The sequence below is a fragment of the Miniopterus natalensis genome, chromosome 14 (genome assembly GCF_054644295.1).
Source record: "Miniopterus natalensis isolate mMinNat1 chromosome 14, mMinNat1.hap1, whole genome shotgun sequence".
Lineage (NCBI taxonomy): Eukaryota > Metazoa > Chordata > Mammalia > Chiroptera > Miniopteridae > Miniopterus > Miniopterus natalensis.
The window spans coordinates 2,913,954-3,053,768 of record NC_142094.1 but is presented as its reverse complement, the minus strand read 5'-3'; positions in this window follow the sequence as shown (position 1 = coordinate 3,053,768).

The window sequence follows — 139,815 nt, the reverse complement described above, 5'->3', positions numbered from 1 at the left end:
TTATGTTGAGGGCGAGGGGTAGAGATCCCGTTAGGGTTCCGATTGAACCTAGGGTTAGGGTTATGTTGAGGGCTAGGGTTAGATATCCGGTTAGGGTTCCGATTGCACCTAGGGTTAATGGTTACGTTGAGGGCTAGGGTTAGATATCCATTTAGGGTTCCGATTGGACCTAGGGTTAGGGTTATGTTGAGGGCTAGGGTTAGAGATCCTGTTAGGGTTCCGTTTGGACTTAGGGTTAGGGTTATGTTGAGGGCTAGGGATAGGTATCCGGTTAGGGTTCGGATTGGACCTAGGGTTAGGGTTATGTTGAGGGCTAGGGTGAGAGTTCCGGTTAGGGTTCCGATTGGACCTAGGGTTAGGGTTATTTTGAGGGCTAGGTTTAGAGTTCCGGTTAGGGTTCCGATTGGACCTAGGGTCAGGGTTATGTTGAGGGCTAGGGTTAGAGATCCGGTTAGGGTTCCGATTGGACCTAGGGTTAGGGTTATGTTGAGGGCGAGGGTTAGAGATCCGGTTAGGGTTCCGAGTGGACCTAGGGTTAGGGTTATGTTGAGGGCTAGGGTTAGAGATCCGGTTAGGGTTCCGATTGGACCTAGGGTTAGGGTTATGTTGAGGACTAGGTATACAGATCCGGTTAGGGTTCCGATTGGACCTAGGGTTAGGGTTATGTTAAGGGCTAGGGTTAGAGATCCGGTTAGGTTTCCGATTGGACCTAGGGTTAGGGTTATGTTGTGGGCTAGGTATACAGATCCGTTTTGGGTTCCGATTGGACCTAGGGTTAGGGTTATGTTGAGGACTAGGGTTAGAGATCCCGTTAGGGTTCCGATTCGACCTAGGGTTAGGGTTATGTTGAGGGCTAGGGTTAGAGATCCGTTTAGGGTTCCGATTTGACCTAGGGTTAGGGTTATGTTGAGGACTAGGGTTAGAGATCCGGTTAGGGTTCCGATTGGACCTAGGGTTAGGGTTATGTTGAGGGCTAGTGTTAGAGATCCGGTTAGGTTTCCGATTGGACCTAGGGTTAGGGTTATGTTGAGGCCTAGGTATACAGATCCGGTTAGCGTTCTGATTGGACCTAGGGTTAGGGTTATGTTGAGGGCTAGGGTTAGAGTTCCGTTTACGGTTCCGATTGGACCTAGGGTTAGGGTTATGTTGAGGGCTAGGGTTAGAGATCAGGTTAGGGTTCCGATTGGACCTAGGGTTAGGGTTATGTTGAGGGTTAGGGTTAGAGATCCGGTTAGGGTTCCGATTGGACCTAGGGTTAGGGTTATGTTGAGGGCTAGTGTTAGAGATCCGGTTAGGTTTCCTATTGGACCTAGGGTTAGAGTTATGTTGAGGGCTAGGTATACAGATCCGCTTAGGGTTCCGGTTGGACCTAGGGTTAGGGTTATGTTAAGGGCTAGGGTTAGAGATCCGGTTAGGTTTCCGATTGGACCTAGGGTTAGGGTTATTTTGAGGGCTAGGTATACAGATCCGTTTAGGGTTCCGATTGGACCTAGGGTTAGGGTTATGTTGAGGACTAGAGTTAGAGATCCGGTTAGGGTTCCGATTCGACCTAGTGTTAGGCTTATGTTGAGGGCTAGGGTTAGAGATCCGTTTAGGGTTCCGATTCGACCTAGGGTTAGGGTTATGTTGAGGGCTAGGGTTAGAGATCCGTTTAGGGTTCCGAATCGACCTAGGGTTAGGGTTATGTTGAGGGCGAGGGGTAGAGATCCCGTTAGGGTTCCGATTGGACCTAGGGTTAGGGTTATGTTGAGGGCTAGGTATACAGATCCGTTTAGGGTTCCGATTGGACCTAGGGTTAGGGTTATGTTGAGGACTAGGGTTAGAGATCCCGTTAGGGTTCCGATTCGACCTAGGGTTAGGGTTATGTTGAGGGCTAGGGTTAGAGATCCGTTTAGGGTTCCGATTCGACCTAGGGTTAGTGTTATGTTGAGGGCTAGGGTTAGAGATCCGTTTAGGGTTCCGATTGGACCTAGGGTTAGGGTTATGTTGAGGGCGAGGGGTAGAGATCCCGTTAGGGTTCCGATTGGACCTAGGGTTAGGGTTATGTTGAGGGCTAGGGTTAGATATCCGGTTAGGGTTCCGATTGCACCTAGGGTTAATGGTTACGTTGAGGGCTAGGGTTAGATATCCATTTAGGGTTCCGATTGGACCTAGGGTTAGGGTTATGTTGAGGGCTAGGGTTAGAGATCCTGTTAGGGTTCCGATTGGACTTAGGGTTAGGGTTATGTTGAGGGCTAGGGATAGATATCCGGTTAGGGTTCGGATTGGACCTAGGGTTAGGGTTATGTTGAGGGCTAGGGTTAGAGATCAGGTTAGGGTTCCGTTTGGACCTAGGGTTAGGGTTATGTTGAGGGTTAGGGTTAGAGATCCGGTTAGGGTTCCGATTGGACCTAGGGTTTGGGTTATGTTGAGGGCTAGTGTTAGAGATCCGGTTAGGTTTCCGATTGGACCTAGGGTTAGGGTTATGTTGAGGCCTAGGTATACAGATCCGGTTAGCGTTCCGATTGGACCTAGGGTTAGGGTTATGTTGAGGGCTAGGGTTAGAGTTCCGTTTACGGTTCCGATTGGACCTAGGGTTAGGGTTATGTTGAGGGCTAGGGTTAGAGATCAGGTTAGGGTTCCGATTTTACCTAGGGTTAGGGTTATGTTGAGGGTTAAGGTTAGAGATCCGGTTAGGGTTCCCATTGGACCTAGGGCTAGGGTTATGTTGAGGGCTAGTGTTAGAGATCTGGTTAGGTTTCCTATTGGACCTAGGGTTAGAGTTATGTTGAGGGCTAGGTATACAGATCCGCTTAGGGTTCCGATTGGACCTAGGGTTAGGGTTATGTTAAGGGCTAGGGTTAGAGATCCGGTTAGGTTTCCGATTGGACCTAGGGTTAGGGTTATGTTGAGGGCTAGGTATACAGATCCGTTTTGGGTTCCGATTGGACCTAGGGTTAGGGTTATGTTGAGGACTAGGGTTAGAGATCCCGTTAGGGTTCCGATTCGACCTAGGGTTAGGGTTATGTTGAGGGCTAGGGCTAGAGATCCGTTTAGGGTTCCGATTCGACCTAGGGTTAGGGTTATGTTGAGGACTAGGGTTAGAGATCCGGTTAGGGTTCCGATTGGACCTAGGGTTAGGGTTATGTTGAGGGCTAGTGTTAGAGATCCGGTTAGGTTTCCGATTGGACCTAGGGTTAGGGTTATGTTGAGGCCTAGGTATACAGATCCGGTTAGCGTTCTGATTGGACCTAGGGTTAGGGTTATGTTGAGGGCTAGGGTTAGAGTTCCGTTTACGGTTCCGATTGGACCTAGGGTTAGGGTTATGTTGAGGGCTAGGGTTAGAGATCAGGTTAGGGTTCCGATTGGACCTAGGGTTAGGGTTATGTTGAGGGTTAGGGTTAGAGATCCGGTTAGGGTTCCGATTGGACCTAGGGTTAGGGTTATGTTGAGGGCTAGTGTTAGAGATCCGGTTAGGTTTCCTATTGGACCTAGGGTTAGAGTTATGTTGAGCGCTAGGTATACAGATCCGCTTAGGGTTCCGGTTGGACCTAGGGTTAGGGTTATGTTAAGGGCTAGGGTTAGAGATCCGGTTAGGTTTCCGATTGGACCTAGGGTTAGGGTTATGTTGAGGGCTAGGTATACAGATCCGTTTAGGGTTCCGATTGGACCTAGGGTTAGGGTTATGTTGAGGACTAGAGTTAGAGATCCGGTTAGGGTTCCGATTCGACCTAGGGTTAGGGTTATGTTGAGGGCTAGGGTTAGAGATCCGTTTAGGGTTCCGATTCGACCTAGGGTTAGGGTTATGTTGAGGGCTAGGGTTAGAGATCCGTTTAGGGTTCCGAATCGACCTAGGGTTAGGGTTATGTTGAGGGCGAGGGGTAGAGATCCCGTTAGGGTTCCGATTGAACCTAGGGTTAGGGTTATGTTGAGGGCTAGGGTTAGATATCCGGTTAGGGTTCCGATTGCACCTAGGGTTAATGGTTACGTTGAGGGCTAGGGTTAGATATCCATTTAGGGTTCCGATTGGACCTAGGGTTAGGGTTATGTTGAGGGCTAGGGTTAGAGATCCTGTTAGGGTTCCGTTTGGACTTAGGGTTAGGGTTATGTTGAGGGCTAGGGATAGGTATCCGGTTAGGGTTCGGATTGGACCTAGGGTTAGGGTTATGTTGAGGGCTAGGGTGAGAGTTCCGGTTAGGGTTCCGATTGGACCTAGGGTTAGGGTTATTTTGAGGGCTAGGTTTAGAGTTCCGGTTAGGGTTCCGATTGGACCTAGGGTCAGGGTTATGTTGAGGGCTAGGGTTAGAGATCCGGTTAGGGTTCCGATTGGACCTAGGGTTAGGGTTATGTTGAGGGCGAGGGTTAGAGATCCGGTTAGGGTTCCGAGTGGACCTAGGGTTAGGGTTATGTTGAGGGCTAGGGTTAGAGATCCGGTTAGGGTTCCGATTGGACCTAGGGTTAGGGTTATGTTGAGGACTAGGTATACAGATCCGGTTAGGGTTCCGATTGGACCTAGGGTTAGGGTTATGTTGAGGGCTAGGTATACAGATCCGGTTAGGGTTCCGAATGGACCTAGGGTTAGGGTTATGTTGAGGGCTAGGGTTAGAGATCCGGTTAGGGTTCCGATTGGACCTAGGGTTAGGGTTATGTTGAGGGCTAGGTATACAGATCCGGTTAGGGTTCCGATTGGTCCTAGGGTTAGGGTTATGTTGAGGGCTAGGTTTAGAGGTCCGGTTAGGGTTCCGATTGGACCTAGGGTTAGGGTTATGTTGAGGGCTAGGTTTAGAGATCCGGTTATGTTTCGGATTGGACCTAGGTTTAGGGTTATGTTGAGTGCTACGGTTAGGGATCCGGTTAGGGTTACGATTGGACCTAGGGTTAGGTTTATGTTGAGGGCTAGGGTTAGAGATCCGGTTAGGGTTCCGATTGGACCTAGGGTTAGGGTTATGTTGAGGGCTAGGGATAGATATCCGGTTAGGGTTCCGATTGGACCTAGTGTTAGGGTTATGTTGAGGGCTAGGGTTAGAGTTCCGGTTAGGGTTCCGATTGGACCCAGGGTTAGGGTTATGTTGAGGGCTAGGGTTAGAGATCCGGTAAGGGTTACGGTTGGACCCAGGGTTAGTGTTGTGTTGAGGGCTAGGGTTAGAGATCCGGTTAGGGTTCTGATTGGACCTAGGGTTAGGGTTATGTTGAGGGCTAGGGTTCGAGTTCCGTTTACGGTTCCGATTGGACCTAGGGTTAGGGTTATGTTGAGGGCTAGGGTTAGAGATCAGGTTAGGGTTCCGATTGGACCTAGGGTTAGGGTTATGTTGAGGGTTAGGGTTAGAGATCCGGTTAGGGTTCCGATTGGACCTAGGGTTAGGGTTATGTTGAGGGCTAGTGTTAGAGATCCGGTTAGGTTTCCGATTGGACCTAGGGTTAGGGTTATGTTGAGGCCTAGGTATACAGATCCGGTTAGCGTTCCGATTGGACCTAGGGTTAGGGTTATGTTGAGGGCTAGGGTTAGAGTTCCGTTTACGGTTCCGATTGGACCTAGGGTTAGGGTTATGTTGAGGGCTAGGGTTAGAGATCAGGTTAGGGTTCCGATTGGACCTAGGGTTAGGGTTATGTTGAGGGTTAGGGTTAGAGATCCGGTTAGCGTTCCGATTGGACCTAGGGTTAGGGTTATGTTGAGGGCTAGTGTTAGAGATCCGGTTAGGTTTCCTATTGGACCTAAGGTTAGAGTTATGTTGAGGGCTAGGTATACAGATCCGCTTAGGGTTCCGATTGGACCTAGGGTTAGGGTTATGTTAAGGGCTAGGGTTAGAGATCCGGTTAGGTTTCCGATTGGACCTAGGGTTAGGGTTATGTTGAGGGCTAGGTATACAGATCCGTTTAGGGTTCCGATTGGATCTAGGGTTAGGGTTATGTTGAGGACTAGGGTTAGAGATCCGGTTAGGGTTCCGATTCGACCTAGGGTTAGGGTTATGTTGAGGGCTAGGGTTAGAGATCCGTTTAGGGTTCCGATTCGACCTAGGGTTAGGGTTATGTTGAGGGCTAGGGTTAGAGATCCGTTTAGGGTTCCGATTGGACCTAGGGTTAGGGTTATGTTGAGGGCGAGGGGTAGAGATCCCGTTAGGGTTCCGATTGGACCTAGGGTTAGGGTTATGTTGAGGGCTAGGGTTAGATATCCGGTTAGGGTTCCGATTGCACCTAGGGTTAATGGTTACGTTGAGGGCTAGGGTTAGATATCCATTTAGGGTTCCGATTTGACCTAGGGTTAGGGTTATGTTGACGGCTAGGGTTAGAGATCCTGTTAGGGTTCCGATTGGACTTAGGGTTAGGGTTATGTTGAGGGCTAGGGTTAGAGTTCCGGTTAGGGTTCCGATTGGACCTAGGGTTAGGGTTATGTTGAGGGCTAGGGTTAGAGTTCCGGTTAGGGTTCCGATTGGACCTAGGGTTAGGGTTATGTTGAGGGCTAATGTTAGCGATCCGGTTAGGTTTCCTATTGGACCTAGGGTTAGGGTTATGTTGAGGCCTAGGTATACAGATCCGGTTAGGGTTCCGATTGGACCTAGGGTTAGGGTTATGTTGAGGGCTAGGGTTAGCGTTCCGTTTACGGTTTCGATTGGACCTAGGGTTAGGGTTATGTTGAGGGCTAGGGTTAGAGATCAGGTTAGGGTTCCGATTGGACCTAGGGTTAGGGTTATGTTGAGGGTTAGGGTTAGAGATCCGGTTAGGGTTCCGATTGGACCTAGGGTTAGGGTTATGTTGAGGGCTAGTGTTAGAGATCCGGTTAGGTTTCCGATTGGACCTAGGGTTAGGGTTATGTTTAGGGCTAGGTATACAGATCCGGTTAGGGTTCCGATTGGACCTAGGGTTAAGGTTATGTTAAGGGCTAGGGTTAGAGATCCGGTTAGGTTTGCGATTCGACCTAGGGTTAGGGTTATGTTGAGGGCTAGGTATACAGATCCGATTAGGGTTCCGATTGGACCTAGGGTTAGGGTTATGTGGAGGGCTAGGGTTAGAGATCCGGTTAGGGTTCCGATTCGACCTAGGGTTAGGGTTATGTTGAGGGCTAGGGATAGATATCCGGTTAGGGTTCCGATTGGACCTAGGGTTAGGGTTATGTTGAGGGCTAGGGTTAGAGATCCGGTTAGGGTTCCGATTGGACCTAGGGTTAGGGTTATGTTGAGGGCGAGGGTTAGAGATCCTGTTATGTTTCGGATTGGACCTAGGGTTAGGGTTATGTTGAGGGCTAGGATTAGAGTTCCGGTTAGGGTTCCGATTGGACCTAGGGTTAGGGTTATGTTGAGGGCTAGGGTTAGAGTTCCGGTTAGGGTTCCGATTGGACCTAGGGTTAGGGTTATTTTGAGGGCTAGGGTTAGAGTTCCGGTTAGGGTTCCTAATGACCTAGGGTTAGGGTTATGTTGAGGGCTAGGGTTAGAGATCCGGTAAGGGTTACGGTTGGACCCAGGGGTAGTGTTGTGTTGAGGGCTAGGGTTAGAGATCCGGTTAAGGTTCTGATTGGACCTAGGGTTAGGGTTATGTTGAGGGCTAGGGTTAGAGTTCCGTTTACGGTTCCGATTGGACCTAGGGTTAGGGTTATGTTGAGGGCTAGGGTTAGAGATCAGGTTAGGGTTCCGATTGGACCTAGGGTTAGGGTTATGTTGAGGGTTAGGGTTAGAGATCCGGTTAGGGTTCCGATTGGACCTAGGGTTAGGGTTATGTTGAGGGCTAGGGTTAGAGATCCGGTTAGGGTTCCGATTCGACCTAGGGTTAGGGTTATGTTGAGGGCTAGGTATACAGATCCGGTTAGGGTTCCGATTGGACCTAGGGTTAGGGTTATGTTGAGGGCTAGGGTTAGAGGTCCGGTTAGGGTTCCGATTGGACCTAGGGTTAGGGTTATGTTGAGGGCTAGGTTTAGAGATCCTGTTATGTTTCGGATTGGACCTAGGGTTAGGGTTATGTTGAGGGCTAGGGTTAGAGTTCCGGTTAGGGTTCCGATTGGACCTAGGGTTAGGGTTATGTTGAGGGCTAGGGTTAGAGTTCCGGTTAGGGTTCCGATTGGACCTAGGGTTAGGGTTATTTTGAGGGCTAGGGTTAGAGTTCCGGTTAGGGTTCCTAATGACCTAGGGTTAGGGTTATGTTGAGGGCTAGGGTTAGAGATCCGGTAAGGGTTACGGTTGGACCCAGGGTTAGTGTTGTGTTGAGGGCTAGGGTTAGAGATCCGGTTAGGGTTCTGATTGGACCTAGGGTTAGGGTTATGTTGAGGGCTAGGGTTAGAGTTCCGTTTACGGTTCCGATTGGACCTAGGGGTAGGGTTATGTTGAGGGCTAGGGTTAGAGATCAGGTTAGGGTTCCGATTGGACCTAGGGTTAGGGTTATGTTGAGGGTTAGGGTTAGAGATCCGGTTAGGGTTCCGATTGGACCTAGGGTTAGGGTTATGTTGAGGGCTAGTGTTAGAGATCCGGTTAGGTTTCCGATTGGACCTAGGGTTAGGGTTATGTTGAGGGCTAGGTATACAGATCCTGTTAGGGTTCCGATTGGACCCAGGGTTAGGGTTATGTTAAGAGCTAGGGTTAGAGATCCGGTTAGGTTTCCGATTGGACCTAGGGTTAGGGTTATGTTGAGGGCTAGGTATACAGATCCGGTTATGGTTCCGATTGGACCTAGGGTTAGGGTTATGTTGAGGACTAGGGTTAGAGATCCGGTTAGGGTTCCGATTCGACCTAGGGTTAGGGTTATGTTGAGGTCTAGGGTTAGAGATCCGGTTAGGGTTCCGATTCGACCTAGGGTTAGGGTTATGTTGAGGGCTAGGGTTAGAGATCCGGTTAGGGTTCCGATTGGACCTAGGGTTAGGGTTATGTTGACTGCGAGGGGTAGAGATCCCGTTAGGGTTCCGATTGGACCTAGGGTTAGGGTTATGTTGAGGGCTAGGATTAGATATCCGGTTAGGGTTCCGATTGCACCTAGGGTTAATGGTTACGTGGAGGGCTAGGGTTAGATATCCATTTAGGGTTCCGATTGGACCTAGGGTTAGGGTAATGTTGAGGGCTAGGGTTAGAGATCCTGTTAGGTTTCCGATTGGACTTAGGTTTAGGGTTATGTTGAGGGCTAGGGATAGATATCCGGTTAGGGTTCGGATTGGACCTAGGGTTAGGGTTATGTTGAGGGCTAGGGTTAGAGTTCCGGTTAGGGTTCCGATTGGACCTAGGGTTAGGGTTATGTTGAGGGCTAGGGTTAGAGATCAGGTTAGGGTTCCGTTTGCACCTAGGGTTAGGGTTATGTTGAGGGCGAGGTTTCGAGATCCGGTTAGGGTTCCGAGTGGACCTAGGGTTAGGGTTATGTTGAGGGCTAGGGTTAGAGATCCGGTTAGGGTTCCGATTGGACCTAGGGTTAGGGTTATGTTGAGGGCTAGGTTTAGAGATCCGGTTAGGGTTCCGAATGGACCTAGGGTTAGGGTTATGTTGAGGGCTAGGTATACAGATCCGGTTAGGGTTCCGATTGGACCTAGGGTTAGGGCTATGTTGAGGGCTAGGTATACAGATCCGGTTAGGGTTCCGATTGGACCTAGGGTTAGGGTTATGTTGAGGGCTAGGTTTAGAGGTCCGGTTAGGGTTCCGATTGGACCTAGGGTTAGGGTTATGTTGAGGGCTAGGTTTAGAGATCCGGTTATGTTTCGGATTGGACCTAGGGTTAGGGTTATGTTGAGGGCTAGGGTTAGGGATCCGGTTAGGGTTACGATTGGACCTAGGGTTAGGTTTATGTTGAGGGCTAGGGTTAGAGATCCGGTTAGGGTTCCGATTGGACCTAGGGTTAGGGTTATGTTGAGGGCTAGGGATAGATATCCGGTTAGGGTTCCGATTGGACCTAGTGTTAGGGTTATGTTGAGGGCTAGGGTTAGAGTTCCGGTTAGGGTTCCGATTGGACCCAGGGTTAGGGTTATGTTGAGGGCTAGGGTTAGAGATCCGGTAAGGGTTACGGTTGGACCCAGGGTTAGTGTTGTGTTGAGGGCTAGGGTTAGAGATCCGGTTAGGGTTCTGATTGGACCTAGGGTTAGGGTTATGTTGAGGGCTAGGGTTCGAGTTCCGTTTACGGTTCCGATTGGACCTAGGGTTAGGGTTATGTTGAGGGCTAGGGTTAGAGATCAGGTTAGGGTTCCGATTGGACCTAGGGTTAGGGTTATGTTGAGGGTTAGGGTTAGAGATCCGGTTAGGGTTCCGATTGGACCTAGGGTTAGGGTTATGTTGAGGGCTAGTGTTAGAGATCCGGTTAGGTTTCCGATTGGACCTAGGGTTAGGGTTATGTTGAGGCCTAGGTATACAGATCCGGTTAGCGTTCCGATTGGACCTAGGGTTAGGGTTATGTTGAGGGCTAGGGTTAGAGTTCCGTTTACGGTTCCGATTGGACCTAGGGTTAGGGTTATGTTGAGGGCTAGGGTTAGAGATCAGGTTAGGGTTCCGATTGGACCTAGGGTTAGGGTTATGTTGAGGGTTAGGGTTAGAGATCCGGTTAGCGTTCCGATTGGACCTAGGGTTAGGGTTATGTTGAGGGCTAGTGTTAGAGATCCGGTTAGGTTTCCTATTGGACCTAAGGTTAGAGTTATGTTGAGGGCTAGGTATACAGATCCGCTTAGGGTTCCGATTGGACCTAGGGTTAGGGTTATGTTAAGGGCTAGGGTTAGAGATCCGGTTAGGTTTCCGATTGGACCTAGGGTTAGGGTTATGTTGAGGGCTAGGTATACAGATCCGTTTAGGGTTCCGATTGGATCTATGGTTAGGGTTATGTTGAGGACTAGGGTTAGAGATCCGGTTAGGGTTCCGATTCGACCTAGGGTTAGGGTTATGTTGAGGGCTAGGGTTAGAGATCCGTTTAGGGTTCCGATTCGACCTAGGGTTAGGGTTATGTTGAGGGCTAGGGTTAGAGATCCGTTTAGGGTTCCGATTGGACCTAGGGTTAGGGTTATGTTGAGGGCGAGGGGTAGAGATCCCGTTAGGGTTCCGATTGGACCTAGGGTTAGGGTTATGTTGAGGGCTAGGGTTAGATATCCGGTTAGGGTTCCGATTGCACCTAGGGTTAATGGTTACGTTGAGGGCTAGGGTTAGATATCCATTTAGGGTTCCGATTTGACCTAGGGTTAGGGTTATGTTGACGGCTAGGGTTAGAGATCCTGTTAGGGTTCCGATTGGACTTAGGGTTAGGGTTATGTTGAGGGCTAGGGATAGATATCCGGTTAGGGTTCGGACTGGACCTAGGGTTAGGGTTATGTTGAGGGCTAGGGTTAGAGTTCCGGTTAGGGTTCCGATTGGACCTAGGGTTAGGGTTATGTTGAGGGCTAGGGTTAGAGTTCCGGTTAGGGTTCCGATTGGACCTAGGGTTAGGGTTATGTTGAGGGCTAATGTTAGCGATCCGGTTAGGTTTCCTATTGGACCTAGGGTTAGGGTTATGTTGAGGCCTAGGTATACAGATCCGGTTAGGGTTCCGATTGGACCTAGGGTTAGGGTTATGTTGAGGGCTAGGGTTAGCGTTCCGTTTACGGTTTCGATTGGACCTAGGGTTAGGGTTATGTTGAGGGCTAGGGTTAGAGATCAGGTTAGGGTTCCGATTGGACCTAGGGTTAGGGTTATGTTGAGGGTTAGGGTTAGAGATCCGGTTAGGGTTCCGATTGGACCTAGGGTTAGGGTTATGTTGAGGGTTAGGGTTAGAGATCCGGTTAGGTTTCCGATTGGACCTAGGGTTAGGGTTATGTTTAGGGCTAGGTATACAGATCCGGTTAGGGTTCCGATTGGACCTAGGGTTAAGGTTATGTTAAGGGCTAGGGTTAGAGATCCGGTTAGGTTTGCGATTCGACCTAGGGTTAGGGTTATGTTGAGGGCTAGGTATACAGATCCGATTAGGGTTCCGATTGGACCTAGGGTTAGGGTTATGTGGAGGGCTAGGGTTAGAGATCCGGTTAGGGTTCCGATTCGACCTAGGGTTAGGGTTATGTTGAGGGCTAGGGATAGATATCCGGTTAGGGTTCCGATTGGACCTAGGGTTAGGGTTATGTTGAGGGCTAGGGTTAGAGATTCGGTTAGGGGTCCGATTGGACCTAGGGTTAGGGTTATGTTGAGGGCGAGGGTTAGAGATCCTGTTATGTTTCGGATTGGACCTAGGGTTAGGGTTATGTTGAGGGCTAGGGTTAGAGTTCCGGTTAGGGTTCCGATTGGACCTAGGGTTAGGGTTATGTTGAGGGCTAGGGTTAGAGTTCCGTTTACGGTTCCGATTGGACCTAGGGTTAGGGTTATGTTGAGGGCTAGGGTTAGAGATCAGGTTAGGGTTCCGATTGGACCTAGGGTTAGGGTTATGTTGAGGGTTAGGGTTAGAGATCCGGTTAGGGTTCCGATTGGACCTAGGGTTAGGGTTATGTTGAGGGCTAGTGTTAGAGATCCGGTTAGGTTTCCGATTGGACCTAGGGTTAGGGTTATGTTGAGGGCTAGGTATACAGATCCTGTTAGGGTTCCGATTGGACCTAGGGTTAGGGTTATGTTAAGAGCTAGGGTTAGAGATCCGGTTAGGTTTCCGATTGGACCTAGGGTTAGGGTTATGTTGAGGGCTAGGTATACAGATCCGGTTAGGGTTCCGATTGGACCTAGGGTTAGGGTTATGTTGAGGACTAGGGTTAGAGATCCGGTTAGGGTTCCGATTCGACCTAGGGTTAGGGTTATGTTGAGGGCTAGGTATACAGATCCGGTTAGGGTTCCGATTGGACCTAGGGTTAGGGTTATGTTGAGGGCTAGGGTTAGAGGTCCGGTTAGGGTTCCGATTGGACCTAGGGTTAGGGTTATGTTGAGGGCTAGGTTTAGAGATCCTGTTATGTTTCGGATTGGACCTAGGGTTAGGGTTATGTTGAGGGCTAGGGTTAGAGTTCCGGTTAGGGTTCCGATTGGACCTAGGGTTAGGGTTATGTTGAGGGCTAGGGTTAGAGTTCCGGTTAGGGTTCCGATTGGACCTAGGGTTAGGGTTATTTTGAGGGCTAGGGTTAGAGTTCCGGTTAGGGTTCCTAATGACCTAGGGTTAGGGTTATGTTGAGGGCTAGGGTTAGAGATCCGGTAAGGGTTACGGTTGGACCCAGGGTTAGTGTTGTGTTGAGGGCTAGGGTTAGAGATCCGGTTAGGGTTCTGATTGGACCTAGGGTTAGGGTTATGTTGAGGGCTAGGGTTAGAGTTCCGTTTACGGTTCCGATTGGACCTAGGGGTAGGGTTATGTTGAGGGCTAGGGTTAGAGATCAGGTTAGGGTTCCGATTGGACCTAGGGTTAGGGTTATGTTGAGGGTTAGGGTTAGAGATCCGGTTAGGGTTCCGATTGGACCTAGGGTTAGGGTTATGTTGAGGGCTAGTGTTAGAGATCCGGTTAGGTTTCCGATTGGACCTAGGGTTAGGGTTATGTTGAGGGCTAGGTATACAGATCCTGTTAGGGTTCCGATTGGACCCAGGGTTAGGGTTATGTTAAGAGCTAGGGTTAGAGATCCGGTTAGGTTTCCGATTGGACCTAGGGTTAGGGTTATGTTGAGTGCTAGGTATACAGATCCGGTTATGGTTCCGATTGGACCTAGGGTTAGGGTTATGTTGAGGACTAGGGTTAGAGATCCGGTTAGGGTTCCGATTCGACCTAGGGTTAGGGTTATGTTGAGGTCTAGGGTTAGAGATCCGGTTAGGGTTTCGATTCGACCTAGGGTTAGGGTTATGTTGAGGGCTAGGGTTAGAGATCCGGTTAGGGTTCCGATTGGACCTAGGGTTAGGGTTATGTTGACTGCGAGGGGTAGAGATCCCGTTAGGGTTCCGATTGGACCTAGGGTTAGGGTTATGTTGAGGGCTAGGATTAGATATCCGGTTAGGGTTCCGATTGCACCTAGGGTTAATGGTTACGTGGAGGGCTAGGGTTAGATATCCATTTAGGGTTCCGATTGGACCTAGGGTTAGGGTAATGTTGAGGGCTAGGGTTAGAGATCCTGTTAGGGTTCCGATTGGACTTAGGTTTAGGGTTATGTTGAGGGCTAGGGATAGATATCCGGTTAGGGTTCGGATTGGACCTAGGGTTAGGGTTATGTTGAGGGCTAGGGTTAGAGTTCCGGTTAGGGTTCCGATTGGACCTAGGGTTAGGGTTATTTTGAGGGCTAGGGTTAGAGTTCCGGTTAGGGTTCCGATTGGACCTAGGGTTAGGGTTATGTTGAGGGGTAGGGTTAGAGATCAGGTTAGGGTTCCGTTTGCACCTAGGGTTAGGGTTATGTTGAGGGCGAGGTTTCGAGATCCGGTTAGGGTTCCGAGTGGACCTAGGGTTAGGGTTATGTTGAGGGCTAGGGTTAGAGATCCGGTTAGGGTTCCGATTGGACCTAGGGTTAGGGTTATGTTGAGGGCTAGGTTTAGAGATCCGGTTAGGGTTCCGAATGGACCTAGGGTTAGGGTTATGTTGAGGGCTAGGTATACAGATCCGGTTAGGGTTCCGATTGGACCTAGGGTTAGGGCTATGTTGAGGGCTAGGTATACAGATCCGGTTAGGGTTCCGATTGGACCTAGGGTTAGGGTTATGTTGAGGGCTAGGTTTAGAGGTCCGGTTAGGGTTCCGATTGGACCTAGGGTTAGGGTTATGTTGAGGGCTAGGTTTAGAGATCCGGTTATGTTTCGGATTGGACCTAGGGTTAGGGTTATGTTGAGGGCTAGGGTTAGGGATCCGGTTAGGGTTACGATTGGACCTAGGGTTAGGTTTATGTTGAGGGCTAGGGTTAGAGATCCGGTTAGGGTTCCGATTGGACCTAGGGTTAGGGTTATGTTGAGGGCTAGGGATAGATATCCGGTTAGGGTTCCGATTGGACCTGGTATTAGGGTTATGTTGAGGGCTAGGGTTAGAGTTCCGGTTAGGGTTCCGATTGGACCTAGATTTAGGGTTATGTTGAGGGCTAGGGTTAGAGATCCGGTAAGGGTTACGGTTGGACCCAGGGTTAGTGTTGTGTTGAGGGCTAGGGTTAGAGATCCGGTTAGGGTTCTGATTGGACCTAGGGTTAGGGTTATGTGGAGGGCTAGGGTTCGAGTTCGGTTTACGGTTCCGATTGGACCTAGGGTTAGGGTTATGTTGAGGGCTAGGGTTAGAGATCAGGTTAGGGTTCCGATTGGACCTAGGGTTAGGGTTATGTTGAGGGTTAGGGTTAGAGATCCGGTTAGGGTTCCGATTGGACCTAGGGTTAGGGTTATGTTGAGGGCTAGTGTTAGAGATCCGGTTATGTTTCCGATTGGACCTAGGGTTAGGGTTATGTTGAGGCCTAGGTATACAGATCCGGTTAGCGTTCTGATTGGACCTAGGGTTAGGGTTATGTTGAGGGCTAGGGTTAGAGTTCCGTTTACGGTTCCGATTGGACCTAGGGTTAGGGTTATGTTGAGGGCTAGGGTTAGAGATCAGGTTAGGGTTCCGATTGGACCTAGGGTTAGGGTTATGTTGAGGGCTAGGGATAGATATCCGGTTAGGGTTCCGATTGGACCTGGTATTAGGGTTATGTTGAGGGCTAGGGTTAGAGTTCCGGTTAGGGTTCCGATTGGACCTAGATTTAGGGTTATGTTGAGGGCTAGGGTTAGAGATCCGGTAAGGGTTACGGTTGGACCCAGGGTTAGTGTTGTGTTGAGGGCTAGGGTTAGAGATCCGGTTAGGGTTCTGATTGGACCTAGGGTTAGGGTTATGTGGAGGGCTAGGGTTCGAGTTCCGTTTACGGTTCCGATTGGACCTAGGGTTAGGGTTATGTTGAGGGCTAGGGTTAGAGATCAGGTTAGGGTTCCGATTGGACCTAGGGTTAGGGTTATGTTGAGGGTTAGGGTTAGAGATCCGGTTAGGGTTCCGATTGGACCTAGGGTTAGGGTTATGTTGAGGGCTAGTGTTAGAGATCCGGTTATGTTTCCGATTGGACCTAGGGTTAGGGTTATGTTGAGGCCTAGGTATACAGATCCGGTTAGCGTTCTGATTGGACCTAGGGTTAGGGTTATGTTGAGGGCTAGGGTTAGAGTTCCGTTTACGGTTCCGATTGGACCTAGGGTTAGGGTTATGTTGAGGGCTAGGGTTAGAGATCAGGTTAGGGTTCCGATTGGACCTAGGGTTAGGGTTATGTTGAGGGTTAGGGTTAGAGATCCGGTTAGGGTTCCGATTGGACCTAGGGTTAGGGTTATGTTGAGGGCTAGTGTTAGAGATCCGGTTAGGTTTCCTATTGGACCTAGGGTTAGAGTTATGTTGAGGGCTAGGTATACAGATCCGCTTAGGGTTCCGGTTGGACCTAGGGTTAGGGTTATGTTAAGGGCTAGGGTTAGAGATCCGGTTAGGTTTCCGATTGGACCTAGGGTTAGGGTTATGTTGAGGGCTAGGTATACAGATCCGTTTAGGGTTCCGATTGGACCTAGGGTTAGGGTTATGTTGAGGACTAGAGTTAGAGATCCGGTTAGGGTTCCGATTCGACCTAGGGTTAGGGTTATGTTGAGGGCTAGGGTTAGAGATCCGTTTAGGGTTCCGATTCGACCTAGGGTTAGGGTTATGTTGAGGGCTAGGGTTAGAGATCCGTTTAGGGTTCCGAATCGACCTAGGGTTAGGGTTATGTTGAGGGCGAGGGGTAGAGATCCTGTTAGGGTTCCGATTGGACCTAGGGTTAGGGTTATGTTGAGGGCTAGGGTTAGATATCCGGTTAGGGTTCCGATTGCACCTAGGGTTAATGGTTACCTTGAGGGCTAGGGTTAGATATCCATTTAGGGTTCCGATTGGACCTAGGGTTAGGGTTATGTTGAGGGCTAGGGTTAGAGATCCTGTTAGGGTTCCGATTGGACTTAGGGTTAGGGTTATGTTGAGGGCTAGGGATAGATATCCGGTTAGGGTTCGGATTGGACCTAGGGTTAGGGTTATGTTGAGGGCTAGGGTTAGAGTTCCGGTTATGGTTCCGATTGGACCTAGGGTTAGGGTTATTTTGAGGGCTAGGGTTAGAGTTCCGGTTAGGGTTCCGATTGGACCTAGGGTTAGGGTTATGTTGAGGGCTAGGGTTAGAGATCCGGTTAGGGTTCCGATTGGACCCAGGGTTAGGGTTATTGAGGGCGAGGGTTAGAGATCTGGTTAGGGTTCCGAGTGGACCTAGGGTTAGGGTTATGTTGACGGCTAGGGTTAGAGATCCGGTTAGGGTTCCGATTGGACCTAGGGTTAGGGTTATGTTGAGGGCTAGGTATACAGATCCGGTTAGGGTTCCGATTGGACCTAGGGTTAGGGTTATGTTGAGGGCTAGGGTTAGAGATCCGGTTAGGGTTCCGATTGGACCTAGGTTTAGGGTTATGTTGAGGGCTAGATATACAGATCCGGTTAGGGTTCCGATTGGACCTAGGGTTAGGGTTATGTTGAGGGCTAGGAATACAGATCCGGTTAGGGTTCCGATTGGACCTAGGGTTAGGGTTATGTTGAGGTCTAGGGTTAGAGTTCCGGTTAGGAATACGATTGGACCTAGGGTTAGGGTTATGTTTCGGGCTAGGTTTAGAGATCCGGTTATGTTTCGGATTGGACCTAGGGTTAGGGTTATGTTGAGGGCTAGGGTTAGAGATCCGGTTAGCGTTCCGATTGGACCTAGGGTTAGGGTTATGTTGACGGCGAGGGGTAGAGATCCCGTTAGGGTTCCGATTGGACCTAGGGTTTGGGTTATGTTGAGGGCTAGGGTTAGATATCCGGTTAGGGTTCCGATTGCACCTAGGGTTAATGGTTACGTGGAGGGCTAGGGTTAGATATCCATTTAGGGTTCCGATTGGACCTAGGGTTAGGGTAATGTTGAGGGCTAGGGTTAGAGATCCTGTTAGGGTTCCGATTGGACTTAGGGTTAGGGTTATGTTGAGGGCTAGGGATAGATATCCGGTTAGGGTTCGGATTGGACCTAGGGTTAGGGTTATGTTGAGGGCTAGGGTTAGAGTTCCGGTTAGGGTTCCGATTGGACCTAGGGTTAGGGTTATTTTGAGGGCTAGGGTTAGAGTTCCGGTTAGGGTTCCGATTGGACCTAGGGTTATGGTTATGTTGAGGGCTAGGGTTAGAGATCCGGTTAGGGTTCCGTTTGGACCTAGGGTTAGGGTAATGTTGAGGGCTAGGGTTAGAGATCCGGTTAGGGTTCCGATTGGACCTAGGGTTAGGGTTATGTTGAGGGCTAGGTTTAGAGATCCGGTTAGGGTTCCGATTGGACCTAGGGTTAGGGTTATGTTGAGGGCTAGGTATACAGATCCGGTTAGGGTTCCGATTGGACCTAGGGTTAGGGTTATGTTGAGGGCTAGGTATACAGATCCGGTTAGGGTTCCGATTGGACCTAGGGTTAGGGTTATGTTGAGGGCTAGGTTTAGAGGTCCGGTTAGGGTTCCGATTGGACCTAGGGTTAGGGTTATGTTGAGGGCTAGGTTTAGAGATCCGGTTATGTTTCGGATTGGACCTAGGGTTAGGGTTATGTTGAGGGCTAGGGTTAGGGATCCGGTTAGGGTTACGATTGGACCTAGGGTTAGGGTTATGTTGAGGGCTAGGGTTAGAGATCCGGTTAGGGTTCCGATTGGACCTAGGGTTTGGGTTATGTTGAGGGCTAGGGATAGATATCCGCTTAGGGTTCCGATTGGACCTAGTGTTAGGGTTATGTTGAGGGCTACGGTTAGAGTTCCGGTTAGGGTTCCGATTGGACCTAGGGTTAGGGTTATGTTGAGGGGTAGGGTTAGAGATCCGGTTAGGGTTCCGATTGGACCTAGGGTTAGGGTTATGTTGAGGGTTAGGGTTAGAGATCCGGTTAGGGTTCCGATTGGACCTAGGGTTAGGGTTATGTTGAGGGCTAGGGTTAGAGTTCCGTTTACGATTCCGATTGGACCTAGGGTTAGGGTTATGTTGAGGGCTAGGTTTAGAGATCAGGTTCGGGTTCCGATTGGAGCTAGGGTTAGGGTTATGTTGAGGGTTAGGGTTAGAGATCCGGTTAGGGTTCCGATTGGACCTAGGGTTAGGGTTATGTTGAGGGCTAGTGTTAGAGATCCGGTTAGGTTTCCTATTGGACCTAGGTTTAGGGTTATGTTGAGGGCTAGGTATACAGATCCGCTTAGGGTTCCGATTGGACCTAGGGTTAGGGTTATGTTAAGGCTTAGGGTTAGAGATCCGGTTAGGTTTCCGATTGGACCTAGGGTTAGGGTTATGTTGAGGGCTAGGTATACAGATCCGGTTAGGGTTCCGATTGGACCTAGGGTTAGGGTTATGTTGAGGACTAGGGTTAGAGATCCGGTTAGGGTTCCGATTCGAACTAGGGTTAGGGTTATGTTGAGGGCTAGGGTTAGAGATCCTTTTAGGGTTCCGAGTCGACCTAGGGTTAGGGTTATGTTGAGGGCTAGGGTTAGAGATCCGTTTAGGGTTCCGATTGGACCTAGGGTTAGGGTTATGTTGAGGGCGAGGGGTAGAGATCCCGTTAGGGTTCCGATTGGACCTAGGGTTAGGGTTATGTTGAGGGCTAGGGTTAGATATCCGGTTAGGGTTCCGATTGCACCTAGGGTTAATGGTTACGTTGAGGGCTAGGGTTAGATATCCATTTAGGGTTCCGATTGGACCTAGGGTTAGGGTTATGTTGAGGGCTAGGGTTAGAGATCCTGTTAGGGTTCCGTTTGGACTTACGGTTAGGGTTATGTTGAGGGCTAGGGATAGATATCCGGTTAGGGCTCGGATTGGACCTAGGGTTAGGGTTATGTTGAGGGCTAGGGTTAGAGTTCCGGTTAGGGTTCCGATTGGACCTAGGGTTAGGGTTATTTTGAGGGCTAGGGTTAGAGTTCCGGTTAGGGTTCCGATTGGACCTAGGGTCAGGGTTATGTTGAGGGCTAGGGTTAGAGATCCGGTTAGGGTTCCGATTGGACCTAGGGTTAGGGTTATGTTGAGGGCGAGGGTTAGAGATCCGGTTAGGGTTCCGAGTGGACCTAGGGTTAGGGTTATGTTGAGGGCTAGGGTTAGAGATCCGGTTAGTGTTCCGATTGGACCTAGGGTTAGGGTTATGTTGAGGACTAGGTATACAGATTCGGTTAGGGTTCCGATTGGGCCTAGGGTTAGGGTTATGTTGAGGGCTAGGTATACAGATCCGGTTAGGGTTCCGATTGGACCTAGGGTTAGGGTTATGTTGAGGGCTAGGGTTAGAGATCCGGTTAGGGTTCCGATTGGACCTAGGGTTAGGGTTATGTTGAGGGCTAGGTATAGAGATCCGGTTAGGGTTCCGATTGGACCTAGGGTTAGGGTTATGTTGAGGGCTAGGTATACAGATCCGGTTAGGGTTCCGATTGGTCCTAGGGTTAGGGTTATGTTGAGGGCTAGGTTTAGAGGTCCGCTTAGGGTTCCGATTGGACCTAGGGTTAGGGTTATGTTGAGGGCTAGGTTTAAAGATCCGGTTATGTTTCGGATTGGACCTTGGTTTAGGGTTATGTTGAGTGCTAGGGTTAGGGATCCGGTTAGGGTTACGATTGGACCTAGGGTTAGGTTTATGTTGAGGGCTAGGGTTAGAGATCCGGTTAGGGTTCCGATTGGACCTAGGGTTAGGGTTATGTTGAGGGTTAGGGATAGATATCCGGTTAGGGTTCCGATTGGACCTAGTGTTAGGGTTATGTTGAGGGCTAGGGTTAGAGTTCCGGTTAGGGTTCCGATTGGACCTAGGGTTAGGGTTATGTTGAGTGCTAGGGTTAGGGATCCGGTTAGGGTTACGATTGGACCTAGGGTTAGGTTTATGTTGAGGGCTAGGGTTAGAGATCCGGTTAGGGTTCCGATTGGACCTAGGGTTAGGGTTATGTTGAGGGTTAGGGATAGATATCCGGTTAGGGTTCCGATTGGACCTAGTGTTAGGGTTATGTTGAGGGCTAGGGTTAGAGTTCCGGTTAGGGTTCCGATTGGACCTAGGGTTTGGGTTATGTTGAGGGCTAGTGTTAGAGATCCGGTTAGGTTTCCGATTGGACCTAGGGTTAGGGTTATGTTGAGGCCTAGGTATACAGATCTGGTTAGCGTTCCGATTGGACCTAGGGTTAGGGTTATGTTGAGGGCTAGGGTTAGAGATCAGGTTAGGGTTCCGATTGGACCTAGGGTTACGGTTATGTTGAGGGTTAGGGTTAGAGATCCGGTTAGGGTTCCGATTGGATCTAGGGCTAGGGTTATGTTGAGGGCTAGTGTTAGAGATCTGGTTAGGTTTCCTATTGGACCTAGGGTTAGAGTTATGTTGAGGGCTAGGTATACAGATCCGCTTAGGGTTCCGATTGGACCTAGGGTTAGGGTTATGTTAAGGGCTAGGGTTAGAGATCCGGTTAGGTTTCCGATTGGACCTAGGGTTAGGGTTATGTTGAGGGCTAGGTATACAGATCCGTTTAGGGTTCCGATTGGACCTAGGGTTAGGGTTATGTTGAGGACTAGGGTTAGAGATCCCGTTAGGGTTCCGATTCGACCTAGGGTTAGGGTTATGTTGAGGGCTAGGGTTAGAGATCCGTTTAGGGTTCCGATTCGACCTAGGGTTAGTGTTATGTTGAGGGCTAGGGTTAGAGATCCGTTTAGGGTTCCGATTGGACCTAGGGTTAGGGTTATGTTGAGGGCGAGGGGTAGAGATCCCGTTAGGGTTCCGATTGGACCTAGGGTTAGGGTTATGTTGAGGGCTAGGGTTAGATATCCGGTTAGGGTTCCGATTGCACCTAGGGTTAATGGTTACGTTGAGGGCTAGGGTTAGATATCCATTTAGGGTTCCGATTGGACCTAGGGTTAGGGTTATGTTGAGGGCTAGGGTTAGAGATCCTGTTAGGGTTCCGATTGGACTTAGGGTTAGGGTTATGTTGAGGGCTAGGGATAGATATCCGGTTAGGGTTCGGATTGGACCTAGGGTTAGGGTTATGTTGAGGGCTAGGGTTCGAGTTCCGTTTACGGTTCCGATTGGACCTAGGGTTAGGGTTATGTTGAGGGCTAGGGTTAGAGATCAGGTTAGGGTTCCGATTGGACCTAGGGTTAGGGTTATGTTGAGGGTTAGGATTAGAGATCCGGTTAGGGTTCCGATTGGACCTAGGGTTAGGGTTATGTTGAGGGCTAGTGTTAGAGATCCGGTTAGGTTTCCGATTGGACCTAGGGTTAGGGTTATGTTGAGGCCTAGGTATACAGATCCGGTTAGCGTTCCGATTGGACCTAGGGTTAGGGTTATGTTGAGGGCTAGGGTTAGAGTTCCGTTTACGGTTCCGATTGGACCTAGGGTTAGGGTTATGTTGAGGGCTAGGGTTAGAGATCAGGTTAGGGTTCCGATTGGACCTAGGGTTGGGGTTATGTTGAGGGTTAGGGTTAGAGATCCGGTTAGGATTCCGATTGGACCTAGGGTTAGGGTTATGTTGAGGGCTAGTGTTAGAGATCCGGTCAGGTTTCCTATTGGACTAGGGTTAGAGTAATGTTGAGGGCTAGGTATACAGATCCGCTTAGGGTTCCGATTGGACCTAGGGTTAGGGTTATGTTAAGGGCTAGGGTTAGAGATCCGGTTAGGTTTCCGATTGGACCTAGGGTTAGGGTTATGTTGAGGGCTAGGTATACAGATCCGTTTAGGGTTCCGATTGGATCTAGGGTTAGGGTTATGTTGAGGACTAGGGTTAGAGATCCGGTTAGGGTTCCGATTCGACCTAGGGTTAGGGTTATGTTGAGGGCTAGGGTTAGAGATCCGTTTAGGGTTCCGATTCGACCTACGTTTAGGGTTATGTTGAGGGCTAGGGTTAGAGATCCGTTTAGGGTTCCGATTGGACCTAGGGTTAGGGTTATGTTGAGGGCGAGGGGTAGAGATCCCGTTAGGGTTCCGATTGGACCTAGGGTTAGGGTTATGTTGAGGGCTAGGGTTAGATATCCGGTTAGGGTTCCGATTGCACCTAGGGTTAATGGTTACGTTGAGGGCTAGGGTTAGATATCCATTTAGGGTTCCGATTGGACCTAGGGTTAGGGTTATGTTGAGGGCTAGGGTTAGAGATCCTGTTAGGGTTCCGATTGGACTTAGGGTTAGGGTTATGTTGAGGGCTAGGGATAGATATCCGGTTAGGGTTCCGATTGGACCTAGGGTTAGGGTTATGTTGAGGGTTAGGGTTAGAGATCCGGTTAGGGTTCCGATTGGACCTAGGGTTTGGGTTATGTTGAGGGCTAGTGTTAGAGATCCGGTTAGGTTTCCGATTGGACCTAGGGTTAGGGTTATGTTGAGGCCTAGGTATACAGATCCGGTTAGCGTTCCGATTGGACCTAGGGTTAGGGTTATGTTGAGGGCTAGGGTTAGAGTTCCGTTTACGGTTCCGATTGGACCTAGGGTTAGGGTTATGTTGAGGGCTAGGGTTAGAGATCAGGTTAGGGTTCCGATTGGACCTAGGGTTAGGGTTATGTTGAGGGTTAGGGTTAGAGATCCGGTTAGGGTTCCGATTGGATCTAGGGCTAGGGTTATGTTGAGGGCTAGTGTTAGAGATCTGGTTAGGTTTCCTATTGGACCTAGGGTTAGAGTTATGTTGAGGGCTAGGTATACAGATCCGCTTAGGGTTCCGATTGGACCTAGGGTTAGGGTTATGTTAAGGGCTAGGGTTAGAGATCCGGTTAGGTTTCCGATTGGACCTAGGGTTAGGGTTATGTTGAGGGCTAGGTATACAGATCCGTTTAGGGTTCCGATTGGACCTAGGGTTAGGGTTATGTTGAGGACTAGGGTTAGAGATCCCGTTAGGGTTCCGATTCGACCTAGGGTTAGGGTTATGTTGAGGGCTAGGGTTAGAGATCCGTTTAGGGTTCCGATTCGACCTAGGGTTAGTGTTATGTTGAGGGCTAGGGTTAGAGATCCGTTTAGGGTTCCGATTGGACCTAGCGTTATGGTTATGTTGAGGGCGAGGGGTAGAGATCCCGTTAGGGTTCCGATTGGACCTAGGGTTAGGGTTATGTTGAGGGCTAGGGTTAGATATCCGGTTAGGGTTCCGATTGCACCTAGGGTTAATGGTTACGTTGAGGGCTAGGGTTAGATATCCATTTAGGGTTCCGATTGGACCTAGGGTTAGGGTTATGTTGAGGGCTAGGGTTAGAGATCCTGTTAGGGTTCCGATTGGACTTAGGGTTAGGGTTATGTTGAGGGCTAGGGATAGATATCCGGTTAGGGTTCGGATTGGACCTAGGGTTAGGGTTATGTTGAGGGCTAGGGTTAGAGATCAGGTTAGGGTTCCGATTGGACCTAGGGTTAGGGTTATGTTGAGGGTTAGGGTTAGAGATCCGGTTAGGGTTCCGATTGGACCTAGGGTTTGGGTTATGTTGAGGGCTAGTGTTAGAGATCCGGTTAGGTTTCCGATTGGACCTAGGGTTAGGGTTATGTTGAGGCCTAGGTATACAGATCCGGTTAGCGTTCCGATTGGACCTAGGGTTAGGGTTATGTTGAGGGCTAGGGTTAGAGATCAGGTTAGGGTTCCGATTGGACCTAGGGTTAGGGTTATGTTGAGGGTTAAGGTTAGAGATCCGGTTAGGGTTCCCATTGGACCTAGGGCTAGGGTTATGTTGAGGGCTAGTGTTAGAGATCTGGTTAGGTTTCCTATTGGACCTAGGGTTAGAGTTATGTTGAGGGCTAGGTATACAGATCCGCTTAGGGTTCCGATTGGACCTAGGGTTAGGGTTATGTTAAGGGCTAGGGTTAGAGATCCGGTTAGGTTTCCGATTGGACCTAGGGTTAGGGTTATGTTGAGGGCTAGGTATACAGATCCGTTTTGGGTTCCGATTGGACCTAGGGTTAGGGTTATGTTGAGGACTAGGGTTAGAGATCCCGTTAGGGTTCCGATTCGACCTAGGGTTAGGGTTATGTTGAGGGCTAGGGTTAGAGATCCGTTTAGGGTTCCGATTCGACCTAGGGTTAGGGTTATGTTGAGGACTAGGGTTAGAGATCCGGTTAGGGTTCCGATTGGACCTAGGGTTAGGGTTATGTTGAGGGCTAGTGTTAGAGATCCGGTTAGGTTTCCGATTGGACCTAGGGTTAGGGTTATGTTGAGGCCTAGGTATACAGATCCGGTTAGCGTTCTGATTGGACCTAGGGTTAGGGTTATGTTGAGGGCTAGGGTTAGAGTTCCGTTTACGGTTCCGATTGGACCTAGGGTTAGGGTTATGTTTAGGGCTAGGGTTAGAGATCAGGTTAGGGTTCCGATTGGACCTAGGGTTAGGGTTATGTTGAGGGTTAGGGTTAGAGATCCGGTTAGGGTTCCGATTGGACCTAGGGTTAGGGTTATGTTGAGGGCTAGTGTTAGAGATCCGGTTAGGTTTCCTATTGCACCTAGGATTAGAGTTATGTTGAGGGCTAGGTATACAGATCCGCTTAGGGTTCCGGTTGGACCTAGGGTTAGGGTTATGTTAAGGGCTAGGGTTAGAGATCCGGTTAGGTTTCCGATTGGACCTAGGGTTAGGGTTATGTTGAGGCTAGGTATACAGATCCGTTTAGGGTTCCGATTGGACCTAGGGTTAGGGTTATGTTGAGGACTAGAGTTAGAGATCCGGTTAGGGTTCCGATTCGACCTAGGGTTAGGGTTATGTTGAGGGCTAGGGTTAGAGATCCGTTTAGGGTTCCGATTCGACCTAGGGTTAGGGTTATGTTGAGGGCTAGGGTTAGAGATTCGTTTAGGGTTCCGAATCGACCTAAGGTTAGGGTTATGTTGAGGGCGAGGGGTAGAGATCCCGTTAGGGTTCCGATTGGACCTAGGGTTAGGGTTATGTTGAGGGCTAGGGTTAGATATCCGGTTAGGGTTCCGATTGCACCTAGGGTTAATGGTTACCTTGAGGGCTAGGGTTAGATATCCATTTAGGGTTCCGATTGGACCTAGGGTTAGGGTTATGTTGAGGGCTAGGGTTAGAGATCCTGTTAGGGTTCCGATTGGACTTAGGGTTAGGGTTATGTTGAGGGCTAGGGATAGATATCCGGTTAGGTTTCGGATTGGACCTAGGGTTAGGGTTATGTTGAGGGCTAGGGTTAGAGTTCCGGTTAGGGTTCCGATTGGACCTAGGGTTAGGGTTATTTTGAGGGCTAGGGTTAGAGTTCCGGTTAGGGTTCCGATTGGACCTAGGGTTAGGGTTATGTTGAGGGCTAGGGTTAGAGATCCGGTTAGGGTTCCGATTGGACCCAGGGTTAGGGTTATGTTGAGGGCGAGGGTTAGAGATCTGGTTAGGGTTCCGAGTGGACCTAGGGTTAGGGTTATGTTGAGGGCTAGGGTTAGAGATCCGGTTAGGGTTCCGATTGGACCTAGGGTTAGGGTTATGTTGAGGGCTAGGTATACAGATCCGGTTAGGGTTCCGATTGGACCTAGGGTTAGGGTTATGTTGAGGGCTAGGTATACAGATCCGGTTAGGGTTCCGATTGGACCTAGGGTTAGGGTTATGTTGAGGGCTAGGGTTAGAGATCCGGTTAGGGTTCCGATTGGACCTAGGTTTAGGGTTATGTTGAGGGCTAGATATACAGATCCGGTTAGGGTTCCGATTGGACCTAGGGTTAGGGTTATGTTGAGGGCTAGGAATACAGATCCGGTTAGGGTTCCGATTGGACCTAGGGTTAGGGTTATGTTGAGGTCTAGGGTTAGAGTTCCGGTTAGGAATACGATTGGACCTAGGGTTAGGGTTATATTTAGGGCTAGGTTTAGAGATCCGGTTATGTTTCGGATTGGACCTAGGGTTAGGGTTATGTTGAGGGCTAGGGTTAGAGATCCGGTTAGCGTTCCGATTGGACCTAGGGTTAGGGTTATGTTGACGGCGAGGGGTAGAGATCCCGTTAGGGTTCCGATTGGACCTAGGGTTTGGGTTATGTTGAGGGCTAGGGTTAGATATCCGGTTAGGGTTCCGATTGCACCTAGGGTTAATGGTTACGTGGAGGGCTAGGGTTAGATATCCATTTAGGGTTCCGATTGGACCTAGGGTTAGGGTAATGTTGAGGGCTAGGGTTAGAGATCCTGTTAGGGTTCCGATTGGACTTAGGGTTAGGGTTATGTTGAGGGCTAGGGATAGATATCCGGTTAGGGTTCGGATTGGACCTAGGGTTAGGGTTATGTTGAGGGCTAGGGTTAGAGTTCCGGTTAGGGTTCCGATTGGACCTAGGGTTAGGGTTATTTTGAGGGCTAGGGTTAGAGTTCCGGTTAGGGTTCCGATTGGACCTAGGGTTATGGTTATGTTGAGGGCTAGGGTAAGAGATCCGGTTAGGGTTCCGTTTGGACCTAGGGTTAGGGTAATGTTGAGGGCTAGGGTTAGAGATCCGGTTAGGGTTCCGATTTGACCTAGGGTTAGGGTTATGTTGAGGGCTAGGTTTAGAGATCCGGTTAGGGTTCCGATTGGACCTAGGGTTAGGGTTATGTTGAGGGCTAGGTATACAGATCCGGTTAGGGTTCCGATTGGACCTAGGGTTAGCGTTATGTTGAGGGCTAGGTATACAGATCCGGTTAGGGTTCCGATTGGACCTAGGGTTAGGGTTATGTTGAGGGCTAGGTTTAGAGGTCCGGTTAGGGTTCCGATTGGACCCAGGGTTAGGGTTATGTTGAGGGCTAGGGTTAGAGATCCGGTTAGGGTTCCGATTGGACCTAGGGTTAGGGTTATGTTGAGGGCTAGGTTTAGAGATCCGGTTAGGGTTCCGATTGGACCTAGGGTTATGGTTATGTTGAGGGCTAGGTATACAGATCCGGTTAGGGTTCCGATTGGACCTAGGGTTAGGGTTATGTTGAGGGCTAGGTATACAGATCCGGTTAGGGTTCCGATTGGACCTAGGGTTAGGGTTATGTTGAGGGCTAGGGTTAGAGATCTGGTTAGGGTTCCGATTGGACCTAGGGTTAGGGTTATGTTGAGGGCTAGGTATACAGATCCGGTTAGGGTTCCGATTGGACCTAGGGTTAGGGTTATGTTGAGGGCTAGGTATACAGATCCGGTTAGGGTTCCGATTGGACCTAGGGTTAGGGTTATGTTGAGGGCTAGGTTTAGAGGTCCGGTTAGGGTTCCGATTGGACCTAGGGTTAGGGTTATGTTGAGGGCTAGGTTTAGAGATCCGGTTATGTTTCGGATTGGACCTAGGTTTAGGGTTATGTTGAGTGCTACGGTTAGGGATCCGGTTAGGGTTACGATTGGACCTAGGGTTAGGTTTATGTTGAGGGCTAGGGTTAGAGATCCGGTTAGGGTTCCGATTGGACCTAGGGTTAGGGTTATGTTGAGGGCTAGGGATAGATATCCGGTTAGGGTTCCGATTGGACCTAGTGTTAGGGTTATGTTGAGGGCTAGGGTTAGAGTTCCGGTTAGGGTTCCGATTGGACCCAGGGTTAGGGTTATGTTGAGGGCTAGGGTTAGAGATCCGGTAAGGGTTACGGTTGGACCCAGGGTTAGTGTTGTGTTGAGGGCTAGGGTTAGAGATCCGGTTAGGGTTCTGATTGGACCTAGGGTTAGGGTTATGTTGAGGGCTAGGGTTCGAGTTCCGTTTACGGTTCCGATTGGACCTATGGTTAGGGTTATGTTGAGGGCTAGGGTTAGAGATCAGGTTAGGGTTCCGATTGGACCTAGGGTTAGGGTTATGTTGAGGGTTAGGGTTAGAGATCCGGTTAGGGTTCCGATTGGAGCTAGGGTTAGGGTTATGTTGAGGGCTAGTGTTAGAGATCCGGTTAGGTTTCCGATTGGACCTAGAGTTAGGGTTATGTTGAGGCCTAGGTATACAGATCCGGTTAGCGTTCCGATTGGACCTAGGGTTAGGGTTATGTTGAGGGCTAGGGTTAGAGTTCCGTTTACGGTTCCGATTGGATCTAGGGTTAGGGTTATGTTGAGAGCTAGGGTTAGAGATTAGGTTAGGGTTCCGATTCGACCTAGGGTTAGGGTTATGTTGAGGGTTAGGGTTAGAGATCCGGTTAGGGTTCCGATTGGACCTAGGGTTAGGGTTATGTTGAGGGCTAGTGTTAGAGATCCGGTTAGGTTTCCGATTGGACCTAGGGTTAGGGTTATGTTGAGGGCTAGGTATACAGATCCGTTTAGGGTTCCGATTGGATCTAGGGTTAGGGTTATGTTGAGGACTAGGGTTAGAGATCCGGTTAGGGTTCCGATTCGACCTAGGGTTAGGGTTATGTTGAGGGCTAGGGTTAGAGATCCGTTTAGGGTTCCGATTCGACCTAGGGTTAGGGTTATGTTGAGGGCTAGGGTTAGAGATCCGTTTAGGGTTCCGATTGGACCTAGGGTTAGGGTTATGTTGAGGGCGAGGGGTAGAGATCCCGTTAGGGTTCCGATGGGACCTAGGGTTAGGGTTATTTTGAGGGCTAGGGTTAGAGTTCCGGTTAGGGTTCCGATTGGACCTAGGGTTAGGGTTATGTTGAGGGTTAGGTTTAGAGATCCGATTAGGGTTCCGATTGGACCTCGGGTTAGGGTTATGTTGAGGGCGAGGGGTAGAGATCCGGTTAGGGTTCGGATTGGTCCTTGGGTTAGGGTTATGTTGAGGGCTAGGGTTAGGGATCCGGTTAAGGTTCCGATTGGGCCTAGGGTTAGGGTTACGTTCAAGGGAAGGGTTAAATATCCATTTAGGGTTCCAATTGGTCCTAAGGTTATGGTTATGTTGAGGGCAAGGGTTAGAGTTCCGTTTAGGGTTCCGATTGGACCTAGGGTTAGTTTTATGTTGAGGGCTAGGGTTAGAGATCCGTTTAGGGTTCCGATTGGACCTAGGGTTAGGGTTATGTTGAGGGCTAGGGTTAGAGATCCGGTTAGGGTTCCGATTGGACCTAGGGTTAGGGTTAATTTGAGGGCTAGGGTTAGAGATCCGGTTAGGTTTCCGATTAGACCTAGGGTTAGGGTTATGTTGAGGGCTAGGTTAGAGATCCGGTTAGGGTTCCGATTGGACCTAGGGTTAGGGTTATGTTGAGGGCTAGGGTTAGAGATCCGGTTAGGGTTCCGATTGGACTTAGGGTTAGGGTTATGTTGAGGGCTAGGGATAGATATCCGTTTTGGGTTCCGATTGGACCTAGGGTTAGGGTTATGTTGAGGGCTAGGGTTATAATTCCGGTTAGGGTTCCGATTGGACCTAGGGTTAGGGTTATTTTGAGGGCTAGGGTTAGAGTTCCGGTTAGGGTTCCTATTGGACCTAGGGTTAGGGTTATGTTGAGGACTAGGGTTAGAGATCCGGTAAGGGTTACGGTTGGACACAGGGTTAGTGTTGTGTTGAGGACTAGGGTTAGAGATCCGGTTAGGGTTCTGATTGGACCTAGGGTTAGGGTTATGTTGAGGGCTAGGGTTAGAGTTCCGTTTACGGTTCCGATTGCACCTAGGGTTAGGGTTATGTTGAGGGCTAGGGTTAGAGATCCGGTTAGGTTTCCGATTGGACCTAGGGTTAGGGTTATGTTGAGGGCTAGGTATACAGATCCTGTTAGGGTTCCGATTGGACCGAGGGTTAGGGTTATGTTAAGAGCTAGGGTTAGAGATCCGGTTAGGTTTCCGATTGGACCTAGGGTTAGGGTTATGTTGAGGGCTAGGTATACAGATCCGGTTAGGGTTCCGATTGGACCTAGGGTTAGGGTTATGTTGAGGACTAGGGTTAGAGTTCCGCTTAGGGTTCCGATTCGACCTAGGGTTAGGGTTATGTTGAGGTCTAGGGTTAGAGATCCGGTTAGGGTTCCGATTCGACCTAGGGTTAGGGTTATGTTGAGGGCTAGGGTTAGAGATCCGGTTAGGGTTCCGATTGGACCTAGGGTTAGGGTTATGTTGACTGCGAGGGGTAGAGATCCCGTTAGGGTTCCGATTGGACCTAGGGTTAGGGTTATGTTGAGGGCTAGGGTTAGAGATCCGGTTAGGGTTCCGATTGCACCTAGGGTTAATGGTTACGTGGAGGGCTAGGGTTAGATATCCATTTAGGGTTCCGATTGGACCTAGGGTTAGGGTAATGTTGAGGGCTAGGGTTAGAGATCCTGTTAGGGTTCCGATTGGACTTAGGTTTAGGGTTATGTTGAGGGCTAGGGATAGATATCCGGTTAGGTTTCGGATTGGACCTAGGGTTAGGGTTATGTTGAGGGCTAGCGTTAGAGTTCCGGTTAGGGTTCCGATTGGACCTAGGGTTAGGGTTATTTTGAGGGCTAGGGTTAGAGTTCCGGTTAGGGTTCCGATTGGACCTAGGGTTAGGGTTATGTTGAGGGCTAGGGTTAGAGATCCGGTTAGGGTTCCGTTTGCACCTAGGGTTAGGGTTATGTTGAGGGCGAGGTTTAGAGATCCGGTTAGGGTTCCGAGTGGACCTAGGGTTAGGGTTATGTTGAGGGCTAGGGTTAGAGATCCGGTTAGGGTTCCGATTGGACCTAGGGTTAGGGTTATGTTGAGGGCTAGGTTTAGAGATCCGGTTAGGGTTCCGATTGGACCTAGGGTTAGGGTTATGTTGAGGGCTAGGTATACAGATCCGGTTAGGGTTCCGATTGGACCTAGGGTTAGGGTTATGTTGAGGGCTAGGTATACAGATCCGGTGAGGGATCCGATTGGACCTAGGGTTAGGGTTATATTGAGGGCTAGGTTTAGAGGTCCGGTTAGGGTTCCGATTGGACCTAGGGTTAGGGTTATGTTGAGGGCTAGGTTTAGAGATCCGGTTATGTTTCGGATTGGACCTAGGGTTAGGGTTATGTTGAGGGCTAGGGTTAGGGATCCGGTTAGGGTTACGATTGGACCTAGGGTTAGGTTTATGTTGAGGGCTAGGGTTAGATATCCGGTTAGGGTTCCGATTGGACCTAGATTTAGGGTTATGTTGAGGGCTAGGGTTAGAGATCCGGTAAGGGTTACGGTTGGACCCAGGGTTAGTGTTGTGTTGAGGGCTACGGTTAGAGATCCGGTTAGGGTTCTGATTGGACCTAGGGTTAGGGTTATGTGGAGGGCTAGGTTTCGAGTTCCGTTTACGGTTCCAATTGGACCTAGGGTTAGGGTTATGTTGAGGGCTAGGGTTAGAGATCAGGTTAGGGTTCCGATTGGACCTAGGGTTAGGGTTATGTTGAGGGTTAGGGTTAGAGATCCGGTTAGGGTTCCGATTGGACCTAGGGTTAGGGTTATGTTGAGGGCTAGTGTTAGAGATCCGGTTAGGTTTCCGATTGGACCTAGGGTTAGGGTTATGTTGAGGCCTAGGTATACAGATCCGGTTAGCGTTCCGATTGGACCTAGGGTTAGGGTTATGTTGAGGGCTAGGGTTAGAGTTCCGTTTACGGTTCCGATTGGACCTAGGGTTAGGGTTATGTTGAGGGCTAGGGTTAGAGATTAGGTTAGGGTTCCGATTCGACCTAGGGTTAGGGTTATGTTGAGGGTTAGGGTTAGAGATCCGGTTAGGGTTCCGATTGGACCTAGGGTTAGGGTTATGTTGAGGGCTAGTGTTAGAGATCCGGTTAGGTTTCCTATTGGACCTCGGGTTAGAGTTATGTTGAGGGCTAGGTATACAGATCCGCTTAGGGTTCCGATTGGACCTAGGGTTAGGGTTATGTTAAGGGCTAGGGTTAGAGATCCGGTTAGGTTTCCGATTGGACCTAGGGTTAGGGTTATGTTGAGGGCTAGATATACAGATCCCTTTAGGGTTCCGATTGGATCTAGGGTTAGGGTTATGTTGAGGACTAGGGTTAGAGATCCGGTTAGGGTTCCGATTCGACCTAGGGTTAGGGTTATGTTGAGGGCTAGGGTTAGAGATCCTTTTAGGGTTCCGATTCGACCTAGGGTTAGGGTTATGTTGAGGGCTAGGGTTAGAGATCCGTTTAGGGTTCCGATTGGACCTAGGGTTAGGGTTATGTTGAGGGCGAGGGATAGAGATCCCGTTAGGGTTCCGATTGGACCTAGGGTTAGGGTTATTTTGAGGGCTAGTGTTAGAGTTCCGGTTAGGGTTCCGATTGGACCTAGGGTTAGGGTTATGTTGAGGGTTAGGTTTAGAGATCCGATTAGGGTTCCGATTGGACCTCGGGTTAGGGTTATGTTGAGGGCGAGGGGTAGAGATCCGGTTAGGGTTCGGAATGGTCCTTGGGTTAGGGTTATGTTGAGGGCTAGGGTTAGGGATCCGGTTAAGGTTCCGATTGGGCCTAGGGTTAGGGTTACGTTCAAGGGAAGGGTTAAATATCCATTTAGGGTTCCGATTGGTCCTAAGGTTATGGTTATGTTGAGGGCAAGGTTTAGAGTTCCGTTTAGGGTTCCGATTGGACCTAGGGTTAGTTTCATGTTGAGGGCTAGGGTTAGATATCCGTTTAGGGTTCCGATTGGACCTAGGGTTAGGGTTATGTTGAGGGCTAGGGTTAGAGATCCGGTTAGGGTTCCGATTGGACCTAGGGTTAGGGTTAATTTGAGGGCTAGGGTTAGAGATCCGGTTAGGTTTCCGATTAGACCTAGGGTTAGGGTTATGTTGAGGGCTAGGTTAGAGATCCGGTTAGGGTTCCGATTGGACCTAGGGTTAGGGTTATGTTGAGGGCTAGGGTTAGGGATCCGGTTAGGGTTACGATTGGACCTAGGGTTAGGTTTATGTTGATTGCTAGGGTTAGAGATCCGGTTAGGGTTCCGATTGGACCTAGGGTTAGGGTTATGTTGAGGGCTAGGGATAGATATCCGGTTAGGGTTCCGATTGGACCTAGTGTTAGGGTTATGTTGAGGGCTAGGGTTAGAGTTCCGGTTAGGGTTCCGATTGGACCTAGATTTAGGGTTATGTTGAGGGCCAGGGTTAGAGATCCGGTAAGGGTTACGGTTGGACCCAGGGTTAGTGTTGTGTTGAGGGCTAGGGTTAGAGATCCGGTTAGGGTTCTGATTGGACCTAGGGTTAGGGTTATGTGGAGGGCTAGGGTTCGAGTTCCGTTTACGGTTCTGATTGGACCTAGGGTTAGGGTTATGTTGAGGGCTAGGGTTAGAGATCAGGTTAGGGTTCCGATTGGACCTAGGGTTAGGGTTATGTTGAGGGTTAGGGTTAGAGATCCGGTTAGGGTTCCGATTGGACCTAGGGTTAGGGTTATGTTGAGGGCTAGTGTTAGAGATCCGGTTAGGTTTCCGATTGGACCTAGGGTTAGGGTTATGTTGAGGCCTAGGTATACAGATCCGGTTAGCGTTCCGATTGGACCTAGGGTTAGGGTTATGTTGAGGGCTAGGGTTAGAGTTCCGTTTACGGTTCCGATTGGACCTAGGGTTAGGGTTATGTTGAGGGCTAGGGTTAGAGATTAGGTTAGGGTTCCGATTCGACCTAGGGTTAGGGTTATGTTGAGGGTTAGGGTTAGAGATCCGGTTAGGGTTCCGATTGGACCTAGGGTTAGGGTTATGTTGAGGGCTAGTGTTAGAGATCCGGTTAGGTTTCCTATTGGACCTCGGGTTAGAGTTATGTTGAGGGCTAGGTATACAGATCCGCTTAGGGTTCCGATTGGACCTAGGGTTAGGGTTATGTTAAGGGCTAGGGTTAGAGATCCGGTTAGGTTTCCGATTGGACCTAGGGTTAGGGTTATGTTGAGGGCTAGGTATACAGATCCGTTTAGGGTTCCGATTGGATCTAGGGTTAGGGTTATGTTGAGGACTAGGGTTAGAGATCCGGTTAGGGTTCCGATTCGACCTAGGGTTAGGGTTATGTTGAGGGCTAGGGTTAGAGATCCGTTTAGGGTTCCGATTCGACCTAGGGTTAGGGTTATGTTGAGGGCTAGGGTTAGAGATCCGTTTAGGGTTCCGATTGGACCTAGGGTTAGGGTTATGTTGAGGGCGAGGGGTAGAGATCCCGTTAGGGTTCCGATTGGACCTAGGGTTAGGGTTATTTTGAGGGCTAGGGTTAGAGTTCCGGTTAGGGTTCCGATTGGACCTAGGGTTAGGGTTATGTTGAGGGTTAGGTTTAGAGATCCGATTAGGGTTCCGATTGGACCTCGGGTTAGGGTTATGTTGAGGGCGAGGGGTAGAGATCCGGTTAGGGTTCGGATTGGTCCTTGGGTTAGGGTTATGTTGAGGGCTAGGGTTAGGGATCCGGTTAAGGTTCCGATTGGGCCTAGGGTTAGGGTTACGTTCAAGGGAAGGGTTAAATATCCATTTAGGGTTCCGATTGGTCCTATGGTTATGGTTATGTTGAGGGCAAGGGTTAGAGTTCCGTTTAGGGTTCCGATTGGACCTAGGGTTAGTTTTATGTTGAGGGCTAGGGTTAGATATCCGTTTAGGGTTCCGATTGGACCTAGGGTTAGGGTTATGTTGAGGGCTAGGGTTAGAGATCCGGTTAGGGTTCCGATTGGACCTAGGGTTAGGGTTAATTTGAGGGCTAGGGTTAGAGATCCGGTTAGGTTTCCGATTAGACCTAGGGTTAGGGTTATGTTGAGGGCTAGGTTAGAGATCCGGTTAGGGTTCCGATTGGACCTAGGGTTAGGGTTATGTTGAGGGCTAGATTTAGAGATCCGGTTAGGGTTCCGATTGGACCTAGGGTTAGGGTTATGTTGAGGGCGAGGGTTAGAGATCCGGTTAGGGTTCCGAGTGGACCTAGGGTTAGGGTTATGTTGAGGGCTAGGGTTAGAGATCAGGTTAGGGTTCCGATTGGACCTAGGGTTAGGGTTATGTTGAGGGTTAGGGTTAGAGATCCGGTTAGGGTTCCGATTGGACCTAGGGTTAGGGTTATGTTGAGGGCTAATGTTAGAGATCCGGTTAGGGTTCCGATTGGACCTAGGGTTAGGGTTATGTTGAGGCCTAGGGTTAGCGTTCCGTTTACGGTTTCGATTGGACCTAGGGTTAGGGTTATGTTGAGGGCTAGGGTTAGCGTTCCGTTTACGGTTTCGATTGGACCTAGGGTTAGGGTTATGTTGAGGGCTAGGGTTAGAGATCAGGTTAGGGTTCCGATTGGACCTAGGGTTAGGGTTATGTTGAGGGTTAGGGTTAGAGATCCGGTTAGGGTTCCGATTGGACCTAGGGTTAGGGTTATGTTGAGGGCTAGTGTTAGAGATCCGGTTAGGTTTCCGATTGGACCTAGGGTTAGGGGTATGTTGAGGGCAAGGTATACAGATCCGGTTAGGGTTCTGATTGGACCTAGGGTTAAGGTTATGTTAAGGGCTAGGGTTAGAGATCCGGTTATGTTTCCGATTCGACCTAGGGTTAGGGTTATGTTGAGGGCTAGGTATACAGATCCGATTAGGGTTCCGATTGGACCTAGGGTTAGGGTTATGTTGAGGACTAGGGTTAGAGATCCGGTTAGGGTTCCGATTCGACCTAGAGTTAGGGTTATGTGGAGGGCTAGGGTTAGAGATCCGGTTAGGGTTCCGACTCGACCTAGGGTTAGGGTTATGTTGAGGGCTAGGGATAGATATCCGGATAGGGTTCCGATTGGACCTAGGGTTAGGGTTATTTTGAGGGCTAGGTTCAGAGATCCGGTTAGGGTTCCGATTGGACCTAGGGTTAGGGTTATGTTGAGGGCTAGATTTAGAGATCCGGTTAGGGTTCCGATTGGACCTAGGGTTAGGGTTATGTTGAGGGCGAGGGTTAGAGATCCGGTTAGGGTTCCGAGTGGACCTAGGGTTAGGGTTATGTTGAGGGCTAGGGTTAGAGATCCGGTTAGGGTTCCGATTGGACCTAGGGTTAGGGTTATGTTGAGGGCTAGGGTTAGAGATCCGGTTAGGGTTCCGATTGGACCTAGGGTTAGGGTTATGCTGAGGGCTAGGTATACAGATCAGGTTAGGGTTCCGATTGGACCTAGGGTTAGGGTTATGTTGAGGGCTAGGTATACAGATCCGGTTAGGGTTCCGATTGGACCTAGGGTTAGGGTTATGTTGAGGGCTAGGGTTAGAGGTCCGGTTAGGGTTCCGATTGGACCTAGGGTTAGGGTTATGTTGAGGGCTAGGTTTAGAGATCCTGTTATGTTTCGGATTGGACCTAGGGTTAGGGTTATGTTGAGGGCTAGGGTTAGAGTTCCGGTTAGGGTTCCGATTGGACCTAGGGTTAGGGTTATGTTGAGGGCTAGGGTTAGAGTTCCGGTTAGGGTTACGATTGTACCTAGGGTTAGGGTTATTTTGAGGGCTAGGGTTAGAGTTCCGGTTAGGGTTCCTAATGACCTAGGGTTAGGGTTATGTTGAGGGCTAGGGTTAGAGATCCGGTAAGGATTACGGTTGGACCCAGGGTTAGTGTTGTGTTGAGGGCTAGGGTTAGAGATCCGGTTAGGGTTCTGATTGGACCTAGGGTTAGGGTTATGTTGAGGGCTAGGGTTAGAGTTCCGTTTACGGTTCCGATTGGACCTAGGGTTAGGGTTATGTTGAGGGCTAGGTTTAGAGATCAGGTTAGGGTTCCGATTGGACCTAGGGTTAGGGTTATGTTGAGGGTTAGGGTTAGAGATCCGGTTAGGGTTCCGATTGGACCTAGGGTTAGGGTTATGTTGAAGGCTAGTGTTAGAGAACCGGTTAGGTTTCCGATTGAACCTAGGGTTAGGGTTATGTTGAGGGCTAGGTATACAGATCCTGTTAGGGTTCCGATTGGACCTAGGGTTAGGGTTATGTTAAGAGCTAGGGTTAGAGATCCGGTTAGGTTTCCGATTGGACCTAGGGTTAGGGTTATGTTGAGGGCTAGGTATACAGATCCGGTTAGGGTTCCGATTGGACCTAGGGTTAGGGTTATGTTGAGGACTAGGGTTAGAGATCCGGTTAGGGTTCCGATTCGACCTAGGGTTAGGGTTATGTTGAGGGCTAGGTATACAGATCCGGTTAGGGTTCCGATTGGACCTAGGGTTAGGGTTATGTTGAGGGCTAGGGTTAGAGGTCCGGTTAGGGTTCCGATTGGACCTAGGGTTAGAGTTATGTTGAGGGCTAGGTTTAGAGATCCTGTTATGTTTTGGATTGGACCTAGGGTTAGGGTTATGTTGAGGGCTAGGGTTAGAGTTCCGGTTAGGGTTCCGATTGGACCTAGGGTTAGGGTTATGTTGAGGCCTAGGGTTAGAGTTCCGGTTAGGGTTCCGATTGGACCTAGGGTTAGGGTTATTTTGAGGGCTAGGGTTAGAGTTCCGGTTAGGGTTCCTAATGACCTAGGGTTAGGGTTATGTTGAGGGCTAGGGTTAGAGATCCGGTAAGGGTTACGGTTGGACCCAGGGTTAGTGTTGTGTTGAGGGCTAGGGTTAGAGATCCGGTTACGGTTCTGATTGGACCTAGGGTTAGGGTTATGTTGAGGGCTAGGGTTAGAGTTCCGTTTACGGTTCCGATTGGACCTAGGGTTAGGGTTATGTTGAGGGCTAGGGTTAGAGATCCGGTTAGGTTTCCAATTGGACCTAGGGTTAGGGTTATGTTGAGGGCTAGTGTTAGAGATCCGGTTAGGTTTCCGATTGGACCTAGGGTTAGGGTTATGTTGAGGGCTAGGTATACAGATCCTGTTAGGGTTCCGATTGGACCCAGGGTTAGGGTTATGTTAAGAGCTAGGGTTAGAGATCCGGTTAGGTTTCCGATTGGACCTAGGGTTAGGGTTATGTTGAGGGCTAGGTATACAGATCCGGTTAGGGTTCCGATTGGACCTAGGGTTAGGGTTATGTTGAGGACTAGGGTTAGAGTTCCGGTTAGGGTTCCGATTCGACCTAGGGTTAGGGTTATGTTGAGGTCTAGGGTTAGAGATCCGGTTAGGGTTCCGATTCGACCTAGGGTTAGGGTTATGTTGAGGGCTAGGGTTAGAGATCCGGTTAGGGTTCCGATTGGACCTAGGGTTAGGGTTATGTTCACTGCGAGGGGTACAGATCCCGTTAGGGTTCCGATTGGACCTAGGGTTAGGGTTATGTTGAGGGCTAGGGTTAGAGATCCGGTAAGGGTTACGGTTGGACCCAGGGTTAGTGTTGTGTTGAGGGCTAGGGTTAGAGATCCGGTTAGGGTTCTGATTGGACCTAGGGTTAGGGTTATGTTGAGGGCTAGGGTTAGAGATCCGGTAAGGGTTACGGTTGGACCCAGGGTTAGTGTTGTGTTGAGGGCTAGGGTTAGAGATCCGGTTACGGTTCTGATTGGACCTAGGGTTAGGGTTATGTTGAGGGCTAGGGTTAGAGTTCCGTTTACGGTTCCGATTGGACCTAGGGTTAGGGTTATGTTGAGGGCTAGGGTTAGAGATCAGGTTAGGGTTCCGATTGGACCTAGGGTTAGGGTTATGTTGAGGGTTAGGGTTAGAGATCCGGTTAGGGTTCCAATTGGACCTAGGGTTAGGGTTATGTTGAGGGCTAGTGTTAGAGATCCGGTTAGGTTTCCGATTGGACCTAGGGTTAGGGTTATGTTGAGGGCTAGGTATACAGATCCTGTTAGGGTTCCGATTGGACCCAGGGTTAGGGTTATGTTAAGAGCTAGGGTTAGAGATCCGGTTAGGTTTCCGATTGGACCTAGGGTTAGGGTTATGTTGAAGGCTAGGTATACAGATCCGGTTAGGGTTCCGATTGGACCTAGGGTTAGGGTTATGTTGAGGACTAGGGTTAGAGTTCCGGTTAGGGTTCCGATTCGACCTAGGGTTAGGGTTATGTTGAGGTCTAGGGTTAGAGATCCGGTTAGGGTTCTGATTGGACCTAGGGTTAGGGTTATGTTGATTGCGAGGGGTACAGATCCCGTTAGGGTTCCGATTGGACCTAGGGTTAGGGTTATGTTGAGGGCTAGGGTTAGAGATCCGGTAAGGGTTACGGTTGGACCCAGGGTTAGTGTTGTGTTGAGGGCTAGGGTTAGAGTTCCGTTTACGGTTCCGATTGGACCTAGGGTTAGGGTTATGTTGAGGGCTAGGGTTAGAGATCAGGTTAGGGTTCCGATTGGACCTAGGGTTAGGGTTATGTTGAGGGTTAGGGTTAGAGATCCGGTTAGGGTTCCGATTGGACCTAGGGTTAGGGTTATGTTGAAGGCTAGTGTTAGAGAACCGGTTAGGTTTCCGATTGAACCTAGGGTTAGGGTTATGTTGAGGGCTAGGTATACAGATCCTGTTAGGGTTCCGATTGGACCTAGGGTTAGGGTTATGTTAAGAGCTAGGGTTAGAGATCCGGTTAGGTTTCCGATTGGACCTAGGGTTAGGGTTATGTTGAGGGCTAGGTATACAGATCCGGTTAGGGTTCCGATTGGACCTAGGGTTAGGGTTATGTTGAGGACTAGGGTTAGAGATCCGGTTAGGGTTCCGATTCGACCTAGGGTTAGGGTTATGTTGAGGGCTAGGTATACAGATCCGGTTAGGGTTCCGATTGGACCTAGGGTTAGGGTTATGTTGAGGGCTAGGGTTAGAGGTCCGGTTAGGGTTCCGATTGGACCTAGGGTTAGAGTTATGTTGAGGGCTAGGTTTAGAGATCCTGTTATGTTTTGGATTGGACCTAGGGTTAGGGTTATGTTGAGGGCTAGGGTTAGAGATCCGGTTAGGGTTCTGATTGGACCTAGGGTTAGGGTTATGTTGAGGGCTAGGGTTAGAGATCCGGTAAGGGTTACGGTTGGACCCAGGGTTAGTGTTGTGTTGAGGGCTAGGGTTAGAGATCCGGTTACGGTTCTGATTGGACCTAGGGTTAGGGTTATGTTGAGGGCTAGGGTTAGAGTTCCGTTTACGGTTCCGATTGGACCTAGGGTTAGGGTTATGTTGAGGGCTAGGGTTAGAGATCAGGTTAGGGTTCCGATTGGACCTAGGGTTAGGGTTATGTTGAGGGTTAGGGTTAGAGATCCGGTTAGGGTTCCAATTGGACCTAGGGTTAGGGTTATGTTGAGGGCTAGTGTTAGAGATCCGGTTAGGTTTCCGATTGGACCTAGGGTTAGGGTTATGTTGAGGGCTAGGTATACAGATCCTGTTAGGGTTCCGATTGGACCCAGGGTTAGGGTTATGTTAAGAGCTAGGGTTAGAGATCCGGTTAGGTTTCCGATTGGACCTAGGGTTAGGGTTATGTTGAAGGCTAGGTATACAGATCCGGTTAGGGTTCCGATTGGACCTAGGGTTAGGGTTATGTTGAGGACTAGGGTTAGAGTTCCGGTTAGGGTTCCGATTCGACCTAGGGTTAGGGTTATGTTGAGGTCTAGGGTTAGAGATCCGGTTAGGGTTCTGATTGGACCTAGGGTTAGGGTTATGTTGATTGCGAGGGGTACAGATCCCGTTAGGGTTCCGATTGGACCTAGGGTTAGGGTTATGTTGAGGGCTAGGGTTAGAGATCCGGTAAGGGTTACGGTTGGACCCAGGGTTAGTGTTGTGTTGAGGGCTAGGGTTAGAGTTCCGTTTACGGTTCCGATTGGACCTAGGGTTAGGGTTATGTTGAGGGCTAGGGTTAGAGATCAGGTTAGGGTTCCGATTGGACCTAGGGTTAGGGTTATGTTGAGGGTTAGGGTTAGAGATCCGGTTAGGGTTCCGATTGGACCTAGGGTTAGGGTTATGTTGAAGGCTAGTGTTAGAGAACCGGTTAGGTTTCCGATTGAACCTAGGGTTAGGGTTATGTTGAGGGCTAGGTATACAGATCCTGTTAGGGTTCCGATTGGACCTAGGGTTAGGGTTATGTTAAGAGCTAGGGTTAGAGATCCGGTTAGGTTTCCGATTGGACCTAGGGTTAGGGTTATGTTGAGGGCTAGGTATACAGATCCGGTTAGGGTTCCGATTGGACCTAGGGTTAGGGTTATGTTGAGGACTAGGGTTAGAGATCCGGTTAGGGTTCCGATTCGACCTAGGGTTAGGGTTATGTTGAGGGCTAGGTATACAGATCCGGTTAGGGTTCCGATTGGACCTAGGGTTAGGGTTATGTTGAGGGCTAGGGTTAGAGGTCCGGTTAGGGTTCCGATTGGACCTAGGGTTAGAGTTATGTTGAGGGCTAGGTTTAGAGATCCTGTTATGTTTTGGATTGGACCTAGGGTTAGGGTTATGTTGAGGGCTAGGGTTAGAGTTCCGGTTAGGGTTCCGATTGGACCTAGGGTTAGGGTTATGTTGAGGCCTAGGGTTAGAGTTCCGGTTAGGGTTCCGATTGGACCTAGGGTTAGGGTTATTTTGAGGGCTAGGGTTAGAGTTCCGGTTAGGGTTCCTAATGACCTAGGGTTAGGGTTATGTTGAGGGCTAGGGTTAGAGATCCGGTAAGGGTTACGGTTGGACCCAGGGTTAGTGTTGTGTTGAGGGCTAGGGTTAGAGATCCGGTTACGGTTCTGATTGGACCTAGGGTTAGGGTTATGTTGAGGGCTAGGGTTAGAGTTCCGTTTACGGTTCCGATTGGACCTAGGGTTAGGGTTATGTTGAGGGCTAGGGTTAGAGATCAGGTTAGGGTTCCGATTCGACCTAGGGTTAGGGTTATGTTGAGGGTTAGGGTTAGAGATCCGGTTAGGGTTCCAATTGGACCTAGGGTTAGGGTTATGTTGAGGGCTAGTGTTAGAGATCCGGTTAGGTTTCCGATTGGACCTAGGGTTAGGGTTATGTTGAGGGCTAGGTATACAGATCCTGTTAGGGTTCCGATTGGACCCAGGGTTAGGGTTATGTTAAGAGCTAGGGTTAGAGATCCGGTTAGGTTTCCGATTGGACCTAGGGTTAGGGTTATGTTGAGGGCTAGGTATACAGATCCGGTTAGGGTTCCGATTGGACCTAGGGTTAGGGTTATGTTGAGGACTAGGGTTAGAGTTCCGGTTAGGGTTCCGATTCGACCTAGGGTTAGGGTTATGTTGAGGTCTAGGGTTAGAGATCCGGTTAGGGTTCCGATTCGACCTAGGGTTAGGGTTATGTTGAGGGTTAGGGTTAGAGATCCGGTTAGGGTTCCGATTGGACCTAGGGTTAGGGTTATGTTGACTGCGAGGGGTACAGATCCCGTTAGGGTTCCGATTGGACCTTGGGTTAGGGTTATGTTGAGGGCTAGGGTTAGATATCCGGTTAGGGTTCCGATTGCACCTAGGGTTAATGGTTACGTGGACGGCTAGGGTTAGATATCCATTTAGGGTTCCGATTGGAAATAGGGTTAGGGTAATGTTGAGGGCTAGGGTTAGAGATCCTGTTAGGGTTCCGATTGGACTTAGGTTTAGGGTTATGTAGAGGGCTAGGGATAGATATCCGGTTAGGGTTCGGATTGGACCTAGGGTTAGGGTTATGTTGAGGGCTAGGGTTAGAGTTCCGGTTAGGGTTCCGATTGGACCTAGGGTTAGGGTTATGTTGAGGGCTAGGGTTAGAGATCCGGTTAGGGTTCCGTTTGCACCTAGGGTTAGGGTTATGTTGAGGGCGAGGTTTAGAGATCCGGTTAGGGTTCCGAGTGGACCTAGGGTTAGGGTTATGTTGAGGGCTAGGGTTAGAGATCCGGTTAGGGTTCCGATTGGACCTAGGGTTAGGGTTATGTTGAGGGCTAGGTTTAGAGATCCGGTTAGGGTTCCGATTGGACCTAGGGTTAGGGTTATGTTGAGGGCTAGGTATACAGATCCGGTTAGGGTTCCGATTGGACCTAGGGTTAGGGTTATGTTGAGGGCTAGGTATACAGATCCGGTTAGGGTTCCGATTGGACCTAGGGTTAGGGTTATGTTGAGGGCTAGGTTTAGAGGTCCGGTTAGGGTTCCGATTGGACCTAGGGTTAGGGTTATGTTGAGGGCTAGGTTTAGAGATCCGGTTATGTTTCGGATTGGACCTAGGGTTAGGGTTATGTTGAGGGCTAGGGTTAGGGATCCGGTTAGGGTTACGATTGGACCTAGGGTTAGGTTTATGTTGAGGGCTAGGGTTAGAGATCCGGTTAGGGTTCCGATTGGACCTAGGGTTAGGGTTATGTTGAGGGCTAGGGATAGATATCCGGTTAGGGTTCCGATTGGACCTAGTGTTAGGGTTATGTTGAGGGCTAGGGTTAGAGTTCCGGTTAGGGTTCCGATTGGACCTAGATTTAGGGTTATGTTGAGGGCTAGGGTTAGAGATCCGGTAAGGGTTACGGTTGGACCCAGGGTTAGTGTTGTGTTGAGGGCTAGGGTTAGAGATCCGGTTAGGGTTCTGATTGGACCTAGGGTTAGGGTTATGTGGAGGGCTAGGGTTCGAGTTCCGTTTACGGTTCCGATTGGACCTAGGGTTAGGGTTATGTTGAGGGCTAGGGTTAGAGATCAGGTTAGGGTTCCAATTGGACCTAGGGTTAGGGTTATGTTGAGGGTTAGGGTTAGAGATCCGGTTAGGGTTCCGATTGGACCTAGGGTTAGGGTTATGTTGAGGGCTAGTGTTAGAGATCCGGTTAGGTTTCCGATTGGACCTAGGGTTAGGGTTATGTTGAGGCCTAGGTATACAGATCCGGTTAGCGTTCTGATTGGACCTAGGGTTAGGGTTATGTTGAGGGCTAGGGTTAGAGTTCCGTTTACGGTTCCGATTGGACCTAGAGTTAGGGTTATGTTGAGGGCTAGGGTTAGAGATCAGGTTAGGGTTCCGATTGGACCTAGGGTTAGGGTTATGTTGAGGGTTAGGGTTAGAGATCCGGTAAGGGTTCCGATTGGACCTAGGGTTAGGGTTATGTTGAGGGCTAGTGTTAGAGATCCAGTTAGGTTTCCTATTGGACCTAGGGTTAGAGTTATGTTGAGGGCTAGGTATACAGATCCGCTTAGGTTTCCGGTTGGACCTAGGGTTAGGGTTATGTTAAGGGCTAGTGTTAGAGATCCGGTTAGGTTTCCGATTGGACCTAGGGTTAGGGTTATGTTGAGGGTTAGGTATACAGATCCGTTTAGGGTTCCGATTGGACCTAGGGTTAGGGTTATGTTGAGGACTAGAGTTAGAGATCCGGTTAGGGTTCCGATTCGACCTAGGGTTAGGGTTATGTTGAGGGCTAGGGTTAGAGATCCGTTTAGGGTTCCGATTCGACCTAGGGTTAGGGTTATGTTGAGGGCTAGGGTTAGAGATCCGTTTAGGGTTCCGATTCGACCTAGGGTTAGGGTTATGTTGAGGGCGAGGGGTAGAGATCCCGTTAGGGTTCCGATTGGACCTAGGGTTAGGGTTATGTTGAGGGCTAGGGTTAGATATCCGGTTAGGGTTCCGATTGCACCTAGGGTTAATGGTTACCTTGAGGGCTAGGGTTAGATATCCATTTAGGGTTCCGATTGGACCTAGGGTTAGGGTTATGTTGAGGGCTAGGGTTAGAGATCCTGTTAGGGTTCCGATTGGACTTAGGGTTAGGGTTATGTTGAGGGCTAGGGATAGATATCCGGTTAGGGTTCGGATTGGACCTAGGGTTAGGGTTATGTTGAGGGCTAGGGTTAGAGTTCCGGTTAGGGTTCCGATTGGACCTAGGGTTAGGGTTATTTTGAGGGCTAGGGTTAGAGTTCCGGTTAGGGTTCCGATTGGACCTAGGGTTAGGGTTATGTTGAGGGCTAGGGTTAGAGATCCGGTTAGGGTTCCGATTGGACCCAGGGTTAGGGTTATGTTGAGGGCGAGGGTTAGAGATCTGGTTAGGGTTCCGAGTGGACCTAGGGTTAGGGTTATGTTGAGGGCTAGGGTTAGAGATCCGGTTAGGGTTCCGATTGGACCTAGGGTTAGGGTTATGTTGAGGGCTAGGTATACAGATCCGGTTAGGGTTCCGATTGGACCTAGGGTTAGGGTTATGTTGAGGGCTAACTATACAGATCCGGTTAGGGTTCCGATTGGACCTAGGGTTAGGGTTATGTTGAGGGCTAGGGTTAGAGATCCGGTTAGGGTTCCGATTGGACCTAGGCTTAGGGTTATGTTGAGGGCTAGATATACAGATCCGGTTAGGGTTCCGATTGGACCTAGGGTTAGGGTTATGTTGAGGGCTAGGAATACAGATCCGGTTAGGGTTCCGATTGGACCTAGGGTTAGGGTTATGTTGAGGTCTAGGGTTAGAGTTCCGGTTAGGAATACGATTGGACCTAGGGTTAGGGTTATGTTTAGGGCTAGGTTTAGAGATCCGGTTATGTTTCGGATTGGACCTAGGGTTAGGGTTATGTTGAGGGCTAGGGTTAGAGATCCGGTTAGCGTTCCGATTGGACCTAGGATTAGGGTTATGTTGACGGCGAGGAGTAGAGATCCCGTTAGGGTTCCGATTGGACCTAGGGTTTGGGTTATGTTGAGGGCTAGGGTTAGAGATCCGGTTAGGGTTCCGATTGGACCCAGGGTTAGGGTTATGTTGAGGGCGAGGGTTAGAGATCTGGTTAGGGTTCCGAGTGGACCTAGGGTTAGGGTTATGTTGAGGGCTAGGGTTAGAGATCCGGTTAGGGTTCCGATTGGACCTAGGGTTAGGGTTATGTTGAGGGCTAGGTATACAGATCCGGTTAGGGTTCCGATTGGACCTAGGGTTAGGGTTATGTTGAGGGCTAGGTATACAGATCCGGTTAGGGTTCCGATTGGACCTAGGGTTAGGGTTATGTTGAGGGCTAGGGTTAGAGATCCGGTTAGGGTTCCGATTGGACCTAGGGTTAGGGTTATGTTGAGGGCTAGATATACAGATCCGGTTAGGGTTCCGATTGGACCTAGGGTTAGGGTTATGTTGAGGGCTAGGAATACAGATCCGGTTAGGGTTCCGATTGGACCTAGGGTTAGGGTTATGTTGAGGTCTAGGGTTAGAGTTCCGGTTAGGAATACGATTGGACCTAGGGTTAGGGTTATGTTTAGGGCTAGGTTTAGAGATCCGGTTATGTTTCGGATTGGACCTAGGGTTAGGGTTATGTTGAGGGCTAGGGTTAGAGATCCGGTTAGCGTTCCGATTGGACCTAGGGTTAGGGTTATGTTGACGGCGAGGGGTAGAGATCCCGTTAGGGTTCCGATTGGACCTAGGGTTTGGGTTATGTTGAGGGCTAGGGTTAGAGATCCGGTTAGGGTTCCGATTGGACCTAGGGTTAGGGTTATGTTGAGGGCTAGGTATACAGATCCGGTTAGGGTTCTGATTGGACCTAGGGTTAGGGTTATGTTGAGGGCTAGGTATACAGATCCGGTTAGGGTTCCGATTGGACCTAGGGTTAGGGTTATGTTGAGGGCTAGGGTTAGAGATCCGGTTAGGGTTCCGATTGGACCTAGGGTTAGGGTTATGTTGAGGGCTAGGAATACAGATCCGGTTAGGGTTCCGATTGGACCTAGGGTTAGGGTTATGTTGAGGTCTAGGGTTAGAGTTCCGGTTGGGAATACGATTGGACCTAGGGTTAGGGTTATGTTTAGGGCTAGGTTTAGAGATCCGGTTATGTTTCGGATTGGACCTAGGGTTAGGGTTATGTTGAGGGCTAGGGTTAGAGATCCGGTTAGCGTTCCGATTGGACCTAGGGTTAGGGTTATGTTGACGGCGAGGGGTAGAGATCCCGTTAGGGTTCCGATTGGACCTAGGGTTTGGGTTATGTTGAGGGCTAGGGTTAGAGATCCGGTTAGGGTTCCGATTGGACCTAGGGTTAGGGTTATGTTGAGGGCTAGGTATACAGATCCGGTTAGGGTTCTGATTGGACCTAGGGTTAGGGTTATGTTGAGGGCTAGGTATACAGATCCGGTTAGGGTTCCGATTGGACCTAGGGTTAGGGTTATGTTGAGGGCTAGGGTTAGAGATCCGGTTAGGGTTCCGATTGGACCTAGGGTTAGGGTTATGTTGAGGGCTAGATATACAGATCCGGTTAGGGTTCCGATTGGACCTAGGGTTAGGGTTATGTTGAGGGCTAGGAATACAGATCCGGTTAGGGTTCCGATTGGACCTAGGGTTAGGGTTATGTTGAGGTCTAGGGTTAGAGTTCCGGTTAGGAATACGATTGGACCTAGGGTTAGGGTTATGTTTAGGGCTAGGTTTAGAGATCCGGTTATGTTTCGGATTGGACCTAGGGTTAGGGTTATGTTGAGGGCTAGGGTTAGAGATCCGGTTAGCGTTCCGATTGGACCTAGGGTTAGGGTTATGTTGACGGCGAGGGGTAGAGATCCCGTAAGGGTTCCGATTGGACCTAGGGTTTGGGTTATGTTGAGGGCTAGGGTTAGATATCCGGTTAGGGTTCCGATTGCACCTAGGGTTAATGGTTACGTGGAGGGCTAGGGTTAGATATCCATTTAGGGTTCCGATTGGACCTAGGGTTAGGGTAATGTTGAGGGCTAGGGTTAGAGATCCTGTTAGGGTTCCGATTGGACTTAGGGTTAGGGTTATGTTGAGGGCTAGGGATAGATATCCGGTTAGGGTTCGGATTGGACCTAGGGTTAGGGTTATGTTGAGGGCTAGGGTTAGAGTTCCCGTTAGGGTTCCGATTGGACCTAGGGTTAGGGTTATTTTGAGGGCTAGGGTTAGAGTTCCGGTTAGGGTTCCGATTGGACCTAGGGTTATGGTTATGTTGAGGGCTAGGGTTAGAGATCCGGTTAGGGTTCCGTTTGGACCTAGGGTTAGGGTTATGTTGAGGGCGAGGTTTAGAGATCCGGTTACGGTTCCGAGTGGACCTAGGGTTAGGGTAATGTTGAGGGCTAGGGTTAGAGATCCGGTTAGGGTTCCGATTGGACCTAGGGTTAGGGTTATGTTGAGGGCTAGGTTTAGAGATCCGGTTAGGGTTCCGATTGGACCTAGGGTTAGGGTTATGTTGAGGGCTAGGTATACAGATCCGGTTAGGGTTCCGATTGGACCTAGGGTTAGGGTTATGTTGAGGGCTAGGTATACAGATCCGGTTAGGGTTCCGATTGGACCTAGGGTTAGGGTTATGTTGAGGGCTAGGTTTAGAGGTCCGGTTAGGGTTCCGATTGGACCTAGGGTTAGGGTTATGTTGAGGGCTAGGTTTAGAGATCCGGTTATGTTTCGGATTGGACCTAGGGTTAGGGTTATGTTGAGGGCTAGGGTTAGGGATCCGGTTAGGGTTACGATTGGACCTAGGGTTAGGGTTATGTTGAGGGCTAGGGTTAGAGATCCGGTTAGGGTTCCGATTGGACCTAGGGTTTGGGTTATGTTGAGGGCTAGGGATAGATATCCGGTTAGGGTTCCGATTGGACCTAGTGTTAGGGTTATGTTGAGGGCTACGGTTAGAGTTCCGGTTAGGGTTCCGATTGGACCTAGGGTTAGGGTTATTTTGAGGGGTAGGGTTAGAGATCCGGTAAGGGTTACGGTTGGACCCAGGGTTAGGGTTGTGTTGTGGGCTAGGGTTAGAAATCCGGTTAGGGTTCTGATTGGACCTAGGGTTAGGGTTATGTTGAGGGCTAGGGTTAGAGTTCCGTTTACGGTTCCGATTGGACCTAGGGTTAGGGTTATGTTGAGGGCTAGGGTTAGAGATCAGGTTAGGGTACCGATTGGACCTAGGGTTAGGGTTATGTTGAGGGTTAGGGTTAGAGATCCGGTTAGGGTTCCGATTGGACCTAGGGTTAGGGTTATGTTGAGGGCTAGGGTTAGAGTTCCGTTTACGATTCCGATTGGACCTAGGGTTAGGGTTATGTTGAGGGCTAGGTTTAGAGATCAGGTTAGGGTTCCGATTGGACCTAGGGTTAGGGTTATGTTGAGGGTTAGGGTTAGAGATCCGGTTAGGGTTCCGATTGGACCTAGGGTTAGGGTTATGTTGAGGGCTAGTGTTAGAGATCCGGTTAGGTTTCCTATTGGACCTAGGGTTAGGGTTATGTTGAGGGCTAGGTATACAGATCCGCTTAGGGTTCCGATTGGACCTAGGGTTAGGGTTATGTTAAGGCCTAGGGTTAGAGATCCGGTTAGGTTTCCGATTGGACCTAGGGTTAGGGTTATGTTGAGGGCTAGGTATACAGATCCGGTTAGGGTTCGGATTGGACCTAGGGTTAGGGTTATGTTGAGGACTAGGGTTAGAGATCCGGTTAGGGTTCCGATTCGAACTAGGGTTAGGGTTATGTTGAGGGCTAGGGTTAGAGATCCGTTTAGTGTTCCGATTCGACCTAGGGTTAGGGTTATGTTGAGGGCTAGGGTTAGAGATCCGTTTAGGGTTCCGATTGGACCTAGTGTTAGGGTTATGTTGAGGGCGAGGGGTAGAGATCCCGTTAGGGTTCCGATTGGACCTAGGGTTAGGGTTATGTTGAGGGCTAGGGTTAGATATCCGGTTAGGGTTCCGATTGCACCTAGGGTTAATGGTTACGTTGAGGGCTAGGGTTAGATATCCATTTAGGGTTCCGATTGGACCTAGGGTTAGGGTTATGTTGAGGGCTAGGGTTAGAGATCCTGTTAGGGTTCCGTTTGGACTTAGGGTTAGGGTTATGTTGAGGGCTAGGGATAGGTATCCGGTTAGGGTTCGGATTGGACCTAGGGTTAGGGTTATGTTGAGGGCTAGGGTGAGAGTTCCGGTTAGGGTTCCGATTGGACCTAGGGTTAGGGTTATTTTGAGGGCTAGGGTTAGATTTCCGGTTAGGGTTCCGATTGGACCTAGGGTCAGGGTTATGTTGAGGGCTAGGGTTAGAGATCCGGTTAGGGTTCCGATTGGACCTAGGGTTAGGGTTATATTGAGGGCTAGGTATACAGATCCGGTTAGGGTTCCGAATGGACCTAGGGTTAGGGTTATGTTGAGGGCTAGGGTTAGAGATCCGGTTAGGGTTCCGATTGGACCTAGGGTTAGGGTTATGTTGAGGGCTAGGTATACAGATCCGGTTAGGGTTCCGATTGGACCTAGGGTTAGGGTTATGTTGAGGGCTAGGTATACAGATCCGGTTAGGGTTCCGATTGGTCCTAGGGTTAGGGTTATGTTGAGGGCTAGGTTTAGAGGTCCGGTTAGGGTTCCGATTGGACCTAGGGTTAGGGTTATGTTGAGGGCTAGGTTTAGAGATCCGGTTATGTTTCGGATTGGACCTAGGTTTAGGGTTATGTTGAGTGCTACGGTTAGGGATCCGGTTAGGGTTACGATTGGACCTAGGGTTAGGTTTATGTTGAGGGCTAGGGTTAGAGATCCGGTTAGGGTTCCGATTGGACCTAGGGTTAGGATTATGTTGAGGGCTAGGTTTAGAGATCCGGTTAGGGTTCCGATTGGACCTAGGGTTAGGGTTATGTTGAGGGCTAGGTATACAGATCCGGTTAGGGTTCCGATTGGACCTAGGGTTAGGGTTATGTTGAGGGCTAGGTATACAGATCCGGTTAGGGTTCCGATTGGACCTAGGGTTAGGGTTATGTTGAGGGCTAGGTATACAGATCCGGTTAGGGTTCCGATTGGACCTAGGGTTAGGGTTATGTTGAGGGCTAGGTTTAGAGGTCCGGTTAGGGTTCCGATTGGACCTAGGGTTAGGGTTATGTTGAGGGCTAGGTTTAGAGATCCGGTTATGTTTCGGATTGGACCTAGGGTTAGGGTTATGTTGAGGGCTAGGGTTAGGGATCCGGTTAGGGTTACGATTGGACCTAGGGTTAGGGTTATGTTGAGGGCTAGAGTTAGAGATCCGGTTAGGGTTCCGATTGGACCTAGGGTTTGGGTTATGTTGAGGGCTAGGGATAGATATCCGGTTAGGGTTCCGATTGGACCTAGTGTTAGGGTTATGTTGAGGGCTACGGTTAGAGTTCCCGTTAGGGTTCCGATTGGACCTAGGGTTAGGGTTATGTTGAGGGGTAGGGTTAGAGATCCGGTAAGGGTTACGGTTGGACCCAGGATTAGGGTTGTGTTGTGGGCTAGGGTTAGAGATCCGGTTAGGGTTCCGATTGCACCTAGGGTTAATGGTTACGTTGAGGGCTAGGGTTAGATATCGATTTAGGGTTCCGATTGGACCTAGGGTTAGGGTTATGTTGAGGGCTAGGGTTAGAGATCCTGTTAGGGTTCCGTTTGGACTTAGGGTTAGGGTTATGTTGAGGGCTAGGGATAGGTATCCGGTTAGGGTTCGGATTGGACCTAGGGTTAGGGTTATGTTGAGGGCTAGGGTGAGAGTTCCGGTTAGGGTTCCGATTGGACCTAGGGTTAGGGTTATTTTGAGGGCTAGGGTTAGAGTTCCGGTTAGGGTTCCGATTGGACCTAGGGTCAGGGTTATGTTGAGGGCTAGGGTTAGAGATCCGGTTAGGGTTCCGATTGGACCTAGGGTTAGGGTTATGTTGAGGGCGAGGGTTAGAGATCCGGTTAGGGTTCCGAGTGGACCTAGGGTTAGGGTTATGTTGAGGGCTAGGGTTAGAGATCCGGTTAGTGTTCCGATTGGACCTAGGGTTAGGGTTATGTTGAGGACTAGGTATACAGATCCGGTTAGGGTTCCGATTGGACCTAGGGTTAGGGTTATGTTGAGGGCTAGGTATACAGATCCGGTTAGGGTTCCGTTTGGACCTAGGGTTAGGGTTATGTTGAGGGCGAGGTTTAGAGATCCGGTTACGGTTCCGAGTGGACCTAGGGTTAGGGTAATGTTGAGGGCTAGGGTTAGAGATCCGGTTAGGGTTCCGATTGGACCTAGGGTTAGGGTTATGTTGAGGGCTAGGTTTAGAGATCCGGTTAGGGTTCCGATTGGACCTAGGGTTAGGGTTATGTTGAGGGCTAGGTATACAGATCCGGTTAGGGTTCCGATTGGACCTAGGGTTAGGGTTATGTTGAGGGCTAGGTATACAGATCCGGTTAGGGTTCCGATTGGACCTAGGGTTAGGGTTATGTTGAGGGCTAGGTTTAGAGGTCCGGTTAGGGTTCCGATTGGACCTAGGGTTAGGGTTATGTTAAGGGCTAGGTTTAGAGATCCGGTTAGGGTTCCGATTGGACCTAGGGTTTAGGTTATGTTGAGGGCTAGGGATAGATATCCGGTTAGGGTTCCGATTGGACCTAGGGTTAGGGTTATTTTGAGGGGTAGGGTTAGAGATCCGGTAAGGGTTACGGTTGGACCCAGGGTTAGGGTTGTGTTGTGGGCTAGGGTTAGAGATCCGGTTAGGGTTCTGATTGGACCTAGGGTTAGGGTTATGTTGAGGGCTAGGGTTAGAGTTCCGTTTACGGTTCCGATTGGACCTAGGGTTAGGGTTATGTTGAGGGCTAGGGTTAGAGATCAGGTTAGGGTACCGATTGGACCTAGGGTTAGGGTTATGTTGAGGGTTAGGGTTAGAGATCCGGTTAGGGTTCCGATTGGACCTAGGGTTAGGGTTATGTTGAGGGCTAGGGTTAGAGTTCCGTTTACGATTCCGATTGGACCTAGGGTTAGGGTTATGTTGAGGGCTAGGTTTAGAGATCAGGTTAGGGTTCCGATTGGACCTAGGGTTAGGGTTATGTTGAGGGTTAGGGTTAGAGATCCGGTTAGGGTTCCGATTGGACCTAGGGTTAGGGTTATGTTGAGGGCTAGTGTTAGAGATCCGGTTAGGTTTCCTATTGGACCTAGGGTTAGGGTTATGTTGAGGGCTAGGTATACAGATCCGCTTAGGGTTCCGATTGGACCTAGGGTTAGGGTTATGTTGAGGGCTAGGGTTAGAGATCCTGTTAGGGTTACGTTTGGACTTAGGGTTAGGGTTATGTTGAGGGCTAGGGATAGGTATCCGGTTAGGGTTCGGATTGGACCTAGGGTTAGGGTTTTGTTGAGGGCTAGGGTGAGAGTTCCGGTTAGGGTTCCGATTGGACCTAGGGTTAGGGTTATTTTGAGGGCTAGGGTTAGATTTCCGGTTAGGGTTCCGATTGGACCTAGGGTCAGGGTTATGTTGAGGGCTAGGGTTAGAGATCCGGTTAGGGTTCCGATTGGACCTAGGGTTAGGGTTATGTTGAGGGCTAGGTATACAGATCCGGTTAGGGTTCCGAATGGACCTAGGGTTAGGGTTATGTTGAGGGCTAGGGTTAGAGATCCGGTTAGGGTTCCGATTGGACCTAGGGTTAGGGTTATGTTGAGGGCTAGGTATACAGATCCGGTTAGGGTTCCGATTGGACCTAGGGTTAGGGTTATGTTGAGGGCTAGGTATACAGATCCGGTTAGGGTTCCGATTGGTCCTAGGGTTGGGTTATGTTGAGGGCTAGGTTTAGAGGTCCGGTTAGGGTTCCGATTGGACCTAGGGTTAGGGTTATGTTGAGGGCTAGGTTTAGAGATCCGGTTATGTTTCGGATTGGACCTAGGTTTAGGGTTATGTTGAGTGCTACGGTTAGGGATCCGGTTAGGGTTACGATTGGACCTAGGGTTAGGTTTATGTTGAGGGCTAGGGTTAGAGATCCGGTTAGGGTTCCGATTGGACCTAGGGTTAGGGTTATGTTGAGGGCTAGGTTTAGAGATCCGGTTAGGGTTCCGATTGGACCTAGGGTTAGGGTTATGTTGAGGGCTAGGTATACAGATCCGGTTAGGGTTCCGATTGGACCTAGGGTTAGGGTTATGTTGAGGGCTAGGTATACAGATCCGGTTAGGGTTCCGATTGGACCTAGGGTTAGGGTTATGTTGAGGGCTAGGTATACAGATCCGGTTAGGGTTCCGATTGGACCTAGGGTTAGGGTTATGTTGAGGGCTAGGTTTAGAGGTCCGGTTAGGGTTCCGATTGGACCTAGGGTTAGGGTTATGTTGAGGGCTAGGTTTAGAGATCCGGTTATGTTTCGGATTGGACCTAGGGTTAGGGTTATGTTGAGGGCTAGGGTTAGAGATCCGGTTAGGGTTCTGATTGGACCTAGGGTTTGGGTTATGTTGAGGGCTAGGGATAGATATCCGGTTAGGGTTCCGATTGGACCTAGTGTTAGGGTTATGTTGAGGGCTACGATTAGAGTTCCGGTTAGGGTTCCGATTGGACCTAGGGTTAGGGTTAAGTTGAGGGGTAGGGTTAGAGATCCGGTAAGGGTTACGGTTGGACCCAGGATTAGGGTTGTGTTGTGGGCTAGGGTTAGAGATCCGGTTATGTTTCGGATTGGACCTAGGGTTAGGGTTATGTTGAGGGCTAGGGTTAGAGATCCGGTTAGCGTTTCGATTGGACCTAGGGTTAGGGTTATGTTGACGGCGAGGGGTAGAGATCCCGTTAGGGTTCCGATTGGACCTAGGGTTTGGGTTATGTTGAGGGCTAGGGTTAGAGATCCGGTTAGGGTTCCGATTGGACCTAGGGTTAGGGTTATGTTGAGGGCTAGGTATACAGATCCGGTTAGGGTTCTGATTGGACCTAGGTTTAGGGTTATGTTGAGGGCTAGGTATACAGATCCGGTTAGGGTTCCGATTGGACCTAGGGTTAGGGTTATGTTGAGGGCTAGGGTTAGAGATCCGGTTAGGGTTCCGATTGGACCTAGGGTTAGGGTTATGTTGAGGGCTAGATATACAGATCCGGTTAGGGTTCCGATTGGACCTAGGGTTAGGGTTATGTTGAGGGCTAGGAATACAGATCCGGTTAGGGTTCCGATTGGACCTAGGGTTAGGGTTATGTTGAGGGCTAGGTATAAAGATCCGGTTAGGGTTCCGATTGGACCTAGGGTTAGGGTTTTGTTGAGGGCTAGGGTTAGAGATCCGGTTAGGGTTCAGATTGGACCTAGGGTTAGGGTTATGTTGAGGGCTAGATATACAGATCCGGTTAGGGTTCCGATTGGACCTAGGGTTAGGGTTATGTTGAGGGCTAGGAATACAGATCCGGTTAGGGTTCCGATTGGACCTAGGGTTAGGGTTATGTTGAGGTCTAGGGTTAGAGTTCCGGTTAGGAATACGATTGGACCTAGGGTTAGGGTTATGTTTAGGGCTAGGTTTAGAGATCCGGTTATGTTTCGGATTGGACCTAGGGTTAGGGTTATGTTGAGGGCTAGGGTTAGAGATCCGGTTAGCGTTCCGATTGGACCTAGGGTTAGGGTTATGTTGACGGCGAGGGGTAGAGATCCCGTAAGGGTTCCGATTGGACCTAGGGTTTGGGTTATGTTGAGGGCTAGGGTTAGATATCCGGTTAGGGTTCCGATTGCACCTAGGGTTAATGGTTACGTGGAGGGCTAGGGTTAGATATCCATTTAGGGTTCCGATTGGACCTAGGGTTAGGGTAATGTTGAGGGCTAGGGTTAGAGATCCTGTTAGGGTTCCGATTGGACTTAGGGTTAGGGTTATGTTGAGGGCTAGGGATAGATATCCGGTTAGGGTTCGGATTGGACCTAGGGTTAGGGTTATGTTGAGGGCTAGGGTTAGAGTTCCCGTTAGGGTTCCGATTGGACCTAGGGTTAGGGTTATTTTGAGGGCTAGGGTTAGAGTTCCGGTTAGGGTTCCGATTGGACCTAGGGTTATGGTTATGTTGAGGGCTAGGGTTAGAGATCCGGTTAGGGTTCCGTTTGGACCTAGGGTTAGGGTTATGTTGAGGGCGAGGTTTAGAGATCCGGTTACGGTTCCGAGTGAACCTAGGGTTAGGGTAATGTTGAGGGCTAGGGTTAGAGATCCGGTTAGGGTTCCGATTGGACCTAGGGTTAGGGTTATGTTGAGGGCTAGGTTTAGAGATCCGGTTAGGGTTCCGATTGGACCTAGGGTTAGGGTTATGTTGAGGGCTAGGTATACAGATCCGGTTAGGGTTCCGATTGGACCTAGGGTTAGGGTTATGTTGAGGGCTAGGTATACAGATCCGGTTAGGGTTCCGATTGGACCTAGGGTTAGGGTTATGTTGAGGGCTAGGTTTAGAGGTCCGGTTAGGGTTCCGATTGGACCTAGGGTTAGGGTTATGTTGAGGGCTAGGTTTAGAGATCCGGTTATGTTTCGGATTGGACCTAGGGTTAGGGTTATGTTGAGGGCTAGGGTTAGGGATCCGGTTAGGGTTCCGATTGGACCTAGGGTTAGGGTTATGTTGAGGGCTAGGGTTAGAGATCCGGTTAGGGTTCCGATTGGACCTAGGGTTTGGGTTATGTTGAGGACTAGGGATAGATATCCGGTTAGGGTTCCGATTGGACCTAGTGTTAGGGTTATGTTGAGGGCTACGGTTAGAGTTCCGGTTAGGGTTCCGATTGGACCTAGGGTTAGGGTTATTTTGAGGGGTAGGGTTAGAGATCCGGTAAGGGTTACGGTTGGACCCAGGGTTAGGGTTGTGTTGTGGGCTAGGGTTAGAGATCCGGTTAGGGTTCTGATTGGACCTAGGGTTAGGGTTATGTTGAGGGCTAGGGTTAGAGTTCCGTTTACGGTTCCGATTGGACCTAGGGTTAGGGTTATGTTGAGGGCTAGGGTTAGAGATCAGGTTAGGGTACCGATTGGACCTAGGGTTAGGGTTATGTTGAGGGTTAGGGTTAGAGATCCGGTTAGGGTTCCGATTGGACCTAGGGTTAGGGTTATGTTGAGGGCTAGGGTTAGAGTTCCGTTTACGATTCCGATTGGACCTAGGGTTAGGGTTATGTTGAGGGCTAGGTTTAGAGATCAGGTTAGGGTTCCGATTGGACCTAGGGTTAGGGTTATGTTGAGGGTTAGGGTTAGAGATCCGGTTAGGGTTCCGATTGGACCTAGGGTTAGGGTTATGTTGAGGGCTAGTGTTAGAGATCCGGTTAGGTTTCCTATTGGACCTAGGGTTAGGGTTATGTTGAGGGCTAGGTATACAGATCCGCTTAGGGTTCCGATTGGACCTAGGGTTAGGGTTATGTTAAGGCCTAGGGTTAGAGATCCGGTTAGGTTTCCGATTGGACCTAGGGTTAGGGTTATGTTGAGGGCTAGGTATACAGATCCGGTTAGGGTTCCGATTGGACCTAGGGTTAGGGTTATGTTGAGGACTAGGGTTAGAGATCCGGTTAGGGTTCCGATTCGAACTAGGGTTAGGGTTATGTTGAGGGCTAGGGTTAGAGATCCGTTTAGTGTTCCGATTCGACCTAGGGTTAGGGTTATGTTGAGGGCTAGGGTTAGAGATCCGTTTAGGGTTCCGATTGGACCTAGTGTTAGGGTTATGTTGAGGGCGAGGGGTAGATATCCGGTTAGGGTTCCGATTGCACCTAGGGTTAATGGTTACGTTGAGGGATAGGGTTAGATATCCATTTAGGGTTCCGATTGGACCTAGGGTTAGGGTTATGTTGAGGGCTAGGGTTAGAGATCCTGTTAGGGTTCCGTTTGGACTTAGGGTTAGGGTTATGTTGAGGGCTAGGGATAGGTATCCGGTTAGGGTTCGGATTGGACCTAGGGTTAGGGTTATGTTGAGGGCTAGGGTGAGAGTTCCGGTTAGGGTTCCGATTGGACCTAGGGTTAGGGTTATTTTGAGGGCTAGGGTTAGATTTCCGGTTAGGGTTCCGATTGGACCTAGGGTCAGGGTTATGTTGAGGGCTAGGGTTAGAGATCCGGTTAGGGTTCCGATTGGACCTAGGGTTAGGGTTATGTTGAGGGCTAGGTATACAGATCCGGTTAGGGTTCCGAATGGACCTAGGGTTAGGGTTATGTTGAGGGCTAGGGTTAGAGATCCGGTTAGGGTTCCGATTGGACCTAGGGTTAGGGTTATGTTGAGGGCTATTTATACAGATCCGGTTAGGGTTCCGATTGGACCTAGGGTTAGGGTTATGTTGAGGGCTAGGTATACAGATCCGGTTAGGGTTCCGATTGGTCCTAGGGTTAGGGTTATGTTGAGGGCTAGGTTTAGAGGTCCGGTTAGGGTTCCGATTGGACCTAGGGTTAGGGTTATGTTGAGGGCTAGGTTTAGAGATCCGGTTATGTTTCGGATTGGACCTAGGTTTAGGGTTATGTTGAGTGCTACGGTTAGGGATCCGGTTAGGGTTACGATTGGACCTAGGGTTAGGTTTATGTTGAGGGCTAGGGTTAGAGATCCGGTTAGGGTTCCGATTGGACCTAGGGTTAGGGTTATGTTGAGGGCTAGGTTTAGAGATCCGGTTAGGGTTCCGATTGGACCTAGGGTTAGGGTTATGTTGAGGGCTAGGTATACAGATCCGGTTAGGGTTCCGATTGGACCTAGGGTTAGGGTTATGCTGAGGGCTAGGTATACAGATCCGGTTAGGGTTCCGATTGGACCTAGGGTTAGGGTTATGTTGAGGGCTAGGTATACAGATCCGGTTAGGGTTCCGATTGGACCTAGGGTTAGGGTTATGTTGAGGGCTAGGTTTAGAGGTCCGGTTAGGGTTCCGATTGGACCTAGGGTTAGGGTTATGTTGAGGGCTAGGTTTAGAGATCCGGTTATGTTTCGGATTGGACCTAGGGTTAGGGTTATGTTGAGGGCTAGGGTTAGAGATCCGGTTAGGGTTCCGATTGGACCTAGGGTTTGGGTTATGTTGAGGGCTAGGGATAGATATCCGGTTAGGGTTCCGATTGGACCTAGTGTTAGGGTTATGTTGAGGGCTACGGTTAGAGTTCCGGTTAGGGTTCCGATTGGACCTAGGGTTAGGGTTATGTTGAGGGGTAGGGTTAGAGATCCGGTAAGGGTTACGGTTGGACCCAGGATTAGGGTTGTGTTGTGGGCTAGGGTTAGAGATCCGGTTAGGGTTCTGATTGGACCTAGGGTTAGGGTTATGTTGAGGGCTAGGGTTAGAGTTCCGTTTACGGTTCCGATTGGACCTAGGGTTAGGGTTATGTTGAGGGCTAGGGTTAGAGATCAGGTTAGGGTACCGATTGGACCTAGGGTTAGGGTTATGTTGAGGGTTAGTGTTAGAGATCCGGTTAGGGTTCCGATTGGACCTAGGGTTAGGGTTATGTTGAGGGCTAGGGTTAGAGTTCCGTTTACGATTCCGATTGGACCTAGGGTTAGGGTTATGTTGAGGGCTAGGTTTAGAGATCAGGTTAGGGTTCCGATTGGACCTAGGGTTAGGGTTATGTTGAGGGTTAGGGTTAGAGATCCGGTTAGGGTTCCGATTGGACCTAGGGTTAGGGTTATGTTGAGGGCTAGTGTTAGAGATCCGGTTAGGTTTCCTATTGGACCTAGGGTTAGGGTTATGTTGAGGGCTAGGTATACAGATCCGCTTAGGGTTCCGATTGGACCTAGGGTTAGGGTTATGTTAAGGCCTAGGGTTAGAGATCCGGTTAGGTTTCCGATTGGACCTAGGGTTAGGGTTATGTTGAGGGCTAGGTATACAGATCCGGTTAGGGTTCCGATTGGACCTAGGGTTAGGGTTATGTTGAGGACTAGGGTTAGAGATCCGGTTAGGGTTCCGATTCGAACTAGGGTTAGGGTTATGTTGAGGGCTAGGGTTAGAGATCCGTTTAGGGTTCCGATTCGACCTAGGGTTAGGGTTATGTTGAGGGCTAGGTATACAGATCCGGTCAGGGTTCCGATTGGACCTAGGGTTAGGGTTATGTTGAGGGCTAGGGTTAGAGGTCCGGTTAGGGTTCCGATTGGACCTAGGGTTAGGGTTATGTTGAGGGCTAGGGTTAGATATCCGGTTAGGGTTCCGATTGCACCTAGGGTTAATGGTTACGTTGAGGGCTAGGGTTAGAGTTCCGGTTAGGGTTCCGATTGGACCTAGGGTTAGGGTTATGTTGAGGGCTAGGGTTAGAGATCCTGTTAGGGTTCCGTTTGGACTTAGGGTTAGGGTTATGTTGAGGGCTAGGGATAGGTATCCGGTTAGGGTTCGGATTGGACCTAGGGTTAGGGTTATGTTGAGGGTTAGGGTGAGAGTTCCGGTTAGGGTTCCGATTGGACCTAGGGTTAGGGTTATTTTGAGGGCTAGGGTTAGAGTTCCGGTTAGGGTTCCGATTGGACCTAGGGTCAGGGTTATGTTGAGGGCTAGGGTTAGAGATCCGGTTAGGGTTCCGATTGGACCTAGGGTTAGGGTTATGTTGAGGGCGATGGTTAGAGATCCGGTTAGGGTTCCGAGTGGACCTAGGGTTAGGGTTATGTTGAGGGCTAGGGTTAGAGATCCGGTTAGTGTTCCGATTGGACCTAGGGTTAGGGTTATGTTGAGGACTAGGTATACAGATCCGGTTAGGGTTCCGATTGGACCTAGGGTTAGGGTTATGTTGAGGGCTAGGTATACAGATCCGGTTAGGGTTCCGAATGGACCTAGGGTTAGGGTTATGTTGAGGGCTAGGGTTAGAGATCCGGTTAGGGTTCCGATTGGACCTAGGGTTAGGGTTATGTTGAGGGCTAGGTATACAGATCCGGTTAGGGTTCCGATTGGTCCTAGGGTTAGGGTTATGTTGAGGGCTAGGTTTAGAGGTCCGGTTAGGTTCCGATTGGACCTAGGGTTAGGGTTATGTTGAGGGCTAGGTTTAGAGATCCGGTTATGTTTCGGATTGGACCTAGGTTTAGGGTTATGTTGAGTGCTACGGTTAGGGATCCGGTTAGGGTTACGATTGGACCTAGGGTTAGGTTTATGTTAAGGGCTAGGGTTAGAGATCCGGTTAGGGTTCCGATTGGACCTAGGGTTAGGGTTATGTTGAGGGCTAGGGATAGATATCCGGTTAGGGTTCCGATTGGACCTAGTGTTAGGGTTATGTTGAGGGCTAGGGTTAGAGTTCCGGTTAGGGTTCCGATTGGACCCAGGGTTAGGGTTATGTTGAGGGCTAGGGTTAGAGATCCGGTAAGGGTTACGGTTGGACCCAGGGTTAGTGTTGTGTTGAGGGCTAGGGTTAGAGATCCGGTTAGGGTTCTGATTGGACCTAGGGTTAGGGTTATGTTGAGGGCTAGGGTTCGAGTTCCGTTTACGGTTCCGATTGGACCTAGGGTTAGGGTTATGTTGAGGGCTAGGGTTAGAGATCAGGTTAGGGTTCCGATTGGACCTAGGGTTAGGGTTATGTTGAGGGTTAGGGTTAGAGATCCAGTTAGGGTTCCGATTGGACCTAGGGTTAGGGTTATGTTGAGGGCTAGTGTTAGAGATCCGGTTAGGTTTCCGATTGGACCTAGGGTTAGGGTTATGTTGAGGCCTAGGTATACAGATCCGGTTAGCGTTCCGATTGGACCTAGGGTTAGGGTTATGTTGAGGGCTAGGGTTAGAGTTCCGTTTACGGTTCCGATTGGACCTAGGGTTAGGGTTATGTTGAGGGCTAGGGTTAGAGATCAGGTTAGGGTTCCGATTGGACCTAGGGTTAGGGTTATGTTGAGGGTTAGGGTTAGAGATCCGGTTAGCGTTCCGATTGGACCTAGGGTTAGGGTTATGTTGAGGGCTAGTGTTAGAGATCCGGTTAGGTTTCCTATTGGACCTAAGGTTAGAGTTATGTTGAGGGCTAGGTATACAGATCCGCTTAGGGTTCCGATTGGACCTAGGGTTAGGGTTATGTTAAGGGCTAGGGTTAGAGATCCGGTTAGGTTTCCGATTGGACCTAGGGTTAGGGTTATGTTGAGGGCTAGGTATACAGATCCGTTTAGGGTTCCGATTGGATCTAGGGTTAGGGTTATGTTGAGGACTAGGGTTGGAGATCCGGTTAGGGTTCCGATTCGACCTAGGGTTAGGGTTATGTTGAGGGCTAGGGTTAGAGATCCGTTTAGGGTTCCGATTCGACCTAGGGTTAGGGTTATGTTGAGGGCTAGGGTTAGAGATCCGTTTAGGGTTCCGATTGGACCTAGGGTTAGGGTTATGTTGAGGGCGAGGGGTAGAGATCCCGTTAGGGTTCCGATTGGACCTAGGGTTAGGGTTATGTTGAGGGCTAGGGTTAGATATCCGGTTAGGGTTCCGATTGCACCTAGGGTTAATGGTTACGTTGAGGGCTAGGGTTAGATATCCATTTAGGGTTCCGATTGGACCTAGGGTTAGGGTTATGTTGAGGGCTAGGGTTAGAGATCCTGTTAGGGTTCCGATTGGACTTAGGGTTAGGGTTATGTTGAGGGCTAGGGATAGATATCCGGTTAGGGTTCGGACTGGACCTAGGGTTAGGGTTATGTTGAGGGCTAGGGTTAGAGTTCCGGTTAGGGTTCCGATTGGACCTAGGGTTAGGGTTATGTTGAGGGCTAGGTTTAGAGTTCCGGTTAGGGTTCCGATTGGACCTAGGGTTAGGGTTATGTTGAGGGCTAATGTTAGCGATCCGGTTAGGTTTCCTATTGGACCTAGGGTTAGGGTTATGTTGAGGCCTAGGTATACAGATCCGGTTAGGGTTCCGATTGGACCTAGGGTTTGGGTTATGTTGAGGGCTAGGGTTAGCGTTCCGTTTACGGTTTCGATTGGACCTAGGGTTAGGGTTATGTTGAGGGCTAGGGTTAGAGATCAGGTTAGGGTTCCGATTGGACCTAGGGTTAGGGTTATGTTGAGGGTTAGGGTTAGAGATCCGGTTAGGGTTACGATTGGACCTAGGGTTAGGGTTATGTTGAGGGCTAGTGTTAGAGATCCGGTTAGGTTTCCGATTGGACCTAGGGTTAGGGTTATGTTTAGGGCTAGGTATACAGATCCGGTTAGGGTTCCGATTGGACCTAGGGTTAAGGTTATGTTAAGGGCTAGGGTTAGAGATCCGGTTAGGTTTGCGATTCGACCTAGGATTAGGGTTATGTTGAGGGCTAGGTATACAGATCCGATTAGGGTTCCGATTGGACCTGGGGTTAGGGTTATGTTGAGGACTAGGGTTAGATATCCGGTTAGGGTTCCGATTCGACCTAGAGTTAGGGTTATGTGGAGGGCTAGGGTTAGAGATCCGGTTAGGGTTCCGATTCGACCTAGGGTTAGGGTTATGTTGAGGGCTAGGGATAGATATCCGGTTAGGGTTCCGATTGGACCTAGGGTTAGGGTTATTTTGAGGGCTAGGTTTAGAGATCCGGTTAGGGTTCCGATTGGACCTAGGGTTAGGGTTATGTTGAGGGCTAGGGTTAGAGATCCGGTTAGGGTTCCGATTGGACCTAGGGTTAGGGTTATGTTGAGGGCGAGGGTTAGAGATCCTGTTATGTTTCGGATTGGACCTAGGGTTAGGGTTATGTTGAGGGCTAGGGTTAGAGTTCCGGTTAGGGTTCCGATTGGACCTAGGGTTAAGGTTATGTTGAGGGCTAGGGTTAGGGTTCCGGTTAGGGTTCCGATTGGACCTAGGGTTAGGGTTATTTTGAGGGCTAGGGTTAGAGTTCCGGTTAGGGTTCCTAATGACCTAGGGTTAGGGTTATGTTGAGGGCTAGGGTTAGAGATCCGGTAAGGGTTACGGTTGGACCCAGGGGTAGTGTTGTGTTGAGGGCTAGGGTTAGAGATCCGGTTAAGGTTCCGATTGGACCTAGGGTTAGGGTTATGTTGAGGGCTAGGGTTAGAGTTCCGTTTACGGTTCCGATTGGACCTAGGGTTAGGGTTATGTTGAGGGCTAGGGTTAGAGATCAGGTTAGGGTTCCGATTGGACCTAGGGTTAGGGTTATGTTGAGGGTTAGGGTTAGAGATCCGGTTAGGGTTCCGATTGGACCTAGGGTTAGGGTTATGTTGAGGGCTAGTGTTAGAGATCCGGTTAGGTTTCCGATTGGACCTAGGGTTAGGGTTATGTTGAGGGCTAGGTATACAGATCCTGTTAGGGTTCCGATTGGACCTAGGGTTAGGGTTATGTTAAGAGCTAGGGTTAGAGATCCGGTTAGGTTTCCGATTGGACCTAGGGTTAGGGTTATGTTGAGGGCTAGGTATACAGATCCGGTTAGGGTTCCGATTGGACCTAGGGTTAGGGTTATGTTGAGGACTAGGGTTAGAGATCCGGTTAGGGTTCCGATTCGACCTAGGGTTAGGGTTATGTTGAGGGCTAGGTATACAGATCCGGTTAGGGTTCCGATTGGACCTAGGTTTAGGGTTATGTTGAGGGCTAGGGTTAGAGGTCCGGTTAGGGTTCCGATTGGACCTAGGGTTAGGGTTATGTTGAGGGCTAGGTTTAGAGATCCTGTTATGTTTCGGATTGGACCTAGGGTTAGGGTTATGTTGAGGGCTAGGGTTAGAGTTCCGGTTAGGGTTCCGATTGGACCTAGGGTTAGGGTTATGTTGAGGGCTAGGGTTAGAGTTCCGGTTAGGGTTCCGATTGGACCTAGGGTTAGGGTTATTTTGAGGGCTAGGGTTAGAGTTCCGGTTAGGGTTCCTAATGACCTAGGGTTAGGGTTATGTTGAGGGCTAGGGTTAGAGATCCGGTAAGGGTTACGGTTGGACCCAGGTTAGTGTTGTGTTGAGGGCTAGGGTTAGAGATCCGGTTAGGGTTCTGATTGGACCTAGGGTTAGGGTTATGTTGAGGGCTAGGGTTAGAGTTCCGTTTACGGTTCCGATTGGACCTAGGGGTAGGGTTATGTTGAGGGCTAGGGTTAGAGATCAGGTTAGGGTTTCGATTGGACCTAGGGTTAGGGTTATGTTGAGGGTTAGGGTTAGAGATCCGGTTAGGGTTCCGATTGTACCTAGGGTTAGGGTTATGTTGAGGGCTAGTGTTAGAGATCCGGTTAGGTTTCCGATTGGACCTAGGGTTAGGGTTATGTTGAGGGCTAGGTATACAGATCCTGTTAGGGTTCCGATTGGACCCAGGGTTAGGGTTATGTTAAGAGCTAGGGTTAGAGATCCGGTTAGGTTTCCGATTGGACCTAGGGTTAGGGTTATGTTGAGGGCTAGGTATACAGATCCGGTTATGGTTCCGATTGGACCTAGGGTTAGGGTTATGTTGAGGACTAGGGTTAGAGATCCGGTTAGGGTTCCGATTCGACCTAGGGTTAGGGTTATGTTGAGGTCTAGGTTAAGAGATCCGGTTAGGGTTCCGATTCGACCTAGGGTTAGGGTTATGTTGAGGGCTAGGGTTAGAGATCCGGTTAGGGTTCCGATTGGACCTAGGGTTAGGGTTATGTTGACTGCGAGGGGTAGAGATCCCGTTAGGGTTCCGATTGGACCTAGGGTTAGGGTTATGTTGAGGGCTAGGGTTAGATATCCGGTTAGGGTTCCGATTGCACCTAGGGTTAATGGTTACGTGGAGGGCTAGGGTTAGATATCCATTTAGGGTTCCGATTGGACCTAGGGTTAGGGTAATGTTGAGGGCTAGGGTTAGAGATCCTGTTAGGGTTCCGATTGGACTTAGGTTTAGGGTTATGTTGAGGGCTAGGGATAGATATCCGGTTAGGGTTCGGATTGGACCTAGGGTTAGGGTTATGTTGAGGGCTAGGGTTAGAGTTCCGGTTAGGGTTCCGATTGGACCTAGGGTTAGGGTTATTTTGAGGGCTAGGGTTAGAGTTCCGGTTAGGGTTCCGATTGGACCTAGGGTTAGGGTTATGTTGAGGGCTAGGGTTAGAGATCAGGTTAGGGTTCCGTTTGCACCTAGGGTTAGGGTTATGTTGAGGGCGAGGTTTCGAGATCCGGTTAGGGTTCCGAGTGGACCTAGGGTTAGGGTTATGTTGAGGGCTAGGGTTAGAGATCCGGTTAGGGTTCCGATTGGACCTAGGGTTAGGGCTATGTTGAGGGCTAGGTATACAGATCCGGTTAGGGTTCCGATTGGACCTAGGGTTAGGGTTATGTTGAGGGCTAGGTTTAGAGGTCCGGTTAGGGTTCCGATTGGACCTAGGGTTAGGGTTATGTTGAGGGCTAGGTTTAGAGATCCGGTTATGTTTCGGATTGGACCTAGGGTTAGGGTTATGTTGAGGGCTAGGGTTAGGGATCCGGTTAGGGTTACGATTGGACCTAGGGTTAGGTTTATGTTGAGGGCTAGGGTTAGAGATCCGGTTAGGGTTCCGATTGGACCTAGGGTTAGGGTTATGTTGAGGGCTAGGGATAGATATCCGGTTAGGGTTCCGATTGGACCTGGTATTAGGGTTATGTTGAGGGCTAGGGTTAGAGTTCCGGTTAGGGTTCCGATTGGACCTAGATTTAGGGTTATGTTGAGGGCTAGGGTTAGAGATCCGGTAAGGGTTACGGTTGGACCCAGGGTTAGTGTTGTGTTGAGGGCTAGGGTTAGAGATCCGGTTAGGGTTCTGATTGGACCTAGGGTTAGGGTTATGTGGAGGGCTAGGGTTCGAGTTCCGTTTACGGTTCCGATTGGACCTAGGGTTAGGGTTATGTTGAGGGCTAGGGTTAGAGATCAGGTTAGGGTTCCGATTGGACCTAGGGTTAGGGTTATGTTGAGGGTTAGGGTTAGAGATCCGGTTAGGGTTCCGATTGGACCTAGGGTTAGGGTTATGTTGAGGGCTAGTGTTAGAGATCCGGTTAGGTTTCCGATTGGACCTAGGGTTAGGGTTATGTTGAGGCCTAGGTATACAGATCCGGTTAGCGTTCTGATTGGACCTAGGGTAAGGGTTATGTTGAGGGCTAGGGTTAGAGTTCCGTTTACGGTTCCGATTGGACCTAGGGTTAGGGTTATGTTGAGGGCTAGGGTTAGAGATCAGGTTAGGGTTCCGATTGGACCTAGGGTTAGGGTTATGTTGAGGGTTAGGGTTAGAGATCCGGTTAGGGTTCCGATTGGACCTAGGGTTAGGGTTATGTTGAGGGCTAGTGTTAGAGATCCGGTTAGGTTTCCTATTGGACCTAGGGTTAGAGTTATGTTGAGGGCTAGGTATACAGATCCGCTTAGGGTTCCGGTTGGACCTAGGGTTAGGGTTATGTTAAGGGCTAGGGTTAGAGATCCGGTTAGGTTTCCGATTGGACCTAGGGTTAGGGTTATGTTGAGGGCTAGGTATACAGATCCGTTTAGGGTTCCGATTGGACCTAGGGTTAGGGTTATGTTGAGGACTAGAGTTAGAGATCCGGTTAGGGTTCCGATTCGACCTAGGGTTAGGGTTATGTTGAGGGCTAGGGTTAGAGATCCGTTTAGGGTTCCGATTCGACCTAGGGTTAGGGTTATGTTGAGGGCTAGGGTTAGAGATCCGTTTAGGGTTCCGAATCGACCTAGGGTTAGGGTTATGTTGAGGGCGAGGGGTAGAGATCCCGTTAGGGTTCCGATTGGACCTAGGGTTAGGGTTATGTTGAGGGCTAGGGTTAGATATCCGGTTAGGGTTCCGATTGCACCTAGGGTTAATGGTTACCTTGAGGGCTAGGGTTAGATATCCATTTAGGGTTCCGATTGGACCTAGGGTTAGGGTTATGTTGAGGGCTAGGGTTAGAGATCCTGTTAGGGTTCCGATTGGACTTAGGGTTAGGGTTATGTTGAGGGCTAGGGATAGATATCCGGTTAGGGTTCGGATTGGACCTAGGGTTAGGGTTATGTTGAGGTCTAGGGTTAGAGTTCCGGTTAGGAATACGATTGGACCTAGGGTTAGGGTTATGTTTAGGGCTAGGTTTAGAGATCCGGTTATGTTTCGGATTGGACCTAGGGTTAGGGTTATGTTGAGGGCTAGGGTTAGAGATCCGGTTAGCGTTCCGATTGGACCTAGGGTTAGGGTTATGTTGACGGCGAGTGGTAGAGATCCCGTTAGGGTTCCGATTGGACCTAGGGTTTGGGTTATGTTGAGGGCTAGGGTTAGATATCCGGTTAGGGTTCCGATTGCACCTAGGGTTAATGGTTACGTGGAGGGCTAGGGTTAGATATCCATTTAGGGTTCCGATTGGACCTAGGGTTAGGGTAATGTTGAGGGCTAGGGTTAGAGATCCTGTTAGGGTTCCGATTGGACTTAGGGTTAGGGTTATGTTGAGGGCTAGGGATAGATATCCGGTTAGGGTTCGGATTGGACCTAGGGTTAGGGTTATGTTGAGGGCTAGGGTTAGAGTTCCGGTTAGGGTTCCGATTGGACCTAGGGTTAGGGTTATTTTGAGGGCTAGGGTTAGAGTTCCGGTTAGGGTTCCGATTGTACCTAGGGTTATGGTTATGTTGAGGGCTAGGGTTAGAGATCCGGTTAGGGTTCCGTTTGGACCTAGGGTTAGGGTAATGTTGAGGGCTAGGGTTAGAGATCCGGTTAGGGTTCCGATTGGACCTAGGGTTAGGGTTATGTTGAGGGCTAGGTTTAGAGATCCGGTTAGGGTTCCGATTGGACCTAGGGTTAGGGTTATGTTGAGGGCTAGGTATACAGATCCGGTTAGGGTTCCGATTGGACCTAGGGTTAGGGTTATGTTGAGGGCTAGGTATACAGATCCGGTTAGGGTTCCGATTGGACCTAGGGTTAGGGTTATGTTGAGGGCTAGGTTTAGAGGTCCGGTTAGGGTTCCGATTGGACCTAGGGTTAGGGTTATGTTGAGGGCTAGGTTTAGAGATCCGGTTATGTTTCGGATTGGACCTAGGGTTAGGGTTATGTTGAGGGCTAGGGTTAGGGATCCGGTTAGGGTTACGATTGGACCTAGGGTTAGGGTTATGTTGAGGGCTAGGGTTAGAGATCCGGTTAGGGTTCCGATTGGACCTAGGGTTTGGGTTATGTTGAGGGCTAGGGATAGATATCCGCTTAGGGTTCCGATTGGACCTAGTGTTAGGGTTATGTTGAGGGCTACGGTTAGAGTTCCGGTTAGGGTTCCGATTGGACCTAGGGTTAGGGTTATGTTGAGGGGTAGGGTTAGAGATCCGGTTAGGGTTCCGATTGGACCTAGGGTTAGGGTTATGTTGAGGGTTAGGGTTAGAGATCCGGTTAGGGTTCCGATTGGACCTAGGGTTAGGGTTATGTTGAGGGCTAGGGTTAGAGTTCCGTTTACGATTCCGATTGGACCTAGGGTTAGGGTTATGTTGAGGGCTAGGGATAGATATCCGGTTAGGGTTCGGATTGGACCTAGGGTTAGGGTTATGTTGAGGGCTAGGGTTAGAGTTCCGGTTAGGGTTCCGATTGGACCTAGGGTTAGGGTTATTTTGAGGGCTAGGGTTAGAGTTCCGGTTAGGGTTCCGATTGGACCTAGGGTTAGGGTTATGTTGAGGGCTAGGGTTAGAGATCAGGTTAGGGTTCCGTTTGCACCTAGGGTTAGGGTTATGTTGAGGGCGAGGTTTCGAGATCCGGTTAGTGTTCCGAGTGGACCTAGGGTTAGGGTTATGTTGAGGGCTAGGGTTAGAGATCCGGTTAGGGTTCCGATTGGACCTAGGGTTAGGGCTATGTTGAGGGCTAGGTATACAGATCCGGTTAGGGTTCCGATTGGACCTAGGGTTAGGGTTATGTTGAGGGCTAGGTTTAGAGGTCCGGTTAGGGTTCCGATTGGACCTAGGGTTAGGGTTATGTTGAGGGCTAGGTTTAGAGATCCGGTTATGTTTCGGATTGGACCTAGGGTTAGGGTTATGTTGAGGGCTAGGGTTAGGGATCCGGTTAGGGTTACGATTGGACCTAGGGTTAGGTTTATGTTGAGGGCTAGGGTTAGAGATCCGGTTAGGGTTCCGATTGGACCTAGGGTTAGGGTTATGTTGAGGGCTAGGGATAGATATCCGGTTAGGGTTCCGATTGGACCTGGTATTAGGGTTATGTTGAGGGCTAGGGTTAGAGTTCCGGTTAGGGTTCCGATTGGACCTAGATTTAGGGTTATGTTGAGGGCTAGGGTTAGAGATCCGGTAAGGGTTACGGTTGGACCCAGGGTTAGTGTTGTGTTGAGGGCTAGGGTTAGAGATCCGGTTAGGGTTCTGATTGGACCTAGGGTTAGGGTTATGTGGAGGGCTAGGGTTCGAGTTCCGTTTACGGTTCCGATTGGACCTAGGGTTAGGGTTATGTTGAGGGCTAGGGTTAGAGATCAGGTTAGGGTTCCGATTGGACCTAGGGTTAGGGTTATGTTGAGGGTTAGGGTTAGAGATCCGGTTAGGGTTCCGATTGGACCTAGGGTTAGGGTTATGTTGAGGGCTAGTGTTAGAGATCCGGTTAGGTTTCCGATTGGACCTAGGGTTAGGGTTATGTTGAGGCCTAGGTATACAGATCCGGTTAGCGTTCTGATTGGACCTAGGGTAAGGGTTATGTTGAGGGCTAGGGTTAGAGTTCCGTTTACGGTTCCGATTGGACCTAGGGTTAGGGTTATGTTGAGGGCTAGGGTTAGAGATCAGGTTAGGGTTCCGATTGGACCTAGGGTTAGGGTTATGTTGAGGGTTAGGGTTAGAGATCCGGTTAGGGTTCCGATTGGACCTAGGGTTAGGGTTATGTTGAGGGCTAGTTTTAGAGATCCGGTTAGGTTTCCTATTGGACCTAGGGTTAGAGTTATGTTGAGGGCTAGGTATACAGATCCGCTTAGGGTTCCGGTTGGACCTAGGGTTAGGGTTATGTTAAGGGCTAGGGTTAGAGATCCGGTTAGGGTTCCGATTCGACCTAGGGTTAGGGTTATGTTGAGGGCTAGGGTTAGAGATCCGTTTAGGGTTCCGATTCGACCTAGGGTTAGGGTTATGTTGAGGGCTAGGGTTAGAGATCCGTTTAGGGTTCCGAATCGACCTAGGGTTAGGGTTATGTTGAGGGCGAGGGGTAGAGATCCCGTTAGGGTTCCGATTGGACCTAGGGTTAGGGTTATGTTGAGGGCTAGGGTTAGATATCCGGTTAGGGTTCCGATTGCACCTAGGGTTAATGGTTACCTTGAGGGCTAGGGTTAGATATCCATTTAGGGTTCCGATTGGACCTAGGGTTAGGGTTATGTTGAGGGCTAGGGTTAGAGATCCTGTTAGGGTTCCGATTGGACTTAGGGTTAGGGTTATGTTGAGGGCTAGGGATAGATATCCGGTTAGGGTTCGGATTGGACCTAGGGTTAGGGTTATGTTGAGGTCTAGGGTTAGAGTTCCGGTTAGGAATACGATTGGACCTAGGGTTAGGGTTATGTTTAGGGCTAGGTTTAGAGATCCGGTTATGTTTCGGATTGGACCTAGGGTTAGGGTTATGTTGAGGGCTAGGGTTAGAGATCCGGTTAGCGTTCCGATTGGACCTAGGGTTAGGGTTATGTTGACGGTGAGGGGTAGAGATCCCGTTAGGGTTCCGATTGGACCTAGGGTTTGGGTTATGTTGAGGGCTAGGGTTAGATATCCGCTTAGGGTTCCGATTGCACCTAGGGTTAATGGTTACGTGGAGGGCTAGGGTTAGATATCCATTTAGGGTTCCGATTGGACCTAGGGTTAGGGTAATGTTGAGGGCTAGGGTTAGAGATCAGGTTAGGGTTCGGATTGGACCTAGGGTTAGGGTTATGTTGAGGGCTAGGGTTAGGGATCCGGTTAGGGTTACGATTGGACCTAGGGTTTGGGTTATGTTGAGGGCTAGGGATAGATATCCGCTTAGGGTTCCGATTGGACCTAGTGTTAGGGTTATGTTGAGGGCTACGGTTAGAGTTCCGGTTAGGGTTCCGATTGGACCTAGGGTTAGGGTTATGTTAAGGCTTAGGGTTAGAGATCCGGTTAGGTTTCCGATTGGACCTAGGGTTAGGGTTATGTTGAGGGCTAGGTATACAGATCCGGTTAGGGTTCCGATTGGACCTAGGGTTAGGGTTATGTTGAGGACTAGGGTTAGAGATCCGGTTAGGGTTCCGATTCGAACTAGGGTTAGGGTTATGTTGAGGGCTAGGGTTAGAGATCCTTTTAGGGTTCCGATTCGACCTAGGGTTAGGGTTATGTTGAGGGCTAGGGTTAGAGATCCGTTTAGGGTTCCGATTGGACCTAGGGTTAGGGTTATGTTGAGGGCGAGTGGTAGAGATCCCGTTAGGGTTCCGATTGGACCTAGGGTTAGGGTTATGTTGAGGGCTAGGGTTAGATATCCGGTTAGGGTTCCGATTGCACCTAGGGTTAATGGTTACGTTGAGGGCTAGGGTTAGATATCCATTTAGGGTTCCGATTGGACCTAGGGTTAGGGTTATGTTGAGGGCTAGGGTTAGAGATCCTGTTAGGGTTCCGTTTGGACTTACGGTTAGGGTTATGTTGAGGGCTAGGGATAGATATCCGGTTAGGGCTCGGATTGGACCTAGGGTTAGTGTTATGTTGAGGGCTAGGGTTAGAGTTCCGGTTAGGGTTCCGAGTGGACCTAGGGTTAGGGTTATGTTGAGGGCTAGGGTTAGAGATCCGGTTAGTGTTCCGATTGGACCTAGGGTTAGGGTTATGTTGAGGACTAGGTATACAGATCCGGTTAGGGTTCCGATTGGACCTAGGGTTAGGGTTATGTTGAGGGCTAGGTATACAGATCCGGTTAGGGTTCCGATTGGACCTAGGGTTAGGGTTATGTTGAGGGCTAGGGTTAGAGATCCGGTTAGGGTTCCGATTGGACCTAGGGTTAGGGTTATGTTGAGGGCTAGGTTTAGAGGTCCGGTTAGGGTTCCGATTGGACCTAGGGTTAGGGTTATGTTGAGGGCTAGGTTTAGAGATCCGGTTATGTTTCGGATTGGACCTAGGGTTAGGGTTATGTTGAGGGCTAGGGTTAGAGATCCGGTTAGGGTTCTGATTGGACCTAGGGTTTGGGTTATGTTGAGGGCTAGGGATAGATATCCGGTTAGGGTTCCGATTGGACCTAGTGTTAGGGTTATGTTGAGGGCTACGATTAGAGTTCCGGTTAGGGTTCCGATTGGACCTAGGGTTAGGGTTAAGTTGAGGGGTAGGGTTAGAGATCCGGTAAGGGTTACGGTTGGACCCAGGATTAGGGTTGTGTTGTGGGCTAGGGTTAGAGATCCGGTTATGTTTCGGATTGGACCTAGGGTTAGGGTTATGTTGAGGGCTAGGGTTAGAGATCCGGTTAGCGTTTCGATTGGACCTAGGGTTAGGGTTATGTTGACGGCGAGGGGTAGAGATCCCGTTAGGGTTCCGATTGGACCTAGGGTTTGGGTTATGTTGAGGGCTAGGGTTAGAGATCCGGTTAGGGTTCCGATTGGACCTAGGGTTAGGGTTATGTTGAGGGCTAGGTATACAGATCCGGTTAGGGTTCTGATTGGACCTAGGTTTAGGGTTATGTTGAGGGCTAGGTATACAGATCCGGTTAGGGTTCCGATTGGACCTAGGGTTAGGGTTATGTTGAGGGCTAGGGTTAGAGATCCGGTTAGGGTTCCGATTGGACCTAGGGTTAGGGTTATGTTGAGGGCTAGATATACAGATCCGGTTAGGGTTCCGATTGGACCTAGGGTTAGGGTTATGTTGAGGGCTAGGAATACAGATCCGGTTAGGGTTCCGATTGGACCTAGGGTTAGGGTTATGTTGAGGGCTAGGTATAAAGATCCGGTTAGGGTTCCGATTGGACCTAGGGTTAGGGTTTTGTTGAGGGCTAGGGTTAGAGATCCGGTTAGGGTTCAGATTGGACCTAGGGTTAGGGTTATGTTGAGGGCTAGATATACAGATCCGGTTAGGGTTCCGATTGGACCTAGGGTTAGGGTTATGTTGAGGGCTAGGAATACAGATCCGGTTAGGGTTCCGATTGGACCTAGGGTTAGGGTTATGTTGAGGTCTAGGGTTAGAGTTCCGGTTAGGAATACGATTGGACCTAGGGTTAGGGTTATGTTTAGGGCTAGGTTTAGAGATCCGGTTATGTTTCGGATTGGACCTAGGGTTAGGGTTATGTTGAGGGCTAGGGTTAGAGATCCGGTTAGCGTTCCGATTGGACCTAGGGTTAGGGTTATGTTGACGGCGAGGGGTAGAGATCCCGTAAGGGTTCCGATTGGACCTAGGGTTTGGGTTATGTTGAGGGCTAGGGTTAGATATCCGGTTAGGGTTCCGATTGCACCTAGGGTTAATGGTTACGTGGAGGGCTAGGGTTAGATATCCATTTAGGGTTCCGATTGGACCTAGGGTTAGGGTAATGTTGAGGGCTAGGGTTAGAGATCCTGTTAGGGTTCCGATTGGACTTAGGGTTAGGGTTATGTTGAGGGCTAGGGATAGATATCCGGTTAGGGTTCGGATTGGACCTAGGGTTAGGGTTATGTTGAGGGCTAGGGTTAGAGTTCCCGTTAGGGTTCCGATTGGACCTAGGGTTAGGGTTATTTTGAGGGCTAGGGTTAGAGTTCCGGTTAGGGTTCCGATTGGACCTAGGGTTATGGTTATGTTGAGGGCTAGGGTTAGAGATCCGGTTAGGGTTCCGTTTGGACCTAGGGTTAGGGTTATGTTGAGGGCGAGGTTTAGAGATCCGGTTACGGTTCCGAGTGAACCTAGGGTTAGGGTAATGTTGAGGGCTAGGGTTAGAGATCCGGTTAGGGTTCCGATTGGACCTAGGGTTAGGGTTATGTTGAGGGCTAGGTTTAGAGATCCGGTTAGGGTTCCGATTGGACCTAGGGTTAGGGTTATGTTGAGGGCTAGGTATACAGATCCGGTTAGGGTTCCGATTGGACCTAGGGTTAGGGTTATGTTGAGGGCTAGGTATACAGATCCGGTTAGGGTTCCGATTGGACCTAGGGTTAGGGTTATGTTGAGGGCTAGGTTTAGAGGTCCGGTTAGGGTTCCGATTGGACCTAGGGTTAGGGTTATGTTGAGGGCTAGGTTTAGAGATCCGGTTATGTTTCGGATTGGACCTAGGGTTAGGGTTATGTTGAGGGCTAGGGTTAGGGATCCGGTTAGGGTTACGATTGGACCTAGGGTTAGGGTTATGTTGAGGGCTAGGGTTAGAGATCCGGTTAGGGTTCCGATTGGACCTAGGGTTTGGGTTATGTTGAGGACTAGGGATAGATATCCGGTTAGGGTTCCGATTGGACCTAGTGTTAGGGTTATGTTGAGGGCTACGGTTAGAGTTCCGGTTAGGGTTCCGATTGGACCTAGGGTTAGGGTTATTTTGAGGGGTAGGGTTAGAGATCCGGTAAGGGTTACGGTTGGACCCAGGGTTAGGGTTGTGTTGTGGGCTAGGGTTAGAGATCCGGTTAGGGTTCTGATTGGACCTAGGGTTAGGGTTATGTTGAGGGCTAGGGTTAGAGTTCCGTTTACGGTTCCGATTGGACCTAGGGTTAGGGTTATGTTGAGGGCTAGGGTTAGAGATCAGGTTAGGGTACCGATTGGACCTAGGGTTAGGGTTATGTTGAGGGTTAGGGTTAGAGATCCGGTTAGGGTTCCGATTGGACCTAGGGTTAGGGTTATGTTGAGGGCTAGGGTTAGAGTTCCGTTTACGATTCCGATTGGACCTAGGGTTAGGGTTATGTTGAGGGCTAGGTTTAGAGATCAGGTTAGGGTTCCGATTGGACCTAGGGTTAGGGTTATGTTGAGGGTTAGGGTTAGAGATCCGGTTAGGGTTCCGATTGGACCTAGGGTTAGGGTTATGTTGAGGGCTAGTGTTAGAGATCCGGTTAGGTTTCCTATTGGACCTAGGGTTAGGGTTATGTTGAGGGCTAGGTATACAGATCCGCTTAGGGTTCCGATTGGACCTAGGGTTAGGGTTATGTTAAGGCCTAGGGTTAGAGATCCGGTTAGGTTTCCGATTGGACCTAGGGTTAGGGTTATGTTGAGGGCTAGGTATACAGATCCAGTTAGGGTTCCGATTGGACCTAGGGTTAGGGTTATGTTGAGGACTAGGGTTAGAGATCCGGTTAGGGTTCCGATTCGAACTAGGGTTAGGGTTATGTTGAGGGCTAGGGTTAGAGATCCGTTTAGTGTTCCGATTCGACCTAGGGTTAGGGTTATGTTGAGGGCTAGGGTTAGAGATCCGTTTAGGGTTCCGATTGGACCTAGTGTTAGGGTTATGTTGAGGGCGAGGGGTAGATATCCGGTTAGGGTTCCGATTGCACCTAGGGTTAATGGTTACGTTGAGGGATAGGGTTAGATATCCATTTAGGGTTCCGATTGGACCTAGGGTTAGGGTTATGTTGAGGGCTAGGGTTAGAGATCCTGTTAGGGTTCCGTTTGGACTTAGGGTTAGGGTTATGTTGAGGGCTAGGGATAGGTATCCGGTTAGGGTTCGGATTGGACCTAGGGTTAGGGTTATGTTGAGGGCTAGGGTGAGAGTTCCGGTTAGGGTTCCGATTGGACCTAGGGTTAGGGTTATTTTGAGGGCTAGGGTTAGATTTCCGGTTAGGGTTCCGATTGGACCTAGGGTCAGGGTTATGTTGAGGGCTAGGGTTAGAGATCCGGTTAGGGTTCCGATTGGACCTAGGGTTAGGGTTATGTTGAGGGCTAGGTATACAGATCCGGTTAGGGTTCCGAATGGACCTAGGGTTAGGGTTATGTTGAGGGCTAGGGTTAGAGATCCGGTTAGGGTTCCGATTGGACCTAGGGTTAGGGTTATGTTGAGGGCTATTTATACAGATCCGGTTAGGGTTCCGATTGGACCTAGGGTTAGGGTTATGTTGAGGGCTAGGTATACAGATCCGGTTAGGGTTCCGATTGGTCCTAGGGTTAGGGTTATGTTGAGGGCTAGGTTTAGAGGTCCGGTTAGGGTTCCGATTGGACCTAGGGTTAGGGTTATGTTGAGGGCTAGGTTTAGAGATCCGGTTATGTTTCGGATTGGACCTAGGTTTAGGGTTATGTTGAGTGCTACGGTTAGGGATCCGGTTAGGGTTACGATTGGACCTAGGGTTAGGTTTATGTTGAGGGCTAGGGTTAGAGATCCGGTTAGGGTTCCGATTGGACCTAGGGTTAGGGTTATGTTGAGGGCTAGGTTTAGAGATCCGGTTAGGGTTCCGATTGGACCTAGGGTTAGGGTTATGTTGAGGGCTAGGTATACAGATCCGGTTAGGGTTCCGATTGGACCTAGGGTTAGGGTTATGCTGAGGGCTAGGTATACAGATCCGGTTAGGGTTCCGATTGGACCTAGGGTTAGGGTTATGTTGAGGGCTAGGTATACAGATCCGGTTAGGGTTCCGATTGGACCTAGGGTTAGGGTTATGTTGAGGGCTAGGTTTAGAGGTCCGGTTAGGGTTCCGATTGGACCTAGGGTTAGGGTTATGTTGAGGGCTAGGTTTAGAGATCCGGTTATGTTTCGGATTGGACCTAGGGTTAGGGTTATGTTGAGGGCTAGGGTTAGAGATCCGGTTAGGGTTCCGATTGGACCTAGGGTTTGGGTTATGTTGAGGGCTAGGGATAGATATCCGGTTAGGGTTCCGATTGGACCTAGTGTTAGGGTTATGTTGAGGGCTACGGTTAGAGTTCCGGTTAGGGTTCCGATTGGACCTAGGGTTAGGGTTAAGTTGAGGGGTAGGGTTAGAGATCCGGTAAGGGTTACGGTTGGACCCAGGATTAGGGTTGTGTTGTGGGCTAGGGTTAGAGATCCGGTTAGGGTTCTGATTGGACCTAGGGTTAGGGTTATGTTGAGGGCTAGGGTTAGAGATCCTGTTAGGGTTCCGATTGGACCTAGGGTTTGGGTTATGTTGAGGGCTAGGGATAGATATCCGGTTAGGGTTCCGATTGGACCTAGTGTTAGGGTTATGTTGAGGGCTACGGTTAGAGTTCCGGTTAGGGTTCCGATTGGACCTAGGGTTAGGGTTATGTTGAGGGGTAGGGTTAGAGATCCGGTAAGGGTTACGGTTGGACCCAGGATTAGGGTTGTGTTGTGGGCTAGGGTTAGAGATCCGGTTAGGGTTCTGATTGGACCTAGGGTTAGGGTTATGTTGAGGGCTAGGGTTAGAGTTCCGTTTACGGTTCCGATTGGACCTAGGGTTAGGGTTATGTTGAGGGCTAGGGTTAGAGATCAGGTTAGGGTACCGATTGGACCTAGGGTTAGGGTTATGTTGAGGGTTAGGGTTAGAGATCCGGTTAGGGTTCCGATTGGACCTAGGGTTAGGGTTATGTTGAGGGCTAGGGTTAGAGTTCCGTTTACGATTCCGATTGGACCTAGGGTTAGGGTTATGTTGAGGGCTAGGTTTAGAGATCAGGTTAGGGTTCCGATTGGACCTAGGGTTAGGGTTATGTTGAGGGTTAGGGTTAGAGATCCGGTTAGGGTTCCGATTGGACCTAGGGTTAGGGTTATGTTGAGGGCTAGTGTTAGAGATCCGGTTAGGTTTCCTATTGGACCTAGGGTTAGGGTTATGTTGAGGGCTAGGTATACAGATCCGCTTAGGGTTCCGATTGGACCTAGGGTTAGGGTTATGTTAAGGCCTAGGGTTAGAGATCCGGTTAGGTTTCCGATTGGACCTAGGGTTAGGGTTATGTTGAGGGCTAGGTATACAGATCCGGTTAGGGTTCCGATTGGACCTAGGGTTAGGGTTATGTTGAGGACTAGGGTTAGAGATCCGGTTAGGGTTCCGATTCGAACTAGGGTTAGGGTTATGTTGAGGGCTAGGGTTAGAGATCCGTTTAGGGTTCCGATTCGACCTAGGGTTAGGGTTATGTTGAGGGCTAGGTATACAGATCCGGTCAGGGTTCCGATTGGACCTAGGGTTAGGGTTATGTTGAGGGCTAGGGTTAGAGGTCCGGTTAGGGTTCCGATTGGACCTAGGGTTAGGGTTATGTTGAGGGCTAGGGTTAGATATCCGGTTAGGGTTCCGATTGCACCTAGGGTTAATGGTTACGTTGAGGGCTAGGGTTAGAGTTCCGGTTAGGGTTCCGATTGGACCTAGGGTTAGGGTTATGTTGAGGGCTAGGGTTAGAGATCCTGTTAGGGTTCCGTTTGGACTTAGGGTTAGGGTTGTGTTGAGGGCTAGGGTTAGAGATCCGGTAAGGGTTACGGTTGGACCCAGGGTTAGTGTTGTGTTGAGGGCTAGGGTTAGAGATCCGGTTAGGGTTCTGATTGGACCTAGGGTTAGGGTTATGTTGAGGGCTAGGGTTCGAGTTCCGTTTACGGTTCCGATTGGACCTAGGGTTAGGGTTATGTTGAGGGCTAGGGTTAGAGATCAGGTTAGGGTTCCGATTGGACCTAGGGTTAGGGTTATGTTGAGGGTTAGGGTTAGAGATCCGGTTAGGGTTCCGATTGGACCTAGGGTTAGGGTTATGTTGAGGGCTAGTGTTAGAGATCCGGTTAGGTTTCCGATTGGACCTAGGGTTAGGGTTATGTTGAGGCCTAGGTATACAGATCCGGTTAGCGTTCCGATTGGACCTAGGGTTAGGGTTATGTTGAGGGCTAGGGTTAGAGTTCCGTTTACGGTTCCGATTGGACCTAGGGTTAGGGTTATGTTGAGGGCTAGGGTTAGAGATCAGGTTAGGGTTCCGATTGGACCTAGGGTTGGGGTTATGTTGAGGGTTAGGGTTAGAGATCCGGTTAGGGTTCCGATTGGACCTAGGGTTAGGGTTATGTTGAGGGCTAGTGTTAGAGATCCGGTTAGGTTTCCTATTGGACTAGGGTTAGAGTAATGTTGAGGGCTAGGTATACAGATCCGCTTAGGGTTCCGATTGAACCTAGGGTTAGGGTTATGTTGAGGGCTAGGTATACAGATTTGTTTAGGGTTCCGATTGGATCTAGGGTTAGGGTTATGTTGAGGACTAGGGTTAGAGATCCTTTTAGGGTTCCGATTGGACCTAGGGTTAGGGTTATGTTGAGGGCTAGGGTTAGAGATCCTGTTAGGGTTCCGATTGGACTTAGGGTTAGGGTTATGTTGAGGGCTAGGGATAGATATCCGGTTAGGGTTCCGATTGGACCTAGGGTTAGGGTTATGTTGAGGGTTAGGGTTAGAGATCCGGTTAGGGTTCCGATTGGACCTAGGGTTTGGGTTATGTTGAGGGCTAGTGTTAGAGATCCGGTTAGGTTTCCGATTGGACCTAGGGTTAGGGTTATGTTGAGGCCTAGGTATACAGATCCGGTTAGCGTTCCGATTGGACCTAGGGTTAGGGTTATGTTGAGGGCTAGGGTTAGAGTTCCGTTTACGGTTCCGATTGGACCTAGGGTTAGGGTTATGTTGAGGGCTAGGGTTAGAGATCAGGTTAGGGTTCCGATTGGACCTAGGGTTAGGGTTATGTTGAGGGTTAGGGTTAGAGATCCGGTTAGGGTTCCGATTGGATCTAGGGCTAGGGTTATGTTGAGGGCTAGGTATACAGATCCGGTTAGGGTTCCGATTGGACCTAGGGTTAGGGTTATGTTGAGGGCTAGGGTTAGAGATCCTGTTAGGGTTCCGTTTGGACTTACGGTTAGGGTTATGTTGAGGGCTAGGGATAGATATCCGGTTAGGGCTCGGATTGGACCTCGGGTTAGGGTTATGTTGAGGGCTAGGGTTAGAGTTCCGGTTAGGGTTCCGATTGGACCTAGGGTTAGGGTTATTTTGAGGGCTAGGGTTAGAGTTCCGGTTAGGGTTCCGATTGGACCTAGGGTCAGGGTTATGTTGAGGGCTAGGGTTAGAGATCCGGTTAGGGTTCCGATTGGACCTAGGGTTAGGGTTATGTTGAGGGCGAGGTTTAGAGATCCGGTTAGGGTTCCGAGTGGACCTAGGGTTAGGGTTATGTTGAGGGCTAGGGTTAGAGATCCGGTTAGTGTTCCGATTGGACCTAGGGTTAGGGTTATGTTGAGGACTAGGTATACAGATCCGGTTAGGGTTCCGATTGGACCTAGGGTTAGGGTTATGTTGAGGGCTAGGTATACAGATCCGGTTAGGGTTCCGATTGGACCTAGGGTTAGGGTTATGTTGAGGGCTAGGGTTAGAGATCCGGTTAGGGTTCCGATTGGACCTAGGGTTAGGGTTATGTTGAGGGCTAGGTATAGAGATCCGGTTAGGGTTCCGATTGGACCTAGGGTTAGGGTTATGTTGAGGGCTAGGTATACAGATCCGGTTAGGGTTCCGATTGGTCCTAGGGTTAGGGTTATGTTGAGGGCTAGGTTTAGAGGTCCGCTTAGGGTTCCGATTGGACCTAGGGTTAGGGTTATGTTGAGGGCTAGGTTTAAAGATCCGGTTATGTTTCGGATTGGACCTAGGTTTAGGGTTATGTTGAGTGCTAGGGTTAGGGATCCGGTTAGGGTTACGATTGGACCTAGGGTTAGGTTTATGTTGAGGGCTAGGGTTAGAGATCCGGTTAGGGTTCCGATTGGACCTAGGGTTAGGGTTATGTTGAGGGCTAGGGATAGATATCCGGTTAGGGTTCCGATTGGACCTAGTGTTAGGGTTATGTTGAGGGCTAGGGTTAGAGTTCTGGTTAGGGTTCCGATTGGACCTAGGGTTAGGGTTATGTTGAGGGCTAGGGTTAGAGATCCGGTAAGGGTTACGGTTGGACCCAGGGTTAGTGTTGTGTTGAGGGCTAGGGTTAGAGATCCGGTTAGGGTTCTGATTGGACCTAGGGTTAGGGTTATGTTGAGGGCTAGGGTTCGAGTTCCGTTTACGGTTCCGATTGGACCTAGGGTTAGGGTTATGTTGAGGGCTAGGGTTAGAGATCAGGTTAGGGTTCCGATTGGACCTAGGGTTAGGGTTATGTTGAGGGTTAGGGTTAGAGATCCGGTTAGGGTTCCGATTGGACCTAGGGTTAGGGTTATGTTGAGGGCTAGTGTTAGAGATCCGGTTAGGTTTCCGATTGGACCTAGGGTTAGGGTTATGTTGAGGCCTAGGTATACAGATCCGGTTAGCGTTCCGATTGGACCTAGGGTTAGGGTTATGTTGAGGGCTAGGGTTAGAGTTCCGTTTACGGTTCCGATTGGACCTAGGGTTAGGGTTATGTTGAGGGCTAGGGTTAGAGATCAGGTTAGGGTTCCGATTGGACCTAGGGTTGGGGTTATGTTGAGGGTTAGGGTTAGAGATCCGGTTAGGGTTCCGATTGGACCTAGGGTTAGGGTTATGTTGAGGGCTAGTGTTAGAGATCCGGTTAGGTTTCCTATTGGACTAGGGTTAGAGTAATGTTGAGGGCTAGGTATACAGATCCGCTTAGGGTTCCGATTGGACCTAGGGTTAGGGTTATGTTGAGGGTTAGGGTTAGAGATCCGGTTAGGGTTCCGATTGGACCTAGGGTTTGGGTTATGTTGAGGGCTAGTGTTAGAGATCCGGTTAGGTTTCCGATTGGACCTAGGGTTAGGGTTATGTTGAGGCCTAGGTATACAGATCCAGTTAGCGTTCCGATTGGACCTAGGGTTAGGGTTATGTTGAGGGCTAGGGTTAGAGTTCCGTTTACGGTTCCGATTGGACCTAGGGTTAGGGTTATGTTGAGGGCTATGGTTAGAGATCAGGTTAGGGTTCCGATTGGACCTAGGGTTAGGGTTATGTTGAGGGTTAGGGTTAGAGATCCGGTTAGGGTTCCGATTGGATCTAGGGCTAGGGTTATGTTGAGGGCTAGTGTTAGAGATCTGGTTAGGTTTCCTATTGGACCTAGGGTTAGAGTTATGTTGAGGGCTAGGTATACAGATCCGCTTAGGGTTCCGATTGGACCTAGGGTTAGGGTTATGTTAAGGGCTAGGGTTAGAGATCCGGTTAGGTTTCCGATTGGACCTAGGGTTAGGGTTATGTTGAGGGCTAGGTATACAGATCCGTTTAGGGTTCCGATTGGACCTAGGGTTAGGGTTATGTTGAGGACTAGGGTTAGAGATCCCGTTAGGGTTCCGATTCGACCTAGGGTTAGGGTTATGTTGAGGGCTAGGGTTAGAGATCCGTTTAGGGTTCCGATTCGACCTAGGGTTGGTGTTATGTTGAGGGCTAGGGTTAGAGATCCGTTTAGGGTTCCGATTGGACCTAGGGTTAGGGTTATGTTGAGGGCGAGGGGTAGAGATCCCGTTAGGGTTCCGATTGGACCTAGGGTTAGGGTTATGTTGAGGGCTAGGGTTAGATATCCGGTTAGGGTTCCGATTGCACCTAGGGTTAATGGTTACGTTGAGGGCTAGGGTTAGATATCCATTTAGGGTTCCGATTGGACCTAGGGTTAGGGTTATGTTGAGGGCTAGGGTTAGAGATCCTGTTAGGGTTCCGATTGGACTTAGGGTTAGGGTTATGTTGAGGGCTAGGGATAGATATCCGGTTAGGGTTCGGATTGGACCTAGGGTTAGGGTTATGTTGAGGGCTAGGGTTCGAGTTCCTTTTACGGTTCCGATTGGACCTAGGGTTAGGGTTATGTTGAGGACTAGGTATACAGATCCGGTTAGGGTTCCGATTGGACCTAGGGTTAGGGTTATGTTGAGGGCTAGGTATACAGATCCGGTTAGGGTTCCGATTGGACCTAGGGTTAGGGTTATGTTGAGGGCTAGGGTTAGAGATCCTGTTAGGGTTCCGTTTGGACTTACGGTTAGGGTTATGTTGAGGGCTAGGGATAGATATCCGGTTAGGGCTCGGATTGGACCTAGGGTTAGGGTTATGTTGAGGGCTAGGGTTAGAGTTCCGGTTAGGGTTCCGATTGGACCTAGGGTTAGGGTTATTTTGAGGGCTAGGGTTAGAGTTCCGGTTAGGGTTCCGATTGGACCTAGGGTCAGGGTTATGTTGAGGGCTAGGGTTAGAGATCCGGTTAGGGTTCCGATTGGACCTAGGGTTAGGGTTATGTTGAGGGCGAGGGTTAGAGATCCGGTTAGGGTTCCGAGTGGACCTAGGGTTAGGGTTATGTTGAGGGCTAGGGTTAGAGATCCGGTTAGTGTTCCGATTGGACCTAGGGTTAGGGTTATGTTGAGGACTAGGTATACAGATCCGGTTAGGGTTCCGATTGGACCTAGGGTTAGGCTTATGTTGAGGGCTAGGTATACAGATCCGGTTAGGGTTTCGATTGGACCTAGGGTTAGGGTTATGTTGAGGGCTAGGGTTAGAGATCCGGTTAGGGTTCCGATTGGACCTAGGGTTAGGGTTATGTTGAGGGCTAGGTATAGAGATCCGGTTAGGGTTCCGATTGGACCTAGGGTTAGGGTTATGTTGAGGGCTAGGTATACAGATCCGGTTAGGGTTCCGATTGGTCCTAGGGTTAGGGTTATGTTGAGGGCTAGGTTTAGAGGTCCGCTTAGGGTTCCGATTGGACCTAGGGTTAGGGTTATGTTGAGGGCTAGGTTTAAAGATCCGGTTATGTTTCGGATTGGACCTAGGTTTAGGGTTATGTTGAGTGCTAGGGTTAGGGATCCGGTTAGGGTTACGATTGGACCTAGGGTTAGGTTTATGTTGAGGGCTAGGGTTAGAGATCCGGTTAGGGTTCCGATTGGACCTAGGGTTAGGGTTATGTTGAGGGCTAGGGATAGATATCCGGTTAGGGTTCCGATTGGACCTAGTGTTAGGGTTATGTTGAGGGCTAGGGTTAGAGTTCCGGTTAGGGTTCCGATTGGACCTAGGGTTAGGGTTATGTTGAGGGCTAGGGTTAGAGATCCGGTAAGGGTTACGGTTGGACCCAGGGTTAGTGTTGTGTTGAGGGCTAGGGTTAGAGATCCGGTTAGGGTTCTGATTGGACCTAGGGTTAGGGTTATGTTGAGGGCTAGGGTTAGAGTTCCGTTTACGGTTCCGATTGGACCTAGGGTTAGGGTTATGTTGAGGGCTAGGGTTAGAGATCAGGTTAGGGTTCCGATTGGACCTAGGGTTAGGGTTATGTTGAGGGTTAGGGTTAGAGATCCGGTTAGGGTTCCGATTGGACCTAGGGTTAGGGTTATGTTGAGGGCTAGTGTTAGAGATCCGGTTAGGTTTCCGATTGGACCTAGGGTTAGGGTTATGTTGAGGCCTAGGTATACAGATCCGGTTAGCGTTCCGATTGGACCTAAGGTTAGGGTTATGTTGAGGGCTAGGGTTAGAGTTCCGTTTACGGTTCCGATTGGACCTAGGGTTAGGGTTATGTTGAGGGCTAGGGTTAGAGATCAGGTTAGGGTTCCGATTGGACCTAGGGTTGGGGTTATGTTGAGGGTTAGGGTTAGAGATCCGGTTAGGGTTCCGATTGGACCTAGGGTTAGGGTTATGTTGAGGGCTAGTGTTAGAGATCCGGTTAGGTTTCCTATTGGACTAGGGTTAGAGTAATGTTGAGGGCTAGGTATACAGATCCGCTTAGGGTTCCGATTGGACCTAGGGTTAGGGTTATGTTGAGGGCTAGGTATACAGATTTGTTTAGGGTTCCGATTGGATCTAGGGTTAGGGTTATGTTGAGGACTAGGGTTAGAGATCCGGTTAGGGTTCCGATTCGACCTAGGGTTAGGGTTATGTTGAGGGCTAGGGTTAGAGATCCGTTTAGGGTTCCGATTCGACCTACGGTTAGGGTTATGTTGAGGGCTAGGGTTAGAGATCCGTTTAGGGTTCCGATTGGACCTAGGGTTAGGGTTATGTTGAGGGCTAGGGTTAGATATCCGGTTAGGGTTCCGATTGCACCTAGGGTTAATGGTTACGTTGAGGGCTAGGGTTAGATATCCTTTTAGGGTTCCGATTGGACCTAGGGTTAGGGTTATGTTGAGGGCTAGGGTTAGAGATCCTGTTAGGGTTCCGATTGGACTTAGGGTTAGGGTTATGTTGAGGGCTAGGGATAGATATCCGGTTAGGGTTCCGATTGGACCTAGGGTTAGGGTTATGTTGAGGGTTAGGGTTAGAGATCCGGTTAGGGTTCTGATTGGACCTAGGGTTTGGGTTATGTTGAGGGCTAGTGTTAGAGATCCGGTTAGGTTTCCGATTGGACCTAGGGTTAGGGTTATGTTGAGGCCTAGGTATACAGATCCGGTTAGCGTTCCGATTGGACCTAGGGTTAGGGTTATGTTGAGGGCTAGGGTTAGAGTTCCGTTTACGGTTCCGATTGGACCTAGGGTTAGGGTTATGTTGAGGGCTAGGGTTAGAGATCAGGTTAGGGTTCCGATTGGACCTAGGGTTAGGGTTATGTTGAGGGTAAGGGTTAGAGATCCGGTTAGGGTTCCGATTGGATCTAGGGCTAGGGTTATGTTGAGGGCTAGTGTTAGAGATCTGGTTAGGTTTCCTATTGGACCTAGGGTTAGAGTTATGTTGAGGGCTAGGTATACAGATCCGCTTAGGGTTCCGATTGGACCTAGGGTTAGGGTTATGTTAAGGGCTAGGGTTAGAGATCCGGTTAGGTTTCCGATTGGACCTAGGGTTAGGGTTATGTTGAGGGCTAGGCATACAGATCCGTTTAGGGTTCCGATTGGACCTAGGGTTAGGGTTATGTTGAGGACTAGGGTTAGAGATCCCGTTAGGGTTCCGATTCGACCTAGGGTTAGGGTTATGTTGAGGGCTAGGGTTAGAGATCCGTTTAGGGTTCCGATTCGACCTAGGGTTAGTGTTATGTTGAGGGCTAGGGTTAGAGATCCGTTTAGGGTTCCGATTGGACCTAGGGTTAGGGTTATGTTGAGGGCGAGGGGTAGAGATCCCGTTAGGGTTCCGATTGGACCTAGGGTTAGGGTTATGTTGAGGGCTAGGGTTAGATATCCGGTTAGGGTTCCGATTGCACCTAGGGTTAATGGTTACGTTGAGGGCTAGGGTTAGATATCCATTTAGGGTTCCGATTGGACCTAGGGTTAGGGTTATGTTGAGGGCTAGGGTTAGAGATCCTGTTAGGGTTCCGATTGGACTTAGGGTTAGGGTTATGTTGAGGGCTAGGGATAGATATCCGGTTAGGGTTCGGATTGGACCTAGGGTTAGGGTTATGTTGAGGGCTAGGGTTCGAGTTCCGTTTACGGTTCCGATTGGACCTAGGGTTAGGGTTATGTTGAGGGCTAGGGTTAGAGATCAGGTTAGGGTTCCGATTGGACCTAGGGTTAGGGTTATGTTGAGGGTTAGGATTAGAGATCCGGTTAGGGTTCCGATTGGACCTAGGGTTAGGGTTATGTTGAGGGCTAGTGTTAGAGATCCGGTTAGGTTTCCGATTGGACCTAGGGTTAGGGTTATGTTGAGGCCTAGGTATACAGATACGGTTAGCGTTCCGATTGGACCTAGGGTTAGGGTTATGTTGAGGGCTAGGGTTAGAGTTCCGTTTACGGTTCCGATTGGACCTAGGGTTAGGGTTATGTTGAGGGCTAGGGTTAGAGATCAGGTTAGGGTTCCGATTGGACCTAGGGTTGGGGTTATGTTGAGGGTTAGGGTTAGAGATCCGGTTAGGATTCCGATTGGACCTAGGGTTAGGGTTATGTTGAGGGCTAGTGTTAGAGATCCGGTCAGGTTTCCTATTGGACTAGGGTTAGAGTAATGTTGAGTGCTAGGTATACAGATCCGCTTAGGGTTCCGATTGGACCTAGGGTTAGGGTTATGTTAAGGGCTAGGGTTAGAGATCCGGTTAGGTTTCCGATTGGACCTAGGGTTAGGGTTATGTTGAGGGCTAGGTATACAGATCCGTTTAGGGTTCCGATTGGATCTAGGGTTAGGGTTATGTTGAGGACTAGGGTTAGAGATCCGGTTAGGGTTCCGATTCGACCTAGGGTTAGGGTTATGTTGAGGGCTAGGGTTAGAGATCCGTTTAGGGTTCCGATTCGACCTACGGTTAGGGTTATGTTGAGGGCTAGGGTTAGAGATCCGTTTAGGGTTCCGATTGGACCTAGGGTTAGGGTTATGTTGAGGGCTAGGGTTAGATATCCGGTTAGGGTTCCGATTGCACCTAGGGTTAATGGTTACGTTGAGGGCTAGGGTTAGATATCCATTTAGGGTTCCGATTTGACCTAGGGTTAGGGTTATGTTGAAGGCTAGGGTTAGAGATCCTGTTAGGGTTCCGATTGGACTTAGGGTTAGGGTTATGTTGAGGGCTAGGGATAGATATCCGGTTAGGGTTTCGATTGGACCTAGGGTTAAGGTTATGTTGAGGGTTAGGGTTAGAGATCCGGTTAGGGTTCCGATTGGACCTAGGGTTTGGGTTATGTTGAGGGCTAGTGTTAGAGATCCGGTTAGGTTTCCGATTGGACCTAGGGTTAGGGTTATGTTGAGGCCTAGGTATACAGATCCGGTTAGCATTCCGATTGGACCTAGGGTTAGGGTTATGTTGAGGGCTAGGGTTAGAGTTCCGTTTACGGTTCCGATTGGACCTAGGGTTAGGGTTATGTTGAGGGTTAGGGTTAGAGATCCGGTTAGGGTTCCGATTGGATCTAGGGCTAGGGTTATGTTGAGGGCTAGTGTTAGAGATCTGGTTAGGTTTCCTATTGGACCTAGGGTTAGAGTTATGTTGAGGGCTAGGTATACAGATCCGCTTAGGGTTCCGATTGGACCTAGGGTTAGGGTTATGTTAAGGGCTAGGGTTAGAGATCCGGTTAGGTTTCCGATTAGACCTAGGGTTAGGGTTATGTTGAGGGCTAGGTATACAGATCCGTTTAGGGTTCCGATTGGACCTAGGGTTAGGGTTATGTTGAGGACTAGGGTTAGAGATCCCGTTAGGGTTCCGATTCGACCTAGGGTTAGGGTTATGTTGAGGGCTAGGGTTAGAGATCCGTTTAGGGTTCCGATTCGACCTAGGGTTAGTGTTATGTTGAGGGCTAGGGTTAGAGATCCGTTTAGGGTTCCGATTGGACCTAGGGTTAGGGTTATGTTGAGGGCGAGGGGTAGAGATCCCGTTAGGGTTCCGATTGGACCTAGGGTTAGGGTTATGTTGAGGGCTAGGGTTAGAGATCCTGTTAGGTTTCCGATTGGACTTAGGGTTAGGGTTATGTTGAGGGCTAGGGATAGATATCCGGTTAGGGTTCGGATTGGACCTAGGGTTAGGGTTATGTTGAGGGCTAGGGTTAGAGATCAGGTTAGGGTTCCGATTGGACCTAGGGTTAGGGTTATGTTGAGGGTTAGGGTTAGAGATCCGGTTAGGGTTCCGATTGGACCTAGGGTTTGGGTTATGTTGAGGGCTAGTGTTAGAGATCCGGTTAGGTTTCCGATTGGACCTAGGGTTAGGGTTATGTTGAGGCCTAGGTATACAGATCCGGTTAGCGTTCCGATTGGACCTAGGGTTAGGGTTATGTTGAGGGCTAGGGTTAGAGTTCCGTTTACGGTTCCGATTGGACCTAGGGTTAGGGTTATGTTGAGGGCTAGGGTTAGAGATCAGGTTAGGGTTCCGATTGGACCTAGGGTTAGGGTTATGTTGAGGGTTAAGGTTAGAGATCCGGTTAGGGTTCCCATTGGACCTAGGGCTAGGGTTATGTTGAGGGCTAGTGTTAGAGATCTGGTTAGGTTTCCTATTGGACCTAGGATTAGAGTTATGTTGAGGGCTAGGTATACAGATCCGCTTAGGGTTCCGATTGGACCTAGGGTTAGGGTTATGTTAAGGGCTAGGGTTAGAGATCCGGTTAGGGTTCCGATTCGACCTAGGGTTAGGGTTATGTTGAGGGCTAGGGTTAGAGATCCGGTTAGGGTTCCGATTGGACCTAGGGTTAGGGTTATGTTGAGGGCTAGGGTTAGATATCCGGTTAGGGTTCCGATTGCACCTAGTGTTAATGGTTACATTGAGGGCTAGGGTTAGATATCCATTTAGGGTTCCGATTGGACCTAGGGTTAGGGTTATGTTGAGGGCTAGGGTTAGAGATCCTGTTAGGGTTCCGATTGGACTTAGGGTTAGGGTTATGTTGAGGGCTAGGGATAGATATCCGGTTAGGGTTCGGATTGGACCTAGGGTTAGGGTTATGTTGAGGGCTAGGGTTAGAGTTCCGGTTAGGGCTCCGATTGGACCTAGGGTTAGGGTTATTTTGAGGGCTAGGGTTAGAGTTCCGGTTAGGGTTCCGATTGGACCTAGGGTTAGGGTTGTGTTGAGGGCTAGGGTTAGAATCCGGTTAGGGTTCCGATTGGACCTAGGGTTAGGGTTATGTTGAGGGCTAGGTATACAGATCCGGTTAGGGTTCCGATTGGACCTAGGGTTAGGGTTATGTTGAGGGCTAGGTATACAGATCCGGTTAGGGTTCCGATTGGACCTAGGGTTAGGGTTATGTTGAGGGCTAGGGTTAGAGATCCGGTTAGGGTTCCGATTGGACCTAGGGTTAGGGTTATGTTGAGGACTAGGTATACAGATCCGGTTAGGGTTCCGATTGGACCTAGGGTTAGGGTTATGTTGAGGGCTAGGTATACAGATCCGGTTAGGGTTCCGATTGGACCTAGGGTTAGGGTTATGTTGAGGGCTAGGGTTAGAGATCCTGTTAGGGTTCCGTTTGGACTTACGGTTAGGGTTATGTTGAGGGCTAGGGATAGATATCCGGTTAGGGCTCGGATTGGACCTAGGGTTAGGGTTATGTTGAGGGCTAGGGTTAGAGTTCCGGTTAGGGTTCCGATTGGACCTAGGGTTAGGGTTATTTTGAGGGCTAGGGTTAGAGTTCCGGTTAGGGTTCCGATTGGACCTAGGGTCAGGGTTATGTTGAGGGCTAGGGTTAGAGATCCGGTTAGGGTTCCGATTGGACCTAGGGTTAGGGTTATGTTGAGGGCGAGGGTTAGAGATCCGGTTAGGGTTCCGAGTGGACCTAGGGTTAGGGTTATGTTGAGGGCTAGGGTTAGAGATCCGGTTAGTGTTCCGATTGGACCTAGGGTTAGGGTTATGTTGAGGACTAGGTATACAGATCCGGTTAGGGTTCCGATTGGACCTAGGGTTAGGCTTATGTTGAGGGCTAGGTATACAGATCCGGTTAGGGTTTCGATTGGACCTAGGGTTAGGGTTATGTTGAGGGCTAGGGTTAGAGATCCGGTTAGGGTTCCGATTGGACCTAGGGTTAGGGTTATGTTGAGGGCTAGGTATAGAGATCCGGTTAGGGTTCCGATTGGACCTAGGGTTAGGGTTATGTTGAGGGCTAGGTATACAGATCCGGTTAGGGTTCCGATTGGTCCTAGGGTTAGGGTTATGTTGAGGGCTAGGTTTAGAGGTCCGCTTAGGGTTCCGATTGGACCTAGGGTTAGGGTTATGTTGAGGGCTAGGTTTAAAGATCCGGTTATGTTTCGGATTGGACCTAGGTTTAGGGTTATGTTGAGTGCTAGGGTTAGGGATCCGGTTAGGGTTACGATTGGACCTAGGGTTAGGTTTATGTTGAGGGCTAGGGTTAGAGATCCGGTTAGGGTTCCGATTGGACCTAGGGTTAGGGTTATGTTGAGGGCTAGGGATAGATATCCGGTTAGGGTTCCGATTGGACCTAGTGTTAGGGTTATGTTGAGGGCTAGGGTTAGAGTTCCGGTTAGGGTTCCGATTGGACCTAGGGTTAGGGTTATGTTGAGGGCTAGGGTTAGAGATCCGGTAAGGGTTACGGTTGGACCCAGGGTTAGTGTTGTGTTGAGGGCTAGGGTTAGAGATCCGGTTAGGGTTCTGATTGGACCTAGGGTTAGGGTTATGTTGAGGGCTAGGGTTAGAGTTCCGTTTACGGTTCCGATTGGACCTAGGGTTAGGGTTATGTTGAGGGCTAGGGTTAGAGATCAGGTTAGGGTTCCGATTGGACCTAGGGTTAGGGTTATGTTGAGGGTTAGGGTTAGAGATCCGGTTAGGGTTCCGATTGGACCTAGGGTTAGGGTTATGTTGAGGGCTAGTGTTAGAGATCCGGTTAGGTTTCCGATTGGACCTAGGGTTAGGGTTATGTTGAGGCCTAGGTATACAGATCCGGTTAGCGTTCCGATTGGACCTAAGGTTAGGGTTATGTTGAGGGCTAGGGTTAGAGTTCCGTTTACGGTTCCGATTGGACCTAGGGTTAGGGTTATGTTGAGGGCTAGGGTTAGAGATCAGGTTAGGGTTCCGATTGGACCTAGGGTTGGGGTTATGTTGAGGGTTAGGGTTAGAGATCCGGTTAGGGTTCCGATTGGACCTAGGGTTAGGGTTATGTTGAGGGCTAGTGTTAGAGATCCGGTTAGGTTTCCTATTGGACTAGGGTTAGAGTAATGTTGAGGGCTAGGTATACAGATCCGCTTAGGGTTCCGATTGGACCTAGGGTTAGGGTTATGTTGAGGGCTAGGTATACAGATTTGTTTAGGGTTCCGATTGGATCTAGGGTTAGGGTTATGTTGAGGACTAGGGTTAGAGATCCGGTTAGGGTTCCGATTCGACCTAGGGTTAGGGTTATGTTGAGGGCTAGGGTTAGAGATCCGTTTAGGGTTCCGATTCGACCTACGGTTAGGGTTATGTTGAGGGCTAGGGTTAGAGATCCGTTTAGGGTTCCGATTGGACCTAGGGTTAGGGTTATGTTGAGGGCGAGGGGTAGAGATCCCGTTAGGGTTCCGAGTGGACCTAGGGTTAGGGTTATGTTGAGGGCTAGGGTTAGATATCCGGTTAGGGTTCCGATTGCACCTAGGGTTAATGGTTACGTTGAGGGCTAGGGTTAGATATCCTTTTAGGGTTCCGATTGGACCTAGGGTTAGGGTTATGTTGAGGGCTAGGGTTAGAGATCCTGTTAGGGTTCCGATTGGACTTAGGGTTAGGGTTATGTTGAGGGCTAGGGATAGATATCCGGTTAGGGTTCCGATTGGACCTAGGGTTAGGGTTATGTTGAGGGTTAGGGTTAGAGATCCGGTTAGGGTTCTGATTGGACCTAGGGTTTGGGTTATGTTGAGGGCTAGTGTTAGAGATCCGGTTAGGTTTCCGATTGGACCTAGGGTTAGGGTTATGTTGAGGCCTAGGTATACAGATCCGGTTAGCGTTCCGATTGGACCTAGGGTTAGGGTTATGTTGAGGGCTAGGGTTAGAGTTCCGTTTACGGTTCCGATTGGACCTAGGGTTAGGGTTATGTTGAGGGCTAGGGTTAGAGATCAGGTTAGGGTTCCGATTGGACCTAGGGTTAGGGTTATGTTGAGGGTAAGGGTTAGAGATCCGGTTAGGGTTCCGATTGGATCTAGGGCTAGGGTTATGTTGAGGGCTAGTGTTAGAGATCTGGTTAGGTTTCCTATTGGACCTAGGGTTAGAGTTATGTTGAGGGCTAGGTATACAGATCCGCTTAGGGTTCCGATTGGACCTAGGGTTAGGGTTATGTTAAGGGCTAGGGTTAGAGATCCGGTTAGGTTTCCGATTGGACCTAGGGTTAGGGTTATGTTGAGGGCTAGGCATACAGATCCGTTTAGGGTTCCGATTGGACCTAGGGTTAGGGTTATGTTGAGGACTAGGGTTAGAGATCCCGTTAGGGTTCCGATTCGACCTAGGGTTAGGGTTATGTTGAGGGCTAGGGTTAGAGATCCGTTTAGGGTTCCGATTCGACCTAGGGTTAGTGTTATGTTGAGGGCTAGGGTTAGAGATCCGTTTAGGGTTCCGATTGGACCTAGGGTTAGGGTTATGTTGAGGGCGAGGGGTAGAGATCCCGTTAGGGTTCCGATTGGACCTAGGGTTAGGGTTATGTTGAGGGCTAGGGTTAGATATCCGGTTAGGGTTCCGATTGCACCTAGGGTTAATGGTTACGTTGAGGGCTAGGGTTAGATATCCATTTAGGGTTCCGATTGGACCTAGGGTTAGGGTTATGTTGAGGGCTAGGGTTAGAGATCCTGTTAGGGTTCCGATTGGACTTAGGGTTAGGGTTATGTTGAGGGCTAGGGATAGATATCCGGTTAGGGTTCGGATTGGACCTAGGGTTAGGGTTATGTTGAGGGCTAGGGTTCGAGTTCCGTTTACGGTTCCGATTGGACCTAGGGTTAGGGTTATGTTGAGGGCTAGGGTTAGAGATCAGGTTAGGGTTCCGATTGGACCTAGGGTTAGGGTTATGTTGAGGGTTAGGATTAGAGATCCGGTTAGGGTTCCGATTGGACCTAGGGTTAGGGTTATGTTGAGGGCTAGTGTTAGAGATCCGGTTAGGTTTCCGATTGGACCTAGGGTTAGGGTTATGTTGAGGCCTAGGTATACAGATCCGGTTAGCGTTCCGATTGGACCTAGGGTTAGGGTTATGTTGAGGGCTAGGGTTAGAGTTCCTTTTACGGTTCCGATTGGACCTAGGGTTAGGGTTATGTTGAGGGCTAGGGTTAGAGATCAGGTTAGGGTTCCGATTGGACCTAGGGTTGGGGTTATGTTGAGGGTTAGGGTTAGAGATCCGGTTAGGATTCCGATTGGACCTAGGGTTAGGGTTATGTTGAGGGCTAGTGTTAGAGATCCGGTCAGGTTTCCTATTGGACTAGGGTTAGAGTAATGTTGAGTGCTAGGTATACAGATCCGCTTAGGGTTCCGATTGGACCTAGGGTTAGGGTTATGTTAAGGGCTAGGGTTAGAGATCCGGTTAGGTTTCCGATTGGACCTAGGGTTAGGGTTATGTTGAGGGCTAGGTATACAGATCCGTTTAGGGTTCCGATTGGATCTAGGGTTAGGGTTATGTTGAGGACTAGGGTTAGAGATCCGGTTAGGGTTCCGATTCGACCTAGGGTTAGGGTTATGTTGAGGGCTAGGGTTAGAGATCCGTTTAGGGTTCCGATTCGACCTACGGTTAGGGTTATGTTGAGGGCTAGGGTTAGAGATCCGTTTAGGGTTCCGATTGGACCTAGGGTTAGGGTTATGTTGAGGGCTAGGGTTAGATATCCGGTTAGGGTTCCGATTGCACCTAGGGTTAATGGTTACGTTGAGGGCTAGGGTTAGATATCCATTTAGGGTTCCGATTTGACCTAGGGTTAGGGTTATGTTGAAGGCTAGGGTTAGAGATCCTGTTAGGGTTCCGATTGGACTTAGGGTTAGGGTTATGTTGAGGGCTAGGGATAGATATCCGGTTAGGGTTTCGATTGGACCTAGGGTTAAGGTTATGTTGAGGGTTAGGGTTAGAGATCCGGTTAGGGTTCCGATTGGACCTAGGGTTTGGGTTATGTTGAGGGCTAGTGTTAGAGATCCGGTTAGGTTTCCGATTGGACCTAGGGTTAGGGTTATGTTGAGGCCTAGGTATACAGATCCGGTTAGCATTCCGATTGGACCTAGGGTTAGGGTTATGTTGAGGGCTAGGGTTAGAGTTCCGTTTACGGTTCCGATTGGACCTAGGGTTAGGGTTATGTTGAGGGTTAGGGTTAGAGATCCGGTTAGGGTTCCGATTGGATCTAGGGCTAGGGTTATGTTGAGGGCTAGTGTTAGAGATCTGGTTAGGTTTCCTATTGGACCTAGGGTTAGAGTTATGTTGAGGGCTAGGTATACAGATCCGCTTAGGGTTCCGATTGGACCTAGGGTTAGGGTTATGTTAAGGGCTAGGGTTAGAGATCCGGTTAGGTTTCCGATTAGACCTAGGGTTAGGGTTATGTTGAGGGCTAGGTATACAGATCCGTTTAGGGTTCCGATTGGACCTAGGGTTAGGGTTATGTTGAGGACTAGGGTTAGAGATCCCGTTAGGGTTCCGATTCGACCTAGGGTTAGGGTTATGTTGAGGGCTAGGGTTAGAGATCCGTTTAGGGTTCCGATTCGACCTAGGGTTAGTGTTATGTTGAGGGCTAGGGTTAGAGATCCGTTTAGGGTTCCGATTGGACCTAGGGTTAGGGTTATGTTGAGGGCGAGGGGTAGAGATCCCGTTAGGGTTCCGATTGGACCTAGGGTTAGGGTTATGTTGAGGGCTAGGGTTAGAGATCCTGTTAGGTTTCCGATTGGACTTAGGGTTAGGGTTATGTTGAGGGCTAGGGATAGATATCCGGTTAGGGTTCGGATTGGACCTAGGGTTAGGGTTATGTTGAGGGCTAGGGTTAGAGATCAGGTTAGGGTTCCGATTGGACCTAGGGTTAGGGTTATGTTGAGGGTTAGGGTTAGAGATCCGGTTAGGGTTCCGATTGGACCTAGGGTTTGGGTTATGTTGAGGGCTAGTGTTAGAGATCCGGTTAGGTTTCCGATTGGACCTAGGGTTAGGGTTATGTTGAGGCCTAGGTATACAGATCCGGTTAGCGTTCCGATTGGACCTAGGGTTAGGGTTATGTTGAGGGCTAGGGTTAGAGTTCCGTTTACGGTTCCGATTGGACCTAGGGTTAGGGTTATGTTGAGGGCTAGGGTTAGAGATCAGGTTAGGGTTCCGATTGGACCTAGGGTTAGGGTTATGTTGAGGGTTAAGGTTAGAGATCCGGTTAGGGTTCCCATTGGACCTAGGGCTAGGGTTATGTTGAGGGCTAGTGTTAGAGATCTGGTTAGGTTTCCTATTGGACCTAGGATTAGAGTTATGTTGAGGGCTAGGTATACAGATCCGCTTAGGGTTCCGATTGGACCTAGGGTTAGGGTTATGTTAAGGGCTAGGGTTAGAGATCCGGTTAGGGTTCCGATTCGACCTAGGGTTAGGGTTATGTTGAGGGCTAGGGTTAGAGATCCGGTTAGGGTTCCGATTGGACCTAGGGTTAGGGTTATGTTGAGGGCTAGGGTTAGATATCCGGTTAGGGTTCCGATTGCACCTAGTGTTAATGGTTACATTGAGGGCTAGGGTTAGATATCCATTTAGGGTTCCGATTGGACCTAGGGTTAGGGTTATGTTGAGGGCTAGGGTTAGAGATCCTGTTAGGGTTCCGATTGGACTTAGGGTTAGGGTTATGTTGAGGGCTAGGGATAGATATCCGGTTAGGGTTCGGATTGGACCTAGGGTTAGGGTTATGTTGAGGGCTAGGGTTAGAGTTCCGGTTAGGGCTCCGATTGGACCTAGGGTTAGGGTTATTTTGAGGGCTAGGGTTAGAGTTCCGGTTAGGGTTCCGATTGGACCTAGGGTTAGGGTTGTGTTGAGGGCTAGGGTTAGAATCCGGTTAGGGTTCCGATTGGACCTAGGGTTAGGGTTATGTTGAGGGCTAGGTATACAGATCCGGTTAGGGTTCCGATTGGACCTAGGGTTAGGGTTATGTTGAGGGCTAGGTATACAGATCCGGTTAGGGTTCCGATTGGACCTAGGGTTAGGGTTATGTTGAGGGCTAGGGTTAGAGATCCGGTTAGGGTTCCGATTGGACCTAGGGTTAGGGTTATGTTGAGGACTAGGTATACAGATCCGGTTAGGGTTCCGATTGGACCTAGGGTTAGGGTTATGTTGAGGGCTAGGTATACAGATCCGGTTAGGGTTCCGATTGGACCTAGGGTTAGGGTTATGTTGAGGGCTAGGGTTAGAGATCCTGTTAGGGTTCCGTTTGGACTTACGGTTAGGGTTATGTTGAGGGCTAGGGATAGATATCCGGTTAGGGCTCGGATTGGACCTAGGGTTAGGGTTATGTTGAGGGCTAGGGTTAGAGTTCCGGTTAGGGTTCCGATTGGACCTAGGGTTAGGGTTATTTTGAGGGCTAGGGTTAGAGTTCCGGTTAGGGTTCCGATTGGACCTAGGGTCAGGGTTATGTTGAGGGCTAGGGTTAGAGATCCGGTTAGGGTTCCGATTGGACCTAGGGTTAGGGTTATGTTGAGGGCGAGGGTTAGAGATCCGGTTAGGGTTCCGAGTGGACCTAGGGTTAGGGTTATGTTGAGGGCTAGGGTTAGAGATCCGGTTAGTGTTCCGATTGGACCTAGGGTTAGGGTTATGTTGAGGACTAGGTATACAGATCCGGTTAGGGTTCCGATTGGACCTAGGGTTAGGCTTATGTTGAGGGCTAGGTATACAGATCCGGTTAGGGTTTCGATTGGACCTAGGGTTAGGGTTATGTTGAGGGCTAGGGTTAGAGATCCGGTTAGGGTTCCGATTGGACCTAGGGTTAGGGTTATGTTGAGGGCTAGGTATAGAGATCCGGTTAGGGTTCCGATTGGACCTAGGGTTAGGGTTATGTTGAGGGCTAGGTATACAGATCCGGTTAGGGTTCCGATTGGTCCTAGGGTTAGGGTTATGTTGAGGGCTAGGTTTAGAGGTCCGCTTAGGGTTCCGATTGGACCTAGGGTTAGGGTTATGTTGAGGGCTAGGTTTAAAGATCCGGTTATGTTTCGGATTGGACCTAGGTTTAGGGTTATGTTGAGTGCTAGGGTTAGGGATCCGGTTAGGGTTACGATTGGACCTAGGGTTAGGTTTATGTTGAGGGCTAGGGTTAGAGATCCGGTTAGGGTTCCGATTGGACCTAGGGTTAGGGTTATGTTGAGGGCTAGGGATAGATATCCGGTTAGGGTTCCGATTGGACCTAGTGTTAGGGTTATGTTGAGGGCTAGGGTTAGAGTTCCGGTTAGGGTTCCGATTGGACCTAGGGTTAGGGTTATGTTGAGGGCTAGGGTTAGAGATCCGGTAAGGGTTACGGTTGGACCCAGGGTTAGTGTTGTGTTGAGGGCTAGGGTTAGAGATCCGGTTAGGGTTCTGATTGGACCTAGGGTTAGGGTTATGTTGAGGGCTAGGGTTAGAGTTCCGTTTACGGTTCCGATTGGACCTAGGGTTAGGGTTATGTTGAGGGCTAGGGTTAGAGATCAGGTTAGGGTTCCGATTGGACCTAGGGTTAGGGTTATGTTGAGGGTTAGGGTTAGAGATCCGGTTAGGGTTCCGATTGGACCTAGGGTTAGGGTTATGTTGAGGGCTAGTGTTAGAGATCCGGTTAGGTTTCCGATTGGACCTAGGGTTAGGGTTATGTTGAGGCCTAGGTATACAGATCCGGTTAGCGTTCCGATTGGACCTAAGGTTAGGGTTATGTTGAGGGCTAGGGTTAGAGTTCCGTTTACGGTTCCGATTGGACCTAGGGTTAGGGTTATGTTGAGGGCTAGGGTTAGAGATCAGGTTAGGGTTCCGATTGGACCTAGGGTTGGGGTTATGTTGAGGGTTAGGGTTAGAGATCCGGTTAGGGTTCCGATTGGACCTAGGGTTAGGGTTATGTTGAGGGCTAGTGTTAGAGATCCGGTTAGGTTTCCTATTGGACTAGGGTTAGAGTAATGTTGAGGGCTAGGTATACAGATCCGCTTAGGGTTCCGATTGGACCTAGGGTTAGGGTTATGTTGAGGGCTAGGTATACAGATTTGTTTAGGGTTCCGATTGGATCTAGGGTTAGGGTTATGTTGAGGACTAGGGTTAGAGATCCGGTTAGGGTTCCGATTCGACCTAGGGTTAGGGTTATGTTGAGGGCTAGGGTTAGAGATCCGTTTAGGGTTCCGATTCGACCTACGGTTAGGGTTATGTTGAGGGCTAGGGTTAGAGATCCGTTTAGGGTTCCGATTGGACCTAGGGTTAGGGTTATGTTGAGGGCGAGGGGTAGAGATCCCGTTAGGGTTCCGAGTGGACCTAGGGTTAGGGTTATGTTGAGGGCTAGGGTTAGATATCCGGTTAGGGTTCCGATTGCACCTAGGGTTAATGGTTACGTTGAGGGCTAGGGTTAGATATCCTTTTAGGGTTCCGATTGGACCTAGGGTTAGGGTTATGTTGAGGGCTAGGGTTAGAGATCCTGTTAGGGTTCCGATTGGACTTAGGGTTAGGGTTATGTTGAGGGCTAGGGATAGATATCCGGTTAGGGTTCCGATTGGACCTAGGGTTAGGGTTATGTTGAGGGTTAGGGTTAGAGATCCGGTTAGGGTTCTGATTGGACCTAGGGTTTGGGTTATGTTGAGGGCTAGTGTTAGAGATCCGGTTAGGTTTCCGATTGGACCTAGGGTTAGGGTTATGTTGAGGCCTAGGTATACAGATCCGGTTAGCGTTCCGATTGGACCTAGGGTTAGGGTTATGTTGAGGGCTAGGGTTAGAGTTCCGTTTACGGTTCCGATTGGACCTAGGGTTAGGGTTATGTTGAGGGCTAGGGTTAGAGATCAGGTTAGGGTTCCGATTGGACCTAGGGTTAGGGTTATGTTGAGGGTAAGGGTTAGAGATCCGGTTAGGGTTCCGATTGGATCTAGGGCTAGGGTTATGTTGAGGGCTAGTGTTAGAGATCTGGTTAGGTTTCCTATTGGACCTAGGGTTAGAGTTATGTTGAGGGCTAGGTATACAGATCCGCTTAGGGTTCCGATTGGACCTAGGGTTAGGGTTATGTTAAGGGCTAGGGTTAGAGATCCGGTTAGGTTTCCGATTGGACCTAGGGTTAGGGTTATGTTGAGGGCTAGGCATACAGATCCGTTTAGGGTTCCGATTGGACCTAGGGTTAGGGTTATGTTGAGGACTAGGGTTAGAGATCCCGTTAGGGTTCCGATTCGACCTAGGGTTAGGGTTATGTTGAGGGCTAGGGTTAGAGATCCGTTTAGGGTTCCGATTCGACCTAGGGTTAGTGTTATGTTGAGGGCTAGGGTTAGAGATCCGTTTAGGGTTCCGATTGGACCTAGGGTTAGGGTTATGTTGAGGGCGAGGGGTAGAGATCCCGTTAGGGTTCCGATTGGACCTAGGGTTAGGGTTATGTTGAGGGCTAGGGTTAGATATCCGGTTAGGGTTCCGATTGCACCTAGGGTTAATGGTTACGTTGAGGGCTAGGGTTAGATATCCATTTAGGGTTCCGATTGGACCTAGGGTTAGGGTTATGTTGAGGGCTAGGGTTAGAGATCCTGTTAGGGTTCCGATTGGACTTAGGGTTAGGGTTATGTTGAGGGCTAGGGATAGATATCCGGTTAGGGTTCGGATTGGACCTAGGGTTAGGGTTATGTTGAGGGCTAGGGTTCGAGTTCCGTTTACGGTTCCGATTGGACCTAGGGTTAGGGTTATGTTGAGGGCTAGGGTTAGAGATCAGGTTAGGGTTCCGATTGGACCTAGGGTTAGGGTTATGTTGAGGGTTAGGATTAGAGATCCGGTTAGGGTTCCGATTGGACCTAGGGTTAGGGTTATGTTGAGGGCTAGTGTTAGAGATCCGGTTAGGTTTCCGATTGGACCTAGGGTTAGGGTTATGTTGAGGCCTAGGTATACAGATCCGGTTAGCGTTCCGATTGGACCTAGGGTTAGGGTTATGTTGAGGGCTAGGGTTAGAGTTCCGTTTACGGTTCCGATTGGACCTAGGGTTAGGGTTATGTTGAGGGCTAGGGTTAGAGATCAGGTTAGGGTTCCGATTGGACCTAGGGTTGGGGTTATGTTGAGGGTTAGGGTTAGAGATCCGGTTAGGATTCCGATTGGACCTAGGGTTAGGGTTATGTTGAGGGCTAGTGTTAGAGATCCGGTCAGGTTTCCTATTGGACTAGGGTTAGAGTAATGTTGAGTGCTAGGTATACAGATCCGCTTAGGGTTCCGATTGGACCTAGGGTTAGGGTTATGTTAAGGGCTAGGGTTAGAGATCCGGTTAGGTTTCCGATTGGACCTAGGGTTAGGGTTATGTTGAGGGCTAGGTATACAGATCCGTTTAGGGTTCCGATTGGATCTAGGGTTAGGGTTATGTTGAGGACTAGGGTTAGAGATCCGGTTAGGGTTCCGATTCGACCTAGGGTTAGGGTTATGTTGAGGGCTAGGGTTAGAGATCCGTTTAGGGTTCCGATTCGACCTACGGTTAGGGTTATGTTGAGGGCTAGGGTTAGAGATCCGTTTAGGGTTCCGATTGGACCTAGGGTTAGGGTTATGTTGAGGGCTAGGGTTAGATATCCGGTTAGGGTTCCGATTGCACCTAGGGTTAATGGTTACGTTGAGGGCTAGGGTTAGATATCCATTTAGGGTTCCGATTTGACCTAGGGTTAGGGTTATGTTGAAGGCTAGGGTTAGAGATCCTGTTAGGGTTCCGATTGGACTTAGGGTTAGGGTTATGTTGAGGGCTAGGGATAGATATCCGGTTAGGGTTTCGATTGGACCTAGGGTTAAGGTTATGTTGAGGGTTAGGGTTAGAGATCCGGTTAGGGTTCCGATTGGACCTAGGGTTTGGGTTATGTTGAGGGCTAGTGTTAGAGATCCGGTTAGGTTTCCGATTGGACCTAGGGTTAGGGTTATGTTGAGGCCTAGGTATACAGATCCGGTTAGCATTCCGATTGGACCTAGGGTTAGGGTTATGTTGAGGGCTAGGGTTAGAGTTCCGTTTACGGTTCCGATTGGACCTAGGGTTAGGGTTATGTTGAGGGTTAGGGTTAGAGATCCGGTTAGGGTTCCGATTGGATCTAGGGCTAGGGTTATGTTGAGGGCTAGTGTTAGAGATCTGGTTAGGTTTCCTATTGGACCTAGGGTTAGAGTTATGTTGAGGGCTAGGTATACAGATCCGCTTAGGGTTCCGATTGGACCTAGGGTTAGGGTTATGTTAAGGGCTAGGGTTAGAGATCCGGTTAGGTTTCCGATTAGACCTAGGGTTAGGGTTATGTTGAGGGCTAGGTATACAGATCCGTTTAGGGTTCCGATTGGACCTAGGGTTAGGGTTATGTTGAGGACTAGGGTTAGAGATCCCGTTAGGGTTCCGATTCGACCTAGGGTTAGGGTTATGTTGAGGGCTAGGGTTAGAGATCCGTTTAGGGTTCCGATTCGACCTAGGGTTAGTGTTATGTTGAGGGCTAGGGTTAGAGATCCGTTTAGGGTTCCGATTGGACCTAGGGTTAGGGTTATGTTGAGGGCGAGGGGTAGAGATCCCGTTAGGGTTCCGATTGGACCTAGGGTTAGGGTTATGTTGAGGGCTAGGGTTAGAGATCCTGTTAGGTTTCCGATTGGACTTAGGGTTAGGGTTATGTTGAGGGCTAGGGATAGATATCCGGTTAGGGTTCGGATTGGACCTAGGGTTAGGGTTATGTTGAGGGCTAGGGTTAGAGATCAGGTTAGGGTTCCGATTGGACCTAGGGTTAGGGTTATGTTGAGGGTTAGGGTTAGAGATCCGGTTAGGGTTCCGATTGGACCTAGGGTTTGGGTTATGTTGAGGGCTAGTGTTAGAGATCCGGTTAGGTTTCCGATTGGACCTAGGGTTAGGGTTATGTTGAGGCCTAGGTATACAGATCCGGTTAGCGTTCCGATTGGACCTAGGGTTAGGGTTATGTTGAGGGCTAGGGTTAGAGTTCCGTTTACGGTTCCGATTGGACCTAGGGTTAGGGTTATGTTGAGGGCTAGGGTTAGAGATCAGGTTAGGGTTCCGATTGGACCTAGGGTTAGGGTTATGTTGAGGGTTAAGGTTAGAGATCCGGTTAGGGTTCCCATTGGACCTAGGGCTAGGGTTATGTTGAGGGCTAGTGTTAGAGATCTGGTTAGGTTTCCTATTGGACCTAGGATTAGAGTTATGTTGAGGGCTAGGTATACAGATCCGCTTAGGGTTCCGATTGGACCTAGGGTTAGGGTTATGTTAAGGGCTAGGGTTAGAGATCCGGTTAGGTTTCCGATTGGACCTAGGGTTAGGGTTATGTTGAGGGCTAGGTATACAGATCCGTTTAGGGTTCCGATTGGACCTAGGGTTAGGGTTATGTTGAGGACTAGGGTTAGAGATCCCGTTAGGGTTCCGATTCGACCTAGGGTTAGGGTTATGTTGAGGGCTAGGGTTAGAGATCCGTTTAGGGTTCCGATTCGACCTAGGGTTAGGGTTATGTTGAGGACTAGGGTTAGAGATCCGGTTAGGGTTCCGATTGGACCTAGGGTTAGGGTTATGTTGAGGGCTAGTGTTAGAGATCCGGTTAGGTTTCCGATTGGACCTAGGGTTAGGGTTATGTTGAGGCCTAGGTATACAGATCCGGTTAGCGTTCTGATTGGATCTAGGGTTAGGGTTATGTTCAGGGCTAGGGTTAGAGTTCCGTTTACGGTTCCGATTGAACCTAGGGTTAGGGTTATGTTGAGGGCTAGGGTTAGAGATCAGGTTAGGGTTCCAATTGGACCTAGGGTTAGGGTTATGTTGAGGGTAAGGGTTAGAGATCCGGTTAGGGTTCCGATTGGACCTAGGGTTAGGGTTATGTTGAGGGCTAGTGTTAGAGATCCGGTTAGGTTTCCTATTGGACCTAGGGTTAGAGTTATGTTGAGGGCTAGGTATACAGATCCGCTTAGGGTTCCGGTTGGACCTAGGGTTAGGGTTATGTTAAGGGCTAGGGTTAGAGATCCGGTTAGGTTTCCGATTGGACCTAGGGTTAGGGTTATGTTGAGGGCTAGGTATACAGATCCGTTTAGGGTTCCGATTGGACCTAGGGTTAGGGTTATGTTGAGGACTAGAGTTAGAGATCCGGTTAGGGTTCCGATTCGACCTAGGGTTAGGGTTATGTTGAGGGCTAGGGTTAGAGATCCGTTTAGGGTTCCGATTCGACCTAGGGTTAGGGTTATGTTGAGGGCTAGGGTTAGATATCCGTTTAGGGTTCCGAATCGACCTAGGGTTAGGGTTATGTTGAGGGCGAGGGGTAGAGATCCCGTTAGGGTTCCGATTGGACCTAGGGTTAGGATTATGTTGAGGGCTAGGGTTAGATATCCGGTTAGGGTTCCGATTGCACCTAGGGTTAATGGTTACCTTGAGGGCTAGGGTTAGATATCCATTTAGGGTTCCGATTGGACCTAGGGTTAGGGTTATGTTGAGGGCTAGGGTTAGAGATCCTGTTAGGGTTCCGATTGGACTTAGGGTTAGGGTTATGTTGAGGGCTAGGGATAGATATCCGGTTAGGGTTCGGATTGGACCTAGGGTTAGGGTTATGTTGAGGGCTAGGGTTAGAGTTCCGGTTAGGGTTCCGATTGGACCTAGGGTTAGGGTTATTTTGAGGGCTAGGGTTAGAGTTCCGGTTAGGGTTCCGATTGGACCTAGGGTTAGGGTTATGTTGAGGGCTAGGGTTAGAGATCCGGTTAGGGTTCCGATTGGACCCAGGGTTAGGGTTATGTTGAGGGCGAGGGTTAGAGATCTGGTTAGGGTTCCGAGTGGACCTAGGGTTAGGGTTATGTTGAGGGCTAGGGTTAGAGATCCGGTTAGGGTTCCGATTGGACCTAGGGTTAGGGTTATGTTGAGGGCTAGGTATACAGATCCGGTTAGGGTTCCGATTGGACCTAGGGTTAGGGTTATGTTGAGGGCTAGGTATACAGATCCGGTTAGGGTTCCGAATGGACCTAGGGTTAGGGTTATGTTGAGGGCTAGGGTTAGAGATCCGGTTAGGGTTCCGATTGGACCTAGGTTTAGGGTTATGTTGAGGGCTAGATATACAGATCCGGTTAGGGTTCCGATTGGACCTAGGGTTAGGGTTATGTTGAGGGCTAGGAATACAGATCCGGTTAGGGTTCCGATTGGACCTAGGGTTAGGGTTATGTTGAGGTCTAGGGTTAGAGTTCCGGTTAGGAATACGATTGGACCTAGGGTTAGGGTTATGTTTAGGGCTAGGTTTAGAGATCCGGTTATGTTTCGGATTGGACCTAGGGTTAGGGTTATGTTGAGGGCTAGGGTTAGAGATCCGGTTAGCGTTCCGATTGGACCTAGGGTTAGGGTTATGTTGACGGCGAGGGGTAGAGATCCCGTTAGGGTTCCGATTGGACCTAGGGTTTGGGTTATGTTGAGGGCTAGGGTTAGATATCCGGTTAGGGTTCCGATTGCACCTAGGGTTAATGGTTACGTGGAGGGCTAGGGTTAGATATCCATTTAGGGTTCCGATTGGACCTAGGGTTAGGGTAATGTTGAGGGCTAGGGTTAGAGATCCTGTTAGGGTTCCGATTGGACTTAGGGTTAGGGTTATGTTGAGGGCTAGGGATAGATATCCGGTTAGGGTTCGGATTGGACCTAGGGTTAGGGTTATGTTGAGGGCTAGGGTTAGAGTTCCGGTTAGGGTTCCGATTGGACCTAGGGTTAGGGTTATTTTGAGGGCTAGGGTTAGAGTTCCGGTTAGGGTTCCGATTGGACCTAGGGTTAGGGTTATGTTGAGGGCTAGGGTTAGAGTTCCGGTTAGGGCTCCGATTGGACCTAGGGTTAGGGTTATTTTGAGGGCTAGGGTTAGAGTTCCGGTTAGGGTTCCGATTGGACCTAGGGTTAGGGTTATGTTGAGGGCTAGGGTTAGATATCCGGTTAGGGTTCCGATTGCACCTAGGGTTAATGGTTACGTTGAGGGCTAGTTTTAGATATCCATTTAGGGTTCCGATTTGACCTAGGGTTAGGGTTATGTTGAGGGCTAGGGTTAGAGATCCTGTTAGGTTTCCGATTGGACCTAGGATTAGGGTTATGTTGAGGGCTAGGTATACAGATCCGGTTAGGGTTCCGATTGGACCTAGGGTTAGGGTTATGTTGAGGGCTAGGTTTAGAGGTCCGGTTAGGGTTCCGATTGGACCTAGGGTTAGGGTTATGTTGAGGGCTAGGTTTAGAGATCCGGTTATGTTTCGGATTGGACCTAGGGTTAGGGTTATGTTGAGGGCTAGGTATACAGATCCGCTTAGGGTTCCGATTGGACCTAGGGTTAGGGTTATGTTAAGGGCTAGGGTTAGAGTTCCGTTTACGGTTCCGATTGGACCTAGGATTAGGGTTATGTTGAGGGCTAGGTATACAGATCCGGTTAGGGTTCCGATTGGACCTAGGGTTAGGGTTATGTTGAGGGCTAGGTTTAGAGGTCCGGTTAGGGTTCCGATTGGACCTAGGGTTAGGGTTATGTTGAGGGCTAGGTTTAGAGATCAGGTTATGTTTCGGATTGGACCTAGGGTTAGGGTTATGTTGAGGGCTAGGTATAGAGATCCGCTTAGGGTTCCGATTGGACCTAGGGTTAGGGTTATGTTAAGGGCTAGGGTTAGAGGTCCGGTTAGGTTTCCGATTGGACCTAGGGTTAGGGTTATGTTGAGGGCTAGGTATACAGATCCGGTTAGGGTTCCGATTCGACCTACGGTTAGGGTTATGTTGAGGGCTAGGTATAGAGATCCGGTTAGGGTTCCGATTCGACCTAGGGTTAGGGTTATGTTGAGGGCTAGGGTTAGAGATCCGTTTAGGGTTCCGATTCGACCTAGGGTTAGGGTTATGTTGAGGGCTAGGGTTAGAGATCCGGTTAGGGTTCCGATTGGACCTAGGGTTAGGGTTATGTTGAGGGCTAGGGTTAGATATCCGGTTAGGGTTCCGATTGCACCTAGTGTTAATGGTTACATTGAGGGCTAGGGTTAGATATCCATTTAGGGTTCCGATTGGACCTAGGGTTAGGGTTATGTTGAGGGCTAGGGTTAGAGATCCTGTTAGGGTTCCGATTGGACTTAGGGTTAGGGTTATGTTGAGGGCTAGGGATAGATATCCGGTTAGGGTTCGGATTGGACCTAGGGTTAGGGTTATGTTGAGGGCTAGGGTTAGAGTTCCGGTTAGGGCTCCGATTGGACCTAGGGTTAGGGTTATTTTGAGGGCTAGGGTTAGAGTTCCGGTTAGGGTTCCGATTGGACCTAGGGTTAGGGTTGTGTTGAGGGCTAGGGTTAGAATCCGGTTAGGGTTCCGATTGGACCTAGGGTTAGGGTTATGTTGAGGGCTAGGTATACAGATCCGGTTAGGGTTCCGATTGGACCTAGGGTTAGGGTTATGTTGAGGGCTAGGTATACAGATCCGGTTAGGGTTCCGATTGGACCTAGGGTTAGGGTTATGTTGAGGGCTAGGGTTAGAGATCCGGTTAGGGTTCCGATTGGACCTAAGATTAGGGTTATGTTGAGGGCTAGGTATACAGATCCGGTTAGGGTTCCGATTGGACCTAGGGTTAGGGTTATGTTGAGGGCTAGGTATACAGATCCGGTTAGGGTTCCGATTGGACCTAGGGTTAGGGTTATGTTGAGGGCTAGGGTTAGAGGTCCGGTTAGGGTTCCGATTGGACCTAGGGTTAGGGTTATGTTTAGGGCTAGGTTTAGAGATCCGGTTATGTTTCGGATTGGACCTAGGGTTAGGGTTATGTTGAGGGCTAGGGTTAGGGATCCGGTTAGGGTTACGATTGGACCTAGGGTTAGGGTTATGTTGAGGGCTAGGGTTAGAGATCCGGTTAGGGTTCCGATTGGACCTAGGGTTAGGGTTATGTTGAGGGCTAGGGATAGATATCCGGTTAGGGTTCCGATTGGACCTATTGTTAGGGTTATGTTGAGGGCTAGGGTTAGAGTTCCGGTTAGGGTTCCAATTGGACCTAGGGTTAGGGTTATGTTGAGGGCTAGGGTTAGAGATCCGGTAAGGGTTACGGTTGGACCCAGGGTTAGGGTTGTGTTGAGGGCTAGGTTTAGAGATCCGGTTAGGGTTCTGATTGGACCTAGGGTTAGGGTTATGTTGAGGTCTAGGGTTAGAGTTCCGTTTACGGTTCCGATTGGACCTAGGGTTAGGGTTATGTTGAGGGCTAGGGTTAGAGATCAGGTTAGGGTTCCGATTGGACCTAGGGTTAGGGTTATGTTGAGGGTTAGGGTTAGAGATCCGGTTAGGGTTCCGATTGGACCTAGGGTTAGGGTTATGTTGAGGGCTAGTGTTAGAGATCCGGTTAGGTTTCCTATTGGACCTAGGGTTAGTGTTATGTTGAGGGCTAGGTATACAGATCCGCTTAGGGTTCCGATTGGACCTAGGGTTAGGGTTATGTTAAGGGCTAGGGTTAGAGATCCGGTTAGGATTCCGATTGGACCTAGGGTTAGGGTTATGTTGAGGGCTAGGTATACAGATCCGGTTAGGGTTCCGATTGGACCTAGGGTTAGGGTTATGTTGAGGACTAGGGTTAGAGATCCGGTTAGGGTTCCGATTCGACCTAGGGTTAGGGTTATGTTGAGGGCTAGGTTTAGAGATCCGTTTAGGGTTCCGATTCGACCTAGGGTTAGGGTTATGTTGAGGGCCAGGGTTAGAGATCCGGTTAGGGTTCCGATTGGACCTAGGGTTAGGGTTATGTTGAGGGCTAGGGTTAGAGTTCCGGTTAGGGCTCCGATTGGACCTAGGGTTAGGGTTATTTTGAGGGCTAGGGTTAGAGATCCGGTTAGGGTTCCGATTGGACCTAGGGTTAGGGTTATGTTGAGGGCTAGGGTTAGATATCCGGTTAGGGTTCCGATTGCACCTAGGGTTAATGGTTACGTTGAGGGCTAGTTTTAGATATCCATTTAGGGTTCCGATTTGACCTAGGGTTAGGGTTATGTTGAGGGCTAGGGTTAGAGATCCTGTTAGGGTTCCGATTGGACTTAGGGTTAGGGTTATGTAGAGGACTAGGGATAGATATCCGGTTAGGGTTCGGATTGGACCTAGGGTTAGGGTTATGTTGAGGGCTAAGGTTAGAGATCCGGTTAGGGTTCCGAATGGACCTAGGGTTAGGGTTATGTTGAGGGCGAGGGGTAGAGATCCCGTTAGGGTTCCGATTGGACCTAGGGTTAGGGTTATGTTGAGGGCTAGGGTTAGATATCCGGTTAGGGTTCCGATTGCACCTAGGGTTAATGTTTACGTTGAGGGCTAGGGTTAGATATCCATTTAGGGTTCCGATTGGACCTAGGGTTAGGGTTATGTTGAGGGCTAGGGTTAGAGATCCTGTTAGGGTTCCGATTGGACTTAGGGTTAGGGTTATGTTGAGGGCTAGGGATAGATATCCGGTTAGGGTTCCGATTGGACCTAGGGTTAGGGTTATGTTGAGGGCTAGGGTTAGAGTTCCGGTTAGGGTTCCGATTGGACCTAGGGTTAGGGTTATGTTGAGGGCTAGGGTTAGAGATCCGGTAAGGGTTACGGTTGGACCCAGGGTTAGGGTTGTGATGAGGGCTAGGGTTAGAGATCAGATTAGGGTTCCGATTGGACCTAGGGTTAGGGTTATGTTGAGGGTTAGGGTTAGAGATCCGGTTAGGGTTCCGATTGGACCTAGGGTTAGGGTTATGTTGAGGGCTAGTGTTAGAGATCCGGTTAGGTTTCCTATTGGACCTAGGGTTAGGGTTATGTTGAGGGCTAGGTATACAGATCCGCTTAGGGTTCCGATTGGACCTAGGGTTAGGGTTATGTTAAGGGCTAGGGTTAGAGATCCGGTTAGGATTCCGATTGGACCTAGGGTTAGGGTTATGTTGAGGGCTAGGTATACAGATCCGGTTAGGGATCCGATTGGACCTAGGGTTAGGGTTATGTTGAGGACTAGGGTTAGAGATCCGGTTAGGGTTCCGATTCGACCTAGGGTTAGGGTTATGTTGAGGGCTAGGGTTAGAGATCCGTTTAGGGTTCCGATTCGACCTAGGGTTAGGGTTATGTTGAGGGCCAGGGTTAGAGATCCGGTTAGGGTTCCGATTGGACCTAGGGTTAGGGTTATGTTGAGGGCTAGGGTTAGATATCCGGTTAGGGTTCCGATTGCACCTAGGGTTAATGGTTACGTTGAGGGCTAGGGTTAGATATCCATTTAGGGTTCCGATTGGACCTAGGGTTAGGGTTATGTTGAGGGCTAGGGTTAGAGATCCTGTTAGGGTTCCGATTGGACTTAGGGTTAGGGTTATGTTGAGGGCTAGGGATAGATATCCGGTTAGGGTTCGGATTGGACCTAGGGTTAGGGTTATGTTGAGGGCTAGGGTTAGAGTTCCGGTTAGGGTTCCGATTGGACCTAGGGTTAGGGTTATTTTGAGGGCTAGGGTTAGAGTTCCAGTTAGGGTTCCGATTGGACCTAGGGTTAGGGTTATGTTGAGGGCTAGGGTTAGAGATCCGGTTAGGGTTCCGATTGGACCTAGGGTTAGGGTTATGTTGAGGGCGAGGGTTAGAGATCCGGTTAGGGTTCCGATTGGACCTAGGGTTAGGTTTATGTTGAGGGCTAGGGTTAGAGATCCGGTTAGGGTTCCGATTGGACCTAGGGTTAGGGTTATGTTGAGGGCTAGGTATACAGATCCGGTTAGGGTTCCGATTGGACCTAGGGTTAGGGTTATGTTGAGGGCTAGGTATACAGATCCGGTTAGGGTTCCGATTGGACCTAGGGTTAGGGTTATGTTGAGGGCTAGGGTTAGAGGTCCGGTTAGGGTTCCGATTGGACCTAGGGTTAGAGTTATGTTTAGGGCTAGTTTTAGAGATCCGGTTATGTTTCGGATTGGACCTAGGGTTAGGGTTATGTTGAGGGCTAGGCTTAGAGATCCGGTTAGGGTTCCGATTGGACCTAGGGTTAGGTTTATGTTGAGGGCTAGGGTTAGAGATCCGGTTAGGGTTCCGATTGGACCTAGGGTTAAGGTTATGTTGAGGGCTAGGGTTAGAGATCCGGTTAGGGTTCCGATTGGACCTAGGGTTAGGGTTATGTTGAGGGCTAGGGTTAGAGATCCGGTTAGGGTTCCGATTCTACCTAGGGTTAGGGTTATGTTGAGGGCTAGGGTTAGAGATCCGGTTAGGGTTCCGATTGGACCTAGGGTTAGGGTTATGTTGAGGGCGAGGGGTAGAGATCCCGTTAGGGTTCCGATTGGACCTAGGGTTAGGGTTATGTTGAGGGCTAGGGTTAGATATCCGGTTAGGGTTCCGATTGCACCTAGGGTTAATGGTTACGTTGAGGGCTAGTTTTAGATATCCATTTAGGGTTCCGATTTGACCTAGCGTTAGGGTTATGTTGAGGGCTAGGGTTAGAGATCCTGTTAGGGTTCCGATTGGACTTAGGGTTAGGGTTATGTTGAGGGCTAGGGTTAGAGATCCGGTTAGGGTTCCGATTGGACCTAGGGTTAGGGTTATGTTGAGGGCTAGGGTTAGAGATCCGGTTAGGGTTCCGATTGGACCTAGGGTTAGGGTTATTTTGAGGGCTAGGGTTAGAGATTCTGTTAGGGTTCCGATTGGACCTAGGGTTAGGGTTATGTTGAGGGCTAGGGTTAGAGATCCGGTTAGGGTTCCGATTGGACCTAGGGTTAGGGTTATGTTGAGGGCGAGGGTTAGAGATCCGGTTAGGGTTCCGAGTGGACCTAGGGTTAGGGTTATGTTGAGGGCTAGGGTTAGAGATCCGGTTAGGGTTCCGATTGGACCTAGGGTTAGGGTTATGTTGAGGGCTAGGGTTAGAGATCCTGTTAGGGTTCCGATTGGACCTAGGGTGAGGGTTATGTTGAGGGCTAGGTATACAGATCCGGTTAGGGTTCCGATTGGACCTAGGGTTAGGGTTATGTTGAGGGCTAGGTATCAGATCCGGTTAGGGTTCCGATTGGACCTAGGGTTAGGGTTATGTTGAGGGCTAGGGTTAGAGGTCCGGATAGGGTTCCGATTGGACCTAGGGTTAGGGTTATGTTGAGGGCTAGGTTTAGAGATCCGGTTATGTTTCGGATTGGACCTAGGGTTAGGGTTATGTTGAGGGCTAGGGTTAGAGATCCGGTTAGGGTTCCGATTGGACCTAGGGTTAGGGTTATGTTGAGGGCTAGGGTTAGAGATCCGGTTAGGGTTCCGATTGGACCTAGAGTTAGGGTTATGTTGAGGGCTAGGGTTAGAGATCCGGTTAGGGTTCCGATTGGACCTAGGGTTAGGGTTATGTTGAGGGCTAGGGTTAGAGATCCGGTTAGGGTTCCGATTCGACCTAGGGTTAGGGTTATGTTGAGGGCTAGGGTTAGAGATCCGGTTAGGGTTCCGATTGGACCTAGGGTTAGGGTTATGTTGAGGGCGAGGGGTAGAGATCCCGTTAGGGTTCCGATTGGACCTAGGGTTAGGGTTATGTTGAGGGCTAGGGTTAGATATCCGGTTAGGGTTCCGATTGCACCTAGGGTTAATGGTTACGTTGAGGGCTAGTTTTAGATATCCATTTAGGGTTCCGATTGGACCTAGGGTTAGGGTTATGTTGAGGGCTAGGGTTAGAGATCCGGTTAGGGTTCCGATTGGACTTAGGGTTAGGGTTATGTTGAGGGCTAGGGATAGATATCCGGTTAGGGTTCGGATTGGACCTAGGGTTAGGGTTATGTTGAGGGCTAGGGTTAGAGATCCGGTTAGGGTTCCGATTGGACCTAGGGTTAGGGTTATGTTGAGGGCTAGGGTTAGAGATCCGGTTAGGGTTCCGATTGGACCTAGGGTTAGGGTTATGTTGAGGGCGATGGGTAGAGATCCCGTTAGGGTTCCGATTGGACCTAGGGTTAGGGTTATGTTGAGGGGTAGGGTTAGATATCCGGTTAGGGTTCCGATTGCACCTAGGGTTAATGGTTACGTTGAGGGCTAGTTTTAGATATCCATTTAGGGTTCCGATTGGACCTAGGGTTAGGGTTATGTTGAGGGCTAGGGTTAGAGATCCGGTTAGGGTTCCGATTGGACTTAGGGTTAGGGTTATGTTGAGGGCTAGGGATAGATATCCGGTTAGGGTTCGGATTGGATCCTGGGTTAGGGTTATGTTGAGGGCTAGGGTTAGAGTTCCGGTTAGGGTTCCGATTGGACCTAGGGTTAGGGTTATTTTGAGGGCTAGGGTTAGAGTTCCGGTTAGGGTTCCGATTGGACCTAGGGTTAGGGTTATGTTGAGGCCTAGGGTTAGAGATCCGGTTAGGGTTCCGATTGGACCTAGGGTTAGGGTTATGTTGAGGGCGAGGGTTAGAGATCCGGTTAGGGTTCCGAGTGGCCCTAGGGTTAGGGTTATGTTGAGGGCTAGGGTTAGAGATCCGGTTAGGGTTCCGATTGGACCTAGGGTTAGGGTTATGTTGAGGGCTTGGGATAGAGATCCGGTTAGGCTTCCGATTGGACCTAGGGTTAGGGTTACGTTGAGGGGAAGGGTTAGATATCCATTTAGGGTTCCGATTGGTCCTAGGGTTATGGTTATGTTGAGGGCTAGGGTTAGAGATCCGGTTAGGGTTCCGATTGGACCTAGGGTTAGGGTTTTGTTGAGGGCTAGGGTTAGAGATCCGGTTAGGGTTCGGATTGGACCTAGGATTAGGGTTATGTTGAGGGCTAGGGTTAGAGATCCGGTTAGGGTTCCGATTGGACCTAGGGTTAGGGTTACGTTGAGGGGAAGGGTTAGATATCCATTTAGGGTTCCGATTGGTCCTAGGCTTAGGGTTATGTTGAGGGCTAGGGTTAGAGATCCGGTTAGGGTTACGACTGGACCTAGGGTTAGGATTACGTTGAGGGCTAGGGTTAGAGTTCCGGTTAGGGTTCCGATTGGACCTAGGGTTAGGGTTATGTTGAGGGCTAGGGTTAGAGATCTGGTTAGTGTTCCGATTGGACCTAGGGTTAGGGTTATGTTGAGGGCGAGGGTTAGAGTTCCGGTTAGGGTTCCGATTGGACTTAGGGTTAGGGTTATGTTGAGGGCTAGGTATACAGATCCGGTTAGGGTTCCGATTGGACCTAGGGTTAGGTTTATGTTGAGGGCTAGGTATACATATCCGGTTAGGGTTCCGATTGGACCTCGGGTTAGGGTTATGTTGAGGGCTAGGGTTAGATATCCGGTTAGGGTTCCGATTGCACCTAGGGTTAATGGTTACGTTGAGGGCTAGTTTTAGATATCCATTTAGGGTTCCGATTTGACCTAGGGTTAGGGTTATGTTGAGGGCTAGGGTTAGAGATCCTGTTAGGGTTCCGATTGGACTTAGGGTTAGGGTTATGTTGAGGACTAGGGATAGATATCCGGTTAGGGTTCGGATTGGACCTAGGGTTAGGGTTATGTTGAGGGCTAAGGTTAGAGACCCGGTTAGGGTTCCGAATGGACCTAGGGTTAGGGTTATGTTGAGGGCGAGGGGTAGAGATCCCGTTAGGGTTCCGATTGGACCTAGGGTTAGGGTTATGTTGAGGGCTAGGGTTAGATATCCGGTTAGGGTTCCGATTGCACCTAGGGTTAATGTTTACGTTGAGGGCTAGGGTTAGATATCCATTTAGGGTTCCGATTGGACCTAGGGTTAGGGTTATGTTGAGGGCTAGGGTTAGAGATCCTGTTAGGGTTCCGATTGGACTTAGGGTTAGGGTTATGTTGAGGGCTAGGGATAGATATCCGGTTAGGGTTCCGATTGGACCTAGGGTTAGGGTTATGTTGAGGGCTAGGGTTAGAGTTCCGGTTAGGGTTCCGATTGGACCTAGGGTTAGGGTTATGTTGAGGGCTAGGGTTAGAGATCCGGTAAGGGTTACGGTTGGACCCAGGGTTAGGGTTGTGATGAGGGCTAGGGTTAGAGATCAGATTAGGGTTCCGATTGGACCTAGGGTTAGGGTTATGTTGAGGGTTAGGGTTAGAGATCCGGTTAGGGTTCCGATTGGACCTAGGGTTAGGGTTATGTTGAGGGCTAGTGTTAGAGATCCGGTTAGGTTTCCTATTGGACCTAGGGTTAGGGTTATGTTGAGGGCTAGGTATACAGATCCGCTTAGGGTTCCGATTGGACCTAGGGTTAGGGTTATGTTAAGGGCTAGGGTTAGAGATCCGGTTAGGATTCCGATTGGACCTAGGGTTAGGGTTATGTTGAGGGCTAGGTATACAGATCCGGTTAGGGATCCGATTGGACCTAGGGTTAGGGTTATGTTGAGGACTAGGGTTAGAGATCCGGTTAGGGTTCCGATTCGACCTAGGGTTAGGGTTATGTTGAGGGCTAGGGTTAGAGATCCGTTTAGGGTTCCGATTCGACCTAGGGTTAGGGTTATGTTGAGGGCCAGGGTTAGAGATCCGGTTAGGGTTCCGATTGGACCTAGGGTTAGGGTTATGTTGAGGGCTAGGGTTAGATATCCGGTTAGGGTTCCGATTGCACCTAGGGTTAATGGTTACGTTGAGGGCTAGGGTTAGATATCCATTTAGGGTTCCGATTGGACCTAGGGTTAGGGTTATGTTGAGGGCTAGGGTTAGAGATCCTGTTAGGGTTCCGATTGGACTTAGGGTTAGGGTTATGTTGAGGGCTAGGGATAGATATCCGGTTAGGGTTCGGATTGGACCTAGGGTTAGGGTTATGTTGAGGGCTAGGGTTAGAGTTCCGGTTAGGGTTCCGATTGGACCTAGGGTTAGGGTTATTTTGAGGGCTAGGGTTAGAGTTCCAGTTAGGGTTCCGATTGGACCTAGGGTTAGGGTTATGTTGAGGGCTAGGGTTAGAGATCCGGTTAGGGTTCCGATTGGACCTAGGGTTAGGGTTATGTTGAGGGCGAGGGTTAGAGATCCGGTTAGGGTTCCGATTGGACCTAGGGTTAGGTTTATGTTGAGGGCTAGGGTTAGAGATCCGGTTAGGGTTCCGATTGGACCTAGGGTTAGGGTTATGTTGAGGGCTAGGTATACAGATCCGGTTAGGGTTCCGATTGGACCTAGGGTTAGGGTTATGTTGAGGGCTAGGTATACAGATCCGGTTAGGGTTCCGATTGGACCTAGGGTTAGGGTTATGTTGAGGGCTAGGGTTAGAGGTCCGGTTAGGGTTCCGATTGGACCTAGGGTTAGAGTTATGTTTAGGGCTAGTTTTAGAGATCCGGTTATGTTTCGGATTGGACCTAGGGTTAGGGTTATGTTGAGGGCTAGGCTTAGAGATCCGGTTAGGGTTCCGATTGGACCTAGGGTTAGGTTTATGTTGAGGGCTAGGGTTAGAGATCCGGTTAGGGTTCCGATTGGACCTAGGGTTAAGGTTATGTTGAGGGCTAGGGTTAGAGATCCGGTTAGGGTTCCGATTGGACCTAGGGTTAGGGTTATGTTGAGGGCTAGGGTTAGAGATCCGGTTAGGGTTCCGATTCTACCTAGGGTTAGGGTTATGTTGAGGGCTAGGGTTAGAGATCCGGTTAGGGTTCCGATTGGACCTAGGGTTAGGGTTATGTTGAGGGCGAGGGGTAGAGATCCCGTTAGGGTTCCGATTGGACCTAGGGTTAGGGTTATGTTGAGGGCTAGGGTTAGATATCCGGTTAGGGTTCCGATTGCACCTAGGGTTAATGGTTACGTTGAGGGCTAGTTTTAGATATCCATTTAGGGTTCCGATTTGACCTAGCGTTAGGGTTATGTTGAGGGCTAGGGTTAGAGATCCTGTTAGGGTTCCGATTGGACTTAGGGTTAGGGTTATGTTGAGGGCTAGGGTTAGAGATCCGGTTAGGGTTCCGATTGGACCTAGGGTTAGGGTTATGTTGAGGGCTAGGGTTAGAGATCCGGTTAGGGTTCCGATTGGACCTAGGGTTAGGGTTATTTTGAGGGCTAGGGTTAGAGATTCTGTTAGGGTTCCGATTGGACCTAGGGTTAGGGTTATGTTGAGGGCTAGGGTTAGAGATCCGGTTAGGGTTCCGATTGGACCTAGGGTTAGGGTTATGTTGAGGGCGAGGGTTAGAGATCCGGTTAGGGTTCCGAGTGGACCTAGGGTTAGGGTTATGTTGAGGGCTAGGGTTAGAGATCCGGTTAGGGTTCCGATTGGACCTAGGGTTAGGGTTATGTTGAGGGCTAGGGTTAGAGATCCTGTTAGGGTTCCGATTGGACCTAGGGTGAGGGTTATGTTGAGGGCTAGGTATACAGATCCGGTTAGGGTTCCGATTGGACCTAGGGTTAGGGTTATGTTGAGGGCTAGGTATCAGATCCGGTTAGGGTTCCGATTGGACCTAGGGTTAGGGTTATGTTGAGGGCTAGGGTTAGAGGTCCGGATAGGGTTCCGATTGGACCTAGGGTTAGGGTTATGTTGAGGGCTAGGTTTAGAGATCCGGTTATGTTTCGGATTGGACCTAGGGTTAGGGTTATGTTGAGGGCTAGGGTTAGAGATCCGGTTAGGGTTCCGATTGGACCTAGGGTTAGGGTTATGTTGAGGGCTAGGGTTAGAGATCCGGTTAGGGTTCCGATTGGACCTAGAGTTAGGGTTATGTTGAGGGCTAGGGTTAGAGATCCGGTTAGGGTTCCGATTGGACCTAGGGTTAGGGTTATGTTGAGGGCTAGGGTTAGAGATCCGGTTAGGGTTCCGATTCGACCTAGGGTTAGGGTTATGTTGAGGGCTAGGGTTAGAGATCCGGTTAGGGTTCCGATTGGACCTAGGGTTAGGGTTATGTTGAGGGCGAGGGGTAGAGATCCCGTTAGGGTTCCGATTGCACCTAGGGTTAATGGTTACGTTGAGGGCTAGTTTTAGATATCCATTTAGGGTTCCGATTGGACCTAGGGTTAGGGTTATGTTGAGGGCTAGGGTTAGAGATCCGGTTAGGGTTCCGATTGGACTTAGGGTTAGGGTTATGTTGAGGGCTAGGGATAGATATCCGGTTAGGGTTCGGATTGGACCTAGGGTTAGGGTTATGTTGAGGGCTAGGGTTAGAGATCCGGTTAGGGTTCCGATTGGACCTAGGGTTAGGGTTATGTTGAGGGCTAGGGTTAGAGATCCGGTTAGGGTTCCGATTGGACCTAGGGTTAGGGTTATGTTGAGGGCGATGGGTAGAGATCCCGTTAGGGTTCCGATTGGACCTAGGGTTAGGGTTATGTTGAGGGGTAGGGTTAGATATCCGGTTAGGGTTCCGATTGCACCTAGGGTTAATGGTTACGTTGAGGGCTAGTTTTAGATATCCATTTAGGGTTCCGATTGGACCTAGGGTTAGGGTTATGTTGAGGGCTAGGGTTAGAGATCCGGTTAGGGTTCCGATTGGACTTAGGGTTAGGGTTATGTTGAGGGCTAGGGATAGATATCCGGTTAGGGTTCGGATTGGATCCTGGGTTAGGGTTATGTTGAGGGCTAGGGTTAGAGTTCCGGTTAGGGTTCCGATTGGACCTAGGGTTAGGGTTATTTTGAGGGCTAGGGTTAGAGTTCCGGTTAGGGTTCCGATTGGACCTAGGGTTAGGGTTATGTTGAGGCCTAGGGTTAGAGATCCGGTTAGGGTTCCGATTGGACCTAGGGTTAGGGTTATGTTGAGGGCGAGGGTTAGAGATCCGGTTAGGGTTCCGAGTGGCCCTAGGGTTAGGGTTATGTTGAGGGCTAGGGTTAGAGATCCGGTTAGGGTTCCGATTGGACCTAGGGTTAGGGTTATGTTGAGGGCTTGGGATAGAGATCCGGTTAGGCTTCCGATTGGACCTAGGGTTAGGGTTACGTTGAGGGGAAGGGTTAGATATCCATTTAGGGTTCCGATTGGTCCTAGGGTTATGGTTATGTTGAGGGCTAGGGTTAGAGATCCGGTTAGGGTTCCGATTGGACCTAGGGTTAGGGTTTTGTTGAGGGCTAGGGTTAGAGATCCGGTTAGGGTTCGGATTGGACCTAGGATTAGGGTTATGTTGAGGGCTAGGGTTAGAGATCCGGTTAGGGTTCCGATTGGACCTAGGGTTAGGGTTACGTTGAGGGGAAGGGTTAGATATCCATTTAGGGTTCCGATTGGTCCTAGGCTTAGGGTTATGTTGAGGGCTAGGGTTAGAGATCCGGTTAGGGTTACGACTGGACCTAGGGTTAGGATTACGTTGAGGGCTAGGGTTAGAGTTCCGGTTAGGGTTCCGATTGGACCTAGGGTTAGGGTTATGTTGAGGGCTAGGGTTAGAGATCTGGTTAGTGTTCCGATTGGACCTAGGGTTAGGGTTATGTTGAGGGCGAGGGTTAGAGTTCCGGTTAGGGTTCCGATTGGACTTAGGGTTAGGGTTATGTTGAGGGCTAGGTATACAGATCCGGTTAGGGTTCCGATTGGACCTAGGGTTAGGTTTATGTTGAGGGCTAGGTATACATATCCGGTTAGGGTTCCGATTGGACCTCGGGTTAGGGTTATGTTGAGGGCTAGGTTTAGAGATCCGGTTAGGGTTCCGATTGGACCTAGGGTTAGGGTTATGTTGAGGGCTAAGGTTAGAGATCCGGTTAGAGTTCCAATTGGACCTAGGGTTATGGTTATGTTGAGGGCTAGGGTTAGAGTTCCGTTTAGGGTTCCGATTGGACCTAGGGTTAGGGTTATGTTGAGGGCTAGGGTTAGATATCCGTTTAGGGTTCCGATTGGACCTAGGGTTAGGGTTATGTTGAGGGCTAGGGTTAAAGATCCGGTTAGGGTTCCGATTGGACCTAGGGTTAGGGTTATGTTGAGGGCTAGGGTTAGAGACCCGGTTAGGTTTCCGATTGGACCTAGGGTTAGGGTTATGTTGAGGGCTAGGTATACAGATCCGGTTAGGGGTCCGATTGGACCTAGGGTTAGGGTTATGTTGAGGGATAGGGTTAGAGATTCGGTTAGGTTTCCGATTGGACCTAGGGTTAGGGTTATGTTGAGGCCTAGGTATACAGATCCGGTTAGCGTTCCGATTGGACCTAGGGTTAGGGTTATGTTGAGGGCTAGGGTTAGAGTTCCGTTTACGGTTCCGATTGGACCTAGGGTTAGGGTTATGTTGAGGGCTAGGGTTCGATATCAGGTTAGGGTTCCGATTGGACCTAGAGTTAGGGTTATGTTGAGGGTTAGGGTTAGAGATCCGGTTAGGGTTCCGATTGGACCTAAGGTTAGGGTTATGTTGAGGGCTAGTGTTAGAGATTCGGTTAGGCTTCCTATTGGACCTAGGGTTAGGGTTATGTTGAGGGCTAGGTATACAGATCCGGTTAGGGTTCCGATTGGACCTAGGGTTAGGGTTATGTTAAGGGGTAGGGTTAGAGATCTGGTTAGGTTTCCGATTGGACCTAGGGTTAGGGTTATGTTGAGGGCTAGGTATACAGATCCGGTTAGGGTTCTGATTGGACCTAGGGTTAGGATTATGTTGAGGACTAGGGTTAGAGATCCGGTTTGGGTTCCGATTCGACCTAGGGTTAGGGTTATGTTGAGGGCTAGGGTTAGAGATCCGGTTAGGGTTCCGATTTGACCTAGGGTTAGGGTTATGTTGAGGGCTAGGGTTAGAGATCCGGTTAGGGTTCCGATTCGACCTAGGGTTAGGGTTATGTTGAGGGCTAGGGTTAGAGATCCGGTTAGGGTTCCGATTGGACCTAGGGTTAGGGTTATGTTGAGGGCGAGGGTTAGAGATCAGGTTAGGATTCCGAGTGGACCTAGGGTTAGGGTTATTTTGAGGGCTAGGGTTAGAGATCCGGTTAGGGTTCCGATTGGACCTAGGGTTAGGGTTATGTTGAGGGCTAGGGTTAGAGATCCTGTTAGGGTTCCGATTGGACCTAGGGTTAGGGTTATGTTGAGGGCTAGGTATACAGATCGGGTTAGGGTTCCGATTGGACCTAGGTTTAGGGTTATGTTGAGGGCTAGGTATACAGATCCGGTTAGGGTTCCGATTGGACCTAGGGTTAGGGTTATGTTGAGGGCTAGGGTTAGAGGTCCGGTTAGGGTTCCGATTGTACCTAGGGTTAGGGTTATGTTGAGGGCTAGGTTTAGAGATCCGGTTATGTTTCGGATTGGACCTAGGGTTAGGGTTATGTTGAGGGCTAGGGTTAGAGATCCGGTTAGGGTTCCGATTGGACCTACGGTTAGGGTTATTTTGAGGGCTAGGGTTAGAGATCCGGTTAGGGTTCCGATTGGACCTAGGGTTAGGGTTATGTTGAGGGCTAGGGTTAGAGATCCGGTTAGGGTTCCGATTGGACCTAGGGTTAGGGTTATGTTGAGGGCTAGGGTTAGAGATCCGGTTAGGGTTCCGATTCGACCTAGGGTTAGGGTTATGTTGAGGGCTAGGGTTAGAGATCCGGTTAGGGTTCCGATTGGACCTAGGGTTAGGGTTATGTTGAGGGCGGGGGGTAGAGATGCCGTTAGGGTTCCGATTGGACCTAGGGTTAGGGTTATGTTGAGGGCTAGGTATACAGATCCGGTTAGGGTTCCGATTGGACCTAGGGTTAGTGTTATGTTAAGGGATAGGGTTAGAGATCCGGTTAGGTTTCCGATTGGACCTAGGGTTAGGGTTATGTTGAGGGCTAGGTATACAGATCCGGTTAGGGTTCCGATTGGACCTAGGGTTAGGGTTATGTTGAGGACTAGGGTTAGAGATCCTGTTAGGGTTCCGATTCGACCTAGGTTTAGGGTTATGTTGAGGGCTAGGGTTAGAGATCCGGTTAGGGTTCCGATTGGACCTAGGGTTAGGGTTATGTTGAGGGCGAGGGGTAGAGATCCCGTTAGGGTTCCGATTGGACCTAGGTTTACGGTTATGTTGAGGGCTAGGGTTAGATATCCGGTTAGGGTTCCGATTGCACCTAGGGTTAATGGTTACGTTGAGGGCTAGGGTTAGATATCCATTTAGGGTTCCGATTGGACCTAGGGTTAGGGTTATGTTGAGGGCTAGTGTTAGAGATCCTGTTAGGGTTCCGATTGGACCTAGGGTTAGGGTTATGTTGAGGGCTAGGGATAGATATCCGGTTAGGGTTCGGATTGGACCTAGGGGTAGGGTTATGTTGAGGGCTAGGGTTAGTTCCGGTTAGGGTTCCGATTGGACCTAGGGTTAGGGTTATTTTGAGGGCTAGGTTTAGAGTTCCGGTTAGGGTTCCGATTGGACCTAGGGTTAGGGTTATGTTGAGGGCTAGGGTTAGAGATCCGGTTAGGGTTCCGATTGGACCTAGGGTTAGGGTTATGTTGAGGGCGAGGGTTAGAGATCAGGTTAGGATTCCGAGTGGACCTAGGGTTAGGGTTATGTTGAGGGCTAGGGTTAGAGATCCGGTTAGGGTTCCGATTGGACCTAGGGTTAGGCTTATGTTGAGGGCTAGGGTTAGAGATCCTGTTAGGGTTCCGATTCGACCTAGGGTTAGGGTTATGTTGAGGGCTAGGTATACAGATCGGGTTAGGGTTCCGACTGGTCCTAGGGTTAGGGTTATGTTGAGGGCTAGGTATACAGATCCGGTTAGGGTTCCGATTGGACCTAGGGTTAGGGTTATGTTGAGGGCTAGGGTTAGAGGTCCGGTTAGGGTTCCGATTGGACCTAGGATTAGGGTTATTTTGAGGGCTAGGGTTAGAGATTCTGTTAGGGTTCCGATTGGACCTAGGGTTAGGGTTATGTTGAGGGCGAGGGTTAGAGATCCGGTTAGGGTTCCGAGTGGACCTAGGGTTAGGGTTATGTTGAGGGCGAGGGTTAGAGATCCGGTTAGGGTTCCGAGTGGACCTAGGCTTAGGGTTATGTTGAGGGCTAGGGTTAGAGATCCGGTTAGGGTTCCGATTGGACCTAGGGTTAGGTTTATGTTGAGGGCTAGGGTTAGAGATCCTGTTAGGGTTCCGATTGGACCTAGGGTTAGGGTTATGTTGAGGGCTAGGTATACAGATCCGGTTAGGGTTCCGATTGGACCTAGGGTTAGGGTTATGTTGAGGGCTAGGTATCAGATCCGGTTAGGGTTCCGATTGGACCTAGGGTTAGGGTTATGTTGAGGGCTAGGGTTAGAGGTCCGGATAGGGTTCCGATTGGACCTAGGGTTAGGGTTATGTTGAGGGCTAGGTTTAGAGATCCGGTTATGTTTCGGATTGGACCTAGGGTTAGGGTTATGTTGAGGGCTAGGGTTAGAGATCCGGTTAGGGTTCCGATTGGACCTAGGGTTAGGGTTATGTTGAGGGCTATGGTTAGAGATCCGGTTAGGGTTCCGATTGGACCTAGAGTTAGGGTTATGTTGAGGGCTAGGGTTAGAGGTCCGGTTAGGGTTCCGATTGGACCTAGGGTTAGGGTTATGTTGAGGGCTAGGGTTAGAGATCCGGTTAGGGTTCCGATTGGACTTAGGGTTAGGGTTATGTTGAGGGCTAGGGATAGATATCCGGTTAGGGTTCGGATTGGACCTAGGGTTAGGGTTATGTTGAGGGCTAGGGTTAGAGATCCGGTTAGGGTTCCGATTGGACCTAGGGTTAGGGTTATGTTGAGGGCTAGGGTTAGAGATCCGGTTAGGGTTCCGATTGGACCTAGGGTTAGGGTTATGTTGAGGGCGATGGGTAGAGATCCCGTTAGGGTTCCGATTGGACCTAGGGTTAGGGTTATGTTGAGGGCTAGGGTTAGATATCCGGTTAGGGTTCCGATTGCACCTAGGGTTAATGGTTACGTTGAGGGCTAGTTTTAGATATCCATTTAGGGTTCCGATTGGACCTAGGGTTAGGGTTATGTTGAGGGCTAGGGTTAGAGATCCGGTTAGGGTTCCGATTGGACTTAGGGTTAGGGTTATGTTGAGGGCTAGGGATAGATATCCGGTTAGGGTTCGGATTGGATCCTGGGTTAGGGTTATGTTGAGGGCTAGGGTTAGAGTTCCGGTTAGGGTTCCAATTGGACCTAGGGTTAGGGTTATTTTGAGGGCTAGGGTTAGAGTTCCGGTTAGGGTTCCGATTGGACCTAGGGTTAGGGTTTTGTTGAGGGCTAGGGTTAGAGATCCGGTTAGGGTTCCGATTGGACCTAGGGTTAGGGTTATGTTGAGGGCGAGGGTTAGAGATCCGGTTAGGGTTCCGAGTGGACCTAGGGTTAGGGTTATGTTGAGGGCTAGGGTTAGAGATCCGGTTAGGGTTCCGATTGGACCTAGGGTTAGGGTTATGTTGAGGGCTTGGGATAGAGATCCGGTTAGGCTTCCGATTGGACCTAGGGTTAGGGTTACGTTGAGGGGAAGGGTTAGATATCCATTTAGGGTTCCGATTGGTCCTAGGGTTATGGTTATGTTGAGGGCTAGGGTTAGAGATCCGGTTAGGGTTCCGATTGGACCTAGGGTTAGGGTTATGTTGATGGCTAGTGTTAGAGATCCGGTTAGGGTTCCGATTGGACCTAGGATTAGGGTTATGTTGAGGGCTAGGGTTAGAGATCCGGTTAGGGTTCCGATTGGACCTAGGGTTAGGGTTACGTTGAGGGGAAGGGTTAGATATCCATTTAGGGTTCCGATTGGTCCTAGGCTTAGGGTTATGTTGAGGGCTAGGGTTAGAGATCCGGTTAGGGTTCCGATTGGACCTAGGGTTAGGGTTATTTTGAGGGCTAGGGTTAGAGTTCCGGTTAGGGTTCCGATTGGACCTAGGGTTAGGGTTATGTTGAGGGCTAGGGTTAGAGATCTGGTTAGTGTTCCGATTGGACCTAGGGTTAGGGTTATGTTGAGGGCGAGGGTTAGAGTTCCGGTTAGGGTTCCGATTAGACTTAGGGTTAGGGTTATGTTGAGGGCTAGGTATACAGATCCGGTTAGGGTTCCGATTGGACCTAGGGTTAGGTTTATGTTGAGGGCTAGGTATACATATCCGGTTAGGGTTCCGATTGGACCTCGGGTTAGGGTTATGTTGAGGGCTAGGTTTAGAGATCCGGTTAGGGTCCCGATTGGACCTAGGGTTAGGGATATGTTGAGGGCTAGGGTTAGAGATCCGGTTAGAGTTCCAATTGGACCTAGGGTTATGGTTATGTTGAGGGCTAGGGTTAGAGTTCCGTTTAGGGTTCCGATTGGACCTAGGGTTAGGGTTATGTTGAGGGCTAGGGTTAGATATCCGTTTAGGGTTCCGATTGGACCTAGGGTTAGGGTTATGTTGAGGGCTAGGGTTAAAGATCCGGTTAGGGTTCCGATTGGACTTAGGGTTAGGGTTATGTTGAGGGCTAGTGTTAGAGATCCGGTTAGGTTTCCGATTGGACCTAGGGTTAGGGTTATGTTGAGGCCTAGGTATACAGATCCGGTTAGCGTTCCGATTGGACCTAGGGTTAGGGTTATGTTGAGGGCTAGGATTAGAGTTCCGTTTACGGTTCCGATTGGACCTAGGGTTAGGGTTATGTTGAGGGCTAGGGTTCGATATCAGGTTAGGGTTCCGATTGGACCTAGAGTTAGGGTTATGTTGAGGGTTAGGGTTAGAGATCCGGTTAGGGTTCAGATTGGACCTAGGGTTAGCGTTATGTTGAGGGCTAGGGTTAGATATCCTGTTAGGGTTCCGATTGCACCTAGGGTTAATGGTTTCGTTGAGGGCTAGGGTTAGATATCCATTTAGGGTTCCGATTGGACCTAGGGTTAGGGTTATGTTGAGGGCTAGGATTAGAGATCGTGTTAGGGTTCCGATTGGACTTAGGGTTAGGGTTATGTTGAGGGCTAGGGATAGATATCCGGTTAGGGTTCGGATTGGACCTAGGGTTAGGGTTATGTTGAGGGCTAGGGTTTGATATCCGTTTAGGTTTCCGATTGGACCTAGGGTTAGGGTTATGTTGAGGGCTAGGGTTAGAGATCCGGTTAGGGTTCCGATTGGACCTAGGGTTAGTGTTATGTTGAGGGCTAGGGTTAGAGATCCGGTTAGGGTTCCGATTGGACCTAGGTTTAGGGTTATGTTGAGAGCTAGTGTTAGAGATCCGGTTAGGTTTCCGATTGGACCTAGGGTTAGGGTTATGTTGAGAGCTAGTGTTAGAGATCCGGTTAGGTTTCCGATTGGACCTAGGGTTAGGGTTATGTTGAGGCCTAGGTATACAGATCCGGTTAGGGTTCCGATTGGACCTAGGGTTAGGGTTATGTTAAGGGATAGGGTTAGAGATCCGGTTAGGTTTCCGATTGGACCTAGGGTTAGGGTTATGTTGAGGGCTAGGTATACAGATCTGGTTAGGGTTCCGATTGGACCTAGGGTTAGGGTTATGTTGAGGACTAGGGTTAGAGATCCTGTTAGGGTTCCGATTCGACCTAGGGTTTGGATTATGTTGAGGGCTAGGGTTAGAGATCCGGTTAGGGTTCCGATTCGACCTAGGGTTAGGGTTATGTTGAGGGCTAGGGTTAGAGATCCGGTTAGGGTTCCGATTGGACCTAGGGTTAGGGTTATGTTGAGGGCGAAGGGTAGAGATCCCGTTAGGGTTCCGATTGGACCTAGGTTTACGGTTATGTTGAGGGCTAGGGTTAGATATTCGGTTAGGGTTCCGATTGCACCTAGGGTTAATGGTTACGTTGAGGGCTAGGGTTAGATATCCATTTAGGGTTCCGATTGGACCTAGGGTTAGGGTTATGTTGAGGGCTAGGTTTAGAGATCCTGTTAGGGTTCCGATTGGACCTAGGGTTAGGGTTATGTTGAGGGCTAGGGATAGATATCCGGTTAGGGTTCGGATTGGACCTAGGGTTAGGGTTATGTTGAGGGCGAGGGGTAGAGATCCCGTTAGGGTTCCGATTGGACCTAGGGTTAGGGTTATGTTGAGGGCTAGGGTTAGAGATCCGGTTAGGGTTCCGATTGGACCTAGGGTTAGGGTTATGTTGAGGGCGAGGGGTAGAGATCCCGTTAGGGTTCCGATTGGACCTAGGGTTAGGGTTATGTTGAGGGCTAGGGTTAGATATCCGGTTAGGGTTCCGATTGCACCTAGGGTTAATGGTTACGTTGAGGGCTAGTTTTAGATATCCATTTAGGGTTCCGATTTGACCTAGGGTTAGGGTTATGTTGAGGGCTAGGGTTAGAGATCCTGTTAGGGTTCCGATTGGACTTAGGGTTAGGGTTATGTTGAGGACTAGGGATAGATATCCGGTTAGGGTTCGGATTGGACCTAGGGTTAGGGTTATGTTGAGGGCTAGGGTTAGAGATCCGGTTAGGGTTCCGAATGGACCTAGGGTTAGGGTTATGTTGAGGGCGAGGGGTAGAGATCCCGTTAGGGTTCCGATTGGACCTAGGGTTAGGGTTATGTTGAGGGCTAGGGTTAGATATCCGGTTAGGGTTCCGATTGCACCTAGGGTTAATGGTTACGTTGAGGGCTAGGGTTAGATATCCATTTAGGGTTCCGATTGGACCTAGGGTTAGGGTTATGTTGAGGGCTAGGGTTAGAGATCCTGTTAGGGTTCCGATTGGACTTAGGGTTAGGGTTATGTTGAGGGTTAGGGATAGATATCCGGTTAGGGTTCCGATTGGACCTAGGGTTAGGGTTATGTTGAGGGCTAGGGTTAGAGTTCCGGTTAGGGTTCCGATTGGACCTAGGGTTAGGGTTATGTTGAGGGCTAGTGTTAGAGATCCGGTAAGGGTTACGGTTGGACCCAGGGTTAGGGTTGTGTTGAGGGCTAGGGTTAGAGATCAGGTTAGGGTTCCGATTGGACCTAGCGTTAGGGTTATGTTGAGGGTTAGGGTTAGAGATCCGGTTAGGGTTCCGATTGGACCTAGGGTTAGGGTTATGTTGAGGGCTAGTGTTAGAGATCCGGTTAGGTTTCCAATTGGACCTAGGGTTAGGGTTATGTTGAGGGCTAGGTATACAGATCCGCTTAGGGTTCCGATTGGACCTAGGGTTAGGGTTATGTTAAGGGCTAGGGTTAGAGATCCGGTTAGGATTCCGATTGGACCTAGGGTTAGGGTTATGTTGAGGGCTAGGTATACAGATCCGGTTAGGGTTCCGATTGGACCTAGGGTTAGGGTTATGTTGAGGACTAGGGTTAGAGATCCGGTTAGGGTTCCGATTCGACCTAGGGTTAGGGTTATGTTGAGGGCTAGGGTTAGAGATCCGTTTAGGGTTCCGATTCGACCTAGGGTTAGGGTTATGTTGAGGGCCAGGGTTAGAGATCCGGTTAGGGTTCCGATTGGGCCTAGGGTTAGGGTTATGTTGAGGGCTAGGGTTAGATATCCGGTTAGGGTTCCGATTGCACCTAGGGTTAATGGTTACGTTGAGGGCTAGGGTTAGATATCCATTTAGGGTTCCGATTGGACCTAGGGTTAGGGTTATGTTGAGGGCTAGGGTTAGAGATCCTGTTAGGGTTCCGATTGGACTTAGGGTTAGGGTTATGTTGAGGGCTAGGGATAGATATCCGGTTAGGGTTCGGATTGGACCTAGGGTTAGGGTTATGTTGAGGGCTAGGGTTAGAGTTCCGGTTAGGGTTCCGATTGGACCTAGGGTTAGGGTTATTTTGAGGGCTAGGGTTAGAGTTCCGGTTAGGGTTCCGATTGGACCTAGGGTTAGGGTTATGTTGAGGGCTAGGGTTAGAGATCCGGTTAGGGTTCCGATTGGACCTAGGGTTAGGGTTATGTTGAGGGCGAGGGTTAGAGATCCGGTTAGGGTTCCGAGTGGACCTAGGGTTAGGGTTATGTTGAGGGCTAGGGTTAGAGATCCGGTTAGGGTTCCGATTGGACCTAGGGTTAGGTTTATGTTGAGGGCTAGGGTTAGAGATCCGGTTAGGGTTCCGATTGGACCTAGGGTTAGGGTTATGTTGAGGGCTAGGTATACAGATCCGGTTAGGGTTCCGATTGGACCTAGGGTTAGGGTTATGTTGAGGGCTAGGTATACAGATCCGGTTAGGGTTCCGATTGGACCTAGGGTTAGGGTTATGTTGAGGGCTAGGGTTAGAGGTCCGGTTAGGGTTCCGATTGGACCTAGGGTTAGGGTTATGTTTAGGGCTAGTTTTAGAGATCCGGTTATGTTTCGGATTGGACCTAGGGTTAGGGTTATGTTGAGGGCTAGGCTTAGAGATCCGGTTAGGGTTCCGATTGGACCTAGGGTTAGGGTTATGTTGAGGGCTAGGGTTAGAGATCCGGTTAGGGTTCCGATTGGACCTAGGGTTAAGGTTATGTTGAGGGCTAGGGTTAGAGATCCGGTTAGGGTTCCGATTGGACCTAGGGTTAGGGTTATGTTGAGGGCTAGGGTTAGAGATCCGGTTAGGGTTCCGATTCTACCTAGTGTTAGGGTTATGTTGAGGGCTAGGGTTAGAGATCCGGTTAGGGTTCCGATTGGACCTAGGGTTAGGGTTATGTTGAGGGCGAGGGGTAGAGATCCCGTTAGGGTTCCGATTGGACCTAGGGTTAGGGTTATGTTGAGGGCTAGGGTTAGATATCCGGTTAGGGTTCCGATTGCACCTAGGGTTAATGGTTACGTTGAGGGCTAGTTTTAGATATCCATTTAGGGTTCCGATTTGACCTAGGGTTAGGGTTATGTTGAGGGCTAGGGTTAGAGATCCTGTTAGGGTTCCGATTGGACTTAGGGTTAGGTTTATGTTGAGGGCTAGGGATAGATATCCGGTTAGGGTTCGGATTGGACCTAGGGTTAGGGTTATGTTGAGGGCTAGGGTTAGAGATCCGGTTAGGGTTCCGAATGGACCTAGGGTTAGGGTTATGATGAGGACGAGGGGTAGAGATCCCGTTAGGGTTCCGATTTCACCTAGGGTTACGGTTATGTTGAGGGCTAGGGTTAGATATCCGGTTAGGGTTCCGATTGCACCTAGGGTTAATGGTTACTTTGAGGGCTAGGGTTAGATATCCATTTAGGGTTCCGATTGGACCTAGGGTTAGGGTTATGTTGAGGGCTAGGGTTAGAGATCCGGTTAGGGTTCCGATTGGACCTAGGGTTAGGGTTATTTTGAGGGCTAGGGTTAGAGATTCTGTTAGGGTTCCGATTGGACCTAGGGTTAGGGTTATGTTGAGGGCTAGGGTTAGAGATCCGGTTAGGGTTCCGATTGGACCTAGGGTTAGGGTTATGTTGAGGGCGAGGGTTAGAGATCCGGTTAGGGTTCCGAGTGGACCTAGGGTTAGGGTTATGTTGAGGGCTAGGGTTAGAGATCCGGTTAGGGTTCCGATTGGACCTAGGGTTAGGGTTATGTTGAGGGCTAGGGTTAGAGATCCTGTTAGGGTTCCGATTGGACCTAGGGTGAGGGTTATGTTGAGGGCTAGGTATACAGATCCGGTTAGGGTTCCGATTGGACCTAGGGTTAGGGTTATGTTGAGGGCTAGGTATCAGATCCGGTTAGGGTTCCGATTGGACCTAGGGTTAGGGTTATGTTGAGGGCTAGGGTTAGAGGTCCGGATAGGGTTCCGATTGGACCTAGGGTTAGGGTTATGTTGAGGGCTAGGTTTAGAGATCCGGTTATGTTTCGGATTGGACCTAGGTTTAGGGTTATGTTGAGGGCTAGGGTTAGAGATCCGGTTAGGGTTCCGATTGGACCTAGGGTTAGGGTTATGTTGAGGGCTAGGGTTAGAGATCCGGTTAGGGTTCCGATTGGACCTAGAGTTAGGGTTATGTTGAGGGCTAGGGTTAGAGATCCGGTTAGGGTTCCGATTGGACCTAGGGTTAGGGTTATGTTGAGGGCTAGGGTTAGAGATCCGGTTAGGGTTCCGATTCGACCTAGGGTTAGGGTTATGTTGAGGGCTAGGGTTAGAGATCCGGTTAGGGTTCCGATTGGACCTAGGGTTAGGGTTATGTTGAGGGCGAGGGGTAGAGATCCCGTTAGGGTTCCGATTGGACCTAGGGTTAGGGTTATGTTGAGGGCTAGGGTTAGATATCCGGTTAGGTTTCCGATTGCACCTAGGGTTAATGGTTACGTTGAGGGCTAGTTTTAGATATCCATTTAGGGTTCCGATTGGACCTAGGGTTAGGGTTATGTTGAGGGCTAGGGTTAGAGATCCGGTTAGGGTTCCGATTGGACTTAGGGTTAGGGTTATGTTGAGGGCTAGGGATAGATATCCGGTTAGGGTTCGGATTGGACCTAGGGTTAGGGTTATGTTGAGGGCTAGGGTTAGAGATCCGGTTAGGGTTCCGATTGGACCTAGGGTTAGGGTTATGTTGAGGGCTAGGGTTAGAGATCCGGTTAGGGTTCCGATTGGACCTAGGGTTAGGGTTATGTTGAGGGCGATGGGTAGAGATCCCGTTAGGGTTCCGATTGGACCTAGGGTTAGGGTTATGTTGAGGGCTAGGGTTAGATATCCGGTTAGGGTTCCGATTGCACCTAGGGTTAATTGTTACGTTGAGGGCTAGTTTTAGATATCCATTTAGGGTTCCGATTGGACCTAGGGTTAGGGTTATGTTGAGGGCTAGGGTTAGAAATCCGGTTAGGGTTCCGATTGGACTTAGGGTTAGGGTTATGTTGAGGGCTAGGGATAGATATCCGGTTAGGGTTCGGATTGGATCCTGGGTTAGGGTTATGTTGAGGGCTAGGGTTAGAGTTCCGGTTAGGGTTCCGATTGGACCTAGGGTTAGGGTTATTTTGAGGGCTAGGGTTAGAGTTCCGGTTAGGGTTCCGATTGGACCTAGGGTTAGGGTTATGTTGAGGGCTAGGGTTAGAGATCCGGTTAGGGTTCCGATTGGACCTAGGGTTAGGGTTATGTTGAGGGCGAGGGTTAGAGATCCGGTTAGGGTTCCGAGTGGACCTAGGGTTAGGGTTATGTTGAGGGCTAGGGTTAGAGATCCGGTTAGGGTTCCGATTGGACCTAGGGTTAGGGTTATGTTGAGGGCTTGGGATAGAGATCCGGTTAGGCTTCCGATTGGACCTAGGGTTAGGGTTACGTTGAGGGGAAGGGTTAGATATCCATTTAGGGTTCCGATTGGACCTAGGGTTAGGGTTATGTTGAGGGCTAGGGTTAGAGATCCGGTTAGGGTTCCGATTGGACCTAGGGTTAGGGTTATTTTGAGGGCTAGGGTTAGAGATTCTGTTAGGGTTCCGATTGGACCTAGGGTTAGGGTTATGTTGAGGGCTACGGTTAGAGATCCGGTTAGGGTTCCGATTGGACCTAGGGTTAGGGTTATGTTGAGGGCGAGGGTTAGAGATCCGGTTAGGGTTCCGAGTGGACCTAGGGTTAGGGTTATGTTGAGGGCTAGGGTTAGAGATCCGGTTAGGGTTCCGATTGGACCTAGGGTTAGGGTTATGTTGAGGGCTAGGGTTAGAGATCCTGTTAGGGTTCCGATTGGACCTAGGGTGAGGGTTATGTTGAGGGCTAGGTATACAGATCCGGTTAGGGTTCCGATTGGACCTAGGGTTAGGGTTATGTTGAGGGCTAGGTATCAGATCCGGTTAGGGTTCCGATTGGACCTAGGGTTAGGGTTATGTTGAGGGCTAGGGTTAGAGGTCCGGATAGGGTTCCGATTGGACCTAGGGTTAGGGTTATGTTGAGGGCTAGGTTTAGAGATCCGGTTATGTTTCGGATTGGACCTAGGGTTAGGGTTATGTTGAGGGCTAGGGTTAGAGATCCGGTTAGGGTTCCGATTGGACCTAGGGTTAGGGTTATGTTGAGGGCTAGGGTTAGAGATCCGGTTAGGGTTCCGATTGGACCTAGAGTTAGGGTTATGTTGAGGGCTAGGGTTAGAGATCCGGTTAGGGTTCCGATTGGACCTAGGGTTAGGGTTATGTTGAGGGCTAGGGTTAGAGATCCGGTTAGGGTTCCGATTCGACCTAGGGTTAGGGTTATGTTGAGGGCTAGGGTTAGAGATCCGGTTAGGGTTCCGATTGGACCTAGGGTTAGGGTTATGTTGAGGGCGAGGGGTAGAGATCCCGTTAGGGTTCCGATTGGACCTAGGGTTAGGGTTATGTTGAGGGCTAGGGTTAGATATCCGGTTAGGGTTCCGATTGCACCTAGGGTTAATGGTTACGTTGAGGGCTAGTTTTAGATATCCATTTAGGGTTCCGATTGGACCTAGGGTTAGGGTTATGTTGAGGGCTAGGGTTAGAGATCCGGTTAGGGTTCCGATTGGACTTAGGGTTAGGGTTATGTTGAGGGCTAGGGATAGATATCCGGTTAGGGTTCGGATTGGACCTAGGGTTAGGGTTATGTTGAGGGCTAGGGTTAGAGATCCGGTTAGGGTTCCGATTGGACCTAGGGTTAGGGTTATGTTGAGGGCTAGGGTTAGAGATCCGGTTAGGGTTCCGATTGGACCTAGGGTTAGGGTTATGTTGAGGGCGATGGGTAGAGATCCCGTTAGGGTTCCGATTGGACCTAGGGTTAGGGTTATGTTGAGGGCTAGGGTTAGATATCCGGTTAGGGTTCCGATTGCACCTAGGGTTAATGGTTACGTTGAGGGCTAGTTTTAGATATCCTTTTAGGGTTCCGATTGGACCTAGGGTTAGGGTTATGTTGAGGGCTAGGGTTAGAAATCCGGTTAGGGTTCCGATTGGACTTAGGGTTAGGGTTATGTTGAGGGCTAGGGATAGATATCCGGTTAGGGTTCGGATTGGATCCTGGGTTAGGATTATGTTGAGGGCTAGGGTTAGAGTTCCGGTTAGGGTTCCGATTGGACCTAGGGTTAGGGTTATTTTGAGGGCTAGGGTTAGAGTTCCGGTTAGGGTTCCGATTGGACCTAGGGTTAGGGTTATGTTGAGGGCTAGGGTTAGAGATCCGGTTAGGGTTCCGATTGGACCTAGGGTTAGGGTTATGTTGAGGGCGAGGGTTAGAGATCCGGTTAGGGTTCCGAGTGGACCTAGGGTTAGGGTTATGTTGAGGGCTAGGGTTAGAGATCCGGTTAGGGTTCCGATTGGACCTAGGGTTAGGGTTATGTTGAGGGCTTGGGATAGAGATCCGCTTAGGCTTCCGATTGGACCTAGGGTTAGGGTTACGTTGAGGGGAAGGGTTAGATATCCATTTAGGGTTCCGATTGGTCCTAGGGTTATGGTTATGTTGAGGGCTAGGGTTAGAGATCCGGTTAGGGTTCCGATTGGACCTAGGGTTAGGGTTATGTTGAGGGCTAGGGTTAGAGATCCGGTTAGGGTTCCGATTGGACCTAGGATTAGGGTTATGTTGAGGGCTAGGGTTAGAGATCCGGTTAGGGTTCCGATTGGACCTAGGGTTAGGGTTACGTTGAGGGGAAGGGTTAGATATCCATTTAGGGTTCCGATTGGTCCTAGGGTTATGGTTATGTTGAGGGCTAGGGTTAGAGATCCGGTTAGGGTTCCGATTGGACCTAGGGTTAGGGTTATGTTGAGGGCTAGGGTTAGAGTTCCGGTTAGGGTTCCGATTGGTCCTAGGGTTAGGGTTATGTTGAGGGCTAGGGTTAGAGATCTGGTTAGTGTTCCGATTGGACCTAGGGTTAGGGTTATGTTGAGGGCGAGGGTTAGAGTTCCGGTTAGGGTTCCGATTGGACTTAGGGTTAGGGTTATGTTGAGGGCTAGGTATACAGATCCGGTTAGGGTTCCGATTGGACCTAGGGTTAGGGTTATGTTGAGGGCTAGGTATCAGATCCGGTTAGGGTTCCGATTGGACCTAGGGTTAGGGTTATGTTGAGGGCTAGGTTTAGAGATCCGGTTATGTTTCGGATTGGACCTAGGGTTAGGGTTATGTTGAGGGCTAGGGTTAGAGATCCGGTTAGGGTTCCGATTGGACCTAGGGTTAGGGTTATGTTGAGGGCTAGGGTTAGAGATCCGGTTAGGGTTCCGATTGGACCTAGAGTTAGGGTTATGTTGAGGGCTAGGGTTAGAGATCCGGTTAGGGTTCCGATTGGACCTAGGGTTAGGGTTATGTTGAGGGCTAGGGTTAGAGATCCGGTTAGGGTTCCGATTCGACCTAGGGTTAGGGTTATGTTGAGGGCTAGGGTTAGAGATCCGGTTAGGGTTCCGATTGGACCTAGGGTTAGGGTTATGTTGAGGGCGAGGGGTAGAGATCCCGTTAGGGTTCCGATTGGACCTAGGGTTAGGGTTATGTTGAGGGCTAGGGTTAGATATCCGGTTAGGGTTCCGATTGCACCTAGGGTTAATGGTTACGTTGAGGGCTAGTTTTAGATATCCATTTAGGGTTCCGATTGGACCTAGGGTTAGGGTTATGTTGAGGGCTAGGGTTAGAGATCCGGTTAGGGTTCCGATTGGACTTAGGGTTAGGGTTATGTTGAGGGCTAGGGATAGATATCCGGTTAGGGTTCGGATTGGACCTAGGGTTAGGGTTATGTTGAGGGCTAGGGTTAGAGATCCGGTTAGGGTTCCGATTGGACCTAGGGTTAGGGTTATGTTGAGGGCTAGGGTTAGAGATCCGGTTAGGGTTCCGATTGGACCTAGGGTTAGGGTTATGTTGAGGGCGATGGGTAGAGATCCCGTTAGGGTTCCGATTGGACCTAGGGTTAGGGTTATGTTGAGGGCTAGGGTTAGATATCCGGTTAGGGTTCCGATTGCACCTAGGGTTAATGGTTACGTTGAGGGCTAGTTTTAGATATCCATTTAGGGTTCCGATTGGACCTAGGGTTAGGGTTATGTTGAGGGCTAGGGTTAGAAATCCGGTTAGGGTTCCGATTGGACTTAGGGTTAGGGTTATGTTGAGGGCTAGGGATAGATATCCGGTTAGGGTTCGGATTGGACCTAGGGTTAGGGTTATGTTGAGGGCTAGGGATAGATATCCGGTTAGGGTTCGGATTGGATCCTGGGTTAGGGTTATGTTGAGGGCTAGGGTTAGAGTTCCGGTTAGGGTTCCGATTGGACCTAGGGTTAGGGTTATTTTGAGGGCTAGGGTTAGAGTTCCGGTTAGGGTTCCGATTGGACCTAGGGTTAGGGTTATGTTGAGGGCTAGGGTTAGAGATCCGGTTAGGGTTCCGATTGGACCTAGGGTTAGGGTTATGTTGAGGGCGAGGGTTAGAGATCCGGTTAGGGTTCCGAGTGGAACTAGGGTTAGGGTTATGTTGAGGGCTAGGGTTAGAGATCCGGTTAGGGTTCCGATTGGACCTAGGGTTAGGGTTATGTTGAGGGCTTGGGATAGAGATCCGGTTAGGCTTCCGATTGGACCTAGGGTTAGGGTTACGTTGAGGGGAAGGGTTAGATATCCATTTAGGGTTCCGATTGGTCCTAGGGTTATGGTTATGTTGAGGGCTAGGGTTAGAGATCCGGTTAGGGTTCCGATTGGACCTAGGGTTAGGGTTATGTTGAGGGCTAGGGTTAGAGATCCGGTTAGGGTTCCGATTGGACCTAGGATTAGGGTTATGTTGAGGGCTAGGGTTAGAGATCCGGTTAGGGTTCCGATTGGACCTAGGGTTAGGGTTACGTTGAGGGGAAGGGTTAGATATCCATTTAGGGTTCCGATTGGTCCTAGGCTTAGGGTTATGTTGAGGGCTAGGGTTAGAGATCCGGTTAGGGTTCCGATTGGACCTAGGGTTAGGGTTATTTTGAGGGCTAGGGTTAGAGTTCCGGTTAGGGTTCCGATTGGTCCTAGGGTTAGGGTTATGTTGAGGGCTAGGGTTAGAGATCTGGTTAGTGTTCCGATTGGACCTAGGGTTAGGGTTATGTTGAGGGCTAGGTATACAGATCCGGTTAGGGTTCCGATTGGACCTAGGGTTAGGTTTATGTTGAGGGCTAGGTATACATATCCGGTTAGGGTTCCGATTGGACCTCGGGTTAGGGTTATGTTGAGGGCTAGGTTTAGAGATCCGGTTAGGGTTCCGATTGGACCTAGGGTTAGGGTTATGTTGAGGGCTAAGGTTAGAGATCCGGTTAGAGTTCCAATTGGACCTAGGGTTATGGTTATGTTGAGGGCTAGGGTTAGAGTTCCGTTTAGGGTTCCGATTGGACCTAGGGTTAGGGTTATGTTGAGGGCTAGGGTTAGATATCCGTTTAGGGTTCCGATTGGACCTAGGGTTAGGGTTATGTTGAGGGCTAGGGTTAAAGATCCGGTTAGGGTTCCGATTGGACCTAGGGTTAGGGTTATGTTGAGGGCTAGGGTTAGAGACCCGGTTAGGTTTCCGATTGGACCTAGGGTTAGGGTTATGTTGAGGGCTAGGTATACAGATCCGGTTAGGGGTCCGATTGGACCTAGGGTTAGGGTTATGTTGAGGGCTAGGTTTAGAGATCCGGTTAGGGTTCCGATTGGACCTAGGGTTAGGGTTATGTTGAGGGCTAGGTATACATATCCGGTTAGGGTTCCGATTGGACCTCGGGTTAGGGTTATGTTGAGGGCTAGGTTTAGAGATCCGGTTAGGGTTCCGATTGGACCTAGGGTTAGGGTTATGTTGAGGGCTAAGGTTAGAGATCCGGTTAGAGTTCCAATTGGACCTAGGGTTATGGTTATGTTGAGGGCTAGGGTTAGAGTTCCGTTTAGGGTTCCGATTGGACCTAGGGTTAGGGTTATGTTGAGGGCTAGGGTTAGATATCCGTTTAGGGTTCCGATTGGACCTAGGGTTAGGGTTATGTTGAGGGCTAGGGTTAAAGATCCGGTTAGGGTTCCGATTGGACCTAGGGTTAGGGTTATGTTGAGGGCTAGGGTTAGAGACCCGGTTAGGTTTCCGATTGGACCTAGGGTTAGGGTTATGTTGAGGGCTAGGTATACAGATCCGGTTAGGGGTCCGATTGGACCTAGGGTTAGGGTTATGTTGAGGGATAGGGTTAGAGATTCGGTTAGGTTTCCGATTGGACCTAGGGTTAGGGTTATGTTGAGGCCTAGGTATACAGATCTGGTTAGCGTTCCGATTCGACCTAGGGTTAGGGTTATGTTGAGGGCTAGGGTTAGAGATCCGGTTAGGGTTCCGATTCGACCTAGGGTTAGGGTTATGTTGAGGGCTAGGGTTAGAGATCCGGTTAGGGTTTCGATTGGACCTAGGGTTAGGGTTATGTTGAGAGCGAGGGGTAGAGATCCCGTTAGGGTTCCGATTGGACCTGGGGTTAGGGTTATGTTGAGGGCTAGGGTTAGATATCCTGTTAGGGTTCCGATTGCACCTAGGGTTAATGGTTTCGTTGAGGGCTAGGGTTAGATATCCATTTAGGGTTCCGATTGGACCTAGGGTTAGGGTTATGTTGAGGGCTAGGATTAGAGATCGTGTTAGGGTTCCGATTGGACTTAGGGTTAGGGTTATGTTGAGGGCTAGGGATAGATATCCGGTTAGGGTTCGGATTGGACCTAGGGTTAGGGTTATGTTGAGGGCTAGGGTTAGAGATCCGGTTAGGGTTCCGATTGGACCTAGGGTTAGGGTTATGTTGAGGGCGAGGGTTAGAGATCCGGTTAGGTTTCCGAGTGGACCTAGGGATAGGGTTATGTTGAGGGCTAGGGTTAGAGATCCTGTTAGGGTTCCGATTGGACCTAGGGTTAGGGTTATGTTGAGGGCTAGGGTTAGAGATCCGGTTAGGGTTCCGATTGGACCTAGGGTTAGGGTTATGTTGAGAGCTAGTGTTAGAGATCCGGTTTGGTTTCCGATTGGACCTAGGGTTAGGGTTATGTTGAGGCCTAGGTATACAGATCCGGTTAGGGTTCCGATTGGACCTAGGGTTAGGGTTATGTTAAGGAATAGGGTTAGAGATCCTGTTAGGTTTCCGATTGGACCTAGGGTTAGGGTTATGTTGAGGGCTAGGTATACAGATCCGGTTAGGGTTCCGATTGGACCTAGGGTTAGGGTTATGTTGAGGACTAGGGTTAGAGATCCTGTTAGGGTTCCGATTCGACCTAGGGTTAGGGTTATGTTGAGGGCTAGGGTTAGAGATCCGGTTAAGGTTCCGATTCGACCTAGGGTTAGGGTTATGTTGAGGGCTAGGGTTAGAGATCCGGTTAGGGTTCCGATTGGACCTAGGGTTAGGGTTATGTTGAGGGCGATGGGTAGAGATCCCGTTAGGGTTCCGATTGGACCTAGGTTTACGGTTATGTTGAGGGCTAGGGTTAGATATCCGGTTAGGGTTCCGATTGCACCTAGGGTTAATGGTTACGTTGAGGGCTAGGGTTAGATATCCATTTAGGGTTCCGATTGGACCTAGGGTTAGGGTTATGTTGAGGGCTAGGGATAGATATCCGGTTAGGGTTCGGATTGGACCTAGGGTTAGGGTTATGTTGAGGGCTAGGGTTAGTTCCGGTTAGGGTTCCGATTGGACCTAGGGTTAGGGTTATTTTGAGGGCTAGGGTTAGAGTTCCGGTTAGGGTTCCGATTGGACCTAGGGTTAGGGTTATGTTGAGGGCTAGGGTTAGAGATCCGGTTAGGGTTCCGATTGGACCTAGGGTTAGGGTTATGTTGAGGGCTAGGGTTAGAGATCAGGTTAGGGTTCCGATTGGACCTAGGGTTAGGGTTATGTTGAGGGCTAGGGTTAGAGATCCTGTTAGGGTTCCGATTGGACCTAGGGTTAGGGTTATGTTGAGGGCTAGGTATACAGATCGGGTTAGGGTTCCGATTGGACCTAGGGTTAGGGTTATGTTGAGGGCTAGGTATACAGATCCGGTTAGGGTTCCGATTGGACCTAGGGTTAGGGTTATGTTGAGGGCTAGGGTTAGAGGTCCGGTTAGGGTTCCGATTGGATCTAGGGTTAGGGTTATGTTGAGGGCTAGGTTTAGAGATCCGGTTATGTTTCGGATTGGACCTAGGGTTAGGGTTATGTTGAGGGCTAGGGTTAGAGATCCGTTTAGGGTTCCGATTGGACCTAGGGTTAGGGTTATGTTGAGGGCTAGGGTTAGAGATCCGGTTAGGGTTCCGATTGGACCTAGGGTTAGGGTTATGTTGAGGGCTAGGGTTAGAGATCCGGTTAGGGTTCCGATTGGACCTAGGGTTAGGGTTATGTTGAGGGCTAGGGTTAGAGATCCGGTTAGGGTTCCGATTCGACCTAGGGTTAGGGTTATGTTGAGGGCTAGGGTTAGAGATCCGGTTAGGGTTCCGATTGGACCTAGGGTTAGGGTTATGTTGAGGGCTAGGTATACAGATCCGGTTAGGGTTCCGATTGGACCTAGGGTTAGTGTTATGTTAAGGGATAGGGTTAGAGATCCGGTTAGGTTTCCGATTGGACCTAGGGTTAGGGTTATGTTGAGGGCTAGGTATACAGATCCGGTTAGGGTTCCGATTGGACCTAGGGTTAGGGTTATGTTGAGGACTAGGGTTAGAGATCCTGTTAGGGTTCCGATTCGACCTAGGGTTAGGGTTATGTTGAGGGCTAGGGTTAGAGATCCGGTTAGGGTTCCGATTGGACCTAGGGTTAGGGTTATGTTGAGGGCGAGGGGTAGAGATCCCGTTAGGGTTCCGATTGGACCTAGGTTTACGGTTATTTTGAGGGCTAGGGTTAGATATCCGGTTAGGGTTCCGATTGCACCTAGGGTTAATGGTTACGTTGAGGGCTAGGGTTAGATATCCATTTAGGGTTCCGATTGGACCTAGGGTTAGGGTTATGTTGAGGGCTAGGGTTAGAGATCCTGTTAGGGTTCCGATTGGACCTAGGGTTAGGGTTATGTTTAGGGCTAGGGATAGATATCCGGTTAGGGTTCGGATTGGACCTAGGGGTAGGGTTATGTTGAGGGCTAGGGTTAGTTCCGGTTAGGG